This window comes from Canis lupus, chromosome 10 (assembly GCF_011100685.1).
Source record: "Canis lupus familiaris isolate Mischka breed German Shepherd chromosome 10, alternate assembly UU_Cfam_GSD_1.0, whole genome shotgun sequence".
In the NCBI taxonomy this organism is placed as follows: Eukaryota; Metazoa; Chordata; class Mammalia; order Carnivora; family Canidae; genus Canis; species Canis lupus.
Genome location: NC_049231.1, coordinates 58985879 through 59130057, shown reverse-complemented (window position 1 = coordinate 59130057; position 144179 = coordinate 58985879). Strand labels below are relative to the sequence as shown.

The 144179-nt window shown below is 34.6% G+C and overlaps 1 long non-coding RNA gene across 3 annotated transcripts; it reads right to left on the bottom strand.

Moving 5' to 3' along the window:
• Window positions 1-44092: 44092 nt before the first annotated feature.
• LOC111097760 lies at window positions 44093-123160 on the bottom strand. 3 transcript variants are annotated; one of them, XR_005366022.1, is made up of 5 exons: window positions 122927-123160; window positions 78393-78476; window positions 51325-51470; window positions 49887-50032; window positions 44093-44149 (listed from the first exon to the last, which is right to left on the bottom strand). It is a non-coding gene; the product is annotated as an uncharacterized LOC111097760 (long non-coding RNA). The 3 variants fall into 3 exon arrangements; XR_005366021.1 differs by lacking the exons at window positions 78393-78476; window positions 122927-123160 and adding an exon at window positions 70764-70903; XR_005366020.1 differs by lacking the exons at window positions 51325-51470; window positions 78393-78476; window positions 122927-123160 and adding an exon at window positions 70764-70903.
• Window positions 123161-144179: the final 21019 nt, after the last annotated feature.

The window sequence follows — 144179 nt, the reverse complement described above, 5'->3', positions numbered from 1 at the left end:
GATCGAGTCCCATGTTGGGCTCCCTGCACGGAGCCTGCTTCTCCCTCTGCCTGCGTCTCTGCCTCTCTCTGTGTGTCTCTCATGAATAAATGAATAAAATCTTTAAAAAATATATTAAAAGACATGAAGAAAACTTAAATGTTTATTACCAGGTGAAGAAAGGTGAAAGTGTGAGATAGTACCTAAAGGCAGTTTTATTTTGAATTTAGCAAAGGTGTAATATTGTTTTTATACTTACCTGCTATTTCAATATATTTTTTTTATGAAATGCCTGCCAAAGTCTTTTGTCCATTTTTTTTGGTTTTCTTTCTTTTTATTTTTGATTGAAAGGTGTTTTTTTTTATTCTGAATATGAACCTTTTGCTGAGTATATATTATATACATGTCTTTCACCGATTTAATGATGTAAAGCTTTGAAAATGACAGCAAATGTTCTGTTCATAGGTTTCTTTTTGTATTTACAGAACAAAATAACTATATATATATATGTATATATATATGTATACATATATATATGTATACATATATATATATATACTGCACTTCCTTGAAAATTATTATATAGCTTATTTTAAAGTGGTTACTACCACCCATGGAGGACATGAAATAGCCTAGTCATCTCTACAAAGAGGTATGAGTTGCAGGTCTCATTGTATTTTTATGTCCAAGTTCTTTGCCTCCTATTTTTGGACCTGCAGCCCAAGATTAGGTTTGAGATCCAAGGACATTATTTTGAAATTTATTTTAATAATTGAAACTTCATGTAACTTTTATTTTTGTAGTTCAATTTTCTCCTTCACTGAAGAGTTAAACATGTTAAACTTTTATGTAGATTCAATATTCATAAGATATTCTCTGCTAAAAACTTAATATAACTAAATAGATCAAGAATTATAAATTTTTAAAATATCATATTACCTATTAATTTTTAGTTGTAAAGGATAAAATACATTTCAGTATAATAAAAAATCATAACTCTCAGTGATTTGGGGAAGGGGATTCCTTTTTTGTTCATATGTACAATGGATCCTTTGGTTAGTCTTACTAGTAACAGAGGCCTGAAATGGGCCAGTAGCATTAAAGATCAAAAACAGCAGATTGAATTATTTTGAATAATATTTTAGAGTTTCATAAAAATTTCTGATAGGGAACATCAATTGGCCCTCAATATTTCCCAGCAATTCTATGATATTTCTGCAATTGACTCTCTCAAGGGATATGTAAAACTTTTAACTATTCTTAATCCATCAAATTCCTACCACTCCAAAAAACCCCCCACAGGGCCAATTTTAATACCTACCAGCTCAGGCAGAGTAAAATCAATGTAAAAAGTGCCCAGAGTGGCCCTTCCTGTTCTTTATTCTCTTCTCCTCTACTACCCCGACCCTAGAGAGAAGATGAGGGGGCCAGAACTTGGAAAGGGTGAAGATACATAACACAGAGACCCCCAACAGAAGTCAACTGTGAGTCATTACTCCTTGTAGTCATAAGATGGAGAGGAGATCTCACAGTAAATCAAGTTGAAACTTGATTACTACATTACTGCATAGAACTGGGCATTCTAGTAAACAAACTGAGACTCTTTGTGCCTTTATCTTGTGAATTGAGAGGACTGCAATTGTGTTAGTCAATCCAGGCTGCTATAACAAATTACAGTAGACTGGGTGGCTAATAACAGAAATTTATTTCTGATAGTTTCTGGAGGCTGTGAGGAGATCAGGATGCCAGCATGGTTAGGTTCTGGTGATAGCTCTTGTCAAGTTTGCAGACTGCCAAATTCTTGTTGTAACCTCATAGGGCATAAAGAAAGTGAGTTGGCTCTCTGGTCTCTCCTTATAAAGGCACTGATATTCATGAGGGTGCAGCACTCTCCAAATACTGCAACAATAGGGATTATACTTCAACATATGATTGAGAGGGGGACACAAACATTCAGTCTATGAAGATAATCCTAATACAGGAGTCAAGGAGAAAATTGATAGGATTTTACCCAAATGATGATGCAAATATTCCCCTACTGAATAAATTTTAATGAGTCAGCAGGAGATAAAAGTTGCATTTTGATTTTTTCATGAGATGAGCTTGTTCAACAGAGTAATTTTTTAAAGATTTTATTTATTCATGAGAGACACAAAGACAGGCTAGAGACACAGGCAGAGGGAGAAGCAGGCTCCCTCCAGGAAGCCTGATGTGTGACTCAATCCCAGGACTCCGGGATCACAACCTGAGCCAAAGGCAGATGTTCAACCACTGAGCCACCCAGGTGCCCCTCAACAAAGTAATTAAAAGTGATATACTATTCTTTTTCTTCTTTAAATCCTCAGTGTCTGAGGAAGAGAAGGTAGTGGCAATGAATGAATGGGAAAGCAAAGCCTGCAGAAGCCAAGTTTGCAGGTTTGCCCTTTGACCCAAAGCAGTTCTAAAACACACTTAGGTGGAAATCTCAGAATATGAAAACATGCAAAAGAATATGAACTTAAAATTCAGGTTTTAAATTAATTGAAATGGAAATATTTGGCCTTTTTTTGCAGAACCAGATATTTTATACATTTTAACATAAAAATTTTAATCTGCATGTGGCACACCCATTAATATACAGTACCAATTTAATGGTTTAATTGTATTAAACCAAAAGTGAACAAACAAGACTCACTGCCTATATGTTAGACATTGTACTCTTTTGGTCATTGTACCATTGTCTTAAAATGCACCCAGGATCCCTCCCATCATCCCATTCACTCTGAGCTAAACTAAGATTGTTACTTTTGATTCAAAAGCTCTAAAAATTTATTAAGAAATAATAAAAAGCTCTTCAACACTATAAAGAAATAATTAGCATTCTATACTTATTTGTGACAGGAGTAATTGGCTAAATAATGTAGGGCTCATCCTAACGTTGTATTTCATACACAATGGGAATTGTCAGGCATTGTTCTCCTGAAATAAAACAACAAAAGCCTAACCAACAAGAATATTCTAGAGGGATGAAAAGCAGAAAGTAACTCACTTTTCAGAAATAAATAATTCAGTTTTATCTATTTCTCCCCTTCCCACTCCTAAAAGCCCCTCAACTTCCTTACCATAAGATGCTGGTGAGAGGGAAGATGAACTGCTAATGGGTGAATTCTTGAGGTAAACTGTATAGCTTGAAATCATTACTAAAACTGCACCTTGCCTGGCTTCATATTTGCATTTTTATTAAATATATATTGTTCTTCCTTCTTCTAAAAAGCATTATTTAGGGTACATAATTTGTCTATATGCCCATTTTCTTCTAGATTACACATATTAAATCTTTTCCCCAGAAATAGATGCACTCAATCATGAGAGAATCTTAATCTTCAAAATTCCTGAAGCATATTTTTGAGATTTCATGTCTTTAAATACATTTAATTTATTTCCATATTTATGATGAGGAGACAGGGTAGATATATGCACAAGTCCATGATGGGAACAAATCATATAGTTTCTGAATTCTGCCTTTAATTTGGCAAAAGCCTATAAATATGGAAAAGGCTTTTTAGATGTAAGTGCTAAATAACCAAACAGAAGTTCTTTTATTTCCACAGTGCAAGAATTTAGGAAGAAATACCAGTTGAGTAAAATGGTACTTAAGACAGATGGTCTTTAACCAGTGTTTTAAGGTAGATTAAGCCAATGTTTTAAATAGAATTGATTTGTCCAATACATACAATACCTACCTTTTTGATAGTGACCCACTGTCACAGCCGTAATTCCTTCATTGGAGATAAGCTTTAGGGTTCCGAGATAATTTTCCATTTGGATTTGAAATAATTTACAAAGAGTTGGTTTAGGTAACTGAAATGACGTTTCTTTTTTTGTGACTAAGTCTCATGATGATTTTTAAGGCTTTTTCAAGAATAAGATTATAAGGATCTGGGGAATACACCTGGGGAACAATGAGTCATACACATTTCACATTTTTTCACTACTTAGTAGACCTTTTTGCCTGTGAATGGCTTGGTTGACTGAATATATTTTTAAACTATGAAGATTTTTTCACCAGTGAAAACAAATCATGAAATATTCTACATCCACATTCTTTTTGGAAATTTTTGTTACTTTAGCATATTATACAAAGGGAAAAGATTAGAAGTACTCTTAAAAAACACTTTATGAATACTCGTCATGCAGGAGGAAGGATTTAGATTTAATGCCCAGAAATAAACTCCTTAATGTATTTCTTAAACATGGACCAAAAGTAATACTCCTTTGACCGCTTTTCAGGTTGCTTTTTTGAGCTATTTTGGGCAGATTTTTATGAAACATTTTTGAGGACTAAAATCCCTTGCTTCATTAGAACAAATATCCTGTTGATACATGGATTCCAAATCTTTGATTTATAAGGTAATGTTATCACACTCTATCGGGTAAGGAGAGTTAGGGAGACAAATATCTTATGTGTGCACACACATAAACAATAGAAGTATATTTGTGTTGTAAAGCAAATGAAATTATAGATAAGCAAAATAAAAATACTAAAATCAAAACTTCACATTTCCTTTACTCAGAGATCACCACAGTTAACATCTTAGAACATAACCAGATGTATACTAGAACTGGTTCCTACTGTTTCCCAGATCTAATTGTGCACATCTTTTCCTAGTTGTGTATTCAAGGACATTGTATTGGTATTGTGTTGATTGCCATATGGCTGATTGCCATAGTGGGAGTATTTATGCCATGATAATCAGCAAGTGCTATATACTAAACCTCCCTCCTCCAACAGGTTTACCAGCATACTACTGTAAATACCCCTCTGAGCCTTTCTCTGTACATACATGCGAATATATATTTATTTTTACCAGAATTAGATCATAAGTATATCTTCTATCTTTTAACCTACTGGTTCTGGTTAATAATTTGCACCATTCCATTTAAATATCATATCATCAACCAAATTAAAATTTTGTATATATAGAGATGATTTATATATAAATATATAAAATATCTTTTTTACAGCTGATTTGACCTAAAAACCATACACAGTGTGATAATTTTTTATTACTCCTCCTGATTTTAAAGTGTCAAATACTATAACAACTTCTATCAGAGCACAACCAGATTTGGCTTTATTCTTCTCTTCCAGATATTTTGCACTCTGATATAGTATTAAATTATAATCTTTTTGAATCAGAGACAGTGTAAGGTAGTGGTTAACATCTGAGTCCCTGGAAACTGGACTGCAGCTCTGTCACTCCCAGCTCTGGGAATATTAAGCAAGTTATTTAGCCCTGCTGTTCCTCATATAGTTAGTTTATATTTAAAATAGGAATGAGAAATGCCATCACTAACTGTGAAAGGCACATTTTTTTTACTTTCCAGTGTCTTTGTTGTATCTTAAAATCAATGTAATAATTTATTGGTCAGCTTTGTTTTCTTTCATAGTGGCACATGGAAATAGTACATCTTACTTCTTGCAATCAATGGTGCAATGGTATGTTAGATCAAATAAGTTATTTTTTTTAAAGATTTTCTTTATTTATTCATGGGAGACACAGAGAGAGAAGCAGAGACATAGGCAGTGGGAGAAGCAGGCTCCCCATGGGGATCCTGATGCAACACTCGATCTCAGGACCCTGGAATCACGACCTGAGCCAAAGGCAGACACTTAACCACTGAGCCACCCAGATACCCCTAGATCAAATAAGTTATGATAAAGTTATGTTCTTTATAGAATGTTGTTATGTTTATGTATATAATATATAAATATATGAGCCTAGAACATAATAAATAATTGACTAGCTTTATTTTTTTATTATTGATAATACTGATGTGGAGGAAAATGAGAGTTCTTTTTCACAGAAACTTTCTCAATAAATTGATCATTAAAATCTTCTGGTCTGTTAAAACTCAATTAAAATTTTAACAGAGCTATTAAATCTAAATAAATGAATTTTGGAGAAAGATCCGCTATTCTTTTTTGATTCATTGAATGAACTATTTTTAAATAAATAAAGAATTCCTCTGCAGATTTTTTAAAAGTTAGAGAAAAGGGTCAGCAGAGACAAAGCCCTTACCAAGAGAACACTGTAGGCATTCTCACAATATTTCTAAAGAATTCAGGCTCTAATTAGTACCACTTATGAAGATTTAAAATTGTAAACTGGGCACTGTTAATGAAGGTTCTTACTAAATATAGCTATAGTCTGCTTAGAATAAGTATTTAAAATGAAATAGGATTTTTAAATTTCAATACTGACTCAATAATAAAATATCCTTTTGTCAGAAATTTAAGTGTGATTTATTAACCTTGGCAGCATGATTAATAACACAATTATTTAATGTTCTCATTTTTAAATTGTAAAGTGTATTGACAGTTGCAAGTTTGATGAAACTTTACCAAAATATTCAACTAATTTCAAGAGACTCATGACAGTGTATATAGGAAGTTAAGCCAGATAATTTTCAAGATCTTAAAATAAATGTGAATTTTCCTTAGAAGCCAGAAGATGTTGATTTTGGTAGGTTTTATTCACTTAGAACATTATATATTTATCTTTAAAATTCTGGGTAACCCTATCAAGCAATTGACTTAAAAAAAAAAGTACAATCAAATTAGCACCTTGGGATAATGATCATGTTAGGCAAAACATAAATAGGATTAGATCCACCTAGAGAGTAGTTGACCTGTTTTAAGTTTTTGGCATCCTCTGGACCTGCATCCCTTTGCTGGACTTATTATCCTTGTGAAATATAATTTTCCCAAATGATTTTAACAGTGAAAATAATGTCTTTTTAAAAAAGACTTTATTTTTAAATAATCTCTATACTGAATGTGGGGCTCGAATTCACAACTCCGAGAGCAAGAGTCGCATGCTCAAGGGACTGAGTCAGCCGGGTGTATCAATTACAATGGTAAATAATTGGATCTAAAGATCCAAGGTATATAAATGAATCTATTGACTAGCCATCTACACACAACAGTAAGTTTTATGGAGCAGATTCGAAGTAAGAAAAAAAAAGCTGTCAAATGAATAGCAATAAAATCTATGACCTTTCAGAAATTCCTGGATTCACTAAGACTCCAGAGCAGCTCCTGGATGTCACAGACAATGCACTTTAATGCACTCATCAGGAAAAGGTCACCGGAAATGGAAAAGCACATTCAATTGCACATGTCTTCATGTTGACTTATAAATCCCATGACTTTCTTTTTAGACAACTTAAGGAAAAAAGAAACATATCAAAGGTCAAATATATGAAAGAAAAATAAAAATACAGTTACATTCTTACATCCATATTTGAATGCATGTAACAAGAAAAAGCAATCATATAAAAAATCTGCTTCCCTTGATTGGACAGGAATGTTACTTGAACAGACTCATCACTATAGCTTGTGTTTATATTTCCATCACTCTCATTATTATTTCTGTTATTTCTCTCTCATTGGTCTTTTATTAATTTGGAACAGCATCTCAAGAACACTTTAAAAACATATGGTTGGATAGCATTTCTGGTACAATGTTTTTATTTTACACATGAAGTAATAAAGGCACAGGAGATGAAATAACTTTCACAGGATCACAATATTTCTCAACTGTAAAGGCAGAACAGGTACTTGACTTTTCTGAATTCAAGTTCACTGATATTTTTGCTATGTGATTTTGCCACCTACGGATACAAATTATACTTCTTAGCTTGAAAATATTTCCATTCAGTTAAAAAACTTCAAAAAATCTTAGAAGAGTGACACTGAGAAATTTTTTATAAACCAACTCCAGAAAGAACTGTTTCAACAAATTTGATGTTGGTTATTTTTATCATTTAATTTAACCACGTTGAGTGCCAGACTTCTTACCCAAGCTGAAAGTTATTTTGAAGGCCCATTGAAGTATAAAATTTTAGGATTCATATCATCTTCTCATGTCTACTGAAAGAGGTCAAGGATTCTTATGAACGTAACCTTATTGTTCATGTTCTATCTATATGCCCTTTGGCAAACCAACTGTAATCCTTCCTGACAGTACTCTTAGACAAAGAATAAAGGTTCCTTACAATAGTCTGTGAAGCAATACTATTATTATATAATTTGTTCGTTCAATAAATTGTAGTTTCAAAAGAAAAATCTTTTAGATTTAGATGACTAAATTAGTATATGTTACTTTAAGGAATCTATAGCTAGAAAGCTAAGCAAATAATCATCTTTGGTTCAATATTCGATAAAGAATATTGCCATGAAGTTCTAAAGATCCATAGTTTCATTGACTGAAAGTATATACTTAACTCTGCTTCTAGATACTTAATAATCCTGAAATTTAATTTGTTTTTTCTTTGTAAAATCAAGAGAATAATCATGTAGTTAACACATTTATGAGGCATCAGTCTTTCTCTGGGAATCATGGTTGGAACTGCAAGGTTTACAGAAATGGCAGCTTGTCTCTGGACCTGATACATGTAAATTCCAGCTCTGTGAGATAACCGTAGTCACTAGTTTATTAGAAGCACAAACAGCTGGGGTAGACTGTGTTGGGGAACTATAATTAAAAGCAAAATCTCTAGTCAAACCCGAAAACTGCTCCAAAAAGTAACATAGGAAGAAAACTATTATTATTGAATAAGCACTAAACCAGTATGTGATATTCATTGGAGGAAATCCACTAAAGAGATGGCAAAGATAAAAAGAAATCTTACTGTTTTACATAGTCAAACAGATACAACTCACTGCATACATTTTTCAAAATAAACAATCAATTAGTCCTCAAAGAAGAGTCTCAACAGCATTATTTGTCACACATAGTTTATCCTAAATTCACTTGGTAATTGGGGGAACCACCTGTGCTTGCTAATTGCTTTTATCCAAAGGAAAAAAAAATCCTTATATGTGTGAAAGGAGGTGGGTTTGGAGCCAGGAACCAGCTAACGTCAGACTCCTCCCCTCCCAAAGAAACTGGGAGATAGGGATACCATCTTTCTTGAGATTACATTTTAAAGACATTTTTTCCAAATTCTTGAGAAAAATATTCCTGGGTTGTAAAGCTGACAGAGGCTTATTTAGCTTTAAAAAGATATACGGATATCTCAAAGACGCAAGAGAAAGAATACATAATTACAAATTTTCTTTTAAAGCAAAGGCTCTAAGAAATAGGATGGAAGGAAGTCTCCCCCTTTTTTTTAGTTCGGGAAAACTAACATTTATTTTTTCTTATTTCTAATTTGTCTTTGCCCCTGCAAGAGGGAGATATTATTGTAGATTCATGTTTTTTATATAATACTTTGTATAATATTTTGTTGAGTGCATCTTTCTGAACTTAATCTGAAAGATACTTGACTTAAATTTGTATGTATTTGAAATAAATTCAGTTATCAATTTTAGGCTTCATTTGTTGTTAACATCTAGCTTTATAAATTATACTTTGTTTTTTTTAGTGCCCATGTGTCCCTGTTTATGAATGAAAGAAATATAATCTGTGTCTCTTTCTCCATGACACAGTAAAGGTTCAACTCCTGGCCTCCTGATACAATTGTTTGGACATGGTTGGTATAGAGAATCACCCTACCTTTAGAGTAAACTTGATCAGTGGACATTATTAAAAAAAAAGAAAAAAGAAATCAATCATTTATAACTACTAGTGAATAATATGAAACTCTAATACCCCAATAGTAATTCTATTAAAAACCAACATATTGCTATTAATTTAGAAGACTGATTTTCTCTTATGGGTCCCAAGCATGATCCAAAGAGAATGTCAAAGGGGCTTTAATTTTTTAAAAGCACTTTGGAGGTGCCTGGATGGCTCAGTCAGTTAAGTGTCCAACTCTGGATTTTTAGATGAGGTCGTGATCTCAGGGCAATGAGATCAAGCCCCAAGTCGGGCTTGATGCCCAGTACGGAGTCGCTTGTTCCTCTCCCTCTGCTCGTCCCCCATCCATCCTGCTCATGCACACACTCTCTCTCAAATAAATAAGTAAATAAATAAATAAACAAATAAGTAAATAAATTATTTTAAAATAAAGGCATTTTGAATAATAACATTAAAACTGGAATAAGAGAGAAACATTATGATTAAAGTCAAAGAAACATATCCATTTGTGTTAATTCTATTTCTTAAAATATTATGCAAGGAGATAAAATTACATAATCATTCTAAATCCATCATCATATTTCTGAGAAAAAGAGGAGTGATTAATCCTTTAAAAGCCACCAGACTCAAGGTCACATTTGAAAAAGTGCAAAAATAAAATAGTCTACTTGGGAGGGAATGTTTGGAGGGAAGAAATTGAAGGGGAAAGGAAAGAGAGAAGGAAGGATAACCATTTATCATCATCATCATCATCATCATCATCATTGTTTAATATTCATATAGTGAGGTGCACAGAGTTTAGGTATACAGTTTGATAAGCCTTGAGAAATCCAAATACTTTGTCACTCAGAATGCTATCAAGATATGGAATATTTCTATAACTCAAAAAAGTAACCTCCTACCCCTTGAATTTATATCCTACACTCTTGGAAGCAACCACTGTTCACATTTCTATTACCATAGATTAGTTATATCTGTTCTAGAACTTTATATAAATGTATCATACAGTATGTACTCTTTTGCATCTGGCTTTTTATTTTTTTATTTTTATGTTTTGTATTTTTTAAAATTTAAGTTCAATTAATTAACATAGAGTGTATTATTAGTCTCAGAGGTAGAGTTCAGTGATTTCATCGATCTTATATAATACCCTGTGCTCATTACATCACATACCCTCCTTAATGCCCATCTGCATCTGGCTTTTTAGATTCAGCATAATATCTGTCATATTATATGATATATTTTATTAATTATTAATATTCCATTAGTTTTTTATTCTTTATTCCATATTGTTAAGTAGTATGTCATCATTTGAATATATGACAATGTGTTTATACATTTTCCAGTTGATGGACTGTTTCCAGTTTAAATCTTTGAGGAATAGAACTGCTATGATGATTTTTGTAAAAGTCACTTTATGGAATATATTTTCACTTAATTTCTTAGCTTAATATTTGGTAATGAAATTGCTGCGGCATAGGTATAGGGTGGTAGGCATACATTTAAATTTATAAGACACTCTCCAGCTGTTTTACTAAATGATGACAATATTTATGCTCCCCCAAGAAACATCTGAGAGTTCACTTTGTTCCATATCACTGTTAGCATTTGGTCATGTCCTGCTTTACATTTTAGGCAGTTTGGTGCAAATGACTCCTTTTTCTTTCCTTTTCTTTTTTTTTTCTTTTCTTTTCTTTTCTTTTCTTTCTTTCTTTTCTTTTCTTTCTTTTCTTTTTTCTTTTTTCTTTTCTTTTCTTTTTTTCTTTTCTTTTCTTTCTTTTTTCTTTCTTTCTTTCTTTCTTTCTTTCTTTCTTTCTTTCTTTCTTTCTTTCTTCTTTCTTTCTTTCTTCTTTTTCTTTCTTTTTCTTCTTTCTTTCTTATATATATTGAAAACCTTTTTTACCCCCAGTCTATATCTTTTGTTTTTCTTTTTTTAAAAGATTTTATTTATTTATTCGTGAGACACATACACAGAGAGAGAGAGAGAGAGAGAGAGGCAGAGACACAGGCAGAGGGAGAAGCAGGCTCCAGGCAGGGAGCCCGACGTGGGACTGGATCCCAGACTCCAGGATCACACACTCGGCCTAAGGTGGCGCTAAACTGCTGAGCCACCCTGGCTGCCCCGACAAATATTTTTTTGACAAATATTTTTTTAAGTTATTTTTCCCTAGAAGTTTTACAGTCTTGGCCCTTACATTTAAGTCTATGAGCTGCAACAAATTAATTTTTCCCATAGTGTCAGATAGACAGGGATAGGCCTTTTAACCCATGGGTTATTTATAAATGTGTTACTCAATGCCCAGTTTTGGGTGATTTTTCAGGTATCTTATTTTTTATTGGTTTCAAACTCAATTCCATTTTTTTTCCTAAAGTGCATCCACTGTATATTTTCCTTCCTCCAAATTGTATTCAAAATTCATTTATAAACCAGAATATGACCTATCTTGGTGAACAGTGTATGTGCACTGCAGAATGTGCATTCTGTCGTTTAGGTCTACTGTTCTCTAAAGGTTGGTTACATTAAATTGGTTTATAGTGCTAATCTAAGCTTCTATATACATATATATGCTTCTGTATATGCCAGGTATATATAGTCATATATGTATACACATTTTATAAAAATGGGTGTCAATCGCTGAGAGGACACATTAAAATTTACCACTATTAGTGTGGTTTTGTTGAATTCTCCCTTTATTTTTTTTTTTTTTTAGTTTTTGCACTATATAATTTAATTCTTTGTTATTAAGTTCATTTAGGAGTTAGAGCCTCTTGATTAATTGATACTTTTATCATTTATGAAATGTCTTTATCTATAGCAATTCTTTTGCCTTAAAATATAAATGGTTTGATACTATTTTGGCCAATCATCTTTTATACTATCAGAACTTGCATAATATATCTTCTATTTTTTTTAAATCTAAACTCCTGATATTTATAGCCATTTTGTGTAACACCATACAGTCTTACTTTTTCATCCAATTTGGGGAATCTCTGTTTTGTTTTGTTTCTTCTTTCTTTCTTTCTTTCTTTCTTTCTTTCTTCTTTCTTTCTTTCTTTCTTTCTTTTCTTTCTTCTTTCTTTCTTTCTTTCTTTTCTTTCTTTCTTTCTCTTTCTTTCTTTCTTTCTTCTTTCTTCTTTTCTTAGAGGAGGAGTTTTCAGTTCATTTATATTTCATACAGTTATTAACATTACTGGTTTGTGTATCATATTCCTGTTTTATATGTTTCTTTGTTCTTTGGTTCTCTGTTAAATATTTCTTGCCTTCTTTTTTATAAATCAAGTATTTTTTACTATTCTATCTCCTTTACTCATTGTACCAAATCTTTGTTTTACACATTTATTTTTAGCACAAACATTATTAATATACATCATTAATTTATCACTAACTTCAAATTATAAAACTTCATGTAAAATTTAAGAACCTTACAACCATATACATTCATATATTCAACTCCCAACTTTCATTCTATTATAGTCACATATTTTATTTCAATATATGCTATAAACCGTATAATGCACTGTCATTATTTTGCTATAAATAGCCAACTGTCTTTTAAATAAAGAAGAAAGTTTATTAGATGCCAATTTATTTGCCATTTCTAGTGTTCTTTGCACTATGTAAGCTTATGTTTCCATTGAATATAATTTTCCATCAGCCTTAATAATGTCCTCTAATATTTCTTGGAGGGCACGGCTTCTGGCAATAACTTCTCTCAGCTATTTTTTCCATTATAAACCCTTTTTTCATTCTCACCTTTGAAAGATAGCTTTGCTGGATATGTTGAATCCTAATTGACATGATATTTTTCTTCTTTCAGCTTTTTAAAGGTGCCATTCCATTTTTTTATGGTTTGTGGCATTTCTGATGAGAAGTTGACAGTTATTCATATCCACTGTTCTCATGTATATCTAAGTCTATAACATGTTTCATTTTCTCTCCTTTTATAATTTTCTTTTTATGTTTGGTTTTCAACAATTTGACTCTGATGTGCCTGCTTGTATTTGTCTGTGTATGTGTGCCCATACACAAATTGCTTGGAATTTGTTGAGCATTTTAAAAAATGGGCTGATACTTCTGATCAAACTTGTAAATCCTTTTTTTTTATTGTCTTAACCCTTTTTTTTTCTTTTGGGAACACCAATAATGTATATTCTACTACTAAATTTTCCTTTAAGTCAACGAAGCTATGTTGATTTCTTTAAAATCTTTTCCTCTCCATGTTACAGTAAGGATAATCTCTATTGCTTTGTACTCAGGTTAACTGACATAGTATAACCTGATGTTAGGATAACTCTGGTGGATTTTTATTTTAGATATTATATGTTTTCATTTATAATTTCCTTTGTTATACCTTCCATTTTTCTTCTAAGATTCTTAATATGCTCAATGATTTATGCCCATTTTTTCTTGAGTTTCTTGTAGATATATTGTAATCATTGCTTAAATCCCTTGCCTGTTAATTCTGACATCTCTTTTATCTTTGGGTCTTCGTCAATTTCAAACCAACTTTATGTATTCAAAATCAACTCCACTCATTCTTGTCAGAATTCCAGAGACTCTTGGCTTTTTACAACCTCTGCAGTCATTGCTCAGCTCTAGTCTTTCTGGCGTGTTCTCTACCCTAGACTCCTGCTCTGTTAGATTAGTATTTGGCTGAAGAGTCCAGGAGAATTAAATGCGTGGCCATGCATGCACTCACACACATCTAGAACTCTGTGACTATACTTCCATTCTTAAACCTTAAGTTCCAAATTCCAGCCATCTCAGCAATCATGAACAATGATTTCTTTTTTTCCAACTAGTGAAAACACTGGTCTTTATTTGGGTTCCTCTTCTCTGGCCTGAGGTTTAGAAAATTCCCCAGGTGGAAAATTAGTGTAAATGTGTAACTGTCCTAATGTATTTCACTTCTTTGAATGATCAAAGTACTACATGATGTATTGTCCAATGCTTGAAAGGCATTGTTTTCATATATCTTCATATGTTGTTGCTTCATATATCTTGTCCAGTTTTATAAATTTTTATAGCATAAAGCTAAATTTGATACTCATTAATCCATTATCACCAAAATTGGAATTCCAAGTAATCACATTTCAAGTACTTATTACATGAAGGCGGTTTTTTCCCCCCAGTGGTTTAGAGACATAAATTCATTGCCTATCCTTCCAAAATATGAATTACAGATTGCTCTTCCCAATTTATAGTTGAAGGTCTTGAGTATTTACAGGCTTAAGCTGTCCAACATAATATAGTTAATATGTATTGAGCTGAGCTTTTTTATTTTCTTAATTTTTAATTTAAATTTCAATTAGGTAACATACAGTATAATATTAGTTTCAGGTGTACAATACAGTGATTCCAAACTTCCATACAATATCAGGTACTCATTGCAAGCACATTCCTTAATCCACATCACCTATTTAACCCTTCCCACCACTCACCTACTCCTGCGTAGCCATCATTTTTTCTCTAAAGCCAAGAGTGTGTTTCTTGGTTTGCCTCTCTCTCTTTTTTCCCTTTGCTCACTTGTTTTGTTTCTTGCATTCCACATATGAATGAGATCATATGGTATTTCTCTTTTTCTGACTAACCTTTTACACTTAGCATAATATTCTCTAGCTCCATCCATGTCATTGCAAGATTTCATTCTTTTAGATGGCTGAGTAATGTTCCATTATACCTATTTATCATCTATATCTATCATCTATCTATCTATCTATCTATCTATCTATCTAATCTTCCTTATCCATTCATCAGTTGATAGAATTGGGCTGTTTCATCATTTGGCTATTGTAGATAATGCTGCTGCAAACATCGGGGTGCATGTATCCCTTTGAATTAGTATTTGTATTCTTTGAGTAAATACATAGTAGTGTAATTGCTGGATCATAGGGTAGTTTTATTTTTAAGTTTTTGAGGAACCTCCATACTGTTTTCAACAGTGGCTGCACTAGTTTGCATTCCCACCAGAAGTGCATGAGGGTTCCCCTTTCCACACATCCTCATGAACACCTGTTATTTCTTGTGTTGTTGATTTTAGCCATTTTGACAAGTGTGAGATGATATCTCAAGCTGTGCTTGAGGTAAAGAAACAGGACTCAGAGTCACACATATTCCGGCTTTCTGTCAAGCCCACCAACCCACTCCTGGTTAATGAGTAAAGGGGTATGCATGAACCCTAGACACCCATTATTATAGTTTGAAATCATTGCACTGCATTGTGTAGTGTAGCTTATGACTAATCGTTAAAGTTAATGTAGATGTTTTGACTATAGAAGGAAGAACTAATTGAGGATATGATAGCTACTTATACAAGTTATTAAAAGCCAAGAAGAGGCTGGATGATTATTTTGGGAATCTTGAGGGTCTGCAGTTGTGAAGACAAATTCATGCCCAAGCTGCAGGGCATGAAACTGAGGACATACAAGAAGCAAGTCTAGCTGATTGATGCTAGATGATCAAAGCCATGCAGAGTCAAAATAAAACATCCTGAAAAGAGCTGGTAAAAATAAGCAGTTCATATGTGTGTCACAGAATGGGAATGAGTAAGACCAGATGAAGGCAAAAAAAAACTATATACAGGGAAGTAGGAGATAGATAATTCCAAACATCTGGAGCAGATACTCAACTTAAAAGCTGCTATGAAAGACAAAGGTAGGGATATAAAGCTTATATAGATGGAAAGCCATCTTGAAGAATTGTGTAGAAGGAAATTTTGTATTGAATGACAAATCAGATTAACTTCTTTAAGAGTCTCAGATATATATTTTGTAATATTTGAGATTTATATTGAGATTTTTCTTAAGATATTATTTATCTTACTAATATCCTGGAGAAATTGGAAAATATGAAGCTATGAAGTTATATGAAGTTAGTTAAAACACTTGGTTCTACTAAAGTGATATCAATCAAGCATATTTTAGGCAAAGACCAAGGAATGTGTAGTCTTAATTACCACCCATAGATGTTTCAATGCTAGGCCTGATTATCTTATAAAGCTTCTGAGTCCCCATAAAATTCAGAACATTTTTGCTTTCCTAATGTGGCTCTGTGATTACTTTGCAAAAATATTTACTCTCATGTAGGAATCTAAAAATAGTTTTGATCTTGGAAGAAAGCAGAAAGTTAAGGATTAGACATTTGGGTTATAGGCAAATGGGCAAAACAACTGAAGATTTCTAGTCATATACTATGATGAATAAGTAGATGAAGAGAAGAGCTTATCTGTCAGCTTTCTCTTTTCTGTAGAAGAGAAACTAAAACAAGCTGGAAGAGTAGGCTGTTGTTTATAATTTGTTAACACACACACACACACACACACAGCAGCTAATGTATAAGTTCTAGTAACTAGGGGAGTTCAGAAAATCATAATTTCAAGTGAGGTGTTCCTTAACTTAGATCTTGGTAAATCAAATACATTTGCAATTCTCAAAATACCATCAAACTAATTTCATTAAGATCTAGAAATATTTTTCAGCTCAAGTTGAAAAGAGATTAAACCTATGCTTCATTAATGAGCAAAATCTCACTTTGTTGTTGTTGTTGTTGTTGTTTTCTTTTTTATTTATTTATTTTTTTAAATTTATTTTTTATTGGTGTTCAATTTACTAACATACAGAATAACCCCCAGTGCCCGTCACCCATTCACTCCCACCCCCCGCCCTCCTCCCCTTCCACCACCCCTAGTTCATTTCCCAGAGTTAGCAGTCTTTACGTTCTGTCTCCCTTTCAGATATTTCCCACACATTTCTTCCCCCTTCCCTTATATTCCCTTTCACTATTATTTATATTCCCCAAATGAATGAGAACATATAATGTTTGTCCTTCTCCGACTGGCTTACTTCACTCAGCATAATACCCTCCAGTTCCATCCACGTTGAAGCAAATGGTGGGTATTTGTCATTTCTAATAGCTGAGTAATATTCCATTGTATACATAAACCACATCTTCTTTATCCATTCATCTTTCGTTGGACACCGAGGCTCCTTCCACAGTTTGGCTATCATGGCCATTGCTGCTATAAACATCGGTGTGCAGGTGTCCCGGCGTTTCATTGCATTTGTCTCTTTGGGGTAAATCCCCAACAGTGCAATTGCTGGGTTGTAGGGTAGGTATATTTTTAACTGTTTGAGGAACCTCCACACAGTTTTCCAGAGTGGCTGCACCAGTTCACATTCCCACCAACAGTGTATGAGGGTTCCCTTTTCTCCGCATCCTCTCCAACATTGGTCATTTCCTGCCTTGTTAATTTTCCCCATTCTCACTGGTGTGAGGTGGTATCTCATTGTGGTTTTGATTTGTATTTCCCTGATGGCAAGTGATGCAGAGCATTTTCTCATGTGCATGTTGGCCATGTCTATGTCTTCCTCTGTGAGATTTCTCTTCATGTCTTTTGCCCATTTCATGATTGGATTGTTTGTTTCTTTGGTGTTGAGTTTGATAAGTTCTTTATAGATCTTGGAAACTAGCCCTTTATCTGATATGTCATTTGCAAATATCTTCTCCCATTCTGTAGGTTGTCTTTGAGTTTTGTTGACTGTATCCTTTGCTGTGCAAAAGCTTCTTATCTTGATGAAGTCCCAATAGTTCATTTTTGCTTTCGTTTCTTTTGCCTTCGTGGATGTATCTTGCAAGAAGTTACTATGGCCGAGTTCAAAAAGGGTGTTGCCTGTGTTCTTCTCTAGGATTTTGATGGAATCTTGTCTCACATTGAGATCTTTCATCCATTTTGAGTTTATCTTTGTGTATGGTGAAAGAGAGTGGTCTAGTTTCATTCTTCTGCATGTGGATGTCCAATTTTCCCAGCACCATTTATTGAAGAGACTGTCTTTCTTCCAATGGATAGTCTTTCCTCCTTTATCGAATATTAGTTGACCATAAAGTTCAGGGTCCACTTCTGGATTCTCTATTCTGTTCCACTGATCTATGTGTCTGTTTTTGTGTCAGTACCACACTGTCTTGATGACCACAGCTTTGTAGTACAACCTGAAATCTGGCATTGTGATGCCCCCAGCTATGGTTTTCTTTTTTAAAATTCCCCTGGCTATTCGGGGTCTTTTCTGATTCCACACAAATCTTAAAATTATTTGTTCTAACTCTCTGAAGAAAGTCCATGGTATTTTGATAGGGATTGCATTAAACGTGTATATTGCCCTGGGTAACATTGACATTTTCACAATATTAATTCTGCCAATCCATGAGCATGGAATATTTTTCCATCTCTTTGTGTCTTCCTCAATTTCTTTCAGAAGTGTTCTATAGTTTTGAGGGAATAGATCCTTTACATCTTTGGTTAGGTTTATTCCTAGGTATCTTATGCTTTTGGGTGCAATTGTAAATGGGATTGACTCCTTAATTTCTCTTTCTTCAGTCTCATTGTTAGTGTATAGAAATGCCACTGACTTCTGGGCATTGATTTTGTATCCTGCCACGCTACCGAATTCCTGTATGAGTTCCAGCAATCTTGGGGTGGAGACTTTTGGGTTTTCTATGTAGAGTATCATGTCATTGGCGAAGAGGGAGAGTTTGACTTCTTCTTTGCCAATTTGAATGCCTTTAATGTCTTTTTGTTGTCTGATTGCTGAGGCTAGGACTTCCAGTACTATGTTGAACAGCAGTGGTGAGAGTGGACATCCCTGTCTTGTTCCTGATCTTAGGGGAAAGGCTCCCAGTGCTTCCCCATTGAGAATGATATTTGCTGTGGGCTTTTCATAGATGGCTTTTAAGATGTCGAGGAATGTTCCCTCTATCCCTACACTCTGAAGAGTTTTGATCAGGAATGGATGCTGTATTTTGTCAAATGCTTTCTCTGCATCCAATGAGAGGATCATATGGTTCTTGGTTTTTCTCTTGCTGATATGATGAATCACATTGATTGTTTTACGGGTGTTGAATCAGCCTGTGTCCCAGGGATAAATCCTACTTGGTCATGGTGAATAATTTTCTTAATGTACTGTTGGATCCTATTGGCCAGTATCTTGTTGAGAATTTTTGCATCCATGTTCATCAGGGATATTGGTCTGTAATTCTCCTTTTTGGTGGGGTCTTTGTCTGCTTTTGGAATTAAGGTGATGCTGGCCTCATAGAACGAATTTGGAAGTACTCCATCTCTTTCTATCTTTCCAAACAGCTTTAGGAGAATAGGTATGGTTTCTTCTTTAAACGTTTGATAAAATTCCCCTGGGAAGCCATCTGGCCCTGGACTCTTGTGTCTTGGGAGGTTTTTGATGACTGCTTCAATTTCCTCCCTGGTTATTGGCCTGTTCAGGTTTTCTATTTCTTCCTGTTCCAGTTTTGGTAGTTTGTGGCTTTCCAGGAATGCGTCCATTTCTTCTAGATTGCCTAATTTATTGGCGTATAGCTGTTCATAATATGTTTTTAAAATCGTTTGTATTTCCTTGGTGTTGGTAGTGATCTCTCCTTTCTCATTCATGATTTTATTAATTTGAGTCTCCTCTCTCTTCTTTTTAATAAGGCTGGCTAATGGTTTATCTATCTTATTAATTCTTTCAAAGAACCAACTCCTGGTTCTGTTGATCTGTTCCACAGTTCTTCTGGTCTCGATTTCGTTGAGTTCTGCTCGAATCTTTATTAACTCCCTTCTTCTCTTGGGTGTAGGATCTATTTGCTGTTTTTTCTCTAGCTCCTTTATGTGTAAGGTTAGCTTTTGTATTTGAGTTCTTTCCAGTTTTTAAATGGATGCTTGTATTGCGACGTATTTCCCCCTTAGGACTGCTTTTGCTGCATCCCAAAGATTTTGAACAGTTGTATTTTCATTCTCATTAGTTTCCATGAATCTTTTTAATTCTTCCTTAATTTCCTGGTTGACCCTTTTATCTTTTAGCAGGATGGTCCTTAACCTCCACGTGTTTGAGGTCCTTCCAAACTTCTTGTTGTGATTTAGTTCTAATTTCAAGGCATTATGGTCTGAGAATATGCAGGGGACAATCCCAACCTTTTGGTATCAGTTCAGACCCGATTTGTGACCCAATATGTGGTCTATTCTGGAGAAAGTTCCATGTGCACTTGAGAAGAATGTGTATTCAGTTGAGTTTGGATGTAAAGTTCTGTAGATATCTGTGAAATCCATCTGGTCCAGTGTATCATTTAAAGCTCTCGTTTCTTTGGAGACGTTGTGCTTAGAAGACCTATCGAGTATAGAAAGAGCTAGATTGAAGTCACCAAGTATAAGTGTATTATTATCTAAGTATTTCTTCACTTTGGTTAATAATTGATTGATATATTTGGCAGCTCCCACATTCGGGGCATATATATTGAGGATTGTTAAGTCCTCTTGTTGAATAGATCCTTTAAGTATGATATAGTGTCCCTCTTCATCTCTCACTGCAGTCTTTGGGGTAAATTTTAGTTTATCTGATATAAGGATGGCTACCCCTGCTTTCTTTTGAGGACCATTCGAATGGTAAATGGTTCTCCAACCTTTTATTTTCAGGCTGTAGGTGTCCTTCTGTCTAAAATGAGTCTCTTGTAGACAGCAAATAGATGGGTCCTGCTTTTTTATCCAGTCTGAAACCCTGCGCCTTTTGATGGGGTCATTAAGCCCGTTCACATTCAGAGTTACTATTGAGAGATATGAGTTTAGTGTCATCATGATATCTATTCAGTCCTTGTTTTTGTGGACTGTTCCACTGAACTTCTTCTTAAAGGGGAATTTTAAGAGTCCCCCTTAAAATTTCTTGCAGAGCTGGTTTGGAGGTCACATATTCTTTTAGTTGCTGCCTGTCTTGGAAGCTCTTTATCTCTCCTTCCATTTTGAATGAGAGCCTTGCTGGATAAAGTATTCTTGGTTGCATGTTCTTCTCATTTAGGACCCTGAATATATCCTGCCAGCCGTTTCTGGCCTGCCAGGTCTTTGTGGAGAGGTCTGCTGTTACCCTAATACTCCTCCCCATAAAAGTCAGGGATTTCTTGTCTCTTGCTGCTTTAAGGATCTTCTCTTTATCTTTGGAATTTGCAAGCTTCACTATTAAATGTCGAGGTGTTGAACGGTTTTTATTGATTTTAGGGGGGGATCTCTCTATTTCCTGGATCTGAATGCCTGTTTCCCTTCCCAGATTAGGAAAGTTTTCAGCTAGAATTTGTTCAAATACATATTCTGGCCCTCTGTCCCTTTCGGCGCCCTCGGGAACCCCAATTAAACATAGGTTTTTCTTTCTCAGGCTGTCGTTTATTTCCCTTAATCTATCTTCATGGTCTTTTAATTGTTTGTCTCTTTTTTCCTCAGTTTCCCTCTTTGCTATCAACTTGTCTTCTATGTCACTCACTCGTTCTTCCACCTCGTTAACCCTCGTCGTTAGGACTTCTAGTTTGGATTGCATCTCATTCAATTGATTTTTAATTTCTGCCTGATTAGCTCTAAATTCTGCAGTCATGAAGTCTCTTGAGTCCTTTATACTTTTTTCTAGAGCCACCAGTAGCTGTATAATAGTGCTTCTGAATTGGCTTTCTGACATTGAATTGTAATCCAGATTTTGTAACTCTGTGGGAGAGAGGACTGTTTCTGATTCTTTCTTTTGAGGTGAGGTTTTCCTTCTAGTCATTTTGCTCAGTGCAGAGTGGCCAAAAGCAAGTTGTATTGGGAAAAAGAGAAAAAGTGAGGAGAGAAAGAAGGAAAGAAAAGAGAAAGAGAAAAAAATGGGAAGAAAAAAAAGGAAAAAAAAAAAGAAGAAAAAGAGAAAGAAAAAGAAAGGAGAAAAAAAGGGGGTGGGGGAAGGAAACAAATCAAAAAGCAAAACAAAACAAAACAAAACAAAAAAAAAAAAAAAAAAGAACCACCGGGGAGTATCTTCTGATTCTGTGTACTTTAAGTCCCTTGGCTTCTCCTGGAAGTTGTCAGTCTAGCTGGTCTTCTGGGGGAGGGGCCTGTTGTGCTGATTTTCAGGTGTTAGCAGTTGGGGGAGCTGCTGTGCCCCTGCCTGGTGCAGAGCTCAGTGGGGGTTGTTTACCCCGTGAGGCCGCAGGAGGAACAGCCCCAGAGGCGGGGCAGCTCTGGAACCTGGATTCAGCTCCGGCAGGAACTCCGTCTGCAGGGCCTGGAGGCTCCGGGGCGGGGCCGCTGATCTGCTCAGCTGGGGCAGGAGCGTCCTTGCGGTCCTGGGCCCTCCCGGCCTCTGCCTGTCCCGAGGGAGGCGGGATCCTGGGCTGTGTCCTGGCGCCCTGTGCCCCGGAGCCTGCGCTGTTGGATTCGCGCTCCCGGGCCGCCGCCACGCAACCCCTCCGCGGAGCTGCAGCCCCAGCCCCTGCGAGCTGCTCCTGGAACCGCGCAGCCCCCTCCGCACGGAGCCTCTTCCTCTGCCCGAGCCCCTCCGAGCTGCTCCCGGGCCGTGCAGCCCCCTCCGCGGAGCCGCCGCCCGAGCCCCCCCGAGCTGCTCCGGGTCCCGCCGGGTCCCGCCGTGCGCGCTGCAGCCCTTGGGGAGCTCGGCGCACTCTCCTGGGCGCGCAGTTGCTCTGTTACTGTCTCAGGGAACCCGAGGGCACCCCCGCCCTCCTGGGTCCTGCTCCAACTCCCCACGAGCCCCTTTCCGCCCGGGAAGGTCGGTGCAGCTCCTGCGTCTCCGGGACGGGGCTCTCCTGTCCTGGGGACACTCGCCCCGGCCTCAGCCCGGCTCCTCGCGGGGCCCCTCCCCCTTGGAGGCCTTTGTGTCTTTACTTCTTTTTCCCCGTCTTCCTACCTTGATAGAAGCGCGAACTCTTCTCACTGTTGCATTCCAGGTGTTCTCTCTTTAATTCTCAGGCCGAATTCATAGATTTTCAGGATGATTGGAAGGTTTTCTAGGTAATTTGGTGGAGACAGGTGATTTGGAGACCCTACTCTTCCGCCAGCTTGCTCCTCCCGACTGTTTTTTTTTTTTAATGAGATACCATGGATCAGTTCTTTTTCCCAGTGTTGAGTTTGAAGTTTCATCCCTAGTATTTCAATCACTGCCAGCCCTGAAATGGACCTATAGCTGTACCTGATGTCTCTTCTTCAAAAACTCTGGTTGTTAGATATGTTGACTTCATTAGGCAATGAAAGGGTAGGCGTGTGCTTTCATTTCTATCCATCCATTATTATAGGGCATGTAAGAACCTAAGAAGTTCCATAGGTATGGGATCAGAGATGTATTCTGGAAGACCCTCAAGGTGATAAGATTTTGCCTGGGGTTCGGAATACATCAAATTCATAGAAACAATTTAAAAATTAACATTCTTGTGCACAAGGGTGTGTGAGACAGACAGGGAAACAGAGAGGCAGAGGTTGAGAGAGATAAACTGTTAGTTAAAACATGATTTCCTAGTTATGTAAATGCAAAGTTGTAAGTGTAAGAAGTGGTGTCTTGTTTACTGTTCCATTTTCAAAGATTTACAGAATAGCAGAGACCTAAGAGATAATAAATAACACTCAAATAGACCCATAGCAAACATATTACCCAAGACTTGTGGAATATAATTAAAATTACATTTATTCTTCTATTTCTACAAGGAAATTATTTTTAAAAATTAGTATTATTCTACTCCATCAGTAGAATAGAAATTTCTTTTAATTATGGGTAGGATATGAATAATCCAGATCTAGTTTGGGTTAGGCATTGCTAATTTTTCCAGTTAGAGCAGTATATTCGCACTATGACTCATTAATTATGTTTTGTTTCACCGCATTCTATGCCCAAATATCTTTGCTTTGTCAGAACTGGTAATGATAGAGTGATGACGGCATCAAGTTTCCTTCATCTCCAGTTCTTTTCAACCACCTGTCAGTTGTCCATTTTTATGTTTCTGAGTAGTATTCCATTATACAGATATCCCACAATTTGTCTAAAACCATTTACTTGTTAATTGACATTTGCCTCCATTTCAGTCTGTCTGTTGTGCATAAAGTTGCTATGATCTTACACAGATCAGTCTTTTGGGGGGTACAGATGTATTTGTTTCTCTTCTGCACATAGCCAGGAGTGAAATTACTCCCATATATGCTATATATATGTTTAATATTATGAGGATCAAAAAACTAGACTCCAATGATTGTAATATTTACTTTCGCTTGTCCAGCAGCAACTTATGACACTTCTAACTGCTGCACAGCCTTGCCAACATTCGGTATAATCTGCCTTGATATTGTCAGGTTTTTTAAAAATTGAAGTATAATTAACATACAGTGTTATATTAGTTTCAAGTGTACAGTATAGTGATTCTATAATCCTAACATTACTCAGTGCTCACCATGATAAGTGTAGTCACCATCTGTCACCAAAAATTATTACAATATTATTGACTACATCCCCAATGTTGTATTTTTCATCTACAGGACTTATTTTATAACTGGAAGCTTGTACCTCTTCATCCTTTTTATCTATTTCACCCATTACCACCCCACTCCCTGAATACCTCCCCTCTGGCAAACATGTTTGTTCTCTGTATTTAAGAATCTGTTTATTTGTTTTGTTTTATAGATTCCATATATAAGTGAAATCATATGGTATTTTTTCTTTTGTAACCTATTTCACTTAACATAATATACTCTAGGTCCATCCATGTTGTTGTAAATGGTAAGATTTTTCTTTCTTATGGCTGATACACATACACACACACACACACACACACACACACAGTCTATTCACCTATAGATAAGCATCTGGGTTGCTTCTGTATTTTGGCTATTTTAAATAACATTGCAGTGAACATGATGGTGCACATAACTTTCAAACTGATATTTTGTTTTCTTTAGGTAAATATTTTTTAAGACTTATTTATTTATTAGAGAGAGAGAGAGAGAGAACGAGGCAGAGAGCACACATGCATGTGTGAGAAGAGAGAGGGGCAGAGAGAGGGAGAAGGTCTTAAGCAGACTCGCTGAGCACAGAGCCTGATGTGGGGCTTGACGTCACAATCCTGAGATCATAACCTGAGCCAAAATAGTCAGACACTTGACTCAGCCACCCTGGTGCCCTACTGAATAGTGTATTCAATGGATCATATGGTAATTCTATTTTAAATTTTTTAGGGAACTTCTATACTGCTTTCCTCAGTGGTCGCACCAGTTTGTATTCCCACAAACAGTGCACAAGCATTCCTTTTATTCCACATTCTTGCCAACACTTGTTATTTCCTGTTTTTTTATTTTTTATTTTTAGCTATTCTGACAGGTGTAAGGTGATATCTCATTATGGTTTTGAATTGCATTTCCCTGATGACCAGTGATGTTGAGCATCTTTTCCTGTGTCTGTCATTTCTATATCTTATTTGGAAAAATATTTATTCAGGTCCTTTGCCCATTTTTAATCAGATTATTATAATTTTTTGGTGTTGAGTTGTATGAGTTCTTTATATATTTTGGATATTAACTCCTTATTGGAGATATTATTTGAAAGTAACTTTTCGCATTCAGTAGGTTACCTTTCTGTTTTGTTCATGGTTTTCTTCACTATGCAAAAGCTTTTGTATTTTTATGTAGTCCAATAGTTTATTTTTGCTTTTGCTTCCCTTGCCTGAGGAGGTATATCTAGAAAAATGTTAACTATGACTGATGTCAAAAAATTTCTAGGATTTTTATAGTTTCAGGTCTCACATTTATTTCCTTAACCTATTTTGAGTTTATTTTGTGCATGGTTTAAGAAAATGGTCCAGTTTTACTTTTTGCATGTAATTGTCCAGTTATCCTAGCACCATTTTTCAATGGTCTTTTCTCCATTGTATATTTTTGCTTCCTTTGTCATAGACTAATTAATCATATACACATGGTTTTACTTCTGGGTTCTCTCTTCTTTTCCATTGATCGATGTATCTGTCTATTCTGTGCTAGTATCATACTGTTTTGATTATTACAGTTTTGTAGTACGTCTTAAAATCTGGGAAAGTGATGCTTCCAGCTTTGTTCTTTCTCAAGATTGTATTGGCTATTTGGGGTCTTTTGTGGTTCCATATAAATTTTTTAATTATATGTTCTAGTTCTGTGAACATGATGTTGGATTTTGATAGGGATTGCGCTGAATCTGTAGATAGCTTTGGATAGTCATTCTTTTTATTTTTAGCTTTTCTAATAGGTTTTTAGTGTTGTATCTTTATATATAAATAATTTCAAAGCATTCTTTTCAAGAGCACCACAAACATTTAAAAATATGGATGAAGTAGACATACTTGAAATGCCTTTGTTTTTTCTGGTAATGCTACATCTAATGAGACCTATCTAATATCTACAACAGCTTTCTTAGGTTTACTGTTTGCGTGGTAAATATATTTCAAAACTTTTACTTTTGTGTGTGTCTGTTTTCTAAATTTTAAAGTTAAAATTAAATTTTGAATAGATTTACAGAAAAATTGCAAAAAATATGCAGAAAGTCCCCCTCTAGTCTACATCCAACTTTCTCTAATATTAACATGTTGCATAAAAATATTACAATTAGTATATCCAAAAAATTAACTTTCTTATACTACTATTATAAAACTGCATATTTTATTCAGATTTCACCAGCTTGCCACTAAAGCTTTTCTCTGTTCCAGGATCAAGAACTATATTGCATTTATTTGTCATGTTTCCTTAGTCTCCTCCAATCTATTAACACTTCCTAAATCTTTGTCTTACAAGACCTGGATATTTTAGAAGAGTAGTGGTCAATTATATTGTAGACTGTCTCCAGTTTGTGTTGTCTAATGTTTTCTCACCATGAGGTTGACCAGTGAAGAGATGTGACCTTCTCAGTGCTTCATATCAGGAGTTACATGAGGACATTATACCATTATTAATAATATTAATCTTGATCACTTAGTTAAGATAATAGCTTCTAGATTTCTTCAGTGTAAAGTTATTTTATCCTTTACTAATAATAAATATCTATTTACTAATATAAATAAAGAAGATGGAAAAAGCCTTTTTTCCTCTAATTTTGCCCAATAATTTCAGAATTCAGATTATAGATTGCAAAAGTTATTACATTAGTACTTGAGTGATAATTTTCTATTTCCCAACTTATTTGTTTATTTATTAATTGGAATTCTTCTAGATGGCATAGCTATTGATTTGCCTCTATTTGATTTTTTACTTATTTACTTATACTAGTATGTGCTCATTTATATTTTATGTTCTGGGTCACAAAACAATGCTAATACTATTTACATTTTGCTCAAAATTTTCTAGTTTTAGCTTATGTGAACTTTTTTCAGTTTGTTTTCTGTGCCATTTCAATATGCCTCCATACTCTTTTGAACATTTCCTTACTTTCAGGCACGGCGGAGTGCTCCAGACTCATCTTTGAATCTACCATTTCTCTAAGAATCCTTGATTCCTTCTATTAGATAATGAATGGCTTGTCTTTTCATTCACTTAACATGATGACAGCCACTTATGTATGCAACAAAAATTTCTAATTTTGGTGAAATCCCATTTATCAATATTTTTCTTTTATGGATTGTGCTAGTACAGTGGCATAAAATAAACCCTTTACCTAACCGAAGACAACAAGTTTTTTCCATATATATTCTTTTTGATGGGTTTAAATTTTTAAATTTTAGATTTCAGTTTGTTATTCACATTGGTTTAATAATTTGTATAAGTTTGAAGGTATGTATTGAAGTCCAGTTGGTCCACCACCATTTGTTGAATGAATTTTTCTCTGCTTAATTGCCTTTGCATTTTTACAAATAAACAGCTGATTATATTTTGTGTGTTTATTTTTCTGCTTTCCAATTGGTACTACTCATCCATATGTTTTTTTTTTTTTTTTTTTGGCCTATAACATAATATCTTGATTAGGACATGTTTTCAGTGAATCTTGAAATCAGGAAGTATGAATTTTTCAAGTTTGTTTTTCTTTTTCCCGCTTGTTTTGGTAATTTCAGTTACTTTTTCTTTCCATATAAATTCAGCACAAGTTTATCAATATTACAAAAATGTTCTTCAAAAAATTAGATTGGGTTTGCCTTCACTCTAGATCAATTTGTAGAGTATTGGTATCATTAAATGTTAATTATCCTAATCTACTCAATATACTTATTTATTAGGGCATTCTTAATTTTTTATTCAGTGTTGATAGTTATTAACATGCATATCCTATGTATTTTGTTAACTTTACACCTGAATATTTCATTTTTTAGTATTTTATTGTTTGATGCTATTGCAAATGTTACTTTAATAATTCAATTTGCAGTTGTTCACAGCCATATTCATCAATGCAATTGAATTTCTCATATTGACTTAGTATCATAGGGTGTCTATATCCATCAGATCTAAGGGCTTTTTATAGACTCTTTGGGAATATAATACATGCAAATATTAGGTCCTATGTACAAAGAGATTTATCATTTTCATTCTGTATGCATTTTTTTCTTATCTTATTTCACAAAGACTTTCAAAATTAGTGAGAAAGGTCATTCTTGCCTTTTTTCCTGTTATTAGAGGAAAAGGTTATTGATTCTTTATTGAGATGTATTAAATTTGCTGATAAGATTGTTCAATACATTATTGTCTTTAACTGTGTTTTTCATTTCTACCATTTCATTAGAATTTTACAAATAGTTTGCATCAGACTGTTAAAGATTATATATCTGATTTTGCCTGTTGTCCACTTTTGTCCATAATGGTTTTTAACATAATAATCATAGGTATATAAAAGTCCCAGGGAAATAATTCCAACTTCTCGTTCACATCTGAATCTGTTTCAATTATATGTTACTTTTTTGTGTGTGTTTTGTAATTTTTGTTGAAAAAGTGGACATCTTTTGTAAGATCATAGAAGCTGAAGTAAATTATTTTTATTACCAGAAATGTGGTAATTTCTGGTAATAAATGTGGTAATGAAATGCATCTTTCATTCTGAACCAGGGCCACCCTATATTCAGATAGAAATTTATATACATTATAATAATAGAGGAAAACAATATAGGAGAATTTCTGCACAATGTTAGTTGCCTCCTGGACTTCATGAGCAATGAATATAAACTTGCGCTCTTTTTATTATTTCAATTAGAGCCTAGAGGAAGCTCACAAATGAAAACAATAAAATGTAATGTTAAGCACAACAGTGTTTACTATTTTATCTCTGGAAACTAGTTTAGGACTATTGTAATTGGTGAATAAGCATTGCTAAATTAATGAATGAGTGAGTGCATAAATACATGAACACACAAAAGGAATAGATTGTTGCAAGTTTTGAAGGTATATGAATGATGGGTTAATGAATCAGGAATATTTGGCACCTTTAACATAAAATTATTAAACTACATAGAACAGCAAGAAGTTCTCATTTTATAAACTACTGTTAGGGGAGCATATTAATAACGTTTGTTTAAATATCGTAAGTCAGAGAGTATCAGTGAGAATCCATTCCCTTGCACATTTCTTGGAAAGAACTGAGAATAATTTCACAGTTTCATAATGTGGAATATTTAGGAGACTATTTTAATGCATTTAACTCGGTAGGTTCTTTACTTTAAGTAAAAGAAATGTTTTAATATTCAAGAGTTCCATGTATGAAGATGTTAGTACCAAGAATATAATTTTATTTCTTATGGAAAGACCTATTGGGGAATTTGGCAATTGGGGGGAAAAAACAAACAACTAAACTAAACTGAACAAACAAAATTAAAAGGCAGAGGTCAACCTAAGGGTAAAGATTATCAAAATAAGCATGAATTAAAAGCAAGATCTTGTGATGCCTGTAACGTTTTTTTTTTTTAAAGATTTTATTTATTCATGGGAGGCAGAGGGAGAAGCAAGCTCCATGCAGGGAGCCCTATGTGGGACTCGATCCAGGAACTCCAGGATCATGCCCTGAGCTGAAGGCGGACGCTCAACTGCTGAGCCATTCAGGGGTCCCATGCCTCTAACTTTATTAACAGGAAACAGATGTAATTTTATGTTCTTCATAGCCTGTAAAATAAGGATGCAAAAGATTGTCTATCAATGGAGGGAGACAATATGGGAAAAGACCGCAGAGATGTGAACTGAGAATTTCATATTTTTTGCCAAGTTAGAAATATTTGAAAGCTTCACAATTCCTGGACTTATTTCAGAAGCAGATTGTCAAGTTCTGAAAGACAAGGCATTTCTCCAAGTGCAAAAAAAAACGATGCGCTAAATTAAAAGAAAATGATAATATTTGTTTCCTGTGTGCTTCTACTTTTTATACTTTAAATAATTGCATAGTTTCTTTATTTACATTTACTCATTCAGCAAATTCTTGTTGGACCCCTTCAATGTGTCAGGTACTGATACAGGAATATTTGATAATTCTTTACATTCAGTAATGAATGTTACTACCAAATTTTTATAGTGAAAGATATTAAAGTAAGTGATTAAAAAATAAAGTGATTAATTTAAAAGGAGATTCTAATTAAATTAATTAACCAAATTTTGGAGACCTATCAGGTAGCCACCAGTTATTTAGCCTATTAACAATCTTGTATATATTTTTTCTGGAAAGCAAAAACTGTTACAAAAATGTCTCAAGGGCAATGATTTTGATTGATATATATGGAGAGATTTTGTCTCCAAATTTGTATTAAATGTATATGAATGAAGGAAAAATACTTGCATTGCTACAACACATTTTTATCCTTAATACTTGAATAAATGTATCTATTAAAAGCTATTAGAGTCTAATTTCCTTATGTGCAGGCACCTTCTCATTGCTACATTATAGTAAATAGTGTGAATTCAATTCATTTTTTAATGCAATTAGATACGAGGGAATTGAAAAAACAGTTGGCTCAAAATCATCATTTCTAACATACTAGATTTTCTTTGATGGTGCTTGTTACAAAATAACAATAAATCTTTTCTTTTTTGTTATTTTCTGTATGTGCTTGTGTTTCTTAGGAAAAGAGGGTAAGTCAATGATAATATAGGTGTCTCTGAACTTCCTAGAAAATTGCATTTTTGTTAATTGGTGGTTTCAAACTAGAAAAAGATTTCCCTTTGAATGTGTGTGTGTATTTTGAGTCATAAAATAACCTGTGTTTAACTTTATTATACATTGCTAAATAGATTTCCAAACCAGTCGTACCTGTATACAAATCTCCAAATAGTCCATGAGAGTATTAGTTTTACTATTTTTTAAATGCCATTTGATATTGCTGTTCTTTTGCATTTTGATATATTTTTTAAAGGATTTTATTTATTTATTTGAGAGAGAGCATGAAAAGAGGGGAAGAGGAGAGGGAGAGGGAGAAGCTGACTCCCCACTGACCAGGGAGCTCGATGTGGGACTCAGTGCCGAGATCCTGAGGAGCAGGACCTGAGCTGGAGGCAGACACTTAACCAACTAAACCACCCAGATGCCCGCATTTTTTATATTCTAGTGGTTGTGTGGTGTTATCTCACTGTAGTTATAATTCATATTTTAATGGTGAATTTAAAAGTTGATCATCTTTTCATAACTTTATTGGTCATTTAATTTTTTTGAAGTTCCCATTAAACATTTTTACCAATTCTTTAAATTGGGCTTATTGTTTTAGATTGATTTATAAGACTTTTTATGTATTCTTTGAGTTTTGAGGAGATAAATATATTTCCAAAACACGTCTCCCACCTCATAGCTGACCTCTTTGATTGATTAAAAAAAAAAAAAAAAAAAAACCTTTTGGAGAACAAAAGATTTAAATGTTAATGAAGTTCAATTTATTGTTCTTTTACTTTATGATTGTTTTTGTTTGCTGTTCAAGAAATATTTAACTATTCTGAGATGATGAATATAGTTTCCTTTATTTTCTTCTAGAAAATTTTCCCCCTTTTTGACATATAGTTTCACAGTCCACCTGTAATTAATTTTTCTGTGCAGTGTGAGGTATTATTTTTTTTCCATATGGGTATCCAATTGTCATAGCGCTATTTCCAGAAAAAAAAAAAAACCACTCATCATTTCCCTATTCCAATTCAGTGTAACTTTTGTCAAAATCTTTATATGTTGGTCTATTTCTAGAGTCTATGCTATTCTATGATTTATACATCTGTCCTTACACCAGTACAATATGATGTTAACAACTGTAGTCTCATGATGATCCTTGATTGCATAAATTCTTCAATTTTTTTTTGTTTCTTCAAGATTGTCTCAGCTAATACCGGCCTTTTGTATTTTCAAATAAGTTTTAGTTAGAATCAGCTTAGCAATTTATATACACACACTCATGCTTACCCACACTCAGTCACAGACATACAAGGTGCTGACATTTTTGTTAGCTTATTGAGTCTCTAATAAATTTGTTAATAATTGAAATATTTTAATGTTACTTGTCCAATCTTTTGAACATATTATATCTTTACATTTATTTAGGTCTTGTTTTTCTCTCATTAATATTTTATAGTTTTCTTTGTAGAGGCTATGCTCATTCTTTATCAGATTAATTATGGATAGTTGCTTTCTTTTATATCATAAAAGTTTTCTAGGCTCATTTTGTATTTTCTCTGTACCATCTAAGAATCAGACTTTTCTCTAAGGAACCCCAATTCCCTATAGTGAAAAACAATATATTTTTTTAAGATTTTTACTTATCTGAAGAGAGAGAGGGACAAGCAGACTCTGGCACAGAGCCTGATGTGGGGCTTGATCCCACGACTCCGAGATCATGACCTGAGCTGAAATCAGGTCAGAGCCTTAACCAACTGAGCCTTAACCAGGTATCCCAAAAACAGTATTTAGAAACCTAGAAGAAATACACTATGTAGTTTTCCCCCTTTCCAAATGTGTAACTCCCTTCTCCAATAGTAAAATCCTGTCCACCATTATACTCAACATATTTCCTTATTTAATCAAACTAAAATATAAAGGAAATGGTTTCAAATTTTCTAGTTCATTCCTTTTTTTAAAGGCTTATTTATTTGAAAGATAGAGAGTGAGAGAGCATGAGCAGGGGAGAGGCAAAGGAAGAGGGAGAGAGAGCATTTCAAGTAGACTAAGTGGGGAGCCTGATGCAGGGCTAGATCTCATGACCTCAGATTATGATCTGAGCTGAAATCAAGAGCCAAAGCTAACCAAGTGCCCCTAGTCTATTCCTTTTTTAAGGGAAATCTTACATTTACTACTATAAACCACAATCCTAACAAGATATAGAATATTTTCATCACCCCAGAAATTTACTCCCTGCCTCTTTCCAATTAATCATTCCTCTGAGGCAAACACTTGATTTTTTTTTTAAACTGTAGATTAATAGATATAAGTAGAATCATAAATTAGCCACTTTTTTGTGTCTGGCATCTTTAACATTATGTTGGTCATACTTATTCATGCCATCATGTATACCAATAGCTCCTTCTTTTTTATTGCTCAGCAATATTTAATTATTACTATTAGTATACCATCTTAATATACATTGTTTATCCATTCTTCTGATTATGGACATTTTGAGTCATTTCCAGCTTTGTGCTATTATGAATTAAGTTGCTATGAACAGTAGTCCAAGTTTTTGTGTGGTACATATATTTTAATTTTTGTTGGATAAATACTGAAAAGTTAGTTTATAAGGGAATAGGAAAGGGGTGCCTGAGTAGCTCATTCAGTTAAGCATCTAAATCTTGATTTTGACTCAGGTCATGAGCTCAGGGTGGTGAGATTGAGCCCCATATTAGGCTCTGCACTCACCAGAGATTATCTCCCTCCCTCCCCTTCTACTTCTCTACCAATCTTACCATGCACTCCCCCCCCGCCCTGAGCTCACTCCCTATCTAAGTAAAATAAAACTTTAAAAAAATAAGGGAATAAGAAAGATGACTATTTAGTTCACAAGACATCGCCAAAACTATTTCCAGATTAGTTCTAACACTTTGCTGTCTGATAATTGCAACATGTAAGAGTTCGGCTTGTTCCATATCCTCACTAACATTTGATGTTTAATTGTTTTAACATCTAATGAATACATAATATTATTTCGTTGTAGTTTTGCATTTAATAATTTTATAGAGTGTCTGGGTGGCTCAGTTGGGTAAGTGTCCAACTCTTGATCTCAGCTCAGGTCTTGATCTCAGGGTCATGAGTTTGGGCCCCACTCTGGGTGTGAAGTCTACTTAAAAATAGTAATAACAGTAATTTTTGAAGGTATTATAAGTGGTAGCATTTATATCTCATTGTCAAATTTATTCTTGCTAATGTATAGTGAATAGAGTTGATATATTTTGGTACATTGGCCCTGTATCCCCAACTTTGCTAAATTATCTTCTTAATTATAATATTGTATCTGTAGGTACTTTGGGGTTTTTAATATATAATATCATCTGAAAATAATGGTGGATTTATATTTCATTTCAAATTCATATACATTTTAGCAAATAAGATTTCTTCATTGAAAGATTGCAGTTGATACACCATCTAGAAAAAAATAGACTGCTTTACAATTTATTTTCTCCTTTCATTATTTCTGTAGCAGCACAATAGCATTTCTTAAAGCAAAACACATTTAAAATAGAAAGAAAAAGAGTAGCTGGTAATGAAGAAATCTATCTTATGGAAGCCTGAGGGAAGCATCCAATGCATAGTTCTTTGTGTCCTTAGTAAAAAGGAGACTGATGACACAAGAACCGGAGGTCTTCATCTTGAGCTCTGGGCTTCAGGGAAATCCAAGGGCTTCCCCTTAAAGATCTGGTGAGGACCAAGAGGATACAGGGTTAAAAGAGCAACAGTCTAAATACCTGAGAGCTGTACTTAGAGGCTGTCTGTGCTTCTTGAAAGAAACCCACTTCATTTATTCCCCTGAATCAGAGCCTGTCAGAGAAGCCATGCACAGTTATTGTAAGGAAAGACTGAACCACTGGGAATACTTGTGAGTAAGAGTTTTATCTCAGGGTTTTGTAAATCCAGAGGAAAATGCTGGCCAAAGCATACACATTTGATTGTATCTGTTTTTGTTGTTTGTACGGTCAAGAGGCTCCTCTATCTTTAAGAAATAAGTCTGAATATTCCATTAAATTACCATGAGTTTTATAGCAAGAGGTCTGCATGCAATACAGGAGAGCAGCTATCAATGCAAAGCAGATGATAGCCAAACAGATGCCATTTCCAGTTCACAGAGATGAGCTCTTTCTTCCTACAGCTATTGATTAGAAGGCACCTACAAGAAGCCATCCATTGCTTAGAGATACTACTTACCTTCACTATTCAGAAATAGAGGAGAAAATCTCCACACATAGAGTACAGATCTAAGGGGCCTTAAGCATTATCCTGATCTTAGTTATGCTAGATTACAATGAATGTGTACCCATTTTTTAAAGTATTGTTTACTGCATTCACTTTATTGAACATAAATGACATGTCAAATTACGCACATAGTTGAGTAGTTGCCACAGTAAATATTATGCATGTCTGCTGTAAAGCTACTGTCATCTGGTAGCTTGTCTGGGGCTGGATTGTCCAAAAGAGTCTCATTCACATGTCTGGTGGTTAGTTAGCTATGCCTGTTGTCTGAGGTGCCCCATCCTCCTCCATTTGGCCACTTCAGCAAAATAACCTGCTAAAGCAAATAGCAGCCATGACATCCTAGGAGAATAAATACCAATGTTCAAGCACTTATCAAGCCTCTACTTATCTCATGTTTGCTGATTTGCCATTGCTAAGCCAAATCAAGGACCCATATCTGAGTCAATGTATGAAGGTGTGAGTACTAGGAGATATGACTCATTGGAGGCTATTAATTTAATAATCTACACGGACGCCTGGGTGGCTCAGTGTTTGAGCATCTGCCTTTGGCTCAGGGCATGATTCCGGGGTAGGATAGAGTCCTGGACTGAACTCCTTGCTGGAAGACTGCTTCTCCCTCTGCCTATGTCTCTGCCTCTCTCTCACTGTTTCTCTTATGAATAAGTAAATAAAATATTGTTAAAAAAATTTAATGATATACAGTGATACTCCAGGGTAAATAAAATCATGGTTTATTTTTCTCATTTATTTTCTTGATTTAATACACCTTAATTTTTTTATAATTTTAGACTTACAAAAGAAGCAAAAAAAAAAAAATAGTACAGAAATTCCCATATACTTTTTACCCATTTCCCCTAATGTTGACATCTTAACATAACCATAGGATAACTGATGAAACTAAGAATTAATCATTAGTGTAGTATTATTAACTAACATACAGGTTTATTCAGGATTTATTAATTTTCCTACTAATATTATATTTCTCGTTTGGAATCCAATCCAGGATACCTTATTATTACATCTTCTTAGTTTTCTTCATTTTGTGACAGTTCTATAATCTTGCCTTGTCTATCATGACCTTGACACTTTGAAGAGTGCCAGGCAGTTCATTTTGTAAAATGTCTCCAGATCTGGATTTATCTGATGCTTTTTCATGATTGGATTAAGCATATGCCTTTTTGGCAAGTATACCACAGAAGTAATGTTGTGCCCTTCTCAACGAATCTATTAAGAAGTACATGATGTCAATAAGTAGTGATGTGCTGGTGCGGCTAAACTTGATCCCTTGGTTAAGATAGTATCTGCCAGGTTTCTCCACTGAAAATATGTATCTTTTCCTAAACACAGCTCTGGAATTGATTTTCCAGAAGAAAGGAAGAATGAGTTAAAAATATTTATTGTTAATATTTTTCTTTTGAATTTCTTAGTGTAGTCTCACAAAATACAGGGTAATATAGCTCATTTTCTCCAAATATCTTTATAGTTCTAGCCAGGAGTATTGTTTTACTATATTTTTGCTATTTTTGACTATTTCTACTAGCAATGGTTTATCCCTTATCTTAAATTTCAATGAACATTTCTCCCACCCATCTCTAAGATTTTCATAAATCTTAGTTTCCTTCTTTGTGCATTTTTAAACAATTGTTAAGATACTATCAGAGCTCATCCAATTAAATAGTACAGGGTATTTACTTATGAGAAACATGCTCTACAGTTCAGTGATGTGATAGACGCTTGTAGTGCTCTCAAACAGCGACTCATCAAAATGACGTTCGTATGTTTTTTGATGTTTTCTATTTCAGCATGTCTGTCTTACAAGCACAGGGGTTGGTTTTCTTTTTGGTACTGGACCACTTTTCAAGCATGTTTTCATAATAAATAATCTAGGCTGACAAAAATAGTGTCAGGCATGCCAACTGACCATTTATAGGAGATTTATATTGTAAGCTCAGGGTTCTTTTCCTGTAATATAACCCATTATAATTGCAGGTGTCATTTGGCTTTCTTTGCATTTCCCAGTAGGAAGATGGGCTAAGGGAAATGATATAAGAAAACACCAATACACTTGCTATTGCTATTGTTAGTAATAAGTCCTTTGTCTCTGACCAGGAATATCATGGCTTCAGGTAGGGAAAAATCTCAGACTCTGCATTAATACCTGCCTGTCACCTTCCTTCCTGTCTCTCTGTACTCTCTTAAGCTGAAGAACATACACAGAGGAAATTAGGGTCAAACTGTGGGGAAAACAGGTTAAAATCAATGGGTGGTATATTAAAAAATTAGAGATGAAGCATTTGCATTTTGGGGGGAAAAGATGTTTAAAAGTATGTATTTGCCCTGAAAAAGCAATAAAAATTCAGCTACCTCCCAATTAATCTGTTTTGTCTTGTACTCTATGAGGTTATACTGCAACTTTACCTGGATTATTTTTAATTCATCAAATAATATAAGAATAAATGCTAGTGAATAAAAGTAAACAATACAAAATTTGGTACTGGAAAGAGTTATTAAATTCATTCCCCCTCAACCCAACCTAACCCTTCAGCAGTAAACACTGCTAATGATACAATGATTCTCCATGCATAAAAATCAATAGCAGCACGTGTGACTTTTAGTTAACATTTGTAATACAACTGGGGTTATGCTTTATATGCTTGTTATTTTTTATTTCTAACTTAAATATTTGGAGAATCTTTTATTTTGTGTATTTGCATTACCTCATACTTATAATTGCTGCTGAATATTGTTCAATGTATTTAACTATCCTCCACTTAATAAGCATTTTCTTGTTCACTCTTACCAATGGTGATACTATGAGTATCATCACATTCATTATTTTTGAAAGGCTCATACCATATGTCAGTACTGCTCTGGATTTTGAATATGTCATCCAAGTCTACTGAGCATATGAGAAACTTATTGCCAACATGGCATGCTGTAGTTCAGAGATATGCATTTCAAAAGTTAAGAGATCACTAGATTGCAGTTTATTGCTTATACTACAGACTAGTTCCTCATATTCCAACTTCACAATTTTAGGAGCTTACATGGACAATATTATGAACTTTCATATTCTATGTAGAGGTCACAATCAACTCCTCTAAAGGAGGAGAAAATTGACAGAATCAATTTTGACATTCATATGGGTTAAAACAAAGCCCCAGGCAATGAGAATACATTAATTAGTACATAACTGCTTCTCGTATTAGTTCTGTCCATAGCACAAGAAGAAGAGAAATCTTGAAATAAACTCATTAGGACAAAGGAAGAAATATGTCGGAATATCTTCACAGGAGTGTAAATGTCATCAATCTTATTTAAGTGGATGTTTGCAGAATCTATTTCTCTGTTTTCAAATTCAAATATAAAGAATGTAGATTGTTGAAAATAAAGGGCCACCTTAAGAGAAAATGCCATGTGAAATTCAGCCCTGTTGTCTAGTCTATTCACTCCTTAGCAGTATTTAAATAAGCATTCAGTTTTATTTTTTATTAAACATTATTATGTCATATATTACATATATGTATTTTTATTTGAAAGATCCTATTTGATTCTTTATCAAAATTTTCTTATCATTTGTAATGGTTTATTTGTTAGTCATCATTTCTTTCCTCTGTGTTTTTCAAACATACTAAAGGTAATTTTTCTCCTTTATATAGAGGTTATTATATTTGAGGTACTCTAACAGTTGCTGATTAGTGCCTCAATTTCATGATTCCTTTTCAGTTCATAAATCGATAGAATTCACTTGTGGCGGCACTAAGGGGTCTGAGTTCGAGGATATCTTCCTGCAAATATATCTATATTTGTTTTTGCCAGGAGTTACAGGACATATTTGCCCATAGTTGGGATCCTTTTTTTATGTATTTTTTGTCAGTTATTATTAACTTCACCATAAGTACTTTCCCATAACTACTTCTGCATAAACATAATTTTCAAAGGTTGCTTAACATTCATATGTAAGTATAACAATTTAATTAAGCATTCTCTTCTTGGACATTTTGATTGTTTTCAGTATTATAAATAACTTCACAACAGATGCCTTTATTCATGAGGTTGTATTTAGAGTTACTGCCTCACTCTGGATGTAAAATTACTGGGGCAAAGATAATGAAGCATTCTCAGGTCCTTGATTGTCAAATTGCTATTCAGAAGGATTACAGCAATTTACACTCCTTTAAGCAGTGTATCAAAGTGCCCATCTCAGTTCACCTTTACTCTGATTGCTCATTTGCGGGTGAAAGAGGGCATCTCACTGTGTTTTAATTTTTTTTGCCAGTTTCTAGCGATGTTGAGCATTTTTCACATATGGTATCCATTATGTTTTTCTTTTGCTAAAGAATCTGTGTAAATTGTTATCTTATTTTAGCTTTATTATTTGTTTTTTTTATTTATTAACCTCGTCTTTTCTCAGATCCTGATGACAAGTTCTAGGAAAACCAGTTAAAGAATTTAGGCAACCCTGGGACTTTTCTTTATTCCATCTGTGCACACTATGCTACTTACAATTTTAGGATTGGGGCTTCTGGTTTGTAGTATATTTAGTTTTATATAGGTCAGAGACTATACACCTAAATCAACATATATCCAGTAGTTAAATGGTAGGCTAAATGTCTTCCAAAGAAAAATTATTGCAATCAAAGTAATCATCCCCATTTTATAATGACTAAATCCAACTTTGTTAAATTTGGTATCTTCTATGTCAATATTGATGATCTAAAATTAACATGGTACTTAATAAATGACTCTTTGTAAATTTGCATATTTTCAAATTTTAAACTCTATTCTCCCCAATTCAGAGCTCAAAAAGAATAACAAGATAATTGGTTTCCATCTCTATAATGGTAATTGTTGTCTAATATGTAATAAACTGTTTCAATAACTTGTGAAAGACATTGATATATTATACATAGACACTGTTATGCTGGTTTATTAACTGTGTGTGTTGTACAGGTATATGTGTTTGTGCACATGTATGTGGCATATAAAATGGATGCCCAGGTATATGTAGTATCATTAACATTTATATGTAATAGCATATACACTTATGTGCATATATCCATACCTTTAGCTGGAAGTTAACTCTTATTTTCCTGTTGTCTTAGAATTTCAGATTTCCTAAATGCTTGAATTTCAGGTGCTAAATTATTTACTTATTGCATTATTTACAATAACAAATTGTAAAAAAAAAGCTTTGCTGCATGTGGCTTATTTCATCCTTCTGGGTGCTTCTAAGGTCATGATCCTGGGTCAGCAGGGGTTAGAAAGGATTTATGTAAAAAGGGTTATCAGAAACCTGGGACATTTCTTCTCTTTTCAGCCAAGCCAAATGAAGGGGAGAATTCAGAGAACCATCTGAAAAATTAAACTAATGTCACCAGAGTTTGGGAGCCATAGGGAATAGATGTGACTCATATCTTAAAAAGTCTAAAGGCAAGGTGTGGCTAGTGCAGCCTCTGATGGCAGAACAGACAGGATGAATGTGAATTTTATTTTATGTCCATTAACAGGAGAGGTCAGGGGACTGACTCTCATAGTCTAATGTGGCTCGCATTCGAGGAGCCACTATTAGTTATCTCAGAAGACAGTTTACCCAAAAAGGCATTTACTAGGAGGAAACAGAATGTCTGGGAATGGTAGGCTGTGGAAAACTAGGGACTGAGAGATATCATAACTGTTTGCTGGAGGGGGCCTGAAGCACATAAAAGACCTCTAAGCTGAGGTCCCAATTTGAAAAATCTCAAGAGGAGAAGAGAAGTCTCCCTTGGATGTCTGCCACATGAGTGGGCATCACTGCCCATGAAAAACCCGTCAAGTAAGAGGATGCCTCTCATAGCTACAGGCTGCCTTAATGCAGACAGAGGCAAGGCCATCCCCGAGTCATGTAGTCTGAGCTGCTTGTTTTCAAGGAAGATTTGCCTGCAGGGATTTTAAAAATCATGGAAGCCAAAAGAGGGGAAAGATAAAATAAATTAACAATATCAGAAATAGAAAATAATAATGTATTTGATGAGTAGCATTTACCCTTCATTTTAAATATATTTCTCAACGGTGTTTGAGAAAAGTAGGCCTCGTTCTCTGAATTTCTCTCTCCCTTCATCCCCTCCTGCCTCCTCTCATTTACACAGTTTCAAGTGAAAAAATACATTCTGTTCAAGGTACATCATGACTTTCAATTCCTGAAAGGCTCATCTTTGTTAATTTTCAAACACTGAGGTCTGTTCGGATTTTAGTCGTTCTTATTGATTTCTAGCTTAATTTCTAGGAGGTCAGAAAACACATTCACTATGAATTCAGAACTTTGAAATGCGTTGGCACTGCTTTATGGCACAGCAGTATATGTATGATTAACCTTCATAAATTATCCATGTGAGTGTGAAATAAAGATGTTCTGTCTGAAATTTATAGATGCAGCATTCTAGACGTCTCCTTTATTAAAACTGTTCTTTTTTTTATTAAAACTGTTCTATCCTTATTTTTGTCTGACTTTTCTATCAATTACTGAAGAGTATGTTAATATTTCCCAGTATAATTAATAATATTTATATCTTTTCTAGTAATATTTACTTCTTTCATATTGGGATCATATAATTAGACATAGTAATTCAAAATAGTTTTCCTGATGAAATACACTTTTTATCATTATAGGATGACCTTTTACATATCTATAAATGCTTTCTGTCCAAAGATCATTTTACAGTTGTTAATGCGGATATATACGTGTCATATCTCTATTATGTCTTTTACTTTTAAGTGTATTAGATGAACTTATTATAAAAAGTTAGATTTTTAAAATCAAGTCTGATGATCTTTGTCTTTTGATCAGATCACTTAGAACTATTACAGACAATGAAATTATCAAAATATTTGGTTACAACTTTATAATACCATCTGTAATTTCCAGGTGCCTTTATCAGTTTTATACTTCTTTTTTTTCATTTCTTAACTTATTTTACAGTGTTTCAGTGATTACATTTTTAAGCCAGTTATTTGCATTACACATTACATTTTTATTATCTCATGGCTATATATAAAATTATAACCTGCATAGTTATCAAATCTGAGTTTCTTGAAAATATTGTTTTATATCTAACTAAATTTTCCTTCAAAAAGGAAGGCTATGAAAAATCAGTTTTGAACATCCAATACTAAGTAGTTTTGTACTAATGAGCTCTTCTTTAATGATCTTGTTAATATCAAACTTCATTTACCCTAGAGGTGAACAGGAAAGTTAGGTATAGAAATATAAGAACAATCCACACATAGTACATGCTCTGACAAAGTAGAAATAACACAGTTTAAAAGGGGATGGAGGGGGCACCTGGGTGGCTCATCAGTTAAGCATCAGACTCTTGATTTCAGCTCAGGTCATGATCTAAGGGACCTGGGATAGAGCCCTGAGTCAGGCTCTGTGCTCAGTGGGGAGTCTGCTTGAGATCCTTTCTCTCCCTCTCCCTTTGCCCCTCCCTCTGCTTGAGCACACACATGCATGCTCTCGCTCTCTCTAAAATAAATAAATACATATTTTTAAAGAAAGGGGGAGAGAGAGGAAAGTGAAGGGAAATATAAAATTACATTGTTGATTATCATACAAATGAGGAACAGGAGCAATGTATAAGATTTAAGTGGACACACCATCAGTAAGATTCTAGGTCGGGCAGGCTGGGATTGAGGAAATTATATAACAATAATAGCCTAAGTGTACTCACTGGAACAACAATAAAATCCTAAATGCCAAAAGAAATAGAAAACAACGGAAAATTGCAATTCAAAGAAAGCAGATCAAATGATAAAGACAAATAAAATAATCTGACAAGACAGAAACCAAAGACATCCATTTTATCAGAACTTTCAACTGTACTTATTTCACTTTTTAAAAGAGAAAAGATGTAGGGGTGCCTGGGTGGCTCAGTTCGGGTTAACGTCCAAATCTTGGTTTCCACTCCGGTCATGATCTCATGGGTGAGCTCTAGCCCCACATCAGACTCTGTGCTTGAAGATTCTCTCCCTCTGTCCCTCCCCCACTCAAATAAATAAATAAATCTATAAAAGAGAAAAGATGTTCTGATGGCACAGAAAGCAAAATCCAGCCCTTTGCTATGTAAAAGGGATACACCTCAAACAAAGGCATTAACAAAGGCTAAAATTACAAGATGAGAAAGAAATATCAGGCAAATGCAACACCTGCAACAAAAAAGCAGGGTGACAGACATAATTATCTGACAATTATCTGAATTTAAGCACAGCAAAGCATCATTAAAGAAAACAAAGAAGTAATTTATAAATGAAAGACTAAAATTTACAATGAAGACGTGAGTCAAGATAAGGAAGGATTTTAGAATACCTTTATTTGGGCAGCCTGGGTGGCTCAGCCACTTAGCTCCGCCTTCAGCTCAGGGTGTGATCTGGGATCCAGTCCCACGTTGGGCTCCCTGCATGGAGCCTGCTTCTCCCTCTGCCTGTGTCTCTGCCTCTCCCTCTTTCTCGCTCTGTGTCTCTCATGAATAAATAAATAAAATCTTAAATAAATAGAATACCTTTATTTATGCTAAATAAATAAATAGCCTAAGGAATCCTAAATGATTTTAATTTAAAGGAAGACATTAAAGAGACATAACAGATATCCTACTTTGTGCACTAATGGTATAAAATAAAGCTTCCTTTTAAAAGCCCGTGGAACATTCACGAAAATAGACTATTTATGCAAAAAAGAAACCTTAATACACTTCCAAAAGCAGTTGGAACTTCTAAGTGTGTGAAGAGTTAACTCTCTAGAAGTAAATATTTGATCAACAGGAGCTACAGAAGAGCCAGTACATAAATCCTCACTTTAGAAGACAGTTTTGTCCGATATTTCTAGTGTTCTGTCAAAAAAAGAAATACATATGTATGTATGAGCTGTGAAAATCAAATTGCATAATTTTAGTCATTCCACATAGGAGTTAAGTAAACTGGTCTTACATTTGGGTTTAAAATGGTGATTGCACAATATAGAGATGAATGGAAAAATTCATCCCCAAATTTAAATTTTTTAAGTCTTCTTTATTTTGGATGACATTAAATAGCAAATAAACACCATCACAAGTAGAGAGCTAGACTCTAGACAAAAGGAAAAAGCAATGTATTTTAATATCTTTAGTGATAGTCTTTCCCTGCTGTTTGAATAAGATGCCCCAAGTTTTCATTTGACATGGGGCATTGCAAATTTCGCAGCTGGCCCTAACTACAGTATATCTGTTCTTCATCTTTTATTTTTCTAAGATTTATTTATTATTTGAGAGAGATAATAAGAGAGAGAGAGAGAGAGAGAGAGAGAGAGAACATGAGTGTGGGGAGGGGGGCAGAGAGAGTCTCACTCTTCCCTGTGGGTGTGGAGTCTGATGCGGGGCTCCTTCTTACCACCCTGAGATCATGACCTGAGCGAAATCAAGTCAGTCCTTTAAGCCACTGAGCTACCCAGGTGCCCCCTTATCTGTTCTTTATACACAAACATTTTACTGAGGTGTAAGGATTTTTTGGAACCTCTTTCCCTACCACCAAGAACCAATTTTTGGCCCCTTGGGAGTGTTATCACACCCACTGAAAATGCCTGTTTTAACACTTCCATCGATATCTGCAGGCATTTGACAAAATCTGAAAACATTTTGAGGACTGTGGGATACGGGGTCTGCGCTGACACTGACATCTGAGACAGGAAATGCCACTTTTGTCCTTTAAGCAGTGAGCAGGAGCTTATGGAGGGGAAGTTATATGCCAGCATGGCCAGCCTGGTAATGCATCATCACATTGCATTTGCTTCCTACACTTCGCTGCCTCCATTCACCTAACCCTCGCTCACACTACACAGGGATTACAAATTATAGTAGTTTTAGAACATAAGTTTTGCTTCAAACTCTGTTTTCTAGGGGACTCTGATATAGGTTATTTAGTTTCTTGTTTGTCTTCTGTAGAGCTTGAAATTTCACTGGTGACACATTAGTTTCCAACTTCACTGCATACTGTCTCATGCTTTTCAGCTTTTGTGACCAGTAGTGTCACCTCTGGGAAGGAAGGTGCTGTGACCTAGCTCCTCTTTTTGGTGTTTAGGAAATGAGGTGACTGAAAAGCTCCAGTACAGATGGGCTGTTTGTTTCAAACCATGGAGGACTGTAGAAGAGTATATTCTCGGGTGTGGGCCAGCTCACCTACACGTCTCATGGTGATGCAGAATCCAGGGAGGGCCTGATGTTTCCCTGCCAAACTGGCTGTGTGGTCTGGCTTGTTGTTTTCTTAATCGGTAATTAGGCAATGATATGGGCAAGGCGGAACAGAACATTGGAGAGGAAAGGAAAGTGTTTTTATCCCCTTTTCCACCACTTATTTTTTTGATATTCTGCTTCCTTAGGGGATTCCCCTCCCCACCCCTGACCCATCTTTTTTTTTTTTTTTTTTTTTTTAAATAACAGTTAAATGGGGAAACAAGAGATTTCCTCTTCTGTAGCATCATCAGGATTGCGCTATAGAGGAGAGCCCACAATAGTTTTTCAAAATGAGAAGCTATTGAATTTTGAAATTGTAAATATTAAAAGCAAAGGGGCAAGGCAAGATAATTTGTAAGGCTATGCTGTTTTCCACTTCACGTTTTGCTTTAAAAAAAAGGATTCATATCAAAATGAGCTTACTTTTTACTTAGTTTCCAAATTAGATGCTACATGGTTAATCATTAACATATTCGTTCTGTTATTATGACATTATAATATAACAGAATGGCAACTAAAGGAAGGAGGATTGCTTGATGAGTGCTTAGAAAGTGAATACTTGCTATTTCAATATAATATTTATTGTCTCAGGAAAGTGAAATGCCAGAGGTTAAGTGCAATTCTATTTCAATGTAAAATAACTAATTAAGAAGTAAAATTAATTGTATAATAGTGATGATTGAGAGCAGAAAACCAAAATGCATGTATCTATTTTTAAAATGCCCCCAAACCCTAGTATTAATATCTATTATAAACTCATTGTATAGAGAGAAGCTATAATAAATCAAAGCAATCTTTATGTATAACGACAATAGTTAAACTTTTAAAAATGATATTGTAAAAAAAGCTGATATGATAAATAGGGAAGCATGAAATATTAACTATGGAATGTTTGAGACGCTCTGCTTAAAAAGGTCCTTACTATGAATTATTTTCTTCCCGAGGATAAAGTATATGTGGAAACGATGACATTCTGTCTAAGATTAACGTCCTTACAGAATCTCAGTGCCATTCCTATCAGTCAAAATCTTGTATTAGAGATTATTTTAAATCTATATACATAGACTTACCATGATGATAAAATTATTATGGTTATTATTATGATAAAGTTTCTGTTCTAAATTAACTTTTCCTTTCTATGTAGTCAGGCATTCCTTAAATACTTCCAGTAAGCACCCAACTATTATGTTATGTTGATTAGAAATTAAAGTTTTCCTCTTAGTACTGCCTTACAGAAGCAAATGGGAAAGGTAAGTCAGAATTGAAAAGTCACTTCCTGTATTTCAGTGATGAGTACAAAGGGATTTTGTACTTGTGTTTTTGTGATTTTATGTTGCCTATTCATTATCCTCCACAATTAACATGTGTCGTTGAGTTATGAAGTGCTGAGTCACCACATTATGTAACTAAAACAGCATCAATTCCATTTATCCAATGATTTATTAAATTGTTTTTAACAATTAGTACTGCCCTTAAAACAATGAGTTTCTTAAGTGGCTTACACCATTAAGGTCATCTTTGAAAATTATTCAGTCTGTTAGAAGAGACTACAGATACAAAAACAAGATAAGTTAAAAAATTATTAGTTACTATGGTTTGATCTATAGTTTTTGCCTTTTTCATGTTATTATGATTCAAGTGCCTCAAAAGAATGAACAAACAGAAATGTAATGCTACTTGCATAAAGTATACATTCGTGAAAGATTAATGTGCAGTTAATAGTTTCAGGGAACTTGGTACTCCTGACTTACCCGCACCAACCTTAAAGTTATCAATCTTTTCCTTATACATTGTCTCTGCTGCTGCTTCATTAATTGCACATCAACTAATTATACTATTCAATTGATACAATCCTAAATGATGTCTAATTGTTCACATCAACTTAAAAATTTCAGATAAGGGAGTATTCAGGGTAATGGAATAAATGGTTCAAACATTAAAAGCATGAAACAAGGATATTCTTTTTTTATTTCTAATGAATACAAATTGTTTAATGTAAGTTAAATACGAGGAAAACCAGTAATGTACAACTTTATGTCTCGAAAGTTCTTAGTGTTCTGGAGCATGTTTATTATTTTTGGAAATTATGTATCTACATGACCTCACTGAGTGCCCTCTATATGAGGTCTTCCCTGACTCTCTGGCTCCTTTTAAATATCTACATTATTTGTTATCTGTCAGGAGTGTTTCTGAGATATTGATGTGTATACAGATCATCCGATGATCTTATGAAAATATAGGTTTTATTTCTGTAGGTCTGTGAGAAGACCTGATATTTCTAACTACCTCCTAGTTGATGCTGAAGTGCTGGTCCATGGACCATAGTTTAAATACCAAGGTCATTCAGCATTTATAAACTGAATGACAAATTTTTCCTTTTATGTTTTTCACCTATTTTTTCATATTTATTAAAAATATCTTCCAGTTGAGATAGCAAATTTTCTCAAACTTACAAAAATTGCTTTAAAAATTTCCTGTATCAGGGATGCCTGGGTGGCGGTTGAGCATCTGCTTTCAGCTCAGGGTGTGATCCCCAGGTCCTGGGATCGAGTCCCACATTGGGCTCCCTCCATGGAGCCTGCTTCTCCCTCTGCCTATGTCTCTGCCTCTCTCTCTGTGTCTCTAATGAATGAAAAAAATTTTTTTAAACATTTCCTGTATTAGCTATGTTAAATCCTGAGCATATAATATTTGCTTAATAAAATGTTTGAACATATTCAAAGATGCCTACAAAGTTTATTCATTTCTTCACTTAACCAATCATATGTCAAGCATTGGGGTACTAGAAAGAGTGGTAGGGATCCCTGGGTGGCGCAGCGGTTTGGCGCCTGACTTTGGCCCAGGGCGCGATCCTGGAGACCCGGGATCGAATCCCACATCGGGCTCCCGGTGCATGGAGCCTGCTTCTCCCTCTGCCTGTGTCTCTGCCTCTCTCTCTCTGTGTGACTATCATAAATAAATAAAAATTAAAAAAAAATAGAAAGAGTGGTAAAGACTGATAGGGTCTTTGTCCTCAAGATTACAGGCTGCAACTTAGACTCAAGGAAGTAAGCAGGTTATTAAATGCTTTTTTTGATTGTACTAGTAACTAAAAAACTATCCCAGTGCTGAGAATGCAATAAAACAGACTTGTGCTTCTAACTTCTTTTTTTTTTTTTTTTTTTTTTTAAAGCAAGCTCCACACCCAACATGGAGCCCAGTTTGAGGCTTGAACTCTGGACCTTGAGATCAACATCTGAGTTGGGATCAAGAGTCGGACATTTAACTGACTGAGTCACCCAGGCCCCCTTTTCACGTTTAGTTTTTGTATTAACACCCGACCAGCAGAAGAAGCAGAGTGATTTTTAGATTACAGGAAAATAATTTAATCTTTGTCAAAGTAAAAAGCATAAGAATAGAAGAGTAAAATACTTGGAACAGATTATAAAATGATGAAAAATTTATATAAGATCATTTACAGAGTTACATACAACATAAAAAGATAACCAGCAAGAACAAGTAAAAATAAATTTTCTAGAGGCTAAAAAGAGAAACAACTGAAGGGAAAAAATTATTTTTGAAAAGTAAATTTCTGGTTTGAAATGAATTGTAAGCTATGCTACTGTTAAAAAACTGTGATATCCAAGAGAACAGCAAATAAACAAAATCACCTTAAAAGGCTGTTATTATTATATGGAATTATATTTTACACATTACTTTCAAGTTTGCTTTTTCCATTAGCAAGAACCTCTTTCCATTTATTCCATTTACTCTATTTGTAGCAGCAACTTAATGTATCTATATAATATCCAAATAAAGCATTTCTGGAGTATTTTCTACTTTTAAAATATTACACTTGGTACTCAATTGGCAGTCATTAATGCATTCTCCCATTCTTGTATCTCTATACAATAAAATTCCTTTAAGGAGAACATTAGTTAGTTTCCTAGGGCTTCCAGAACAAGGAACCACAGACTGGATAGCTCAGACAAGTGTATTTTGCACAAACCTGGAGGCCAGAAGTTGAAGATCAAGATATTGTCAGGGTTGGATTCTTCTAAGGCCTCTCTGCTGGGCTTATAGATAGATAGCCATCTTTTCCCTGTCTTCATATGGTCTTCCTTCTGTGTATGTCTATATCCTAATCTCCTCCTTCTGTAAGGATACGAGTCATACTGGATTAGCGTCCACCCTGAAGATCTCAGTTTTAACTTAACATCTCTTTAAAGACCCTACATAGAAATATAGTCTGAGGAAGTTAGGACTTCAATATGTGAATTTGGCGGGGGGGATACAATTCAGTCTATAGCAATTCTGATTGAAGGCTTTGCACATTTGATTACTGGCTAAATTTTGCCTAAATTATGCTTCAAAAATCTGGCACAAATTTTTATTCCAACCAGAAGTTGTTTCTGTTCCTCATCTCTGGTTTCTTGGTAGCCATTTATTTTTTTTCTTTTACATTAATTGAACATTTAAATTTTTATCTGCAACCAAGTGAAGTTAATTAGACTTTATGCTGGATCCACAGAACATTGTTGACCACTTCAAGTCACTGCATTAGGAAGACTAGTGTGGCAGTGTATTCAGGGTGTATTGCCTAGAGAAACTAGAAACATAGAATCTAGTTGCATACCAATTACCACCATTCATTTTTTATGTGATGATGACCTAAAAGAGATAGTACCAGTAGGAATGTTAAGGGGCTAACGTGGAAGGTTTAGGAAAGAAGAGTAGTGCTGGGATAGACTATATGGAAATGAGAATTTTGTCTTTTAAAACAATTTTGGAACACATGATAGACATGAGTTTTAAGAGAGCCAAGGGCTTCCAATCACTAATTATAAATCACCTAACTTGATGTTCTCACATGTCCTTACAAACATTCTAGGTAGGAGTCCTAAGAAAAAGGCATCATTGGTATTCGGGGATGGGTGGGGGGGAATAAATTGGGGAAGCATGTGAAATGTGAAAGAAGCATATCAAGCAAAAGCAATCTATTGGGGATGGGAAAAGACTGGGAAGCTGTTTTATAGTATTCATCTCAGAGTGATGTTATATTTTTCAAAAAGTCGGGAATATTATCAGGAATAGTAACGGAACTATAAAACAAAAGGTGGAGAAACCAGAAGACTCAGCTCTTCATGATAGTATATATAAAGAGGGATTTGAGTCCAGGTTCTGCAGTTTATTAACTGTTGAATTTAGGTAGCCTAGTTTCATTTTTTGAGCTCTAGTGTTCTCAGTTATAAAATGGATATTACAACATATACTTAAATGTCTTTTTGAATTATATTAAATATTCTTTGTGAAATATTTAAAATGTACTGCATAAATTATAACTTTTATCAAATTATTGTTATAAACACTATCTTTTTTTTTCACTAATCATGATATATATAGCTTATTTCTTTAGCTTTCATAAAAACTCAGAGCAGATTACTCACCTTAAATCAATGTGCACTCTAGCTCCAATCACAGAGCTTTGTGCATGCTTGCATTGGAAATGATTATCTTGGAAGTACCACATGTAGGCTCAATGTAGACACATGGTATGTTTAGAATGCAGGAAATAGAGGAGAAAACCCTGTAACTAAGAACCCAGTACAACTGGAGAAATTACTTTTGAAAAGTAACTTTCCATTTTTGAAATGAATTGTAAGTTATGGTAGCGTTAACAACTATAATGACTGCTCACACACTCCAGCAATCTCTACTTGCTGCTACTGAAACATTATTCCTCAAGATCCATCATTTTGAATGTGGGATCTCATCTGAATTATATCACTCTCTAAATGACTGACGGTCATTATAGTTCTACCAGGTGTAACTGAAGATAGCAAATATTTTAATACCTGGATATTAATATTACTATAAATTTCCAGGGGTGCTTGTACATCAAAGAAAGTAATCCCAAAAGCTCATATATTTAATTCTAGGGCACTCTGAAAATGGCATGGTAAATTTTTTTCAATTCTTTAGCTTTGGAACATTTCCATAAATGTGACGAGATGTGATGTGTGGGTGCACGTGTGCACATTAAAGATACAGGTATATAGCAACTAAGATAGGGTCATTTATTTCAAGAAATGATAAGAACTTAATTAAATACAATAATAAGAAGAATTTATTAATTGTAAGTAATTTTCCATATTAATTCTTGATTAATTCTGGTATTAATTTAGACTAAAGAACAACTAACTTATTAGGAGGCAAGCTCCTCTTTATGTAAACAAGTACAAGTCATCTGGTACCTACATAGAAATGTGATTTTAAATGAGAGGTCACTGAAGAAAGATTAACAATCTTTCCTATTAAGAATAATTAGAAACAATTTAATATAATGAAACAGATGAAAACAAGATAACAAAAAAATAAGAAAAGAAAAGAAAAAAATTTCTTATGTAAAAAAGAGAAAATGAATCCACTAAACATATCACATAAAATAGATTAGGAAACAGAGTTTCAAAAATTGACACATCTGGATTCCTAGGGGTATAGAGCTGTTAAACATCTCTTTCCAGATTATTTTAAAGCAAAAATCATCTAATTTCAATTCTCCTTTGAACACCAGAATACATCAGTTAATCATTTCAGATCCTCCCCAGCATTTTATCCCTAAGAATACTAATATAATTCCCACTAAAATATAAAATCAGCAAGAAAAAGAATGCAATCATCTCCAGAAGAAGCACATGACAACAACCTCTTTCTTCATGCTCTTTTGAAAAGAAATGCAAATGGTGCTAGAAATTTTATTTTAGAGTGGTTATACTAAAAAAAAAAAATCATTTTCTTCTCTTGATTACCTAGAACCAAATTTCTCAATAAATATTAATTACATTAAAACAACATATTTTGAAAAATTAAGTGTCAGGCAAGAAAGGAACTAAAAAAGTGTGCTTTTTATTGTATGGATATATATATATATATATAATAGGATAAAACAATAGGAAAAAATAGGATAATAAACCAGACATATTTCTTTCCCTATCATTTCATACCAAACATGATGGATTCTCAAAATTTGAATAATAACATCACTTACAACACAATGCTCTTCACAAGTGCCCTCCTTAATGCTCATCCCATTTACCCCATCTCCCCTACCTGCCCCCTCAACCTCCTCCCTCCAGCAATCTTCAGTTTGTTCTCTATAGTTAAGAGTCTGTTTTCTGGTTTGCCTCTCTTTTTTCCCCCTGTATGTTCATCTGTTGCATTTCTATTCCACATATGAGTGAAATCATATGTTATTTATCTTTCTATGACTGACTCATTTTGCTTAGCATAACATATTCTAGTTTCATTCAAATCACTGCAAATGGCCAGAATTTCATTCTTTTTATGGCTGAGTAATATTCCATTGTACATATATACCACATCTTCATTATCCTTTCATCAATCAATGGACATTTGGGCTTTTTCCTATCATTTGGCTATTGTTGATAATGCTGCTATATACATTGGGGTGCATGTGTCCCTTCAAATTAGTATTTTTGTCTGGGTAAATGCCTAGTAGTGCAATTGCTGGATCATAGGGTAGTTCTATTTTTAACTTTTTGAGGAAACTCCATACTGTTTTGTATAATATTATTAATACCTAAGTAGGCCTTCTCAGTATTTGAGAACTTATGAGTGTAAGCTTATTTAAAATAGGAGAACTCACACTTTCCAATTTCAAAATTTACTATAAAGCAATTTTAACCAAGATAGTGATACTTGCCATTGTGGCACTGGTAATAGACTTAAATACTGATGAAGTATTTGATTAATGCTTAAAGGAGGGATCAGATAATAAATGTATATATATATGGGTTGAAAAGAATAATCTTTTCAAAAAATCATAATGGTGCAACTGGATAACCACAGGCAAAAAAAAAAAAAAAAAGAAATGGAATTGGATCCTTACCAAACATCACATACAAAAATTACTCAATGTAGATCAAAGGCCCAAATGCGAGAGTTAAAACTATACAACTCTTAAAAGAAAGTATCAAGGTAAATCTTTCTGAGCTTAGATATATAAATTACTTATTAAATAACAACAAAAAAGGATAAATTGGACTTCATCAAAATTAAAAACATTCCGGCTTCTATGGAAACTATTATGAAAATTTAAAAATCACCCACAGAATGGGAAAGTATTTGAAATCATGTAACTGACAGAGGGCTTATACTTAGAATATAAAAGAATCCTCTTATAAGTCAAATCTTAAAAGACTGTTTAATATTAAAATGAACACAGAATCTAAATAAATATCCTTCAAAGAATACATTGAGTAGATAAAGAAATGCTTGATATCATTACTCATCAAAGAAGTGAAAATCAAATCCACAATAAGGTATCACTTCACACCCAAGAGGATAGCTGAAATAAAAGATAATAGGTAGGTGAGAATGTGGAAAAATGAGAACATTTAAGCACTGATGATTGGAATATAAAATAGTGCATCCACTTTGGAAAACAGTATGGCAGTTCCTCAAATGGTTAAACATAAAACTATCACACAACCCAATAATTCCACTCATATATATCCAAGAGAAAAACTTATGTCCACTCAAAACTATGCACATAAATTTTTATAGCAGCATTATTTTTAATAGCCAACAGCTATAAACAACCCAAATACCCACTAACTGATAGGTATTAAAAAAATACAGATCCATGCAATAGAATATTATTTGGCCATAAATAAGCCATGGATTACTGTTACATGGTATAACATGGATGAACTTAGAAAACATTATACTCAATGAAAGAAGCCAGTCATGAAAGTCCACATATCACATGATTCCATTTATATGAAATACCAGAAGAGGCAAATCTGTAGAGAAAGAATGTAGATGAACGGTTGTTTAGGGTTAGGTAGTGTGATAGAATAATGGGGGAGGGTCATAGCTATATGGTATGAATTTTATTTTATTTTTTAGGTGACTAAGATATTCTAAAATTAACTGTGGTGATGCTTGTGCACATATTTGAATAAACTAACAATCACTAAATTATGTAATTTAAATGGGTAAATTATATGGCATGTGAAGTATATCTCAATAAAGCTATTACAATAGATTAAAATGTAGTCAACTGGAAATCCAGTTCAATATATGATATAATCTGCTTTACTGGAATGTTAATGAAAATATTCCTGGCCACACACATACATAGAAAATGTTATTTTAACATTTAACAGGCATAAATTGAGAATATACTATTAGTATATATCTAATCATTTATACATTTCACTTATAGAAAAAATCAGTTACACTCATTTTGAGAAGTAACATCTATTTTTGGCAATGCTTCATTGGATCACATCCACCTGACTTAATATAAAGCATTTTGCCTTCAGCATATTCTCAATGAATTTCAGCTCTGAAGTCACACACAATAAAGACAGAAAGAGAGGAATAATAATTCTGTCTCTCATATTTGAAGCTAGATTCACAAACACATTTAACCTTTTAGTCAACTTCCATATTATTTTTTTAATGGAAATCTATTTAGAGTTTTGGTATTCTTAAGAGCTAAGTTTTTTAGCTTAAGGCTTTATTTTATTTTTTAAGAAAGTTTTTTTAAACATTTATTTATTTAAGAGAGAAAGAGTGAGCACACCAAGGGAGAGGGAGAAGCAGACTCCCTGCTGAGCAGGAAGCATGATGTGTGACTCGATCGCAGGTCCCTGGGATCATGACCTGAGCCAAAAGCAGATGCTTAACCAACTGAGCCACCCAGGAGCCTCTAGCATAAGGCTTTAAAAATAGTAACAGGTAATCATTATTGAGTGACTAGTGGTTTAGTATTAAAAAATAAACTTAAAAAAAAGGATAAATTTCAGCACATTAAAATTCTGAGCAAATACCGATTCCAACCTGACAAGGCCAAACTCGAGGTGGTAAGGAGCATACACTGCTAGAAGCTAGCCAGAGTTTTTATAGAGAAGAATCAGAAGCAAAGCAAAGCAATTATTTGATTGGCTATAGCTTAAGTGTTTGTTTTATTTGAGGGAATCTAACTGGCTGTGGATTGCTGTTGTTAAGTTTCATTTTCTGATTCTATTACAGTACCTCTAGCTTAGGTTGAGTTTGGGTTTGGTTACATAGGCTACCAAGGCATGAGAGCCACCTTGGTCTAATGCCCTCTTTGTTTAGTTATTACAACATTACCAAGCACTATGAAATCCCTTTTGCATGGATCTTCTGTTTTCTACTCTGACAGTTACAGATTTTATGGTTTAATTTCAGGGAGCTTCCAGTTATATGCTTTGTCATATAGGAAATATCCACTTTAATTTATTAAGACTTAATGCAATAAAGAAGTTAATTTAGCAAAGACTTAATGAATAAGATGTGTAGATTCAAATTACACCACTGGGTCGTATTACTGTTGATACAAATTCATACCTTCAGCTGCCTCTTATTACCCACTGTGTATTTCACTCCTACCTTTAAATACGGATGCCACAATTTGCAGTACATAATCTCCTCTAGCTCCTCATGTTACCATCTGTACATAAGACTGTGAACTGAGTTGTAAGTTGTCTATGGTAATTTAGACAACCCATTCACAGACAACTTGTAATAATACTCCTGGAATTGATTGTTCCAACTCCCTTCTCTGCACTCCTAACTGGTTGTCTGCAATCTAGATGAGAATAAAGAAGCAAAGCTTGTCCTTAAGGAAATAAAGATGAAGAATAGAGTCATTGCCCACAATTTACATATGCTGAAAAGAAGCATTTTGAACCACACCATCTGATTTAATGTTCCTTCTTGGAATGGGGCAAATAAGAAATTATGGAAGCTGGAATATGTCTTTGGCTTATATTTTTTTGTTTATATAGGATTTTTCACGTAATACTGACTAATATTTATTGAGCAATATGTGCCCTTCACTATTATAAGCAACTTATATATATATTATCACGTATTAATCCTTACAAATAAATAGGTACTCATATATTAATTTTATATTGAGAAGTAAAGCAACTTGCCTAAGGCCACCCAGCTGGTGAATATCAAAACTAGCTGGCTGACTGAATAGAGTCTAAATGGTAGTCATAAGGCTGTACCATTTCCGGACATGAATATAGCATCATTTGGTATTCTAGAAAGCAAGAGAACATCCAGGGCAACATTATATTTCCTGTTTGAAGCTCAGAAATTATACCTGAAGGAAAGCATCCATCATAGGAAGAAAATAAGCTATTTGTAGTAGATTGAAAATGTTGCACAAGTCAAATGTTAGGTTGTTTTCATGAAAGACAACTCCAGAACTAAAAAGGACCACACTCATGTACTCTAAGCATTCTGTGTCTAACATACATATGGAAATTAACAAATATTAATGCTTTCAAATTTATTGCCAGTGATCTAGCATAAAACTTAAGCTATCCTTAAATGATAGCTATGTACCTTTTCGTTAGAAATAAACGGTTGAAAAATAATTTAGGAGGCACAGTTCTTTCATAAAACTGTGCAGAACTTATAAAGTCACAGAAGGTAAGAAAATTAAAAAGCAAAAATTAAAAGTGCTTGAAGAATTTAATTATATCCTATATTTCTATTAACAGAATAAGAAAGGTTTTCCTAAGTTTGATATGGCAGCAGTTAATAGTCATACTTGGTATATACATAATGTTATGATTTTTTCTTTTTAAATATAAAATCTGATTCCTTTTAAAGAGAAATTTTGTTCTTACTTATGAGGCTATTAATCAAGATATGAAGTAAACTAAAATTAAAAAATGATTATTTTAGGAGGGAGTATTAGTCTCCCTCTCATCTAGTCTCTCATCTAGAAGACTAATCTTAAGCAAGGGAAATGAGATTTGGGAGCTGTGTTCTGTTATAACATGCTTGAGAAAATATTTATTATTTGTTGTTAATATTCTGAACATGTCTCAGACTGGTTTGTCAGAACTAATATATGCTTTTTGTAGAAAATGAATGTTTTTCAGTGTAAAGCCTCTCATCCAAAATTGTGTTAGGAAAGAAAAAAATGTAAATAATATCTATGATAAATGTTTTGTAAAATCAAGTAGATGTCATTTGGAAGACTACTTAATATAACTGACTTTCTTATTTAAATGCAATTCTTTATTCTTATTTCTAAGACATACATAATATTAGATTGCTTTGAAATTATTGCTATTATTCATTGGAAATATATGATGACATCCATTTCAGAATATTTGTATTTTAAGAGCCTGAATAGAAGATATAAATGGAATAAACTACCCATAAAATCATAAACACAGACTTTAAAATACCATTTCCTTAATAAGAGATTACTAGGATAGACAATAATTTGTGATCACTTAAACTGAGGATGGCTCTTTCTATTAATCAAAGGTGGAAATTTAGGAGGAGGTGTGGCAGTAAAAAGTTTTGGATATGTTAATTTTGAAATGTCTATGAAACATAAAAATAAGAATGTTCAGTAGGTAAATGAAAACATAGGTCTAGAACTCATGGGTATGGTTTGAACAATGGCGAGATTTTAGACCTATCAAAGTGTAGATATTAAAATGTAGACTGGTTGTCTATTTCAGGTTTGGTAATTTACAAAACGAGTCCTACACAAAACCCAAGAGAGCAAGAGCAGAGCACAGTGGATTGAATGATTACCAATGGAAACTGGATGGACAGGTCAATATGTGAAGTCAGCAGGAAGAAAATGCACTGAGAAAAAGGGATAGGCATTAGATTGAGGAAAAGGGATAGATTAGGAGACCACGGAGCTCAATGACATGGAAGAGTAGCTACACAAATATACAGAAAGGAGAGTTCAGAGTGGTTCCCAAGGTTCAGACTGCGCCATGTTGTTCCAAATATACTGATGACATTCAGTCAAGGACCTTAGAGTCTAAGATATTGGAAATACCATCTGTTTGGGACTTATCTGACAATAAAGAGGCAGATATTAGGGTTAAAAGGAACACTTTGTGGCTTTCTTGTTTGGTTGTTTTTTAAAAGTTTTACTTATTTAAGTAATGTCTACACCCCATGTGGAGCTCGAACTCATGATCCGGAGATCAAGAGTCACATGCTCTTTCGAACTGAGCCAGCCAGGTGCTCTGGAACACTTTAATTAGGAATCACAGTTCGGGTGAATTGGAGTCAGGGTATGAAAATGAGAAAATTTCTTATTTGCAAATTCTATAATTATAGTTCCAATCTTTACTAGCCACTCAATTAGTTAATAAACTAGCAAGTATTATTTTTCTGCTCAGTCATATAAATGCAAAGATTTGGAATATAAGTTCAACTAGAGTGAAAACACTTTTGAATGGCTTTCTCTAAAATTCCTTTATAATCTAAACCTGTAATAGCAAGAGTAGGATGTGCTACGCAAAACTGCTAAATTTAAATAGAGAAATGGGGCACCTGAGTTGGTTAATTGTCTGACTTTACCTAGGTAATGATATCAAGGTCCTGGAATCGAGCCCCAGATCGGGCTCTACTCAGGGGGAGTCGGCCTCTCTCTCTCCATCTCCCTCTGCCCTTCCCCTGCTTGTGCTCTCTCTCTCTCTCTCTCTCAAAAGAAAAAATTTATACAATAATAAATAATTAAATAATGAAATGATACCTGAAATAAACTTCCCAGCTACCTTCAGTATTGCCTCCTAATTCTACTGATTAAACACATCTTGATTGAAGTAAATTTCAATACATTTGCTATGCTTCTTAAGTTTACAGGTAAACTATCCCATGCCTTATAAAAAATATTCTGAAAAATTATAGAAACTTTGAGAATCTCTTACTGACTCAAAGTGAAAGGGCCTGAGTCTTCATTTCAAAAGCATGTTGAGCAGAAAGAAGAGCCAACTAAGGAAAAATATTATTTAAATAAACCTTATTTGAGCCATTATATATTTCTTACCATCAGTTAAACATAAAAAATGTAACCAGAATAGAACTCATCAGAAGTAAGTGTCAGTTTAACAAAGAGGTATACTACCCTATATTCTTCAGCGAATTGCTCACAACCCACCTGTTCAGTTCACCGTATGGATGTTGACTTCATAAATACACTGGGAATTGCTGTACTTTTCAAACATTAGATGTGTAAGTTTGATAGATGAGAAAAGGAGGAAAAAGAGATGTTCCATATGTTTTTGCAACTGCTAATAAGGAAGAAGGAAGACCTGAACCACCCAAAAGATGAAATGGGTTGCCATTTATCTTTAATTTATTCTATCTACCAATGTTAACTTCAATTGCCCAAGATATAGAGGCTGTCTCCTCAGTCATAGTCTAGTAGACTACCACCAATGTTGGTAAATCATTTTGTTACTTCGTATCAATGAGAAAAATTCTTCATCTTAAGTATCTTAGTCTAATTTCTGCTGTAGGAAATACTTGTAATGTACTATTTGGGGGATAATATATATTTCATATATATATTTCCCTATAGAATTGAATTTTTAATGGAACAAAATTATTCAGTGCCATCTCAAATCTGGTCTCATAAAATTTGTTGTGAAATAAAGCCCGAAGAAGATTATATAAAACTATCACTGGATAGTGGTATCAGTTCTAGAGTTTCTAATAAGCTAAATTCCTGAACTAACTAGGTTGAAAAGATTGGGAACAAAATTTAAATTCTTAGGTGTAAAATAGGATCCAGAGTCCTGTTTATAGATTTGTGGAGATAACATTGAGCTTATTTCCTGTTTTATTGGATGCTGAGTACAAATAGGAGAAATATAAGTTGTTTGGAAAGCTTTCTCCTAAGGGGAGAGCGGTGGACAAAACAAGAGAACAGCTGTATTTAAGAGGACCTGTAAAGTCCTTTCGGGTGTAATTCACTTTCAAGTAACCCCAAGACATAGAATATGTATATTAATATTACCCTGTGAGTGTCAGCATGGCAAGGGCAAAGAAGGTTGATAAACATGTATGATTTATATGAAAAGAGACAGCTATCCAGGTCAATTATACTGTTTGAGGCAACCTGCTCTCTAAACAGTTTTAGCCAGATGTCCCAGACATGAACATTCTACTTGTCACACTGCATTCAGTAATACTTAAAGCCATAATTCCAATGACTTATTATATTATATATATTATCTCTGCCTCATGATTTTCAAATTGCTATGTCAGTAAACATAAGATAGAGAAAAACAAACATTTCCATCATTTTAGCAAATAACTAATTTTCAAAATGTACTGTTTAATATTTTAGAACATATATGATCTCATGGCTATATAGAGAAGCTCTGCTATTCTCTTGTCAAAATATTTTCTCTTGGTATGATTTCTTAGCTAGGTTTAGGGGTTCTTTTGTTGATTTTTTCCCCTCACATACTCAATGTCAAAAGTGACCCATGTTTCCAGTGAATCACTATTTTCAAGGCCGACTGAGCATTTATTTATTCTAGTGAAGAGGAAACAAAATTTTGATGGTTTTTCTTCAGGCTTGATACTTTGAGTTTCCTTTCTCCCTCAAGTGAGCTAAATTGGTAGTTGGGAAAAGATCTATTTGAAGCATTTTATAAAATAAAAGCATTTCTGGGAGATTTATTTACTTAGAAATATTTAGTGCTAAAGGGAATCATCCTTTAGTCTTGTGTACTAAGCACTTAGCTCATATGTTACTGCATAAGCACTGAAAAAGGTAGTTCCTGAAGAAACCTTCAAGAATCTACCATCTAACAGAAGAGGTAATTAATCTTGATAAAGTACTTATTGTATGGCAGGCACTCTATATATATCCATCAAAAAAATATATATATAGTACTTAATCATCTATATATAGTGTTATATCCATCTATAACACTAGAGTAGTTTAATCATACAATGAAAATTAAACATAATTATATTAAGATATAATAGTAATATAAAGACATTTTGAAATAATTAATACTGAAATTAGTTCTTCAGCATAAATATTGGGAGACATAGAGCTACAGAAATGGTAAATATGCATGTGTAAACAAATATAAGGGAAGGGAAAAGAAATGTGTGGGAAATATCAGAAAGGGAGACAGAACGTAAAGACTGCTAACTCTGGGAAACGAACTAGGGGTGGTGGAAGGGGAGGAGGGCAGGGGGTGGGAGTGAATGGGTGACGGGCACTGGTGGTTATTCTGTATGTTGGTAAATTGAACACCAATAAAAAATAAATTAAAAAAATAAAAAAATGAAGATTATAGTACATTTTGTGATTTAAAATGTAAGAATTAAGGGCAGCTTGGGTGGCTCAGCGGTCTAGCACTGCATTCAGCCCAGGGTGTGATCCTGGAGATCCGGGATCGAGTCCCACATCAGGCTCCCTGCATGGAGTCTGCTTCTCCTTCTGCCTGTGTCTCTGCCTCTCTCTTTCCCTCTCTCTCTCTGTGCGTCTCTCATGAATACATAATAAAATCTTTAAAAAAAAGTAAGAAAATAAATGATAAAGATAAAACATTATTCAAGATAAGAGCAAATAAAATGAAATGTTTCTAAGATTCCAGCATTATTGATTAAGTGGAAAAACTAATAACTAGCACTCAACTTTCTTCCCCAGAGTTATTGAGACAATTAGCATATAATATTGTTTAAGTTTATGGTATACAATATGATGATTTGACATACATATATACACATATAGTGAAATGATTACTACAATAAGGTTAGTTAACACATCCGTCTCACGTAACATCTCATATGTTATGTAACATAACACATCTCATGTAGTTACTTCTTTTGTGTGTGTGTGTGTGTGTGTGTGTGTGGTAAATTTAAGAATTCCTATTCTCCTAGCTAATTTTAACGATATCATACAATATTGTTAACTTAGTTACTGCACCATTCATTAGATCTTCAGAAATTGATCATCTTATAACTGCTGTTTGAAATCTTTGGCCAATATCTAATCATTTCCCCCCAAACTTCAGCCCCTGGCAACCACTAATCTGCATTTGTTTTTCTGTGTCTGAATTATTCCCCTTAATGTAATGCCCTCAAGGTTCATCTGTGTTGTCCCATAGGGCAGAATCAAGATCAGTTGACTGTATCCATATACATTCACTGCTGGGCTCCCTGTTCTGTTCCATTGGGTTAGATGTCTGTTCTTAGGCCAGACCATCAAAGATGAACATCTTTGTTCATCTTTCTCAAAATAACTGTGGCTTTAGGGTTTTCCGTGCTTTTATATGAATTTTAGGATTGTTTTTTCTATTTCTGTTAAAAATGTCCTTTTTTCTTTTTTAGGGATTGCACTGAATCTATGCATAGATTTGGGTAGTATGGAAATTTTTAATAATATTAGTTTAATAATATTTAATTTAATAATATTTAATTTAATAATATTAGTTTAATATTATAATAATAATATTAGTTTAATATATTAGTTTAATAATATTAATTTCTTTGACCCATGAACACAGATGTCTTTTAACTTATTTTTATCATCTTCGATTTCTTTTATCAATGTCTTATAGTTTTCAGTGTACAGATCTTTCATTTCCTTAATTATATTTATTCTTAAGCATTTTATTTGTTTTGATGCTGTTGTAGATGGAATGATTTTATTTTTTAGTTTGTTATTAGTATATATAAATTCAACTGATTTTTGTATGTTGATTTGGTATCATGCCACTTTACTGATCTTTTTTTTCAGTTCTAACAGGTGTTTTTGGTGGGTGTCATACGTATCTTCTGTAAATAGAGATAATTTATATCTTCCTTTCTGATGTAGAGTCTTTTATTTGTTTTTCTTGTCTAATTGTACCAGCTAGGAATTCCAGTACTAGGCTGAACAGAAGTGGTGAGAGTGGGCATCCTTGACTTGTTCCTGGCCTAACAGGAAATGATTTCAACTTTTCACTACTGATTTTGATGTTAGTTGTGAGGTTGTGGTATGTGGCCTTTGTCATGTTGAGGTATGTTCCTTCTTTACCCAATTTTTTGAAAGTTTTTATCATGAAAAGATGTTGAATTTTGTCAAATGCATTTTCTAAATCTACTGAGATGATCATATAATTTTATCCTTCATTCTACTAATGTGGCATATCACATTTATTGATTTATGGAATTCAAAACATACCTGTATCCCAGGGATGAGTTCCCCTGAATCAGGGTTTGTGATTCTTTAAAGTGCTACTGAATTCACTCTGCTAATACTTTGTTGAGAATTTTTGCATCTATGTTCATCAAGGATATTGACCTGTAGATTTTTTTTATAAATTTATTTTTTGTTGGTGTTCAATTTGCCAACATATAGAATAACTCCCAGTGCTCATCCCATCAAGTGCCCCCCTCAGTGCCCGTCACCCAGTCACCGCCACTCCCCACCCACCTCCCCTTCCAACACCCCTAGTTCATTTCCAGAGTTAGGAGTCTCTCCTGTTCTCTCTCCCTTTCTGATATTTCCCACTCATTTTTTCTCTTTTCCCCTTTATTCCCTTTCGCTATTTTTTATATTCCCCAAATGAATGAGACCATATAATGTTTGTCCTTCTCCGATTGACTTATTTCACTCAGCATAATACCCTCCAGGTCCATCCATGTCGAAGCAAATGGTGGGTATTTGTTGTTTCTAATGGCTGAGTAATATTCCATTGTATACATAAACCACATCTTCTTTATCCATTCATCTTTTGATGGACACCGAGGCTCCTTCCACAGTTTGGCTATTGTGGACATTGCTGCTATATCCTGCACCCCGATGTTTATAGCAGACCTGTAGATTTCTTTTATGTAGTCCTTACATGATTTTGGTATCAGGATAATGCTGGTGATGCTGAATACATAAAACAAATTTGGAGTGTTCTCTCCAATTCTTTGGAAGAGGCTGAAAAGGATCGGAGTTCACTCTTTGAAGTTTGATAAAATTCATCAGTGAAATCATCTGGTCCTAGGTATTTCTGGGGGATATTTTTAATTACTGATTCAATACTTTTACTTGTCATTGGTCTGTTTTGTTTCTCTATATCTTCATAACTCAGTATTGGCAGGCTGTATGTTTGTAGAATTTATCTGTCTTCTTTGATGTCCACTTAGTTGGTATATAATTGTTCATAGTAATCTTATATGATTTTTTTTGTATTTCCATGGCATCATTTGTAAAGTCTCCTCTTTCATTTATAATTTTATTTTTTTGGTCCTCTCTCTTTTTTTCTCATGCATATGCCTAGGAGTAGACTTACTGGATCATATGGTAAATCTGCATTGAGCTCTTTGAAGAATTGTCAAACTGTTTTCAAGAGCAGAATGCACAGCAGAGCAATGCGTGAGAGTTCCAAAGTCTTCACATCTTCATCAACAGTTGTTATTGTTTGGTTGTGTGTGTGTGTATTTTCACAGCTGTCAGTGGGTGTGAAGTTGTATCTCATTGTGGCATTGATTTTCAGTTCCCTAATGACTAATGATGCAAAGCATCATGTTGTGTATTATTTGTTTATGTATATATTCTTTGGGAGAAATGTCCATCCAAATATTACCCCAATTTTTGAGTTATTTGTTCTTTTATCATTGAGTTACAAGGGTAGGGCCTTATCAGATATGATTTGCAAGTGTTTTCTCCTGTTTTGTGGGTCATCTATCAAAGAAGCTGTTGCCTAACCTAAGCTCCTAAAAATTAACACATAAGTTATATCTTAATAGTTGTATAGGTTTAGCTTTCACATTTAGTTAATTTTGAGTAAATATTTTTTACATGGTGTGACTAGGGATTAAAATTCTTTTTTTTTTGTGGTTGGTGATCCAATTGTCCCAGTGTCATTTGTTGAGAAGATTTTTTTCCCCATAGAATGGTCTTGGCTCTACTGACAAAAATCAATTGACCATAAATGTAAGGGTTTATTTCTGAACTCTAAATTATATTTTTATTTATCTATATTTCTATCCTTATACCATTACCACACTATCATGATTCTAATGACTTTTTAATAAATTTTAAAATTGGGAAGTGTGAGTTCTCCAAATTATTATATCATTTCTTTTTTTTTATAAGATTTTATTTATTTATTCATGAAAGACACAGAGAGAGAGGCAGAGACACAGGCAGAGAGAGACTCAGAGCGTCCCTTGTGGGACTCCAGGATCATACCCTGGGCTGAAGGGAGGTACTCAACCGCTGAGCCACCCAGGCATCCCTATTATATCATTTTTTTACAAGATTCTTTTGGCTATTGTGGGTTCCTAGCATTTCCACATGATTAGCATCAGCTTCTTAATTTCCACAGAACAGGATGTCTTAATTTTGATGGGGATGATATTAGATCTATAGATCAGTTTGGGAATATTGACATTTTAAAATATTAAATCTCCTGAAGTGCTCGGGTGGCACAGTCAGTTAAGCATCTGACTCTTGGTTTTGGCCCTGGTCATGACCTCATAGGTCAGGGTTTAAGACCCCTGTCTGGCTCTGCACTCAGCAGGTAGTCTGTTCTTTTTCTGCCTTTCTACCCTCCCCCCATGCTCTCTCTCTCTCTCTCTCTCAATAGATAAATCTTAAAAAAATAAAACAATATTAAGTATTCCAATATGTAAATATTAAACATGTTTATTTAGGTATTTATTTATTTGTACAGTGTTCTGCGGGTTTCAGTGTAAGACTTTTGAACTTACTTGTTAAATTTAGTTGTTTTATTCTTTTTAGTGCCACTGTATATGGATTCTTAAAAAATTTCAATTTCAAATTGTTAGTTGCTTGTGTACAGGAATGCAACTGATTTTTGTGTGCTGATTTAGTATCTAGCAACTGGCAAATATATTTATTAGCCGTAACATGTTTGGTGTGGATGCACTGAGATTTTCAATATATAAGATCATGCTATCTGCAAATAGTGATAGTTTTACTTCTTCCATCTCAATTTAGTCTTCTTTCATTTCTTATACTTGTCTACAATTTCTAACTCTATGCTAAATATAACTGGCAGGAGTCTTTTCAAATGTATTGAAACTAGTTTTGTGGCCTAAGATTTGATCTATCCTGAAGAATGTTCCATGTGAACCTGAGAATGTATATTATTTTATGATTATGTTGACTGGATTGGTCTATAGATCTCCGTTATGTTTAGTTGGTTACAGTGTTCTTCAAGTCTTCTATTTATTTGCTGATTTTATGTCTAGCTGGTTATCCATTATGGAAAGCATGGTATTAAAGTTTCCAAAATTGTTGAATTGTGCATTCATCCTTTCAATTCTGTTAGTTTTTGCTTCATGTGTTTTTGAGTTTCTGTTAGGTGCATAGATGTTCATGATAGTTACACTTTCATGATGGATTGCCCTTTTTAATATTATCTTTCATCCTATTTGTCTCCAGTAACAATAATTAAAAATTGCTGAATGCTTACTATGTTGCAGGCAGATCTAAGCAAGTGTTATTTGCAATTCATGAGTTATTTCATTGCATTGAGAATATCCAATGGGTTCTATTATTTCTTTGATTTTTTACTGAAAAATAATTTTTGGTAATATTTTATTCACTGAGGTATTGGGAATGATATTAAATGTTTGTTGTGCTGAACTATTTTCATATATCTCATTCTAGTTATTGTTTATTGTTTACTGATTGTTAAAAATCTGACGTCTATCCCAGGCCATGTTTGTCATCAAGTAAAAATTGAAGCCTTGCTCACTGTTAACTTGTATATTGGCAATGTTCTCAATCACTTTAAAATATATACAAAATAGGGGCTCCTGGGTGGCTCAGGCAGTTAAGGGTCTGCCTTTGGCTCATGTCATGACCTCAGGGTCCTGGGTTCAAGCTCCATGTTGGGCTCTCTGATCAGTAGGGAGTCTGCTTTTCCCTCTCCCCCATGTCCTTCCCAAGGCTCGTGAACTTGCTCTGTCTCTCTCTCTCTCAAAGAAATAAATAAATAAGTATAATCTTTAAAAAAAGGAAAAAAACTTTATTAAAAATATATAAAATTACTGATGTGATACATTACAAAACCAGTGTGTACTATTAAACAGACTTCAATTACATGCTAGTTTCAGTGAAGTTCTTTTCTGATAGATTTGATCACTGAAAAACTACAGACTGCACAAAGCAACTATGTTTTCCATCATGTACTACTCTCAGTTATATTTCTATGTCTTTCTTAAACTATAAAACTTAAAAAAAAAACAGCATTTCTTGTTTCCTACTCCACAAAATACAGTAACAGAAGTGTACACTTAATTTCTAATTTGTGTGTGTGTGAGTGTGTGTGTGTGTGTGTGTTGCAATCTACAGGTGTATACAGCTAGATATTGATGTGGAGGCAGAGAGAAATTATTATTCTTACTGAATGAAAATGAAAGATAGGGTTGGTTGTTTAGTTACCCTGTCATTATTAATTCTAAGACTATAAGTTGGGAGACCGAAGGTGGAGAGAGCTCTGAGTCTCCCAGTAAGATTTTTCAATTTTGTTAATTTTAAGTCCTCTGGGGAAAACAAGTATTTCTTACTGGTAGTGATTTTAAATTCAGTTCTATACATCTCTTACCCAGTAAATTATTTACTAATGGTTTACTTTCAGGTTAATTTCCCCCCACTCTTTTGTAATTTTTACTTTTTCTGTCCTCTGTAGGTATTCCAATGCAGGATTTGTGAAGCATTTGGAATTTGTTCCCATTTTTGAGATTTCCTAATTTACCAATTTAGCATGCTGAATTTTACATCTAATTTTATTTTATTTTATTTTTATTTTTTTAATAATAAATTTATTTTTTATTGGTGTTCAATTTGCTAACATACAGAATAACACCCAGTGCTCATCCCGTCAAGTGCCCCCCTCAGTGCCCGTCACCCATTCACCCCACCCCCCGCCCTCCTCCCCTTCCACCACCCCTAGTTCGTTTCCCAGAGTTAGGAGTACATCTAATTTTAATTACATGCTTTCTGTGATAATATATAAATTATATATGATTTATATAGAGTTAATATAAATTAATCTTCCACATTTAGAATAGTAAAAAACATTGCACAAATACAGGTTAAACTCAAACTTCAGCTCTTTTGGCAATCAAATAAAATAAATAATTTTAAATGCACCAGATCAAGTTCATTATTGAATTATTATGTCTCACCCAGACTAAGAAGCCTTAAATTTCTTTTTATTTCCTAATATTCTTTACTTAAAAAAAAATGATTCTTTTAATAGTATTGCAATATGCATTTCTTCCATGTATTATTTTTTATGTATGTTCTGGAACAATAAAGCAGCATTTGTCAGCAAACATTCATATGCTTGCTGCTACCTCTGCCTTCTTTTCAGGACTAAAATCATCCAGAGATAATGGACTCCAGGGAGAAAGTAAACAAATTATCCAGGAACAACACTATTCTTCAGAGCAGGTTGGCAGCATGGATTCTACGTTCCAGGTTTGTTACACTCTGGTGAGAAATCTTAGAGGGGCCATTATTCCTTGTCAGGGGCAGCATGAGCAGCATGTAAAGGGTTCATATTCAGCCCTAACAAATTGAACTTACAATTTTGTTTAAAAATAGCATCCATCAGGGTGGGAGTGGATTTTTGGAAGGATAATATACAGCTTTGTCACTTTGTTTTACTGAATGTGAATGCGTAACATCTACCCTATGTAAGATGCAATAATGAAAAAACCCCAAGAATCTGAATTTCATTTCATAAACTCTGGATTTGAGTTTAATCCATAAACTCTGGATCTGACCTTATCTTACAAAGTAGGTGGGCAACTTAATCATTTTTGATATTCAATAATATGTTTAATAAAGAAAATTTGTTTAATAAAGAAAATACTGATACCACATCATTTTGAAGACCAAAAATGAAGCGATATACATAAAAATACTTGGAAACTATAAAGTCATGTAAGATGTGAAATTAGTATTATTATTAACAGTTCATTAGACTAGTCCCTGGTTGCATTCAAGGTATCTTATATTAGGGTAAAACTGCACATAAATGTAGATAACAAAGATGGCAAATCTGATGCATGGCTGATGAAAAGCTGACTCCCTCCATGTTAATTACTCTGCCTGACTTTCACTATTTGTCTCATTCCATCAATGGTGACATTTACATTGTGCTTTCTTGACTTAATTTTTACTTGTTTTTATCTCCCCTACGCTAATCTTCTTTTGGTGCTTTGCTTTTCCAATTTTCTGTCCATTTATAAGGCACATGCTAAATAAATAGCTATTATCTGATAGCTCACTCATTCATTAACCCATTCATTATTTATTTATTTAAATCCTTTCTTTAAAAATCCTGTCTACTTACATGTCTAATGGAACAGCTGTTTGGAGTGTACAAATGTGAAATGAAATGGCTCCTTCCTGAGGTATTTTGCAGTTAAATAAGGAAGTTAGGTATGCAAATAACATTAATGAGAGGTAGAAAGGAGATGAATACTATAAGTAAAGGACAGGTTAATCATGGAACATTAGACAAGTGGAAAAAACTCCCAGATGAGGAGAGATGTGAAGACCCAAGTAACATTTAAGCTCCTTCATAGGTATGGGGATATTAGCAGGGAAAACATGCAAAAGAAATATAAGAGTATGGGCAAATTATACAGTATGATTGGAAGAAAGCAAACATATAACATTGTTTGGTTTAAGTTACAGGTAATGGAACTGTATCAAATTAACTTAAGAAATAAATTAGCAAATAAGAAAAGGACACTGGGTCTAGATCATGTTTTTGAATGCTAAAGAATTTTGATTTCATTCAATAGGAGTCAGAAATGGGAAGCTATTCTGTGGAAAGGAGAAGCCAAAGACTGATATGCTAAATAGGAGATTAAAATGACAAAAAGAAAAGAAAAAGAGAGAGACAAATTAAAAGATTATGTGTGAATTAATGAAAGCTCCTGTTATCTTAGTGCAAGACGGAATGGAGATTTCAGAAAAATACTGAGGAGTTTGGAATTCAGGATAATGATTATCACTTATTAGTTGATTTTTCTATCCCAAGAATCCACATACATTATTAACCTTATCTTCAACAGGCCTAAGAGAAGAGCAGTTGGCTCCATTTTAGAGTGATAACTGAGGCCCAAGACCATACATACAGCTGGGAAACAGGGGAGCTGAGATTTGAACATAGGCCATCTCAATCCAGAACTGTACCCTTAGCAACTGTGCTATTCTAGAACCCCACTACTGACAAGGAGGCATGAGAAAGGCAGGATTCTGACATGATAGCAGCTTCCAGCCTCCATGACAGAGAAGATGCAGATGATAATCACAGAAAAATGACACAAAAATGGGGAGACAAAGTCAATCTGTTTTTGACATGTTGAGTGTCAGTCCTTATGAATTATAAAAGTGGAAATGTCTAGCAAGGAGATGGAAATGCAGGATGAATGAACTCAGGAAAAGCATCTGGAGAAACACAGTTCAAAGTTTTCTAAAAGGAGGTAATAGAGAATGCCAGGTAAGGGCATGACAAGAGAGTGACCAGAGGGAAAGCAGGCCGGGGGCAGGTCCTTGGGAAAGTCAGAAAGGCAACTGTGATTTCTGCATGAAGCACAAACATAATTTCATATCACAGAATTTTAAGATCTTCCAGAGTAGCAATTCTCTCCTACTTGGAGAAGCCACTGCACTGCAGGGCACCATAAGCCTGTAAATCAATTAAACTCAAATTATAAAGTCAAACGGCATCTGTTCCCATCGTGACATAAAACCTGCTAAGATGAAAAATTTCTGGCTGGGATAAGTTAAATTTTTCATAAGTTGCTATCCCACTGAGCTGTTTTTCTTCATACAATTTCAATAACATAGAGGCAGATTTGGGGCTTGGAAGGATCCTTAGAGATCACCTGGTCTAATATCCTCATTTTATAAATGAGGAATCTGAGGCTCAGAGAGGTGACCCTAGGTGACAAAGCTAGCTTTTCCATAAATGGGTTCATTTATATTTACACTCTCTAAATGACTGGGGACCAAGCAGTCTATATTTTATAATGATACTTACCTGAGAGTATTATTGAGAAGAAGTGATTTATAATATGTGGCCACAAAGTTTATTGAGACTTTAATTTGTGTACATTCTTCTCTTCCTTTACCAAGAATGCAGGCTTCATTTCATTTTGTTTTGTTTTTCCCCAAGGAAACTGTGGTTGGAGGCATGAAAGCAGAGATTGCCTACAAACAAATAATGTTTATGGCTTTTAAGAATATTTGAGTTCCTTGAGAGGATAGGAGAAAGTGAGCGGTATCTCCAGTTGAGAGAAGAGAGTAGTGAAGTAGGATAGAGGGGAAAAAAGAAGAGGAGGTGATGTGGAGAGAAACAGGCTGGTATGCCTAAGGGTTGAAAGCACCTGTTCTCCACTCTTCTGAAGACCACATTTCATCTAGGCACAGTAAGAACTGATTAATATTTTAAAATTTTTGTTTTACACAAGTTCCTCTCAGCTATTCTATGTGGTCTCTCTAGACACTCTGGCCTTTATACCTGTTATCCCATAATCTAATATTAGAAGTTATCATTCCAAATCTCACTTCCTCTTCAAAAGGATTTTATATATTGACCCAATAGCATTAATCAGGATCACAAAGTCTGAAAAATAATGCATTCATATCACTATTCCTTTTGTTTTTGATGCAATGTTAATGTTATTTTAAATACTTTTAATTTTAAGAATACTTTGAGAAATGTATTATTGCCATTAATATTCCTCCAAGTATTCAGGTAAGCTTATGTTTTAGAAAGTGAGCTATGTACTGTGGCAACAAAGACCCACACCCAGGATTATAAGTACTAAGCTGAAATGATACATATAAATAATAAGTAGGGATTCAGAAAGGGAAGATAATACTTTTGAAAGATTTTACAAAGAAAGTTTTGTAGAGAGAATACCAGCCAAACTAGGCTTGAAAGTTAATATTTATAACCAAGGACATAGAGGAATGCTGAGTTTATTTTGGCACATTGAATAAGGAAGAACTTTTGTGAGAATGGTTAGAATATATAAGTAATTGAGGGAAAACTGAATTATATTTGAATATTCCTTCTTCTTAGAAATGAGAGCCGGGCCAGAGATTTTGAGAAAAATTCCATGGCATGTACTGGAAGTGGTTCTTAATTGAGAGTGCAATTGGAAATATTTCAAAAATATTGATGTCTGGGCCTCAGTTTGAAAGCACTTAAACAAGAACCTCTGGATTGGAACCAGAATGGGTATTTTTAAAACTCTCCAGATCTTCCTCAGGTGCATCAAGGTCAAAGACCACTTATCTTGAGATACGGAATGGGGGATGGGGGTGACATGGCGGGCAAAATAATCACCTCCAGAGATGTTCACACTAACCTCTAAAATCTATGATGGTTTACCTTACATGGCAAAAAAAGGACTTGGCAGGTGTAATTAAGGGTTTTAAGATGGGAAGATTATCCTGGATGACCTTAGGTGGGCCCAACATACTCACAAGTATCCTTTTAAAAGGGAGGAGAGTCAGAATCAGATAAGTGACCTTGGAAGAAGCTGGAGTGATGCAGGGCTATGAGCCAATGAATATGGGTGGTTTCTAGCATATGTAAAAGGCATATGTAAAAGGCAAGGAAATGAATTCTCCCCGACAGACTCCAGAAGGAATGCAATTTTGCTGACTCATTTTAGACTTCTGAACTCCAAAAATGTAAGATCATAAATTTGTGTTGTTTCAAAAAATAGTTTTGTAGCATTTGTAATAAGCAGTGAAAGGAAAATTATATAAGTGGCTGCTAAAAGAGTTAGTGCCTAAATGATCATGCTCCAGGGTAAAAGAAGGATCAAGATGCATAGACTCCCTTTGTATCACCTGTGGCCTACCACCCTGTGTACCAAATACAGATGGGGGAGATGCTACCTCTGCCTCTTTTATATCTTTAAAGTAGTACCAATCTCTGTCATTTCACTTGAAATATTGTCACTATCTTGCATGTGTTGGTGTGTGTATGTGTGTGTGTGGTGAGGGGCAGGAAATTTATCAGAGGCTCCCATTTTCTCGCCTTTTCCACCATGATAGATTGTACCTTATAGGTGAAGGATTTAACTTATAGGTAGGAGTTATGCTAACTGCCAAGAATGTTCATGAAAATTATACATTTGGCAATTAGAGAAGGGACCACTTAGCCCTTCTGTGTAACAGCCCTCAGAATGTTTGGGTATTCCCTTTTCCCTAGTGTATGGTCATTCAAGTAAGTGGTTGTAGGTCTCTGGGAAAAGATGAGGTAGTCACTACAACTGGAATGCTGCAGGATACTTTTTGGGGATCTAGTCTGGCCTTTATTCAGTGAGTTCAAAGCTGGAAAACATGCCCACATCTGGATGCTAGACAAAAGATTGAGATATTTTATTAAGACAGCTGCCTTAAGTCTCCTTCCTTGATTAGCCTTCCTGGATTTGTTGTTGCTGGTAGAGAGATGGAGCAATAACCTCATTAAGTGTTCATCTACCCTGATCCCAAGGAAACTGTTATTTTAGCCACATCTATGCCTCTCTGCTTGCCACACTTCTCTGACTGTCATTCCAATCTTGCTGCCCATGGGAATCACTGAGCTTACCTTTTTTTAAACTGTTAAGAACCACTATTAGACTCCATTACTTGGGGGAACTTACCATCCCCATTCTTATCGATTAGACCAATTCTCAATATCTTCCCCCATAAATCCTAGCTAATTAGACTGTAGACTCTAACTCTGGTGGCTCTTGCACCATTATATTCCTTATTACTTTGTTAAATGAAATATCTTCTTAAGCCTGCTAAAGAACAAAGTCATCTGGTGGTTTGTCCAGTTTTACATCATATATCCACACTAGCATCAGGCAGAGAAGGGAAGCAAACACTTCCCCTCAAACTAACTGACACATTCCTAGCCCCTGCTTCAAGACATTAGATAGATAGATAATAGATGATAGATATCAGCCATTCCCTTTCCTTAATTTTTAAAAAATGCTTTTCTTTCCTATATATTTTAAATTATTCTAGAGACATTAGATTCCACAGTGACCCATTTACAAATAATCTTTGTATTCCCTACCTGACTTTAGATAATACTTCTAAGTTATTCAAAACCAGAGCAACTATTATATGTTACTTAATTTAAGTAGGATATACAATCTACAGTCTTAAAAGGAAACTTGTTCCAGTGGGATTTTTGTTTCTTTGTTTGCCCTTCTAAATCCTCAAAGCAAAGTTCTAAATATAAAGAATATATTGCTTTACTTATTTGGGTCTATATATATTTGCAAATACAGGTACTTCCTAGTATTTCCCTTGCCAAGAATATTAATAAAACCTAACTCTCCAAGAGAGAAGCTACATTTCACAAAAAAGTTGGTGAACTATTAGACGAAGTACGTATTTTTTCTGGTAGCTTCTCAAGAACATGGGGTAAGTCACTAAAACATAAACAAAGATAATAACTCAGCTTGTTGCCATTGAAAATACTTCAGTATGAAATTTGTTGAAATGTTTTAACATCTAAGCATTATAAGAAAAGAAAATAATGATATTTACTTAATGACCATCACTTCAAATAAAACATAACAATCGTTTTTCATATCTTGAGCCCCAGATATTTATATCATGGATAGAGCCACCCAAGCTGAAAGTTATAGTCTATTTTTCTTAGAAGGATGTTTATAAGACTATATTCTTCCCTGTATAAAGTTTTAAAGGCAATAAAATCTCAATGAACTAAGAGGAGTAAGAAACAATGGCATTTGTGATCTCCTCAAAAAAGAAATGTGCTCTGATATTTCATCAGGATGCATTTTTTTCTTATTATAAACTAGCATCTCACTTAACTGGAGATTTTATGATTAGTCTTATAAAATGACATTTACCATTTTCAAACTCAGACATTATGGATTATAATTACATATGAATTTTCCAGTAAGGAAAACTGTAGTTGAATTGCATTTTCTATACATCAAGTACTAAGTCTGTTAATGTAACAGATGCAAGTAGATTTCAAGCCTAACTCTAATTAGAATCACTTGGAGAGTTGTTTTTTTAATACTAATCCATAGGCCACCTGCCCCAAATTATTATTTGAATTATTTACATATATAATATATAGAAATATATATATTTACATATATTTGAATTATTTATTCTCTTGCCCCAAATGATTCTGATTCAGTGGGGCTGCTGTGTGTGTGGACACTGCTTTTTACCCAGGGTTGAAAATCACTGCTCCTGATCATCATGTAAGTGTTTGGATTGCCCTAATAATGTAAACATTCAACGTCAAGTCTCAAATATTTCTTGAGCCCCCAAAGTCTGATTATCTAATGTTATTTAAAATCCCAATAGACAGAATAACATAATAGCAGATTAATTACTACAACTATTCAAAATCATGCTATTTTTTGGTGTCATCCACTTTGACTTTCTTTGTTTTTCTCAACTTGTTCTTTTACCTTGTACTCCAGAGTAAACTTTGAGATGGAACTAAATCCATAGAAGATACATCAAGGCAAGAAAGATGGATTATCATCTAAAAAATGTTCAACTCATCTGTACAGTAATAGGGAACATAATTTGGTCCTAGGAATTGAGATAGTATGGTAATGGGAAATCCATGATTTGCTCTATTTAAAGACCCTTGTCCTCAGGGGAGAAATATCACTTAAGTATTACTCCAGACATATTGATACTAAGATTTCATGAGGAAAATTTCATTCACATTCAATTGTGAGATTTTAGTTTTATTAGAAACTTTCAAAATAAATATTTGATTTACTGTTTCTAAAGGTATTAGAGATGATGAGTGCAACTTCACCCAATTCTACTCTTAAATCTTGTTCTGAAAACCAAATTCATTATTCTCTCTTCTCTCCTAAATGTTAAGATTATATAAGGCAGTGAAACAAGTAAAACAAGGAATACTTAATTCATAATTTTAAACAAATATGTTTGGGCTGCGTTATCCCATCCCTCCTTGTTCTCTTAAATCTACTTAGCCTGACAACTTGCCACAACAACTGTCTCTATTGATAAAGCACATATCACCCAGGACAAATTTGTGGGTTTAAAAAATGTTCTTGTCATAGGAAAATTTATCCCTGGTCTTCAAACTGTATGTTCAGTCATATTTTATGATTTTGTTTTCAAAAGCTGTGGTTGCTAGAATTGATGAGCTGCACTGGTACCCACGGCATGAGCATCCTATTTCTTCAACCAAAAATCCATCATTGTATGAGGAGAATCAAGGTCAGGGTGTGTGTGTGTGTGTGTGAAAACAGTCTCTCACTCAGATGTGGGGAAAAGAGAGGAGATATGGAAGCTGGTAGGGGTGAAGCTCCTTCCTGACTTGTTCTCAAATTTCCCAGTTTTAACAGTTGTTCTAGTTAGTCAGAAATCAAAGGAATGGAAAACAGCAGAATCCTGAGACCTTAAATCAGCCGTCACTTTTTTCCAGAGCATAAGAACTCCTTCAAACTTCAACCTGCATGTGGATTCTCAGGCATCTTGTCAAAATGTGGGACTGTGTTGAGAGGGCTAAAGTGGGGACTGATTTTACGTTTCTGTCAGGTGACGCTGAGATTGCTGACCCAGTTACTTAGAGCACAACTGCCCAAGATAGTCTCTGTGTAAGTTCACCTCCTCAACCCTCCTTAAACTAATGCACTTTTCCAAGACTAGTGGTCAAATAAAACAGAGGGGAACATTGGGCATTTATGAATTATTTATTCTCTTGCCCTATGAATGGATGTAGGATGTGCCAATCATAATTAAGCACCTCATTAGCTCTAATTACAGAACAAAAAGCATTCTCTTTGAATTTCACTACCCTGCTCTACCTAGCATATGAGGACTTTTTGCCATTAAAATATATTTCAGCCTGAAATTTCAAAGAGTGATTTTTCTAATGAGCTGGTGATAAAACTACTCTCAGCCATCGGAACAGCTATATTTAGAGCTGAATTAAGATTTTGTCCATGAGTAAAGAAATGGAGTAAGTGGCAATAAGTTAATAGGTCCTGTCACGAGTAGAGCAAACTAACTGCTTTTTAAAAATTAACCCTGAACCTTATCCTCATTCAGTAGTTAATGAAATTGAGAGATGGAATACTACATATATTATTTATAACATTAATAGAAAAATCAAATAATTATTTCTTGGCTTTGTTCCTTGCATATTTTAACTTTCTGCCTTCAGCATTTGGAGATTGCATTGAATTTGAGGAAGGAACTGCTCTAGAGTCTAATTAGTACCAACATTTATGGAAAGCTTAATGTAACCCGGCAGACACTGTTTTAGGCATTAGCTTTAATGAATCTTCATGAGGTTTGTACAATTGCTTTTATTTCCATTTTAAAGGTAAGGAAACTGAGCAATTTAGAAACTTGCCCTACATTACATAGCCAGAAGTGTCAAAGGCAGGGCTTGAAACCAAGCATTTTGATTGCAGTGTCCATGCAAGTAATCACTCTGTGACTCTGGCTTGTTGGTTATATAGGTATAAGGTGTGATTTCAGAGAAGCTAGGGAAGCTCCTCCAACACAGCCCCTGACCCAAAGTCCTTCAATAGAAACCAAAGCTGCAGATACTTTGAATTTAAATTTTTCATTCATGTTCCTTGTTAAATTTAGCACAAATTATCTACAAATGCTTACCTGCTTGTATCCAGAAAAGCTATAACCACCTTGTATAAACCCAACTGTTCATCTCTCCAGTCCCTATACCCATGTTGTTAAGTCCTGGAGGAAAAAGATCATGGTTATTCTGACGTTATCACACACATTCCTTATCTCCAGCCTTAGTTGTATGTTCAGATTTTCTTAGAATCCTTCCCCTTCAAGCAGTACTTTATATCATATCAGTGCCACGTCTTGCAGCCCTGCCACCCCACTTTCTTCTCATTCTTAGCAAGTGTCTTTGGCTTCTATTACCTAATGACCTAATGAGTCCATTAGGTGTGAAGGCTCTTAAGCCTGCCCCCCTCACAAATATCCTAGAACATTTCCACCCAATCAGCCTTCCTCTGCTTCATTGTGGTTTCCATGGAAAAGAGTGCCCCACTTCCCATGCAAACCTCACCTTGCACCTCTGCTATGGATGGCAACGCCACCACCGTCCTTCATCTGTCTTCATCAGTCTTAAATTTACAACTTTTATGCCTTCTATGCTCAAGTTTCTCCAAACATTAAAAAAGCAAAATCAAACCAAAAAAAGCAAACAAACAAATAGAAAGAAATCACACTCAGTTTTATCCTTCTAATTTTTAGCTAGGGGTCTATCTCACCCCTCACTGTCGTCGAGATTGTTTTGAAGAATTATACTCTTGTTCTCTACCTTTACATTGTTATTTCTTATTTCTCATTAGTCTTTGTCTTCACTGGTTTTACATTTTTCACAATCACCAATGACATAATACTAAATTTTAATGGGCATCTGTCGGGTTCCATCTCCTTCAATTTCTTCAGCTTACAGTGTTACTATTACTTCCTTTCATTTTAAATTATCTTTTTTTTTTTTTCCTAGAATAGCACTCCATTTGTTTTCCTCTGGAAAGACTGCATGATGGTGAAATTGGGAAGTTAAAGAAAAAATGTGAAGATGTGACAATGTCATATATTGCTCTGATATAGCACTATAGAATACGAACACATGTAGGCCCTGTGGAATAGACCATTCATTTATGTTCTGGTTGTAGACTATTGCTCTGACATCTTCCTCTAAATAACAGAGAAGGATGTGAAACACCCTATTCTAAATCCTCTCATTCCTACAGCCATCATAAAAACTCCTCCCCTGAGAGATGGGCCAGGTGAAAAATAACCAGAAAGAAAAAATGTTCATTTTAGGCAAAGTAATGCCTTCTGAATACCATATAATCTTTTTTGTGTGTGTCTAGCATTCACTGTCATAAGCAAAGTCAGAGAATTCTGACTGAATAGTGGTTACATTTAGCTGGCTGAAGGCAAAAGCCTTAGTGTGGAAATCAGGAGTGCCTTTTCAGGAGATAGTCTCCCAAATTCTGGGAAAATTTGATAAGGATACTTTCCAGAATTTTATATGTTCCCGAAGTTACAGGTAACTTGAAGAAGCCAGTTTGCTAGGTTATAGATCTGTTTCTGAAAAATTTAAATTGTTCACCTATTTTCAAAAATCTCCCTATTTTTGCTGGGCTTATTAATTCTCTGCCTCAGCATTCTTATCTGTGAAATGAGGATATCCACAGTAGATACCTCAAAGGGTTGTTGTGAATATTAAATATGTAAATCTGTTTTATGTGTTAATTACTATTATTATTTTGTGCTTTCATTTTTTGTACTTTCTAATTTCTATCAACTTCAATTTGGGCCTCATATCCATAAGAAATCACTGAGGAACATCTACTTTCTCCTACTGACTAAATCGGTTCATTGAATGCACAACCACAAACAGGAAAATAAACAAACACATTTAACCTTTTATAAATAATGAGAGACTAGGAATCTCATCACCCAGGGGTTTCTCATAACTTGAAACAGATAAGGCTGCCTAATAGAATCGTAGTGCAGATTAAATGATAAATTACGTGATGTGCTCGACATAGAGAATTGCTTCCTTGTTTCAATTATGGTAATTCTGATTTGCAGAATCATCACTTAGTGCTATGAGTCTGTGTTTATTCTGTTTGCATTAACTGCAGTTAGCAGGGGTAGTGATGGGGGAATAATAACTGTATAGGAGATTTCTGTATTGCTCTATTCTATCAGATTGAAAAAAATTCAATCCAGTCTAGTCAATGCCCTTCTCATGTGCTTGTATGTTTTTTCTTATTGATCAGCCCTGCTGCTCTTTTTCAGAAGCGATCTTAGCTTCTTCATCTTCACTGCTAGACTATTATGGGCACAGAGTTTTTACAAAATTTTAAGAAACACTCAACCAACTCCATTCATTGGTCTTATTTACATGTATAGTCAAAAGAGTTTTCTGTGTAAATAAATCTTTTAGCCTTTTGATTTTTTTAATTCTCAAAAAAATATTACCTTGTAAAGATTCTAGACTTTCTCTTGTTATCTTGGTACATGTGTATTTCCTTTCTTTCATGGTGGGGAGGGTGAGGGGTGTGTGTGTGTGTGGTGTTTGGAATAGAGAAATAGATTCTGAGGGTTAAATACTCAACATTACAGAGAAGGAATAGATTAACACTAATTAGTAATACAAATGAATTTAAGGACTTGGTGGAAGAAATCTTTCCTTCTACTTTTTCACAATGCTTATATAGTACTCTGAGTTCTTGCAGTATAGATATTTGTGTTACTTCTTTGAAATTAGATTGGACTATTCTTTACTACTTTAATTCAAGTTTAGTAATATTTATAAAATGACAACTAGAAGCAAGAGAAAGCCACCATAAATAATGTCCCTTGGGAAAAATCAGATGGTTTGCTGCTATAAACGTAAAATAAAAAAGCTAAAAGAAAAAAGTATTAGATCAAGAAATTCATTTTCTTTACAGCAACATAGCTCTCCCCCAAGGTGAGGTGTTTACCTGCCCTAGAGTAAAAATCCAGGCCAGTATGCAAAATACTTGCCAGGAGGAAAGTGATTGTGTTCTTCACATCAACAGGAATTAGTAAAATTTAGGCATTCCTAATCCCTTCCAGTAAATTTATGTAGAATTACATGGGTAGAATAGATGATATCCTGTCTGATTTCATCCCCTCAATTTCCTTTCCAGAGTTATTTAAAGATGAATATTCATTACATGGAACATTCATGAAAACAACATAGAAATCCTGCAAGTGTCTTAAAAACTATAAATTTCTTACAGTAAATAGCATGTTTTTTTCTAGGTAGTTCTAGGTTATTTTAAGCTATTCTTTTAGGAACACCTGAGTGGCTTGGTGGTTGAGCACCTGCCTTTGGCTCAGGTTTTGATCCTGGGGTCCTGGGATAGAGTCCCACATCAGGCTTCCTGTGAGGAGCCTGCTTCTCCCTCTGCCTATGTCTCTGCCTCTCTCTCTCTCTCTCATGAGTAAATAAATAAAATATTTAAAAAATAAAATAAAGCTATTTTTTTAACTTAAAGATAATTAGTATTCTTATTCTTAATATTTCATAATCACTCCTTATACTTACCTGATGTATAATTTTACAGAACACTTTTACTCTGTTGTCTCCTTATCCTCTTAACATTTCCACATGTAGTGTTCAGAATTTATATCAAGGTTATATTGTTCTTTTTAAATTATGTTTCAAGTTTTTATTTAAATTCTAGTTAGTTACCAGGTAGTGTAATACTGGTTTCAGGAGTAGGATTTAGTGATTCATCACTTACATACAACACCCAGTGCTCATCACCACCAGTGCCCTCCTTAATACCCATCACCCATTTACCCAATCCCCCTACCCCTCTCCTTCCAACAGCCTTGTTTGTTCTCTATAGGTAATGGTAATATTGTTCTGATTTGGCCTTCCAACTCAGTTTTAGAAATTTTGAAGGGCATAGAGACAGATCTTGTAATTTTGTTAGTTTTTTTTTTCTTTTCACCGAGTATATTCAGTAGGAAGAATTCTTTCTCTTTACTCTTCTATTTTCCCTATTTTTTAATAAATATTTTATTTATTTATTCATGAGAGACACACAGAGAGAGGCAGAGACACAGGCAGAGGGAGGAGAAGCAGGCTCCATGCAAGGAGCCCAATGTGGGACTTGATTCTGGGAATCCGAAATCAGGCCCTTACCCAAAGGCAGACACTCAACCACTGAGCCACTCAGGTGTCCCTTCTGTTTTCCCTATTAATAAAAAGTTGGCAACCAAGGTAATTACCACATTACGTTACAGCTTATGCTGAAGCATTAGTACATGTTTCAAAGGATGTAGGTGCGATACGTGGAACATAAGTCTTGAGAGATACTTCTTCCTATTCGATCCTGGTTCTGTGTTGTTTTCTTCCTGGTTTTCCCTCTTCTTTTGCTCATGTTTCATATCTTCCTCTCAGCACGTTAAAATTAGAACATAACACGCTGACTGGCATTTCTTTGTCACAGTATTTCCAAAATTTATGTGTCTACAGAAACACAGTGGTTAATGCAAAAACACTGGGCTAAATCCCAAGTGAATGCCCCAAATAAACTTATAGAATATGGATAAATGAGCAATTACAACAACACCAGTAAAATGATATATTTTAAAATGTCTAATGAAAAACAAATAAATGGTCTTAACCAAGAGGTACATCCCATTTTTTTGCATGGAACCACATTGGTGAGCATTGAGAATTGAAGAATCAGAAAATTTGAGGTCCTCTCCACCATATACAGCTTCCACAGAGACACCTGAGGTCCCCATGTCATTGATTGTCTAGACCACTTGAGAACTATGAACCATACATCTCCTTTAGGAAAACAATAAACCACTGGACCCACTGCAACAATCCTCAGATTCTTTCAATACCTCTTTTTAAATCCTGGAGTATATAAAGATAATTTGATTCAAACAAGTTATATTACATAGTCATATTTTCTTTCTTCTTTTAAGATTATATTTATTTATTCATGAGAGAGAGAGAGAGATAAAGAGAGGAGAAACACAGGCAGAGAGAGAAGCAGGCTCCATGTAGGGAGTCCGATGTGGGACTTGATCGTGATGTGCTCGACATAGAGAATTGCTTCCTTGTGGGACTCTAAGATCACACCCTGGACTGAAGGCAGGCACTCAACCCCTGAGCCACCCAGGCGTCCGACATAGTCACATTTTCCAAGCATGATTCTTCTGTTAAAAACAAAATTATTTATATACAATAAAACCAATCATTGGAAATGGGGGAGGGGAAGTAATGAATGTTCAGCACCCACTTATACCAAAGGATTACTTGATAAGCATGTAGAGTTAGTTAAAACCAAAGATTTGAAAATAAGTGATGCACTTAAGAAATAAAAATCTTAAATACTTTAATACCTATAATGCAATATCTATAATACAGGAGCATGACTATCATTCAATTATTATTATATATCATTCATATATTATATTTCAAATGTTTATATATAACATAAAATTATATTATTTCAAGAGACTATATCATATACATATCATATTAAAAAGATGAAAGACTTATTTTCAACTGTAGCCAGTTTTTCAATTAAGCTACCTTAACTTTCCATGATATTATACAATATTTTCTTTCCTAATTTTAATTTGAATCATTAGATTCCATACTGTATGGCACTGAACACATAGTAGACTGGCGATAGGAAATTAATAACTTGAAGCACTGCAGCTTTACATATGTTTAACTGGGAACTATATGATATGGGTGAACAGTTAATTAATATGCTTTTATATAATAACATCAAATTTATATGTTTATAATATATTTTATAGAATATTCTTTATTATGTAAAATAAACTAATATTATGCCATTTTCCAAATAATTTGATGGGAGGTCAATTCTACTGGGGAATCCAAGGGCACAAACCTCAGAATTTTCCCAATTGTGGTATTAAGAGGATCTCAGTCACTGGTCAGAAGACTGTTCTCAAAGAGCCTTAGTTCCCTGGTTTACTAATCTGTCATCTGTGTATGCAGAGCTAGTTGCTGGGTGAGAGGAAGTCTCTGGCAACAAAACCCAAGTGCTAGATGATAGATGTGTTGGAATGCAAGGAATAGGGCAGGGCTCAGAGGACATGGTAAGGCATAGATAGCATATGTTACATCATCTAGAGGAAACATTCTTTTAAAAATAAGAAATAAATGAAAGGCACATTTATGTAATGGATAATCACAAAGTCACTGGAGACTAATTGACCACAACTCAAATCCAGACTCTGAATATCCTGGCAGGGTAATCTTGGGAAAATTATTTTATTTTTCTAAGTCTGGGCCTTTCTGTAAAATGGAGAATATGGCACCTACCTTAAGATTTGTGAAGCTTAAATGAGTTAATATCTAAGAAATGTTTACCACGGAACCTAATACTCAGTAAACAATAAATATTAATGTGTTCAGAAGGTAGTTTGGTATTTAATAATACCCTTACTATGTCATTTGCCTACCTTATCATTATGTAAGAAATCTGCTCTAAGGCATCTTTTTCTGGCAACTGTTCAATCTGACCTTGAACCGTTCTAGTTATAGGACATACAGTGGAGTGTATACCACGAGTTTGTCCATTCCAGTTTGGGGCATCATTAATGGCTAACATGTTTTTTATGTTGGAATTGAAATTATTTTTCTAATAAATAGCTTCATAGATTAAGGAGGCCTCAGACCCACTTTTAATATTTGTAGGATCTGTGGCATGAAAACACACAGAGGATGACTAGACCCCTTGTCTAAAAGTTACAATCAAACTAACACAACTGACACATAAAATATTTTTTTATTTTCCTCTTCTAAAAATATAGCTCCATAATGGAAAAATGGAAATTCATGTTAAAATACCATTTTTAGTGGACTTTAAAGGTGGGAAATGTAAACTGTAAATAAACAATCTTACTGTGTTTGTCTGAGTATTCAGTTATGGATAGGTCAGTGGTATATCAATGGTTAATAAATTAGAATTGACATAATTCATAAATTATTTTATTTATTCTATGTAATCTTACCTCTCACCTTATCAACATCTTTAATTGTTGTTATAACCATGATTTTTAACATATTTTTGTTTTCTTGACAGTAATACTAAATTAGAAAACTTTTAAAAACAATCGATTTTGGATCATTTATTGACTTAATGGTGAATTATTATGTATAAGAGCTCAAAGAACAGATGTTGTGATTTTTTTAAAGTCAATTTTATTGAGCGATACTTTGCAAATAGTGATATTCAATCTTTTAAAGTGTATGGTTGAGGAGTTTGACAAATGTTTAAAGTCATGTAACTACCAAAATAATGAAGTTATTTGATATCTCCATCACTCTAAGAAGTTTCCGAAGTCCTGGTTTATATAATTCCCTCTAACCACCTGCATCCCCATCAGCTCTTCTTGAGTTATTGTAGTTCTTAGTTATTCTATAATTTCAATCTGGAAAATTATAGTCTACTAAGACAGTAGCCACTGGAATCGTCAATAAAATTCTTAAATTTGAAGTTAGATTAAAAAAGGAATTCTAGCTTTAAAACAATATGCTCAAACACATTAACTAGTTAGCAAATAGTAAAGTATCATTGTTATAAAATATTGCAAAATATTTAAATTTCATTTTATAAATTGCTATCTTAAATTGCCATTCTCACCATCTCTTGAGGCAACATAGAGTTCCATAGATTATTTTTTGCATTCTTCTTTCAAATTTTTCAATGCTAGCATATTATACAGAAATAAAAGTAGCAGTGTGGTGCCTAATTTGTTCCAACATCTCTTCATATACTTTGATCTATAATTGCCAGAAAAAATTACTCTCTTTAGAAATCAGTGTTGAGATTATTTGTATATGAATCTTATTCTTCATAGTCATGGTTATGGTGTTCATTTCCTTGTTCTAATTATCTTTTTTATTGGAATGTTACTTATCTTGCATTTTTTCCCACTCTGGTATGTTAATTTTTTTTGGCTAAGCTTTTAGTGATACTATTAAAAATAAGTGATAATTTATAATATATAGAGAGAGTAAATTCAAACCTGGGCTTAGTTTCTGCCAAAAGACCATTAATTCACTCTGTTTGAAGATCATTCTTGTTTCATTTGTTTCTTCTGTTGTATCACATATCTTATCTAAAATGAATCTAATTGTATTATTTTGGTGGTTATCTCTGGAACTACAGATTGGAAAAGAAGAAGCAAGGCAAAAATTTGCTTGGCACCACTAGCCAAATATACTCAATTCTCCAACACTGTATTGCATTCTTCCTATTGGAGAGGAAGGATACAGAAATTAAAGTTTTCAAGTGAAGTGTTTCCATAGCTGAGATTTACTTTTTAGTTCAAAACAGTGACCTAAAAAGGGGTTAGTAGAACAACCCAAATCTTTAAAACTTTTGGCCATGATTGCCTTTTGTTTCAAAAATGTAGGGCAAAATCTTTAATCCACTTTGTGTTTATTTTCATGTATGGTGTTAGAAAGTGGTCCGTTTTCATTCATTTACATGTAGCCATCCAGTTTTCCCAGCACCATTTATTGAAGAGACTGTCTTTTCCCCCCTGTATATTCTTGTCTCCTTTCTCATAGATTATTTGACCATATAATCATGGGTTTATTTCTGGGATGTCTATTCTGCTCCATTGATCCGATATGTCTATTTTTGTGCCAGTACCATATTGTTTTGATTACTAGAGGTTTATAGTATATCTGAAATCTGGTTTTTGATACCTCCAGCTTTGTTCTTCTTTCTCAAGATTGCTTTGGCTATCTGGGATCTTCTGTGGTTCCATACAAATTTTAGTATTATTTGTTCTAGTTTTGTGAAAGATGTTGTTGGTATTTTGATAGGTATTGTACTGAATTTGTAGATTGCTTTGGGTAGTACAGACACATAAATGTGAGAACTGAAACCTAGGATGTTTCCTAGAAGGGAGCACAGGCAGTAATTTCTCTGACACAGCATTTATCTAGATACCTCCTCAGGGAAGGAAAACAAAAGCAAAAATAAACTATTGGGACTACATAAAATTAAAATGCTTTTGAATAGCAAAGGAATCATGAACAAAAGACAACCTACTAAATGGAAGAAGATTTTTGCAAATTATATATCTGGTAAGGGGTTGATAGCCAAAATGTAGAAACTTACACAACTCAATATTAAAAAAAAAAACAATCAAATTAAAAAGTGGGCAGGGGACCTGAATAGGCATTTTTCCAAAGAACACGTACAGATGGCCAACAGACATATGAAAAGATATTCAACATCACTTATCATTAGGGAAATGCAAATCAAAACCACAAAGAGATTATCTCCTCACACCTGTCAGAATGGCTAAAATGGAAAAACACAAGAAACAAATGGTGAGGATGCGGAGAAAAAGGAACTCCCATGCAGTTTTGTTGGGAATGCAAACTTGAGTAGCCACTGTGGAAAACATTATGGAGGCTCCTCAAAAAATTAAAAATAGAATTGCCATGTGATCTAGCGATTTCACTTTGAGTATTTACTAAAAGAAAACAAAAACACAACTTCAAAAAAATATATACACTCCTATATTTACCATAGAGTTATGTCCAGTAGCCGAGATATGAAAACAACCTATGCCCAACAATATATGCATAAATAAAGATGGATATGTATACACACACAGAGAAAGAGGAATATTATGCAACTGTAAAAAAGGAGGAGATTGTGCCATTTGAAGCAACATGAATGGACCAAGAGGGTATTATGCTAAATGGAATAAATCAGAGAATGACAAATACCATATGATTCCATTCATAAGTGGAATACAGGAACAACAACAACAAATGAATAAACAGTCAAATAGTGGAATGAGACCTATAAATACAAACTGATGGCTTCCAGAGGTGAAAGGGTGGGGATTGGGCAAAATGGGTGAATAGGGATGGGAGATGCTGGCTTCCAATTATGAAATGAGTAAGTCACAGGAATAAAAGGCATAGCCTAAGGAATACAGTCAATGATATTTTAATAGCTATGAAATGGGACAGATGGTAGCTACACTTTTGGCGAATATAACATAATATATAAATTTGTCAAATTACTAAGTTGTGTACCTGAAGCTAATGTAACATTGCATTTTTAACTATACTGAAATAGAAAATAATGTAAACCAAGAAATGTGGTGGAAGAATTTCCTAGAGGCCTGAAATACTTCATCACAAGAACAAGTGTTTGGGTTATAGATCCAGTTTTACCAGCACTGTATGCCAGATTGTGAGTGACGGGGTGCCTGAGTATTCTCTAATACATTAATGTGTGCATCTCTATGTATGTGTGTGTGTGAGAGAGAGAGAGAGAGAGAGAAAGAGAGAGAGAGAGAAAGAGATATATATATTAAAGGGGGGAGGATTCAGAGCTTCCTAAATCAAATAGTGCAGAGAGAGGTGAGTATCTTGAATGGGTCTAAATATGGTACTGGATGGTCTAATCTTACCTCTTTATGACGGTCCTTAAGTTTTGGTGATGGCTATTAATGTTTTCTATTTTCATAGCTAAACATTTCTAATTTCTTCAACTCTTCTGTTGAAAATGCTTGGTTTACACCATGACTTGGAATTTGAAGTAAGTGATGGGCAACCAAACACCACAAGCTTCCGGTCATTAGCACAAATTTTAGGAGGTCTTTCCTTCTGTTTACTTTTTCTCCTCATATTCAACTTCTTTCTGGTGTCTCCCTCAAATCCATCTAGTTTTGTCCAAAGACTGTTGCCCCTTAGTCAGTGTGGCTTTTTAACAATGCATTGTTGTCTGCAGTCATCTAGAGGTTTTATCTCTTGCAAGAGAAGGCACTGAATCTGTATTGTATGTTCTCCTCCTATTGCGTACGGTTAATCCATTATACTGGAACCCTTTGATGGGCACTTTTTCTACCAATTATTTTCTGCCTTTGATACAGTTTCTACTTTTTCCCTAACTACTCATAGTTCTCTTTCCTACTAATACACAGAGAAATACATATCTAAACTTTATAGATAGAAATATAAATAGAAAAGGCATAAATCTTGATTACAACACCTTTCATATTTGACATTCTTTCTGTGTCATTTTGACCATTCTGGCTCTCCTCCTCTGTACAGTCTTGAGGTTTTGACATCTGTCTTTAAAATGTGGTTGTCAGAGATTAAGTAACTTCAGACATTGAAATTCAAAGAGAATTGAGAACTAAAATCCCCCTATTTCTCTACAATGTCTATTTTTACAATCTCCAAACCAATTAGTTTTATAGAGGTAGCAATTCCATACTGCTGCTACTATTAAATTTGTAATAAAAAACTGATAGAATTTTTTCCCTTTGCATAACAATTGTTAAGATGGATTTATTCATTGAAGTTTGTGTATAATTCAAACAAGAATGTGAAACACATGGTGTAAATGAACTAATATCAAACCCAGAAATTCAGATGTGTGACGATACAATTCCATATTAGTTCTGAGAAGTGAATGGGATTCCTTCCATTAGAGTCCCAATGGGAAACGTCCTGATAGAACAGAGTCAAGAGTCTGTTAATGTGCAGTGATGGCCATTTAAGGAAGAGATGGAAGATATGGGGGGAGTTTGGGCATGGTGAAGGAAAGAATCCATAGGTTGAATGTAGTTTAGAGTGTGGTAGCAGAGATGGGAGTTTGGGAAAAGGTAGCTATCAATTGTGAGGCTGGCCAGAATGGGTGACTAGATGCAGGAGACTATGAGGAAGCTTAAAGATAATACACATATTACCATAGAGAAAAATTTGTGAGACAGCCACTTGTAATGATTTCTGCAGTGCCTATGGTGGGATGCAAAAATATTGCACATTTAATTTGTATCAGTACATGAGAGTAAACCGGGATTAAAACAGATTTCCTGGTGATATTCTACACTGTACCATTTCACCTTTTATGAAAAGACTTCATTCAAACCAGACACATCCAGAAATCCTTTTATAATACTGAGATTTATCATGATGTCACTTTAAACAGTGGAGAAATTCATGTCAGTTTTGTATACTGTATTAACTTCTATGCCATACTTTGTTATCTCAACAAAATGTATTACATGTTAATGGGAAAATCCAGGATATTAAAGGACACACACCAATCCAAAAGTTATTTTTATATTGGCATATGATAAATAACACTGCAAAAGCCCTAGAAGTACAACAGACTGGACTGAGTACATTGGCCTAAGTGCTTCTGGACAACAGTCTCACCCTAGTTTTCCTACTGGTGCACCAAGGATGAGGATATCCTCTTGCTAACATTTCCTGCTGCACATGGAGTAATACCACGGAGACAGTCGAATAATTTATATGCATATTAAAGAAAAGAACAACTTGGTTGTTCTTTGACACTGGGACCTCTTCTTGTCAAAACTAGGGAATTTTCAGTGCTGGTTCTAAAGTATCTTCTAGTCCCATCTCATATGACTGTGGTTATTCTTACTCAACTCACGTCTTCAGATGTCTGGTCTCCAGAGTCTTAAATGATGCTGCATAACTGCTTTCTTGTCAGATTGCACAAAAACTCATTCTTCAACAAAAGGAAAATAAACTGCTTCTGCTCTGCTCAGACTGAATACCAGAACATTCATCTAAACCCGCTTCATAGAACATCTGCTCGTAATAATGTATATAGTGGTGAAGACCTGGAAGCTATTAACATATAACCCAGTGTTGGCCTCTTTTGTACTTTTAGAGACAATAGGGGTCCATGAGGTGGGCTGTTAAAGAAAAGTTGTTCAAATCTGTATCATGCACATCCAAATGCCTTGTTGTAGTCTTATTCATCTCATCCCGGACCTCTTTTAAAGCTGCACCCTTCCTTTTGGGACTTAATCATATCAAGACGATTTGTTTAAAAAAAAAAGTGTAAAATCTATTTCATAAGTCAAACAAAGATTTAAAGTCAGAATACTGCATAAATTGCTATCCTTTTTTTCTATATCTTGCCCAGTGATTGTCAACCATGGGTGACTTTACCCACAAGGGGATATTTGCAAATGTCTGGAGACAGTTTTGATTATCATAACCTGGGGATGTGGGGTAATATGCATATAGTGGTAGATGCCAGAGATACTGCTTAGCATCCCATAATATATAGGACACCCACACACATTCATTCATCATGAAAAAGTATCTAGTCTGAATGTGAATAGTGCCATATTAAGAGAACCCTAGGATAACCCTTTACATTTCTGCTCAGGGAGACCCACAAAGCTTGTTTCTTAAGTGATCTCTCTCTCTCTCTACCCAATAATCAGCCAATTCAGCTTTATTTATCCAGTTATGGTGGTCTCTGTATTTTGATTTGATATAAAGCCTAAACCAAAAGATGTTTCTGCATCAGGATCACTTAAACTACTTGAAAGTAGTGAGAAGCTGTTTAATGGGTATACTCTTGTATTTGCTCAGAATGGTGAAGCCAGTAACCCCATTTACTTATCACATATGGCAGGACATAGTAGGAAGTGAGTTTTGGGCTTTTCTTGCTACTAAATGGGGAGTCTCTGATGACATCAAGGAAGTTTAGATTGTTCTAAGCACATCCAGGAAAAAGAAGTCCTGGGCCTAGTATAATCTTTGTGATGTCTGAGAATCAAAGCTCCACCATCGCCATCCAGGCCTTCACAGGATTTATTTTTGAGACAAAAACTCTTATCTTTGCATTTCATAAATTCTATAAACCCATTTGTTCCAGACTACTTCCATCATTTTTATTTGACTTCCCCTTGCCCATTTATTCCAGTTCATAATGATTCTCAAAGGTTTCTTACTGTTTTGCTGTTGTTTTGATTTTCATTTTCTCTTTACCTGCAGCTGGAAGGCCCTACCCTTTATGTTTCCATCTGCCCAGTTGCTAGTCATAAGAACTTCAGCTCAAGAATAACAAAATTCTCTAGTTCAATACGCACCATCTCAACATATATGATGAGGTTTCCCTCTTATCGAACTGTTTTTACAATTGCTCTCTAATTTTGAATAAGGGACAGGATTGGAGTCATTTGGAAGGGAGGATGGCTTACCTCCATTTCTTACCCTGCTCTCCAACCCTGAGTATTGTGATATTACTTTAGACCCTCAGTGAAAACCACTCCTCTTTAGAAATGATGACCTGTAGCACTCTTTTGAGAACATGCTGTTTTATATTCTTTGTATGTATTATTGTCTCCCAAGTCATACAGTAAATGTCAGAAACTTTATCCTATACCCCTTACTAATCTACATCTTGCCTAGTAAAACTGTGTTAAGCCATAAAAATATATCAACAATAAATACTTTGTTGAAAATCATATAGTTATAGATGATGAGTCTAATTCAAAAAAAAAAATCTCTTGAACGCTTTAGGGTGATATTTTCCAAACTTACATATGTGCTGTTAAACAGTTTGGCTCATTTTAATAAAAGAGCTTTACAGCCTGATCCAGGATAAGAAGATAAATGTTAAAGAAAACAGTTTAGGTTTGATTGCATTAATATTTTATTGGAAGCAACTAGGAAAATTGTAGATTGATTATAAATAGCACACAGTCAGTGGCTATGGAGAATTTCGGCATTCAGCAAGCCTTTAACTTCCCCAAAAAGCAGTAGCAAATTTGCTGAAAAATAATTCAAACTTTTAATTTCCTAATTTAAACAGAATCACTCACTTAAGCAATTTAACTGATTATAATTATGAAAACATGTGATGTATCTAGCAGCAACTTTCAGGCTCTTCTGTAGTCCAGATTAATGATAGATTCAATAATGTTTTTTTATATTAATGTCAAGATTTTTTAATACATGAAACCATTGACATTGAGATAAAGCATTTAATCTCAGAAAAAGAATGCTTCCTCACTTTCTATCAATATGACAGGAAGCAAAAATGATTATTCACGGCTATTACTTAACTCTGCTTTCAAAGATATTTGCTATTTTAATTAGGCCATCTTGAATTAATAGATGGAAATGCAGTTTGTAACCAAACTGCTTTCTTTGTGGAATGATAGTGCATTGCTTGAGCATCTAAAATACCATAGTCTGTGCTTTTTATAGGGAAACATCATTATGCCTAATTTTACTCTGCTTGGAAGGACCAGGAGACCAAGGTGGAGATTGGATTCTTTCAGTTCAGTTAATGTCAGTTTTTACTAGAAGCCTTCTATATGCCAGGACTATGAAAGAATAGGAAAATGAAAGATGAATGAGATGCCACTGCTCTCGAGGACTTCACAGTTTGGGAGTGGAGATATAGTATCATCTGGAATAGACATTGGGATAAGAATTGATAGCAGGCAAAGAGGGGCTAGAGTTGGTTAAAAGAGAGGAATCATTTTTGAATTGCGGGGAAGTTTAATTTTTTTAACCCCAAGTCAACTATTTCTGAAAGGTACCAAACTTTTCCCTCTCAGCCTCTTTTCCTCTCTTGGTCTCTCCCTCCCTCATCATGAAATTCTTACTATTACAGGCATTAATGCATAATGCATATTGGGGACAACTTTTGGATAGTGAACATTTTACATACATCCTTTTTTTCCTCCTTTATCATATAAAACAGGAAGTTATTCTCCCTTTTCTGTATAACACATGTCCCAGCTCTTATTCTGAACTTTGATTGCTCAGCAACATAGTTCTTAACTGTCTCCTTGCCATGTGTCCCACTGCCACCTGCTACCTGCCCTGCTCCTTGTTGTCAGGTAACATCCAGTAGTACTCTGTGAAGTCTACCTCATAAACTGGACCTTTCTTCTATCCAAACTCCCAGTGAAACTATCTCCATACTATGTCCTAATCCTTTACATTCCAGTGTTGGGAGTGACAGCTAGATAATCTGAGGTAATGATTGGTACTGACATATTAATCAATGTTTCAACATGACATATATTTGCTCTTTGGGCTTCTCTGAAAAAAAAAAAAAAGCATTTTCTATAGTAGAAATTCTCAAATTTTAGGAAAGTTTTTTATAAGACAGGATAGGTATCCAGGCCCAAGAAGGGCTCAACCTAAAATATTGTCATTCATCAAACTCAACATATAGTCAGTCATATGGCCTACATGTATTTACGTGTGTTACTTAAGGATATCATGTGTGTGCAATACACAGCAACAGAATCGAATACATTTTAGCACATGAATGAAAACCAATGTAAAAAGTATTCAATATAAACTTGCCCACAGATATACTCAGCTCTTGATCATGTCCAAAAACATATCAGCAAAAAGTATTACTATTATGTATTATTAACAAATATATATACATTATACCACATCCATAGTTTGAAAGAAAGCTATTTCCAATGTTGAGTATCATATGAAATAACTTTCCCTTGTACAGTATTTCTCTCTCTAGGTATTTCAAAAGTCTCCATAGGCCAAAACAGAACATACTTGTTTGTCTTTTATATAGCAGTTATAATCAGTCACTGGTATTACAATGAAATCAGAAGGTGAACAGTTTCTATGATATGAAATATTTTCAATCTACTTTAATTCACAGGGAAAACAGTAGGCATCTTTTAATAATTTCCTGTGCTTGCAAACTGAGACTTTTAATGCAAATATTAAAAAATATATATATAATGTTTCTTTAAGGAGCAGTAACACAATGTCTCTTTTCCTTAGACCTTCTAGAATCTTCTAGATTAGTGGTTCTCAATTTTTATATGTACATTAGAACATCCTGGTTAGCTTTACAGATTAACATGTCTCAGCCACAAACTAAACCAATGAAATCAGAATCTGGGAGTGGGGTGTCATTTTGGAAGCTCCACTGAGGTCAAGAACTACTTTTCTAAAGTGAAAACAAGATTAATCATCTTGATGAACATTCTCACATTGGGCAATTAAGAAACACTACTACTGAGGAATGTGCAAAAAACAACAAAAATCCCAGCATAGATAAAAACTAGAGAGTGGCTGTCCCACCTGGTTTCCTAGCCCTAAGTATCTTACAATATTGTGGAGATAAGAGAACTATGAGAGCCAAGTGCCAAATAAACAAGGGTCTAGCATGGTAAGTAGCTAATTAGCTAATGAGCAGAAAAAAATGAATGAGGTTGAGGACAGTGATAGCTAGAAGGATAACCACTGTTGCTTGTAGTTAAAAGCCACATCCTTAACTACCTACAAAATAACTCAGCCCGAGTACTGATTTTTAGGATAATTGCACAGAGTAACAGTAGGTTGGGATCAAACACAAAGGTTTTTGACTATTTCTCAAAAGACTTGAAAATCCACCTATGGAGTAAATAGAAGAGGGGCTCTTACTTCCTTGACAAATGTTCTTGACGGTGAAGTCCTAAGAAAAAATATGCATCTCATCCAAGATTACACAAACAGCAATCCTTTGTTTCAAGTGCAATAAGCAGGCACTTGAAACAGATTTACTTAATCCTATGTCTGCTGTGCTATTACAACAGTAAAGGAATTGACATAATTAATTTTACTATGTTGAAAGAGAAAATTGAATGTATCTCCCTTTAAATGTCTGTAATAAATGCCTAGATGAATATATTTGTTGGGTAAAATCTGAATTGTCCATCTATACTTGCTATTAGTATTTCTGTGCAAGTAGTACTAAAAAGTCATAAAGCAGGAAAGTAAATGATAAAACAACTATGCCTGGTATTGCAGGTAAATAAATGTATCTCTAATATAGAGGTGAAGTGGGGACTCTGATTTTATAAAATAGTAAATTTACATCTAAATTTTACATTAAAGAAATCTAAAACCACCCATTTGTTTTTCTGAATTATGCATGGGAGATTGGGATTTCTAGAACACTCACACTGATTATTGCTAAGGGAATGCTATAGACTTAACTGCACTATTAGGTGAGATAAATTGTGCTCAGAAGGGCAATTACATATACCCCATCCTGCAAACTCAATTCTCTTTTTAAATAGGTTTGGTCAAAGTGTATAAAGATCATCCATTTCACTTGGAGTTATCTACAAGTTTCTTATGCCCTGCTAGCACTTTTAACAATAAATCTAAGCAATATATTGCCAGCATAAAGCATGATCTTTTATTACTGACTTTTATCTTATAAATTTCTTTAATAGATGACCTTTCTTGATAAAGAAACAGATGTGTTACAGCCAAAATGGCACAGGCAGCACTAGTTAGATGTCTTTGCTCTACCCTTCAAGGGATAGAAGTATGTTTAGGAAGTAACTCCAAACATCATCTTCTATGATGTTTATTCTCTTTTGTTTTCTAATTAGAATTTCCATGTAATGTATACATTTGCATCTCAATATAAAATACAGATATTCTTCTTTTATTTGTAATTAGAAACAGATTTTATTTTTCTTCTTAAAAGTGAACAGATGGGGGTGCTGGGTGGCTCAGTTGGTTAAGTGTCAGACTCTTGGTTTTGGCTCAGGTCATGGTCTTGGGGTTGTGAGATCAAGCCCCTCATCAGGGCTCTGCACTTGGCAGGGAGTCTGGGGAATTCCCTCTGCCCCTCCTCACACACACACACACTCTCTCTTCCTCCCTCCCTAATAAATATAAAAAAATAAAAGTGAACAAAGAAAACAATTTCCATTTCCTGGTCCAGCATGTTAGAAACTTGGTAGTCAACTACTCTAACCTAAAAGCAAGTAAGAAGATGGACAAATAAAAAATTAACAGCTCTTTTTAGATATGTAAGGGAGGTCACAGGGCCAACCATCATCCCCAAAATTGGAGAGGCAAGCAGGCAAATATAGAGAATCACAACTTACCAGAGCAGAAACCCACAAGCAAAAACTTCCATGGGAACCCATGCTGGGATAGGGAACCTAATCTATAATGAACTGTGGGAGGCTTAGGGAATACATGTCTGATATGAAAACTCTAGAAGGTCTCAGTCATGGTAGGCACACTGGAGGTGTGCAAACTTTTGTGAGTCCTACTTACTGGAGCTCTAGCAGATTCTCACAGTGAATATCAGAGAAAAATCCCCTTATGCTTCCAGAAGAATGGGGGTAAAATAACTATTTTGAAATATACCAGAGTATGTGTTCTTCTTAACAAGGTCCACCATCAGGAGAAACTATTTAACCAGAGCTTAACCTACTGAGATTTTATCAGAGCCTAACTGACTTCAGGGAAGGGTAATAATCTAATTCCAACTGGCCTTAGCCTTCCACATAGAGGAAAGTAAATACCCAATTTAAGCCTACTCTAGCCACTCTTACCCATCTAAGTAGGAAATGGGAAAACTGAGAAGCCCCTGTGAAGTTTATGGTGACATAGGCTCACTAAGAGACTGATTTATTAACAGGATTACAGAATGCTTCCCCTCTCTGCTAATTTATCACATCACTATAGACCTATTTACAGTTGTGCCTTTTACCCAGCTAGCAGGAAAAAAATCACAAGGTGTACTAAAAGTCAAAACAAAACAAATCAAACAAACAAAAAACATAGATTGAAGATGCAGAGCAATCATCAGAATCAGAATCAGATATGCTAGAGATGTTGGAATTTTCCAACCAGGATTTTAAGAGAACTCTGATTAACATGCTAAAAGCTCTAGTGGATAAGGTAGACAGCATACAAGAATGGGCAATGTAAGTAGATACATGGAAATTCCCAGAAACGAAAAAGAAATACTAGAAATCAAAAACCTGGTACAGACATGGAGAATGCCTTGATGAATTTATTAGATGACATGGCTGAGGAAAGATCTCTGAGCATGAGAATATCTCAATAGAAACCTCCAAAGATGAAAAGCAAAGAGATCAAAAATGGAGAAAATTCAGAACAGATATCCAAGAATTGTGGGACAACCGCAAAAGGTAACGGCATGTAACATTTAACGGTTACATGCCGTTAAATGTAAAAGGCATGTAATGGGGATACCATAAGGAGGAGAAAGAAAAATAAAAAACAGTAGAAATGTTTGAAAGAATAATGACTGAGGATGTCCCCAAATTAATGTCAGAAACCAAACCACAGCTTCAGGAAGCACAAAAAATAACAAGCAGAATAAAAACTTTAAAAAAGTACACATAAGCATATCATATTCATACTACAGAAAATCAAGGATAAAGAAAAGAAGCCAAAGGGAAAAAACACTTTACCCCTAGAAGAGCAAAGATAATAGTTAAATCTGACTTCTTAGAAAACTATACAAGCAAGAAGAGAGTGGAATGAAGTATTTAAAGCACTGAGAGGAAAAAAACAGCCTGGAATACTGAACTCTGCAAAATCATTCATTAAAAGTAAAAAAGTCTTCTTTAGACAAAAATTGAATTTGTTAAAAAGAATAAATGGAATGTATTGCCAGTTGACCTGCCTTTAAATAATCTTAAAAGACGTATTTTAGAGAGAGTGAAATAGCCCAAGTAAGAAATTTGGATCTACATAAAGAAAATAATATCAATGGAGAAGGAATAAGTAAAGGTAAAATCCTTTATTTCTCTTATTCTTAATTTATCTAGCAGATAATAGTTTGCTCAAAATAAAAATAGCAACAATAGATTCAATTATGATTGCTTATATATGTTTTAGAGGGAAAAAAACCAAAACTGTTTCCCTCCTGTGTGTCTCATTTACTATTCACAACACTCTGGACACCCAATGTGTGGGGTTTGTTCCCCAACCAAATAATTCTCTGTTACACTAGTTGAGTGTCCTACTATTTAGCTCAATTCTGACACATTCTACCTAAAGATGGTGTCAAATCCCACAGATTAAGGGTTCAGTCCCACAAGACAGCCCCACCTCACTTCAGATGCCAATCACTAGTCTAGGTTGTCACCTGTGCTTCTGATTGCCTATATATCAGAGGTTCCCACAACCACCTCCTCCAGTTTGATTAATTTGCTAGAGGAGTTCACAGAACTTAGGAAAATACTCAGTTTTACCAGTTTATTAAAGGATATGATAAAGAAGGTAGATGAACAGCCAGATAAAGAGATACACAAGGCAAGGTCTAGGAGGATTTCTTTTTCCTTTTCTTCTTTTCCTTCCTTCCTTCCTTCCTTCCTTCCTTCCTTCCTTCCTTCCTTCCTTCCTTCCTTCCTTCCTTCCTTCCTTTTGTTCTTCTTTCTTTCTCTCTTCTTTCTCTCTGCTCTCTCTCTCTCTCTTTCTTTTTTTTTTTCTTTTCAAGAGTGGAAGGTCTGGGAGGGTTTTGAATGCAGTAGCTTCTGCCTCTTCCTGATGGGTGGATGGGTTCATCAACCTGGAAGCTCTCTGAATGCCATACTTTTGGGGTTCTTATGAAGGCTTTATCACATAGGCAAGGTCAATCATTAACTCCATTTCCAGAGGGGAACTTCATTCCCTTCTCCCCTATCTGGAGGCTGAAAATTCCAAGTTCTTAACAATGTCTTGGTCTTTCTGGTGACATACTCCTATCCAGAAGCCCACCCAGAGCTGCCTCATTAGAACAAAAGACATTCCTATCACCCAGGAAATTTGAAGGGATTTATGAGGCCTGTGTCAGGATCACAGACCAAATGTTAGAACATAAGATGATCTTAGTGCTCTTATCATTTAGGAATTTGTAAGAGTTTCAGGAACACTTTGCCAGGAACTAGGGGGAAAGACTAACACATATATTTTCTATTATCTCACAATATATTATATCTATCTATTTATGTATGCTTATGTACAAAAGCAATAATATAAATAATGAGGGAAGAAATTAAGATTACTTTAATTAAGATTGTTTTGTTATTCTCAGGCACTGGCACTCCTCATGAAGTAGTTAAGTGATAGTTGAAAGTGGACTTGGATTAGTTATAAATGTATACTACAAACTCTGGGGCAACTACCCCCTCAAAGAAAAGATAAAGAAAAAAAAGAAGTGAAACTGATATGCTAAGAATGGAGAGAAAATGGAATCATATAATATGCTTAATTACAACCACAAAAGACAGAATAAGAGTGGAAGACAATAATAGGAACAACAAAACGGGCAAAAATAGGAAACAATAACAAACATGTAGATATTAATCCAAATACATCAATAATCACTTTGCATCAACTGAAAGACAGAGATTGTAAGAGTGGATCAGAAAACAAGATTATATGTTATCTAAAAGAAACTCACTTTAAATATGAAATATACACATAAAGTAAATAGGTAGAGAAAGATATACTATGCTAATGTTAATCAGAAGGAAGCAAGAGTAGCTATATTAATTTCATATAGACCAGCCTTGAGAGGAAGAAAAGTTATCAGGGATAAAGGGGCATTAAATAATGATAAAGGAATTAATTTTCCAAGAATAAATATCAATCCTTAATAAGTATGTGCATAGAAGCAGTGTTATGTGAGGCAGAACCTGATAGGACTTCCAGGAGAAAAAAAAATGAATCCACTACTACATTAGAGACTTTAATATGATTGTACCAAAATTGGCATATTCAACAGGCAGAAAATTAGTAAGGATATAGTTGAATTCACCAGCACCATAAATCATTATATATAACTGAAACTTATGCACTATACATTCTTCTTAAGCTCAAATAGAACATTCATAGAGATACACTATATTCTGGACCATAAAACATGCCTTACCAAGTTTAAAAAAATAAAAATCATACAATGTCTGTTCTTAGACATTAGAAAAAAAAATTACCTATAAATGAATGACAAAAATGTAGCTGGAAGATTGCATATACTTGGAGATTAAATGACACACTTCTAAATAACAGATAAAAGAAGAAATCTCAAGAAAAATGAAAGAATATTTTGAACTAAAAAATTAAAAGCAACTTACCAGTTTTGAGGATGTAGTTAAAGTACTACTTAGAGGGAAATTTATAGTAGCTAATGTATATAGTAGAAACAATCTAAAAAACAATAATATCTCCCCTTTAGGAAACTAGAAAATGAATAGCAAATTAAATTTAAAGTAAAAAATAAAAAAGGAAAAGAATAGAAAGTATAGCAGAAGCCAAGAAAATTGAAAATATGAGATCAATAGGGAAAATCAATGAAACTAAAAGCTAGTTCCTTGAAAAGATCAATAAAATCAAAAAGCTGTAGCCAACCTAATTAAGAAAAATGGGAAAGGACACAAATTACAATATTAAAAATGAAAACAAAGACATTACTATAAATACCACTCCCATTAAGAGGATAATAAAGGGATAGTATGAATACCTCTATACCCACAAATTTGATAACCTAAGTGAAAATGAATCAATTCCTTGAAAGACACAACCTGCCAACAGTCATAGAAGAGGCAACAGACAATATGAATAAGCCCATATATATTAAAGAAATTGAATCACTAAGTACTCATCTTCCAAAACAAAAAGTATCACACTTAGGTGACTTCACCAGTTAATTGTTCCAAATATTTTAGGAAAAGAAATTCTACACTCTGAGAATATAGGCAGAGAAAAAAACCTTCCTAATTCATTCTGTGACACCAGCATCACCCTAATATCAAAACCAGAAAAGCCATTACAAAAAAAAATGATATGCCTATATCTCTCATGAAAATAGATGCAAACATCCTCAGCAAAATATTAACAAACAGAATCCAGTTACATATAAAAATAATTATATATCATGATTGAGTGGCATTTCTCCCAAGCACGTAAAGCTGGTTCAACATTTGACATTCAGTTACCATTATCCACCACATTAACAGGCCAATGAAGGACTCACATGATCATATCAATAGAAAAAGAAAAGGCATTTGACAAAATCCAATACCATTTATGATAAAAACTCCCAGTAAACTAGGAATATGGAAGGTTTTTTACCTTAAATGTCTGGTACAATTCACTGGTGAATTTCCTCAACTTGATAAAAATATCTACAAAAATCCCACAGCTAACATCATAGTGAATGATGGGAAATGCAAAGCTTCCTCATTGAGATGAGGAACAAGGCAAAGATGTCCTGTCTCACACTTGCTTCTTAATATACTAGAACTCCTAGATAAATGTAGTAAGACAAAAAGGAAATCAAAAGTATATAACTGGGAAATAAAAAATTAAACAGTCTTTGTTTGCAGAAGACATATTCATCCATGTAGAAAATCTCAAAGGGTCAACAAATAATTCCTGTGATTAATAAGTGATTATAGCAAGGCTACAGGATACAAGGTTAATATACAAGTAATATGCAAGAGTATTGCTTACTTATACACCAGCAATGAATAAGTGACATTTGAAGTTAAAAATACAATAGCATTTACTTTAGCACCCTCAAAAATAAAATATATATGTATAAAACTAGCAAATATGTACAGGATGGACAACTATACAACTGTGATGAAAGACATCAAAGAAAAAGTTAAAAAGTGGACAAATAATCCATGTTTCTAGATAAGAAGACCAATTGGCAAGAATTTGGTTCTTCCTAACTTGATCTATAGATTCAATATAATCACAATGAAAATCCCAGCAAGTTATTTTGCGATACTGACAAACTCATTATAAAGTTTATATGGAACTGCAAAAGACCCAGTATAGCCAACACAATATCAAAGGAGAAGAACAACAAAGTTAGAGGACAGACACTATCCGACTTAAAGACTTACTATGGAGGTACGGTATTCAAGCCAGTATAGTACTGGCTAAATAATGGACAATTAGATCAGTGGAATTAAGCAGAGAGTCCAGAAATAGCACCACATCATTGACCTTTGACAAGACAGCAAAGGTAGTACAATGGAGCAAAGTAGTTCTTTTCAATAAATGGTGCTAGAACAACTGGGCCATCCACATGCAAAATAAATAAATAAATCTAAATCCAGATCTTATTTCTTAACAAAAATTAAGTTAAAATGGATCACAGACCTAATGTAAAATGAAAAACTATACAATTCCTAGAAGATAATGTAGGAGAATACCTATATGGATGACCTTGGGCATGGTGATGAATTTTTTTTAAAGATTGTATTTATTCCTGAGAGACATGCAGAGAGTGGCAGAGACATAAGCAGAGGGAGAAGCAGGCTCCCTGCAGGATGCCCTATGCAGTACTCAATCTCAGGACCCCGGGATCATGCCTTGAGCCAAAGGCAGATGTTCAACCATTGAGCCACCCAGGTGTCCCGACTTTATTTTTTTTTCTGAGATTTTGTTTTATTTATTTGAGAGAGAGAGAGCAAGACAGCATGAACAGGGCGAGAGGGAGAAGCAGACTCCCCATTGAGCAGGGAGACTGACCTGGGACTTCATCCCAGGGCCTGGGATCACATCTTAAGCCAAAGGCAGACATTTAACCAACTAAGCCATCCAGGTGCCTTGGTGATGACTTCAGATACAATACCAAAGGCATGATCTATGAAGTAAATAATTGATAAACTTGACTTCATTAAAATTAGAAATTTCTTCTATGCAAAAGAAGCTGTCAAGAGAATGAACAGACAAGCACAGGCTGAAAGAAAATACTTGTAAAAGGCATTTCTGGTAAAGGATTGTTACTGTATACAAAGAACTCTTAAAACTTAACAAAAGTAAAACAACTTGATTTAAAATTGGGCCAAAGACCCTTAACAAATTATTTCACCAGAAAGATATACAGATGGCAAATAAGCATATGAAATCATGCTCCACATCACATGTCTTCAGAAAAATGCACGCTAAAACAATGAGCTATCACCACATACTTATTAGAATGGCTCAAATCCAGAATACTGACAACATCAAATACTGGCAAGAATGTGGAGCATTTGGAACTCTCATTCATTGTTAGTTGGAAAGCAAAATGATTACAGCAACTTTGGAAAACAGTTTGGCAGTTTCTTGCAAAACTGAACATATTCTTACCATAGTATCCAGCACTGGCACTCCTTGGTGTTTACCCAAAGGAGTTGAAAACTTAATGTCCACACAAAAACCTACTCATGGATATTTATAGCAGTTTAGTTCATAATTGCCAAAACTTGGAAGCAACCAAGCTGCCTTCAGTACATGAATAGATAAATAAACTGGTACATCTAGACAATGTAGTATTATTCAGTGCTAAAAACAAATCAGATGTCAAGCCATGAAAAGACATGGAGGAACCTTATATCCATTACACTAAGTGAAAGAAGCCAATCTAAAAAGACTACATACTATATGGTTCAAACTATATGACATTCTGGAAAGTAAAGCTATGAAAATAATAAAAAGATCAATGTTTGTCAGGGTTTGGGAGGAAGAGGCACAGTACAAAAAGATTTTTTAGGTCAGTGAAACTACTCTTTATGAAACTATTATGGAGGGTTCTTATCCTTAAAAATTTGTCCAAACCCACAGAACATACAAAACCAAGAGTCTACCCTAATGTAAACTATGCATTTTGAATGATAATAAGATATCAATGTCGATTCAATGATTGTAATTTATGTACCACGGCGAGGGGGAAGGTTGATAACACGGGAGGCTTTGCATGTGTGAAGGCAGGGGTATGGAAAATGCACTTTCTACCTAATTTTACTGTGAACCTAAAAGTGATCTAAAAAATAAAATCTATTTAAAAATTGAATAAACACTCATGAACTTCTCTATAAAACTTAGTCAACATTTGAGGCCAAAATTATACTGGCTGAAAGAAAATACTGTGAAGACTTTCCTATGAGTTCCTGGGTATGAAGAGTTTTAAGGAACTTAAGTTTAAAAATTTCAATTTCCCCAAGTCTCTTTTCTCAAACTGCTCTGCCTGAAAATGTGCCTATTGTTAAATCACAGTATGGATTCTCATTTTTGACAGCCTCTGTTTCAACTGCCAAAAAAAAAAAAAAAAAAAAAAAAAAGGAAAAAGAAATATTGTTAGTGTTGAAAAGTGAATAACTTTAATGATTAACATAGCATTTTGCAAGGCAGGTTGTTTCAGTGTTTTGTTTTCAACAAAACTGATGCAGAATTTAACTGAATTCTCAGCACACAGATCATTAAAAATAATTTTTGATGATTGATCACTATGTAATATTTGGCATAGAACTTCATTCCATTCTTCATTAATTTATGCTGATAAGATTTTGAAAATTTATAAAAGTAAAAGAAATATAAAGACTATATTTAGCCATGTAGTATTCAATGAAAAATTAACATCTGTTCCCTGATAAACATCAATTCTTTATAACTCTTCATTAACGTCATAAAGAGATGCATTTCCAGTAAAATTTTAATTTCATGTTACTTATTTTTAAAATTTTTATATTTTATATATATTTCTGTTATTTGATGACATGTGTTCTAAAAATTAGTGATAGAATAATTCATAAGAAAATCATAACATTTAACACTTTTGAGTCATGCAAATTAATACAATAAATTTCAAGCTATATGTATGTTTTTGATGCAAAGTAATAGGACAAGAGGATGAAGAATGATTTTCAAGCTTAAAATATATTAGATTGGAAAAAAATCTGTGGATTAAGTGCAAAAGAAATATGTGTTGGAGAGGAAAAATGTAAAATATCTGACAATTGAAACATTTTGTTCATATATATTTAAATCAATAATAGTAGGCTTCAAAAACTATGGTAGTTTTATAACCAAGATACTTAAAAAATATTGATACAATATTCTTTTTCAAATTATATATCCCTTCAATCTATATACATTTTTAATAAAACATTTTGAGTCATTTAAAATATATGTGGGTACATACATTTTCAAAATTATTTTAAAAGATATTCAAACAAAAAGGTTTCAGATGTTTAAAACCCTGAGTAACATGACTTCCCCAAAAAATCTGTTCACAGACCAACCAAGTCATTTGTCCGAGGAAGCCACACAATTTGAAGATGATTGGTGAGTTGACTTGCGCTGAGTGAAAACAAATCTCAATCCCATTTCCTTTTGCTAGACAGCACTTAAGTTCCAGAGGTCCAAATACATGCAGATTCCTCTAAACCCTCTGGAATGATTTGAGACTAATAACAGAGGAGATTTCTGCAGGTTTCTCTATTGTTCGTGAGTTTGATGGCTTCTAAAAGTCAGGTGTCAAAGGAATCAAATAGGGACCTCCAATTGAATGGATTTATCTTGACAGTCAGTAGATTTTTTTTTTTTTCTTACTGAGGTATGTTTAGTAGGGATAGAGTCATTTGGGACCCCAGTTCATTTTTTCCAGACCTCACTGAAACTACATAGAACTTAGTGTAAGAATGAAAAAAGGCTTGCATTCTCTCATTTGGAGGAAATGCTGTGGCTTAATCACCATTTTATTAGATTATGGCCTATAGTACTCTTAATCCAAAGTGATAATAAGTAGAGTTTTACATAATTGCCATATAAATCAGATTTATTGGGTCATACTCAAGAATAAAGTTGAAAAAATCTATAGAAATTTATCAATTTTTATTAAGGAATGTGAATATGTAAAATTAATCTCTATTATCATTGCCATGACTTATTTTTATATCCATAATCCTTCAATAAAAATAATTCTTAGCATGAAGATTAAGAAATCAAATAAGAAAGCTTGAGCTATAGTAAAACATGTGTATGTTAAATAAAGAAAAGTGTATTTCAGACTTTAAATGGATTAAACACAATTTTTCTGTATTGGTATTTGGTTTAAGTATCCTGGGAAGCTTATTAAAACTAGAAAAAAATCGGGCATTTAGGTGGCTCAATCAGTTAAGCATCCAACTCTTGATTTTGGCCCAGGTCATAATTTCAAAGTCATGAGATGGAGCCCTGAGGCCTGCATCAGTCTCCCGAGCTCAGTATGGAGTCTGCTTGTCTTTTTCCTTGTGTTCTCCCCATACTTGCTCTTTCATTCTCTCTCAAATAAATAAATAAACAAAATCTTAAAAACACACACACACACACCAACAGAAAAAAATCTTTTAAAGGGAGAGCTTAACCTTAAAAAAAAAGAAAGAAAAGAAAGAAAAGAAAAGAAAAAAGAAAAAAAAAAAGAAAAGAAAAGAAAAGAAAAGAAAGAAAAGAAAAGAAAAGAAAAGAAAAGAAAGAAAAGAAAAAGAAAAGAAAAGAAAAGAAAAGAAAAGAAAAGAAAAGGAAAAGAAAAGAAAAGAAAAGAAAGAAGAGCTTTAACACAATTTAGGTTAAATGCAAGTCTCCAATGCAGCTTAGATTACTCCAGGCCAATAGTGACATGAAGCTAATAGAGGCAAATCTTCATAAGGAGGACGGAAATATACGTGATATAGATTAGATAGATTCATAAATACATAGAGATAAGTATGTATACATACAATTAATATGTAAAGTATACAGTGCTGAGCAATGAATGGGATGTCAGGGGACCCAAATAAGTCAGAACCGAGATTTCATTACAAAATATGACATCTGCCCGTATTATTTCCAACTTTCCCACCCCTCCACACACCATGTGAACTACTGATACTCCCTTGAAAAGAATCTTAGTCATGTCTGAAGATACAGGGATTTGGAGTGAAACATTTATTTTTGATAAGAGGCAGAAAGGATTCCCTGAGAGAGGATTTGTCCCAATATTACAAGGAAATTGCAATAAAGTGAAACATTGACAACATATTTAATGGTAACTCTTTCTTGATGTGTTCCAACTTTGATATCCTGGTGATAAACATGCATTTGGGAGTGAAAGAATTATAATAAAATTAGGGAATTTTGGACCTTAGGAGCTAAGCACAGGTGATGGGCTAAATGAGCCTAATGTAGAGAGTGAGAACTGCATCTATAGTCAGTTCTTCCAAAAAGTGGGGAGCACCAGAACTCCGGCCTGGGAAGGATGGGAGGGGTCATGAGAGAATGAGATATGGGTTGGATATATGAATGACAGTGCCACAAAAATATGACGGGGGGGGGGCACCTGGATGGCTCAGTTGGTTAAGTGTCTAACTCTTGATTTCAGCTCAGGTCATGATCTCAGGGTTCCACAATGGGCATGGAGCCTGCTTGGGATTCTCTCTTTCTCTATCTCCCTCTTCCCCTCCCCTCCCACGTCTGCTATCTGTCTCTCAAATAAATTAATTAATTTGTAAAAAGACGAAAATGTTTTTTAATAGTGGAAGACAGTGAATGACATTGGGACCAGAAAAAATTCCAGAGATGAATTAAAGAAGCTGAAGATATTCCCAGGCATATTAAGGGAAGAACCTTCCAAAGAGAGTATATGACGTACTTTCATCTTTGAGGTCGTCATTAATAGAACTAACAAAACAAAACAAAAACATATAAATGTTTATGTGACCTTTTTTGCTAACTGATTAGCCTTGTAATTTTTACACTTTACCATCACAGTAATGAGGAAAGGTCGGATAAAATCATTATTATGAATAAATGCAGTGAATTACAAAATTTCATATGTATTATTCACATTGTTCAGAGTAACCTAGATGTTTCACAAATTTAGAACCAACACTGGATAGGGAGAATGAAAGTTACCTCATTTTGGTGGCTATAGAGGAAAATAAAGACAACTTTCTGTATATTTCTAATAATATTAAAAGATACTCAAAAATATTTAAAAATGGTGAAAGAAAAAGGTAATTGATAATAACATATACTGAGCAGCCATGTGGATGACTACCAAGGTTCTGAAAGACTGTCCTTCAGACACCATAATTCAGTAATGCCACATAGCTATGTTGTATCTGTGATGTGTCTGGCAAGATGCTGCACTGGCCATACAGTGCCAAATAAAACTCACAATCTCTGCCCTTGTGGGGTTTCTATCTTAGTATGCTTGAGAATACCTTGGAGGAATGATACCAATGCATCTTCAATGAAATAAATTACAACACTATGAAATCCAATAAAATAAATTAAACATGTATCCAAACTAAAGGTGGGGATTATGTTTTGAAAAGATGTCTTATCCACAACTGTTTATATTTTATCAGTTGTGAAAAATTGATAATCCTTTTGGGTTTTAGTGGTTACCACAGGAACAATAGAATCAAAGTAAGGCTTTGTTTTTTTATTGTTTTATTTATAAAACATAATTTATGATGTTATAATATTATAAAACATTATTATTTATAAAACATAATAATGTTTTATTATTTTGTTTTTTTTATCCCACAATTCCCAAGTTAGGGCTCTTTTTAAAAACTAGGTACATGGTCTATGCTTTAGGCTTAAGCAGACTACTCTCTCCTCCCAACTCAAATTCGAATTGTAGGAATCCTATTTTCAAGGATTGGAGGGGCCTGGGAGAGAATGTATCCCAGTGGTAAAAAGGGATAGGTATGAAAACTCAGAACCATTAGTATATTTAGTGGTGACTCTTTTTTACTATTGGGCATTCTGATATATAGAGAAAAAAGTAGAGAAAAAATGTAGATCCGGTCCAAATTAGCCAATCAATTAAGCTCAAAATAAATAGGAAAATGCAAAACCTGACTGTGTTCCAAGCAGTATGTAGACGATGCCATGGTGGAGTGTCTCCTGTAAGGAATAGTAATCTCATTAAACATGAAAATATGACTCAATGAATGTCCTGAACCTTGTTTAATAAAACAAGCTGCTAATCTCTCCTTTGGGACTAGAGTTGTTCTAAAGTAGTGGGATGAGAATCCAGAAGCCTGAAGTGGGGGAAAGAGAATCCCCAGCCCCATAAACCATTACATGACAAGTACAATAGTTGTTCCCATCTTGAGACCCAAATAATCTGGAGGGTTTTTAAAGAAATGCAGATGCCCAAAGCACACCCAAGCAGTACAGAATCAAAAAATCAAGAAATGAGAACTATCCATATATTGTCATATAGCTCATGGGTGGGGTATGGGTTCTGCTGCTACATTCAGGTTTGCAAATCACTACTCTAGAGAGTTTGTGAAAAATTAGTCCTGCTTTCAAATATCCTTAGTAACTTGACCCATAGGAGGAAAACTGAGTAAGGTTACCCACTCTCCTGTAAACCCTTGAGAGGCAAAGGAGGGACAGGTCAGCAGATGCCTAAAGCTTAGGTAACCTGAATAGTCCAGGCCCTGGATTATTCAACAGCAGTTGCTGTTTCCACCACTCCTCTGTTTTACACATTCATCCATGTTTTGAGGGAGTTAAGAACCAAGCTACACAAAGCAGAGGCCAAAAAAGAAATCTTTCGTTTTACTAGCAGTACTCTACCCAATTGTAAGATTTAGTATCCTTAGAAATAACCAGGCTTCTAAGACTAATTGTCTCCATCTGCTGACTTCACTCCCTCAGCTCTTATTCATGTTTATTGTTAAAATATTTTAATTAATGCACATATCCTTATGTATTAATTTTATTTCATTTTTCTTTTAAAGATTCTATTCATTTATTCATGAGAGACACAGAGGGAGAGGGAGACACATAGGCAGAAGCAGGCTCCCTGCAGGGAGCCCGCTATGGGACTCCATCCCAGGACCCTGGGATCACACCCTGAGCCAAAGGCAGACGCTCAACTGCTGAGCCACCCAGGCATCCCATATGTATTGATTTTAAGTCAAATCTATTCTTCATAGTGTGGTTTTATTAATTTAAAACCATACCATGTAATCATGCTCTAAGTCCTTTATTTTATAAATCAGTTAACAAAACCAACCTTATTAAATGATACTATCTAACATGTACCTTGTTTTAACAGAAGAAAAACCAAACTTGAACTTAGGGAATCGAGGACTTGCCCCCAATTTATTTTCCCCTCCCAAGACATAAACACAAGAGGGCCATCTTATGCCTCCTGTTCAAAGCTTTCTCATGTGCAAAATGGACATCATATATACACCAATTTGCTTCTTGGGATTGTGTTAAATTATAAATTAATTTGAATATAATATAAATCACAATATAATTATTAACTACTTGGTCATTATCATTTAAAGTAAGGAGGCTCAAGTGTGACATGAGCTTGAAAAAAATTTGGGACTCATAACTCGGTGAAGGAATGAGTGAAAATATGTCAAGACGAAGGTACAGAGGCTTTGTACACTTCAGAGTGTGGTAGTAATTTTGACAACACCCTCTTCCATGACTTGTGTGTTCTTTATGTTCCTACTGTACCTTCACAGGTATCTATTTTACAATTAGAGCAAATCTATCTACCAAGGTTATAAGTTCCTCTCATGCTGGGCCTGGGAGTGAGAGCAGTAGAGCAGGAGTATTTCTTGTTCAGAGGTTGCCAAGTCTCTCCCTTTCACTCTCAAGATCTTTCTTTGTCTTCCTCTTGAAAGCTAAGAAAGCAAACATCACTCTTTTCTTTCATCCTGCAGGCACAGCTTTTCCTTTCAGTTGTGATAGGAATGCCTTCCTAAAAACAAAATCCCAACTTGTACACTGTTTTTTATTCCCATTCCATTAAAAGCCAGTGGTCAGAAATTAGTAGATTTTACATATATTAGAACACAATATCTTAATTTAATGTTTTTCAATTAATTGATTGCATTTTAAGGGAACTGTTTAATAATTAAAATTGGTACTTATTGCTCTTGACGTAGCAGATTATGCTTTCAAATCTTCTGACCTTGTCTCATTTTCTCATTTTCCTGTATACCATTTTCCTGTTCATGCAAAATTGTCTTCCCATTTAGACTTGAAAGCTTCTAAGTCACTTGAATCTTAGCTGTCTCTTTTCATTTTCCTCTTTTTTTAACTCTATCTTTTGGTTTGGATATTATAGATTTTATTTTTAGTAATTAAAATTTCAGCATACGCATTTAACTGTATATATTTCTGGCATAATCCAAAGATTTCACCAAGAACCTTATGCTTAACTACCCTTAAAATACTTCCTCTGCCATCTTGCAAATCATTTTCGTCTGGAAATTTAGTTCCAGCACTTTAAAAGGCATCAACAAAGTGAGCCACACATTACAGTCAATAATAAGCAAATATTTTGCTGATTAACTTGCTCTCCATTGCTTCTTATATTTCTTTTCCATGGATTTAATTTTAATGCTGGACGTATCCTTGAACAGTCCTTTCAAGCTCACGGAACTACCTCACATTCAAATTTTAATGGATTCCCATCTGGTTTCCATACCTACCACTGGTGATGCCAACGTCTCCCTTGATCCTCCACAGCAAGTCCTGATGATTCTATGTGTAAGTCTTATCTTCAATCTGCTCACTTATTTCCTTTTCCACTGTCACCTTCCTCACCTATCAACTATGGCTCTAGGGAGTATTTCTTAAGGGAGTGTCCCACTTCCTCTTGCCTTCAGAAAGTCCATTGTTACTCAGCAGCCAGTATGAGTTTTTCAAAAAATATAAATTGGATCTTGTTGTACCTTTGTTAAAGTGGGTTAATTATTATCACTTTTGAGTGAATTGTAAGATCCTTAACGCCGCCAATAAGGGCTTGTTTACTCCTTTACTGGGGTTTTTAACATGCTTTCTTCTCTATCGAAAATGCTTTCCATCCTTCTTGGCCTTACTAACTGCTACACTTGAGTGATCAGGTTACACGACTAAATGACTTTTTCTCATTTGGTTATTTATTCATCATTTGACAAGTATTTCCTACCTTTCTACTATTTATAAGGCCTTGTCCTAGGCACTGAGATAAGGAGCAGTGGCCAAACAAAAAGAGAAAGAAAAGAATGAATGTATGTATATCTTTATCAATATACATTAAGTACTGTGAAGTAATTTTTTAATAATAAATTTATTTTTTATTGGTGTTCAATTTGTCAACATACAGAATAACACCCAGTGCTCATCCTGTCAAGTGCCCCCGTCAGTGCCTGTCACCCATTCACCCCCACCCCCCGCCCTCCTCCCCTTCCACCACCCCTTGTTCGTTTCCCAGAGTTAGGAGTCTTCATGTTCTGTCTCCCTTTCTGATATCTCCTACCCATTTCTTCTCCCTTCCCTTCTATTCCCTTTCACTATTATTTATATTCCCCAAGTGAATGAGACCATATAATGTTTGTCCTTCTCCGATTGACTTATTTCACTCAGCATAATACCCTCCAGTTCCATCCACATGGAAGCAAATGGTGGGAATTTGTCATTTCTAATGGCTGAATAATATTCCACAATAGCCAAACTGTGGAAGGAGCCTGTGAAGTAATTTTTAAGAGAAGCCTTGTCTCATACAATCAAAATTGGATTTTCCCCAATATCTTGCTAACAACCTGATTTATATTTATTTTTGAAGACTTTGTAAGGATATATAATAGTGCATTTATTGTGCAATTTTTTGCTTAGTGGATGTTTTGACTATACTATAAATCCCATGTGAATATGCTCCTGTTAGTTCTGCTCTATCTTTGGCGCATAAGAGATGTTTGCTGAAAACTGGCTAATATTGGCTTTTAACATTTATCTTTATTAATTGTATTCTGAATGCTCACAGGAGATATTCTGGATTAGAGAGAGATTTCCTATTGCCTTACAGTAAATAGTAAATGCACTGACTCCCTTCCATAACTTTAGGCAATAAGATGAAAGTGGATAGGATTTTTTCCTACTTAACTAGTCCAAAACTCCTTAGATGAGAGACAAACTAAAAAGGCTTTTTCTCTGCTTATAAGAGATGGGGACAGTTCTCCCTCCCCTGTCCCCCCCCTTAAAGGGTCTTCTTTGAAAAAGCCTCTAATCCTTCAGTATGTAAATAAAAATCTGTCTTGAGAGCCAGACAGTCCCGTGTGTCAGGGGCTTTCTTACTTCTAAAATGTCAGGACCTGGGGAGATAATGCTCCAGTCTTCTTTGCACTCTATAGCCTTACTTAGGAATCTACTCCAGGCTGTAAACATTGGCCTTCTTAAGGGAAATATGAGAAGTTTGTTATCCTTTTGAGATCAGAATCATTTACTAGACAAATAGCCCCAGATCTAATTCCCCTGGCATGCGAAGAGGAAAATATTTCCATGTCTCAAGATGATGATTTTTTACATAAACACTGAGAATCCAGGGATGTTTTATTGCCCTCAAACTGAATAAATGAACCAAAGTAGGAGAGTCTTACATGGAGTTACTTTGTAGATGGAGACTTACTTCAACAATTTCACCTATGTTTTTGTGAAGAAACAGTCCTCCATGATCTTTCATACTCCGATAAGCCTTAATAGGTATACCAAGAATGCATGACATTTTGACAGCATTTTACCTGGGCCATTTTTCAGGGTTGTGTTTATAGCAAGCAACCTTGAGGTATGAGGTAATGTCATCCTTTAGGACAAATAACAGGCTTGCTTACTGTTTGCTTTAAGTTGGTAAATTCTTTGTGCTCAGTATTTTTCTCCTGTAATGCAACTCACTGCAGGTATAGCATCTATCAGGGCTCTCTGCATTGGCTCCACTGGACTGATGTAAAAGGAAAACCAATGCAAACATGGTGTTCATGCTGCTATGAGTAATAAAGTCCTTTACCCCTACCCAGGAGTCTCATGTCTTCTACTAGCATCCATGAAACAGTAGCGATAGGCTATTAGGTCATAAGGATGGTGAACTCCAAACAGAGCCTGACCATTTCCTTTATAGTCCAGTTCAGATGTAACAGGAGGTCGGAAATGATTGTTTAACAATATCTCGGATGTTCATTATTCTGTTGTTGGTCTTACCCAGAGATCATTCAAATTAGTCCCAGAGAGGGCAGCAGGTGCAGCTGATACTCTATATTGTGATATCCACCTCTAGGAAATATTTGCCTTCATAGTTAGTTCCTGCAGTAGCTGTCAAACCAATTCTACTGATCATTTAGAAGGGTCATTGAAGTCACCAAATTGTATTTCTAGCAGAGATCTATCAGAATGCTTTTCCTGAAATTCTCAGAATTTCCCAAATATAGCATGCCTTTTATTTTCCCTGAGATTTTGTACATTTGTTTCTCTTGGCTTTGTTCTCATCATTTTTAGCCAATTTGAGTATTATACTCATTGTTTACAATGCCCTTACAAAGGCCAAATTGGTTCTTCCTTCTTAGTCTGCCTATGCAGTTAGTATATAGTGAGTGCTACTACATACTGGTTAAGCTTAAAATATGTATTTCATGACTGAGAAAGATAACAGTTTATTGAATTACACCAAAATAAACACTTAGAAAACTCTGAAAAATCTATTTATACTCATTGGAATATTATCTACTATATACACAGTTTTTTAAAAAAATTTTTATTGGAGTTCAATTTGCCAACATATAGCATAACATCCAGTGCTCATCCCATCAAGTGCCCACCTCAGTGCCCATCACCCAGTCACCCCCACCCCCCCACTCACCTCCCTTTCCACCACCCCTTGTTCGTTTCCCAGAGTTAGCAGTCTCTCATGTTCTGTCTCCCTCTCTGATATTTCCCACTCATTTTCTCTCCTTTCCCCTTTATTCCTTTCACTATTTTTTATATTCCCCAAATAAATGAGACCATATAATGTTTGTCCTTCTCTGATTGACTTATTTCACTCAGCATAATACCCTCCAGGTCTATCCACGTCGAAGCAAATGGTGGGTATTTGCCGTTTCTAATGGCTGAGTAATATTCATTGTATACAGAGACCACATCTTCTTTATCCATTCATCTTTCGATGGACACCGAGGCTCCTTCCACAGTTTGGCTATTGTGGACATTGCTGCTAGAAACACAATTTACACATTGAAAGTGCAGTTACTGCTGAGTGTCGGAAAATAAGCAATTGATTTCTATTTCCTTCATCTTCTTTTACAAGTTAACTTTCTATCAGTTGAATCATTTTCTGTTAGGCCATAGAGTTGGCTGACACAGACTCATTGTGAGAAGGATAGGGAAAGGTTAAATGAATCTGGTATACTACCCACTTTACAACTATTTTTTTTATTATTCTTAAAGCATGTTCTTATGTGAGTTTATATTAAATCATATATTATAAAATTGGTTCTGATATTTAACTGCTGCTGAGGCCACAAAAAATTTTTAAAAAGTGAGGACAAAAGAATTGAGAGTTGAGAAAGATGATAATAATTTACAAAGAACAAATTATTTAAAGTTGTATTTTCCTTTCAATGCTTTATTCTCTGATCAGTTTCTAGCTTCTTTACCAATAAAAGGAAATGGGAATAAAGGATATTTCATTACTATAGAAAAAAACATGAACATTTGATGGCTTAGTTGAAAAGACAAAACACTAAGTGAAATTTATATCTATCACCAGGTTTATTAACCTAAATATTTGAAGCTAGTTAGGTGATTTCTTTTCAATTCATTAGCTAATGAAATATTTCATTCAATCATTTTTCATATCCTACATTTGAAGGCTTAATTCTAGTAAAAAAATTATATAATGTGTTAAGTATAAGTAATCAATGTGATTATGTATGAACCTCTGTGAATATAAAATTTAATTCTCTAATGTTGTCATGGTATTATCATTTGATTTAAAAGAATGGCAGTAGTTTTAAAGAAGGTATGTTGCCATTAAGTAGGTAAATAGTTCAGGTTTATTGTTTTTTTGGGTTTTTTTAGAGAGGGTGAGAGACTGAGAGAGCTCGCAGGCATGTGCACACGCACACACACATAAACACACACACAGATATTGGGGGGAAGCAGAAGAACAGGGAGAGAGAGAATCCTAAGTAGGCTCCATGCCCACCCAGCAAGGAGCCTGATGCTGGCTCGATCTCACAACCCTGAGATCATGACCTGAGCTGAAATCAAGAGTTGGACATTTAACCAACTGAGCCTCCCAGGTGTCACAATGAGTAATTCAGTTTTTAAGAGAGTGTTATCTGCCTAAAAAGGTAAAGAAAAATTTCTTCTAAATAATGACAATTATTCTGGTAGCAGTCAACAACTTCATTCAGCTATCCATTTAAATGATAAGGTTAAGCTATTCAGCGGCAGAACTAGTAAAGAGCTAAATTTTTTTTCTTTAAGCTTTTATTTATTTATTCATGAGAGCCACAGAGAGAGAGGCAGAGACATAGGCAGAGGGAGAAGCAGGCTTCCTGCAGGGAGTCTGATGCCTGACTCGATCCCAGGACCCCAGAATCACACCCTGAGCCACAGGCAGATGCTTAATCACTAAGCCACCCAGGAGTCCCGAAAAGAGCTAAATTTTGGTTAGTTATGTTTGGAGGTGCTTATTACAGTATTTTAAGTAATTAACTAGATAAAAATGTATCATATATAGACAAAGGTAAGAGTGTGTCATAAATAATTATAATTCAAATGAGGTCTAAGGAAGAATCAGAAGGGACAGTAACATATCATTTATACATTGTCATGGAGGAAAATATTCTTAAAATTATGTATTTTAGATAGCTTACTCATTGAAATACCTAAGTTAGTATTTAAACATTTGACAATATTTCCTCAAAAATGTATTATACACTTCTAAATAGAAGATAGCGACTAAAATGGAATGTTCTCTTGACAAAGGATTTATATTATGACGATCAAATATTATGTCATCTACAAAGTAGCCATTGTTTTTTTTAAAGTAGCCATTGTTATTAGCCTATTAGTCTTCATTAACTTTCCTAATTCTAATTTCCTGTATCTAATATGGTGTAGACTGAGAAACCAGAAAGTCCAAAATTCAAACTTTACTGAAAACAATTTGACAATACTACTATATGTAATTTGATATCTATATCTATAAATATGTGGATGTAAACTATAGTTATATTCTCAAAACTCACAAATAAGTATTCATAAAAACAAGTTTGAAGGCCACTATCCTACAAGATGAAAAAATCATTTCTAAGTATGTCACAAACACCAGTGATCTGTCGTCAATACATTGCTTCAAGTCCTTCCTACTGTTCAACTACCCCTGCGTTCTATGCCCAAGCCTTGTCAAAGGGCTACTCTATATTCCCTATTTATTCCCAGTGCTCCAAAAGAGTTGTGGGTGGTAAATCATTTCCTCCTCTTTGTTTCCTCTACTACAGACTAAGATGATTTCTAAATTCCCTTGTCTCTTTGAGATACGGAATCTGAATCTTTTGTTAAAGACTCCTTGACCCTGTCTTCCATACAGACTAATACAATGTAAAATGCAATAATACACAATGTCAGACTAGATAATTGAGATAATAATAGGGATGGATGTTAGTCTGGTCACATAATTTTATCTTAATTAACAAGTTATGCTCACTTTGTGTGTATAATTATGTCCTTATGGCTGGTTGAAATTTAGAATTAGTGTTTCATAATTAGTGAAAGAAGTGTAGGAGTTGAAAAAAATCATGGTAAAAAACACCTGAAGTAAATAATTTAATAGTCTAAATAAGGTTATTGACTGGTTTCCACGTGTCTACTTCTAAAGGAACATTATTTTTCCCTGTTCCTGGTCTCTCCCAGGAAGGATTGCTCCTACAGCTCTTCATGGTCCCCTGTCCCTTAATCCAATTTGTCCTTAGGGAGTTGCAATGAATATCCTGATTTGTAAATTTGAAAGAACAAACTGGGAATGATATGGACATATCCAGATCCACCTTTCACTAGTTGTATTACTTCAGCAGAGGTGGCTCTTCCCATTGGGTACGGCCCTCAGTCAGTGCCCAGCTAGCAGGCCACATGATTACATATTCTATGTTAGCTTCTACCAAAAATGGAGATGATACTTTGGTCTCCAATCTGGCTTATTCTTTGTTTTCTTTGTTTATTTCTGTTTCTAGTCATTGAAAAATTCTTCAGAGGCTTCAACCATCACTAATCAGTTTTTTTTTCAAGTTTTTATTTACATTCTAGTTAATTAACGTACAATGGAAAATTGTTTTAAGAAGTAGAATTTAGTGATTCATCACTTACATACAACATCCAGTGCTTTTCACAAGCAGTGCTCTCCTTAATACTCCTCACCCATTTAGTTCATTCCCCACCAGCAACCCTTAGCTTGTAAAAGTCTGTTTTTTTATTTGCTTCTCTTTTCCACCCCCACGTTCATTTATTTTGTTTTTTAAATTCCACATATGAATGAAATCATATGGTATTTGCCTTCCTCTGACTTATTTTGCTTAGCATAATACTCTCTACCTCCATCCACATAGTTGCAAATGGCAAATTTCACTCTTTTTTAGGGCTGAGTAATATTCCATTTTATACACACACACACACACACACACACACACACACACACACCACTTTCCTTATCCATTCATCAGTCAATGGACATTTGGACTCTCTCCATAGTTTGGTTATTGTTGATAAAGTTGCTGTAAATTTCATAGTGCATGTATCCCTTTGAATCAGTATTTTTGTATCTTTTGGGTAAACACCTAGTGGTACAATTGCTGGATCATAGGGTAGCTCTATTTTTAACTTTTTAAACAACCTCCATACTTTTTTCCAGAGTGACTGTACCAGTTTGCATTCCCACCAACAGTATAAGAGGGTTCCCCTTTCTCCACATCCTTGTCAACACCTGTTTTTGTGCGAGGTGATACCACACTGTAATTTTTATTTGTATTTCTCTGAGGATGAATGATATTAAGCATCTTCTCATGTGTTTGTTAACCATCTATATGTCTTCTTTGGAAAAATGTCTACCCATATATCCTGCCCATTTTTAACTGGATTATTTATTTTTTGAGTGTTGAGTTTTATAAGTTCTTTATATGTTTTAGATATTAATCTTTTATTAGATATGTCATCTGCAAATATCTTCTTTCATTCCATACATGCCTTTTAGTTTTCCTGATTATTTCCTTAGATGTTGAGAAGCCTTTTATTTTGATGAAGTCCCAATAGTTGATTTTTATTTCACTTACCTCAGGAGACATACCTAGTAAGAAGTTGCTATGGCCGATGTCAAAGAGGTTATGGCTTGTGTTCTCCTCTGGGATTTTAATGGTTTCCTGTCTCATGTTTAGGTCTTTCATGCATTTTGAATTTATTTTTGCGTATGATGTAGGAAATAGTCCAGTTTCATTCTTTTGCATGTATTTGTCTAGTTTCCCAACACTATTTGTTGAAGAGACTGTCTTTTTCCCATTGAATATTATTTCCTGCTTTGCTGAAGCTTAGTTGACCATATAGTTGTGTGCTCCTTTCTGGGTTTCTCTTCTGTTCCATTGATTTATGTGTCTGTTTTTATGCCAGTACCATACTGTCTTGATCTCTACAGCTTTGTAATTTAACTTGAAGTCCAGAATTATGATGGCCTCCTGCTTTGCTTCTCTTTTTCAAGATTGCTTTGGATATTCAGGGTCTTTTGTGGTTCCATATATATTTTAGGATTCTTTGTCCTAGCTCTGTGAAAAATGTTGGTGGTATTTTGATAGAGATTGCATTAAACGTGTATATTGCTTTGGGTAGTATAGACATTTTAACAATATTTGTTCTTCCAATCCATGAAAACAAAATAAGTTTTTTAAAGATTTCCATTCAGAGATCATGACATTTTTTAAATGATCTTTTGTTTTAAATCAAAATTCAATAAAACATAACATTTTAGAAAATTATTTCTACTCTTATTTATAATATTTCATGTTCTGGATTTCTGGGATTTAGCCAAACGATGCACGCATTTTTCTGATGAAAACTTCCATTATTCTTCCTTCCAATCATTTTCCTAAGTGTTGCTTAAACTTTTCTAATTACAAATATTATTTAGTGTACAAATTCTGGAAATCCACATAAATTTTCAGAATCAGAATACTTGGACAAAAGGCCTTGGAATTATTACATTAATAACTACTCCCAGTGACTCTTACCTTTTGCCTAGTGTGGACATCCCTGATTCAACAACGGCACTGGTAACTGAAAGCACAATAAACCTAAGACTGGCAAAAGTCATCATTGCTTGAAATACACTTTGAATATACTAGCTTAACAAAATTAGGTAGATTAGTAAGATTCACAGATCTTTCCAGTACCAGCCATTTAGAGTAGATGTTATTGACCAACCAGAAATAATCTTTCTGTTAACTATGTAGCAGTATACAAAAACCTGAGCAGGAGAACATAGATAATTAATATAGATGTTTATAACTAATCAGAAGCTGCATGCCTTTGTATCCCTAGAGTCTGGATTTTCTGGTGTTCACTACTCCAGTGTATAGATAGCTGACTTCTTTGCCTTTGCTAACCACAAATAACCAACATGGAGACATTCTTTCAGTGTCTGAAAATATATCATGGTGCTTTACACAAATCACAAAATGAGTTTATGTGCATATCTGTCAGACAAGATAGTGAAAAGGAATATAGGGGATCCACTCACAAATAGTTTTGAGTTCCTCCTCAAACTTTCCAGATTTCTGAAGTAAAATATCTCTAACATTTTCATAACTACTACAGCATTTGTGAAACACACACACATGCATGCATACATCTCAGACATCTTGTTTAATAACATTTAATTTCAAATAAACTAACTGCCCACCATTTATAATAATCCAAATATCTATTGTATGGCTAAATTATAAAATACTATAACATCCATACATATAGAAGCTAATATATTCATATCAAAATGTTCTCTTCCTTCCCACACTTTTTCTCGCTCCCCTATCCCTCCACCCCACCTCCCCTTTCTTTCTCTCTTATTTCTTAAAAAAATTTCTTTTTCTTTTTTTTTTAGATTTTATTTATTTATTCATGAGAGACAGAAAGAGAGAGGCAGAGACACAGGCAGAGGGAGAAACAGGTTCCATGCAGGGAGCCTGATGTGGGACTTGATCCCGGGGCTCCAGGATCTCGCTTTGGGCCAAAGGCGGTGCTAAACCACTGAACCACCCGGGCTGCCCTTAAAAATATTTCTAATGTCTCTTCTGTCTTTTCACTTGCAATTCATTTTCTTTCTCTCAGTCCCATATCATTATTTCATTTTGATTAATGCTTACCTTTTCAAATTTTATTTATTATATGAGAGAGAGAGAGCATGCATGAGCATTGGGAGGAGCAGAGGGAGAGGGACAAGCAGATTCCTTGCTGAGCAGATGCAGGGCTGGATTCCAAGACCCTGAGAGCATGCTCTGAGTCAAAATCAAGAGTCTGTTTAACTTAATAAGCCACCCAGGCACACCACCCAGGTTTACCTTCTTTTAACTCTTCCCATTTTTATTTCCAGAAGTCCTTGCAATTTAAATAATGTGCTAAGTTTGAAATAAGTCAGTTAGAGGAAGACAAATACCATCTGATTTTACTCATATGTGGAATTTAAGAAACAAAACAGATGAACATAGGGGAAGGGGAAAAAAAGAGAGAGGGAAGCAAAGCATAAGAGACCTTTAACTACAGAGAACAAACTGCGGATTGATGGAGAGAAGGTAGGGAGGGGACCAGGTAAATGGGGAATAGGCACTAAGGAGGGCACTTGTTGTAATGGGCACTGGCTGTTTATATAAGTGATGAATCACTAAATTCTACATCTAAAACCAATTTTAGGGATCCCTGGGTGGCGCAGTGGTTTGGTGCCTGCCTTTGGCCTAGGGCGCGATCCTAGAGACCCAGGATCGATTCCCACGTCAGGCTCCCGGTGCATGGAGCCTGCTTCTCCCTCTGCCTGTGTCTCTGCCTCTCTTTCTCTCTCTGTGACTATCATAAATAAATAAAAAAAAATTTAAAAAAAATAAAAAAAATAAAAATAAAAATAAAAATAAAACCAATTTTACCTTATATGTAAACCAACTAGAATTGAAATAAAAACTTGAAAAAATGTGCTAAGTGTAACTGGACAGTAACTAATATGATTCCCCCTTTAAGATTTAGCTCATTTGCTTTCTTCACAAAGCTTTCTTAAATCATATGTCATAAGAATTCCTCTTATATTTAACAAATAGCACATATTGTATTACCTATTTACTGCTGCATAACAAATTACTCCCAATGTCAATGAGTTAAACAACACATATTTCTTGTTTCATAGTTTTTGTGGGTCAGGAATCCAAGTCTGGCTTACCTGGGTCCTCTGCTTTCAGGGTCTCTCGCAAGCCTGTAATCAACTTCTCAGCCAGGTCCATACTCATCTTAGGTTCTACTGGGGCAAATTCTTCCAAGCTACCTCAGGATTGGTTATTGTCAGGGTTCCATTCTTTGTGGTTGGAATGACTAAGAGAATTCAGTTCTTTGCTAGTTGTTGGCTGTAAACTCCCATATATTCTTTGCTACATGGACTGCTTCAGAATGCTAGCTTTCTTCATCAAAGTGAGCAAGCTGAGAAGGCACGAAAGAAAGGGGAGGGAGGGAGAGAGAGAGATGTTGCATAAGAGTGTGACTACCATGTGGCAGGGATCAATTAAAATTTCTTACTCAAGGGGCACCTGGGTGGCTCAGTCTGTTGGGCATCACACTCTTGGTTTCAGCTCCGATCATGATCTTCGGGTCATGGGGTTGAGCCTTGCATCTAGCCCCCTTCCCCACCCCAACAGAGTCTGCTGGGCATTCTCTCCCTCCCCTGTCCCTCTTCCCTGATTGTGCAGGTGTTCTCTCTCTCTCTTTCTCTCTCAATAAGTGCATAAAAATCATAAAATAAAAACAAAAAGACAACTTTATAACATTCATCCAGAAGGCATTCATTTATAACCTTAGGCTTTGTTGATATCTTTAACTTGTTGTATACATCATCATGTAGCCCTCACTTAAATTTTTTTTCCTATTTTTATTCTTACTTTCCCAGTAGATGGCAAGTTCCTTAATCCTTACTGTCCTCGTTCCTTTAAGATACATTGAAATTGCTGTTTTATTTTATGTAAGTTAGTTAATTCAACTTCCCTGTGTCTCCTTGGAGATAAGGAAGGGACTTAGATAAGACTCTTAATGGCACCACTTTGTGTTCACTTAAATTTCACAGAACATAAAACACTTTTTGCCCATCATCTTTAGACAATGTGCATAAAAGCTTGCTAGAGCACTCTACTGCATATTTCAAAATATATAGAATGCTAGTTTTTGTTATTGTTTTTGTTGATTATTTATATTGGAAAAATATAGGTTTCCATCATAGCTAAAGCTAAACCCACTGCCCTTTCAATCATATACCATTAAAACTAAACACAATTTCCAGAGTTACAGTTCTGGATTAAATGATATTGTCAATCCTCAACAAAGTTTTGTGTACTGAATTTCTAGACTATTGTTCTATAAACTGTCAAGATCCTTTTTGAATATCATAACTTGCAGAAATGGTTTGCTAAGACTTTATTTTTTATTTAGATTCCTTGGATTGATCCTCTTATTTTAGCCATCTTCTTCACTAAAGATTATGAGGATGTCTTGGTCTGATTGAAGCCACAAAAATCAAGTAAGTGACAGGATACTTCGATTTAGAAATTTTTTTCTAAAATTTAGAAATTTTCTTCTACTGTATCATCATAAAGCATAAAAGTATTTTTTCATGTCTTTTCCAGAAAATAACAATTTTTGCTCAGGAAAGATGTATATGATACATTTTTTCACATCCCTGCTAACACTAAGCATTATGTGATTGACACACAACTGTGAAAAATCACAATTAGTGATTTTTCAAATGCAATTGTAGATTTAATTTGCATTTCCATGACTCATAGAGTAGTTGAGCACCTCCTCATATGTATATTTACTTGTCTGATGACTGTATTTTCATATATTTTGCCCTTTTTTTCATTGTATTTCTTATCAAATTTTAAGATTTCACACATGTGGCAAATATTTTGTCAGTTTTCTGTTTATTGCAGCATCTGTTCTGCACACTTTTTTTTTACTTTAAATTGTTATTATTTGGAGTTCAATTTGCCAACATATAGCATAACACCCGGTGCTCATCCCATCAAGTGCCCCCCTCAGTGCCTGTCACCCAGTCACCCCCACTCTCCGCCCACCTCCCTTTCCACCACCCCTTGTTCGTTTCCCAGAGTTAGGAGTCTTTATGTTCTGTCTCCCTTTCTGATATTTCCCACTCATTTAACTTACTTTCCCCTTCATTCCCTTTCACTAAGTTTTATATTCCCCAAATGAATGAGACCATATAATGTTTGTCCTTCTCCGATTGACTTACTTCACTCAGCATAATACCTTCCAGTTCCATCCACGTCGAAGCAAATGGTGGGTATTTGTTATTTCTAATGGCTGAGTAATATTCCATTGTTTACATAAACCACATCTTCTTTATCCATTCATCTTTCGATGGACACCGAGGCTACTTCCACAGTTTGGCTATTGTGGACATTCCTGCTATAAACATTGGGATGCAGGTGTCCCGGCGTTTCACTGCATCTGTATCTTTGGGGTAAATCCCCAACAGTGCAATTGCTGGGTCATAGGGCAGGTCTATTTTTAACTCTTTGAGGAACCTCCACACAGTTTTCCAGAGTGGCTGCACCAGTTCACATTCCCACCAACAGTGCAAGAGGGTTCCCCTTTCTCCACATCCTCTCCAACATTTGTTGTTTCCTGCTTTGTTAATTTTCCCCATTCTCACTGGTGTGAGGTGGTATCTCATGGTGGTTTTGATTTGTATTTCCCTGATGGCCAGTGATGCGGAGCATTTTCTCATGTGCTTGTTGGCCATGTCTATGTTTTCCTCTGTGAGGTTTCTCTTCATGTCTTTTGCCCATTTCATGATTGGATTGTTTGTTTCTTTGGTGTTGAGTTTAACAAGTTCTTTATAGATCTTGGAAACTAGCCCTTTATCTGATACGTCATTTGCAAATATCTTCTCCCATTCTGTAGGTTGTCTTTTAGTTTTATTGACTGTTTCTTTTGCTGCGCAGAAGCTTATCTTGATGAAGTCCCAATAGTTCATTTTTGCTTTTGTTTCTCTTGCCTTCATGGATGTATGTTGCAAGAAGTTGCTGTGGCCAAGTTCAAAAAGGGTGTTGCCTGTGTTCTCCTCTAGGATTTTGATGGAATCTTGTCTCACATTTAGATCTTTCATCCATTTTGAGTTTATCTTTGTGTCTGGTGTAAGAGAATGGTCCAGTTTCATTCTTCTGCATGTGGATGTCCAATTTTCCCAGCACTATTTATTGAAGAGACTGCCTTTTTTCCAGTGGATAGTTTTTCCTGCTTTGTCGAATATTAGTTGAGCATAAAGTTGAGGGTCCACTTCTGGGTTCTCTATTCTGTTCCACTGATCTATGTGTCTGTTTTTGTGCCAGCACCACACTGTCTTGATGACCACAGCTTTGTAGTACAACCTAAAATCCAGCATTGCGATGCCCCCAGCTATGGTTTTCTTTTTTAAAATTCCCCTGGCTATTCGGGGTCTTTTCTGATTCCACACAAATCTTAAGATGATTTGTTACAACTCTCTGAAGAAAGTCCATGGTATTTTGATACAGATTGCATTAAATGTGTAAATTGCCCTGGGTAACATTGACATTTTCAAAATATTCATTCTTCCAATCCATGAGCATGGAATATTTTTCCATCTCTTTGTGTCTTCCTCAATTTCTTTCAGAAGTGTTCTGTAGTGTTTAGGGTATAGATCCTTTACCTCTTTGGTTAGGTTTATTCCTAGGTATCTTATGCTTTTGGGTGCAATTGTAAATGGGGTTGACTCCTTAATTTCTCTTTCTTCAGTCTCATTGTTAGTGTATAGAAATTCCACTGATTTCTGGGCATTGATTTTGTATCCTGCCACATGCTGAATTGCTGTATGAGTTCTAGCAATCCTGGGGTGGAGTCTTTTGGGTTTTCTACGTACAGTATCATGTCATCTGCGAAGAGGGAGAGTTTGACTTCTTCTTTGCCAATTTGAATGCCTTTTATTTCTTTTTGTTGCCTGATTGCTGAGGCTAGGACTTCTAGTACCATGTTGAATAGCAGTGCTAAGAGTGGACATCCCTGTCTTGTTCCTGATCTTAGGGGAAAGGCTCCCAGTGTTTCCCCATTGAGAATATTTGCTGTGGGCTTTTTGTAGATGGCTTTTAAGATACTGAGGAATATTCCCTTTATCCCTAGACTCTGAAGAGTATTGATCAGGAATGGATGTTGTATTTTGTCAAATGCTTTCTCTGCATTTATTGAGAGGATCATATGGTTCTTGTTCTTTCTCTTGCTGATATGATCAATCACATCGATTGCTTTACGAGTGTTGAACCAGCCTGGCAACTCTGGGATAAATCCCACTTGGTCATGGTGAATAATCTTTTTAATGTACTGTTGATTCCTATTGGCTAGTATCTTGTTGATAATTTTTGCATCCATGTTCATCAGGGATATTGGTCTATAATTCTCCTTTTTGGTGGGGTCTTTGTCTAGTTTTGGAATTAAGGTGATGCTGGCCTCATAGAAAGAGTTTGGAAGTATTCCATCTCTTTTTATCTTTCCAAACAGCTTTAGTAGAATAGGTATGGTTTCTTCTTTAAAAGTTTGATAGAATTCCCCTGGGAAGCCATCTGGCCCTGGACTTTTGTGTCTTGGGAGGTTTTTGATGACTGCTTCAATTTCCTCCCTGATTATTGGCCTGTTCAGGTTTTCTATTTCTTCCCATTCCAGTTTTGGTAATTTGTGGTTTTCCAGAAATGCATCCATTTCTTCTAGATTGCCTAATTTATTGGCATATCACTGCTCATAATATGTTATTAAAATCGTTTGTATTTCCTTGGTGTTGGCAGTTATCTCTCCTTTCTCAAATTCATGATTTTATTGAGTCTTTTCTCTCTTCTTTTTAATAAGGCTGGCTAATGGTTTATCTATCTTATTAATTCTTTCAAAGCACCAACTCCTGGTTTTGTTAATCTGTTCCACAGTTCTTCTGGTCTCGATTTCATTGAGTTCTGCTCAAATTTTTATTAACTCTCTTCTTCTGCTGGGTGTAGGATCTATTTGCTGTTTTTTTCTCCAGCTCCTTTAGGTGCAAGGTTAGCTTTTGTATTTGAGTTCTTTCCAGTTTTTGGATGGATGCTTGTATTGCGTTGTATTTCCCCCTCGGGACTGCTTTTGGTGTATCCCAAAGATTTTGAATGGTTGTATCTTCATTCTCATTAGTTTCCTTGAATCTTTTTAATTCTTCTCTAATTTCCTGGTTGACCCTTTCATCTTTTAGCAGGATGGTCCTTAACCTCCACGTGTTTGAAATCTTTCCAAAATCTTGTGATTTAGTTCTAATTTCAAAGCATTATGGTGTGAAAATATGCAGGGGACGATCCCAATCTTTTGGTATCGATCGGTTAAGACCTGATTTGTGACCCAGTATGTAGTCTATTCTGGAGAAAGTTCTATGTGCACTGAGAAGAATGTGTATTCTGTTGTGTTTGGATGCAAAGTACTGTAGATATCTGTGAAATCCATCTGGTCCAGTGTATCATTTAAAGCTCTTGTTTTTTGGAGATGTTGTGCTTAGAAGACCTGTCGATTATAGAAAGTGCTACATTCAAGTCACCAAGTATAAGTGTATTATTATCTAAGTATGTCTTAACTTTGGTTATTAAGTGATTGATATGCTTGGCAGCTCCCACATTAGGGGCATAAATATTGATGATTGTTAGGTCCTTTTGTTGGATAGATCCTTTAAGTATGATATAGTGTCCCTCTTCATCTCTACTACAGTCTTTGGGATAAACTTTAGTTTATCTGATATAAGGATGGCTACCCCTGCTTTCTTTTGAGGGCCATTCGAATAGTAAATGGTTCTCCAACCTTTTATTTTCAGGCTGTAGGTGTCCTTATGTCTAAAATGAATCTCTTGTAGACAGCAAATAGATGGGTCTTGCTTTTTTATCCAGTCTGAAACCCTGCGCCTTTTGATGGGGTCATTAAGCCCATTCACGTTCAGAGTTACTATTGAAAGATACGAGTTTAGCGTTATCATGATACCTCTCCAGTCCCTGTTTTTGTGGGTTGTTCCCTTGGACCTCCTCTTTCTATTACAGAATCCCCCTTAATATTTCTTGCAGAGCTGGTTTGGTGGTCACATAGTCTTTCAGTTTCTGCCTATCTTGGAAGCTCTTTATCTCTCCTTCTATTCTGAATGAGAGCCTTGCTGGATAAAGTATTCTTGGCTGCATGTTCTTCTCATTTAGGACCCTGAATATATCCTGCCAGCCCTTTCTGGCCTGCCAGGTCTCTGTGGAGAGGTCTACTGTTAATCTAATATTTCTCCCCATAAAAGTAAGAGATTTCTTGTCGCTTGCTGCTTTAAGGATCTTCTCTTTATCTTTGGAATTTGCAAGTTTCACTATTAAATGTTGAGGTGTTGAGCGGTTTTTATTGATTTTAGGGGGGATCTTTCTATTTCCTGGATCTGAATGCCTGTTTCCCTTCCCAGGTTAGGAAAGTTCTCAGCTATGATTTGTTCAAATACATATTCTGGACGTCTGTCCCTTTTGGTGCCCTCGGGAACCCCAGTTAAATGTAGATTTTTCCTTCTGAGGCTGTCATTTATTTCCCTTAACCTATCCTCATGATCTTTTAATTGTTTGTCTCTTTTTTCCTCAGTTTCCCTCCTTGCCATCAACTTGTCTTCTATGTCACTCACTTGTTCTTCTACCTCGTTAACCCTCATCGTTAGGACCTCTAGTTTGGATTGCATCTCATTTAATTGATTTTTAATTTCTGCCTGATTAGATCTAAATTCTGCAGTCATGAAGTCTCTTGAATCCTTTATGATTTTTCTAGAGCCACCAGTAGCTTTATAATTGTGCTTCTGAATTGGCTTTCTGACATTGAATTGTAATCCAAATTTTGTAATTCTGTGGGAGAGAGGACTGTTTCTGATTCTTTCTTTTGAGGTGAGGTTTTCCTTCTAGGTTTTTTGCTCAGTGCAGAGTGGCTAAAAACAAGTTGTACTTGATAGAAGCGTGGACTCTTCTCACTGTAGCATTCCAGCTGTTCTCTCTTTAAATCTCAGGTCGAATTCATAGGTTTTAGGATGATTTGAAAGTTATCTAGGTAATTTGGTGGGGACAGGTGACTTGGGGACCCTACTCTTCTGCCATCTTGCCCCCTCCCTTGTTCTGCACACTTTTGAGAGGGGATTGATAATGCAATATGTCTATCACCGACTTCATAGTCTCTAGGGTTTCTAGTTTAAAAAAAGAAGTTATCCTCTAATTGTTTTTCTTTTAATTTTAAATTTTTAGTGGTCGAACCTTTTATTTTATCAATTGGATAGCTGATTGTTCCAATTTATTAAGTGAATATTTTACAAGTTTAAATACTACTTATGTTCATTAGATTCTCATAAATGAATTATAGCTTGCCTACTTTTTCCCCAGGCAAGGAACAAATACTAGAGCAGTTACTGAGTCACACTTTTGATTACACTGGTCTTAATTTAAGCTTTAATATCTTCTAAGACCAGTCCTCATTATTCTTCATTTTTATCATTTTCTTTATTCTTTTATGCTACTTTTGATATATGCACTTTAAACCATTTCATATTATCAAATACATACACTTGTTCAGATTTAATTTTTTTTTATTTTTTAAAGGCTTATTTTTTTTTTTATTTGAGAGGGAGATAGAGCACACCTGAGGCAGAAGGAGAGGGAGAGAAGCAGACTCCCCACTGAGCATGGACCCTGAGGAAGGGCTGGATCCCAAGACCCTGAAACCACCCCCAGAGCCAAAATCAAGAGCTGGAGGCCCAGGTGCCCCACTTGTTTGGATTTTAACTGTAATTGCATTAATTACATGTGTTAATTTAGAAATTAATGGTATTTTGATTAAACTAAGTCTTCCCTTATAGGAATATAGTGTACTCTTCTACTTGTTTAAGTTCTCATTTCCTTTAATAAAATTGTATAGGTTTTAGTATTTAGTACTTTGAGATCCATCTTGTTTATTTTACACTTAAGTATTCATCTTTTATTGTATTGTGAATAAACTAGTTTGTCCATATCCAGTTGGCTATTTTAAGTTGAGGCAAATAAAGAGAATAAAGCTATTGATTTTTGTGTACTTATCTTATTTTCACCCCACAAAATTTCTGTACATTTTACCAACTTTTGCTAACTTCTAAAGGATTGTATAATTACATAGCCAATTTCTACTAAGGGGGTAATTAGTTTTTAATGGAATAATTTATTTATGTTAATACTATTATATTGATGACTTTATTTTACTTACATACTGCTTTAGTTAGAATCTCAAAATGTTGCTTAGTCATTAGGCTAATAAGTATTCCTGTCATGCGTCTTATTTAAATGGTTTGGCTTTAGCATTTCATGTTTATTATGTAATTTGCTCATGGTTTGGGTTGTATACCTTTGCATGGGAGAACTGATGGAATACTTTTTTTTTTTTTTTTTAAGATTTTACTTATTTACTTGACAGAGAGGGAGAGAGAAAGAGTGTGTGTGCGCAGGAGTAGGGGGAGGAGCAGAGGGAAAAGGAAAAATAGACTTCCCGCTGAATACAGAGCCTACTTGGGGCTAGATCCCAGGGCCCTGAGATCATGACCTGAGCCAAAGTCAGACACTTAACCAACTGAGCAACCCAGGCATCCCAGGAATTCCTCTTCTTTTACATCAGTAGAAAAATCTATGGCCAGCTGGAATGAATATACTTTCCATGTTTTTCTACTCACTGTTTGAAAACTTGAACAATCTGAAGAGTTTGACTTAAGCTGATAAATATGTACAAAACTACAAATATACTTAGGGCAATGCAAGAACCAAGAAGAGGAAAAACAGGATTACTATGTGAAGTTCATGTTTCCACTGATATTGAGTTGTTGTAAAAGTAACAATTTTACTTAGTTAAAATACTGAATATTCAGAGAGATCCGATGCCATAACAAAATAATTTTATTGGGGGAAATCAGTGGAGACATCTGTTTTTAACTCCACTATGTAAAGACCTTAGAAGTCATATTCCTATCTTTAAAACAAGAAAACACTTACTACACTAAAAATCAGTGAGTCTTCTGAAACCCATCAGAGAAAGGAGGTTGCAGGGAAAACTGCCTGCCACCATGATATCTAGAGAGACAGATAAACTGAGAGTCACAGCTGAAATCTGCTTGTCTGAAGCCAGAGTAACTGGAGCTGTAAACTAATAAGAAATTTAAATGGTAATATTAATGAATTTCTGGAGACTAAGAGTAGACTAGGTCAATAGAAAGATCTGAGGATCCCTGGGTGGCTCAGCGATTTAGTGCTGCCTTTGGCCCAGGGCATGATCCTAGAGTCCCGGGATCAAGTCCCACATCCAGCTCCCTGCATGGAGGAGCCTGCTTCTCCCTCTGCCTATGTCTCTGCCTCTCTCTCTCTCTGTCTCTCATGAATTTAAAAAAAAAAAAAAAAAAAAAAAAACTTTAGAAACTTTCAGATCTCAAATACACAGAGAATGGGGGAGAAAAGAACAAAACAATCAAGAATTTTGAGAAAATTTTAAAACATACATATAATTGGAAAATAGAAGGAAAATAAAGAGAATAGAGCAGAAGAAAGATTTCAAGAAATAACAGCCAAGAGCTTACAAAAACATTCTAGACAGTAACCCTTATATCCAGAAAGTTCAGAAAATACCAAGTAAGATTTAAAAAAAAAAAACACACACACAAAGAACAAAAAATGATACCTGGTCATATCATATTCAAATAGCAAAACTAAAGACAAAAAAGAACATTTTGAATAAATCCAAAGAGGGAAAATTTTACCTATTGTGATTTGAATTGTGTCCCCCATGATTCTTAACTCCTAGTATCTATTAATGTGGCCTTATTTGGAATTAGAGTTTTTGCAGATGTAATCAAGTTAAAATGAGGTCATACTAGCAAAGAATGAGACCTAATCCAATGACTGATATTTTTATAAGAACAGAGAAATTTGGGCACAAACACATAGAAGCAAGAACCCCCTGGGTAGAGGCAGAGATTAGAATGATACATCTATAAGCCAAGGAATTTCAAAGATTGCTGGCAATCACCAGAGGCTAGAAGAGAGGCATGGGATTGTTTCTACCTTCGAGTTTTCAGAAAGAACTAAGCCTACTGATGCCTTGATTTCAGACATTCGGACTCTACAGTATGAGGAAAAAAATTTCCATTGTTTTAAGCAACTCAGAGTATGGTAATTTGCTATGTTATGGTAGCCGTATGAAACTTAGATACATCAGGGAACAAAGAAAAGCTACCATGGCTTCTCACCAGAAACCATATAAGTGAGAAGAGTGACATAAAATATGTGAAGTGTTGAAAAAAGAAAGACATCAATGTAGAATCTATACCCAGTGAAATTATCTATCAAAGGTGATAGAGAGGGACGCCTAGTGGCTCAGTGGTTGAGTGTCTGCCTTTGACTCAGGGTGTGATCCCAGAGTTCTGGGATCGAGTCCCACATTGGGCTTCCTGCATGAAGCCTGCTTCTCCCTCTGCCTGTCTCTCTGCCTGTCTCTCCGTGTGTGTTTCTCATGAATAAATGAATAAAATCTTAAAAACAAACAAAAAACCCCAAAGGTGATATAGAAAGACTTTTTTAGAAAATCAAACATTGGGAGAATATATTACCAGCACACCTACTTTGCAAAAAACGTTAAAAGAAGTTCTTCATAGAGAAGAAAAATAGTATCAATCAAAAACAGATGTGTACAAAAGAAAAGTGTTCTAGAAAGAAAAACAATAAAGGTAAAATGAAACATTTCATTTTCTTATTCTTAACTGATCTAAAAGTAGTTGTTTGCTTAAAGTAATAATGGTAAAAATGTTATTGTTAACATGAAATGAATTACACCAATGTCAGGAGGGATGGGAGGAAAGAATCTGCAAATAACACAAGGTACCTGCAGTACACTTGAAACAGTATATTGCAATAGACTTAAATAGTATAAGTGTATATTAGAAACTCTAGGGTTACCACATTTCTTATAAAAATTTAATTTAAATGCTAATTGAGATATAATGAAAACATATAAAAAGTTCGATTTAAACCAGAGAATGAAGAAAAAGTGGGAGGGGGATATAACCAAAGAATAAATGCAAAACAAGGTAGATATTAATCCAAATATATCAGTAATCATCTGTGAATCATCTAAATACAGTAATTAAAAGACAAATACTGTCAGAATGGGTTATAAAAAATTGGATTGAACTATACTGTCTATAAGAAACCCACTTATGTATACGTAGATAGGGTAAAAGTAAAAAGGTAGGGAAATATATACAATGCTAGCACTAATAAAATTTTTTAAAAGCTAGAATAGCTAATTTCAGATTAAAACAGATTTCAGAACAAGGACAATTTTCAAGTGTAAATGGAGTCATTACATAAAGATACAAGATCAGTTATCTTAGAAGACACAACAATCCTAAACATGTATGTACCCAACAAGAGATCATTCAACATACATGAAGCAAAAACTAGTAGAACTGCAAAGAAAAATAGACAAATCCAGCATTATAACAAGGGACTTCAACACAAACTCTGATAGTAATTGACATATTAAGCAACCAGAAAACCAGTAAATAAAGAGGCAAACAGAGCTATCAATGCACTAGCTCTAATTTATGTTTATTGAATATTCTATCCAACAGGATATACAATCTTTTCAAGCTCACTTAGAACATTTACTAAGATATACTACATTCTGGGCCATAAAACTTTCTTTTTAAAAGATTTTATTTATTTATTCATGAGAGACACACAGAGAGAGGCAGAGACACAGGCAGAGGGAGAAGCAGGCTCCATGCAGGGAGCCCGACGTGGGACTCGATCTCCGGTCTCCAGTATCATGTCCTGGGCGGAAGGCAGGCACTAAACTGCTGAGCCGCCCAGGCTGCCCCTGGGCCATAAAACTTACCTGAACAAATTTAAAATGATAGGAATCACAGAAGGCATTTTGCAGGCCATATCATAATTAAACTAGAAATCAGTAACAAAATGATAGCTGGCTAATCCCTAAATATTTAAAATTTGAAAAATGCTTTTAAATAACACATGGATCAATAAAGCCTCAGGAGAAATTTTCAAAGTGTTTTTAACTAAATTAAAATAAAAACACAACATAGCAAACTTTGAGAATTCAGTGAAAGCAGTACTTAGAGGGAAATTTATATTAGTGATTGTATGTATTAGAAAAGAAGAAAGGAGTAAAATCAATAACCTGAGCTTCTACTCAAGGAAATTAAGGAGACAAGTAATTTAAGCCTAAAGCCAGCAGAAAAACAAACAAACAAACAAACAAACAAACCATAACAATTAAAGGAGAAATTAAAGAAATCAAAAACAGGAAAATAGGGAAAATCAGCAAAACTAATAGCAAATTTTTAAAAAAGATCAATTAAGACTGACAAGCCTCTACCAACAATAAACAAGAAAGAAAAAAAGAAAGTGTGCAGAAATTAAAAATATCAGAGATGAAGGAGACATCATCATAACTACTGCTCTTATATACGTTAAAAAGATAATATGCTATGAACAGCTCTATGCCCACAAATTTGATAACTTAGATGGAAAAGTGCCAATCCCTTGAAAGACATAGACTATCAAAACTCACACAAAGGGAAATGGACAATCTGTACAAGCTTTTATCTATTAATAAACAAAATTAAAAAATTAATAGCCTTCCAGAAATAATCAGGGTCAGATGATTTCATTGGTGAATTCTATCAAAGCTTTAACCAAGAAATTATATCAATTTTCTGCAAGACTTCCCAGAAAATAAAAGCAGGAAGAATAATGTTTAATTAATTTAATGAAACAATAATTATCCTAATACCAAAACCAGATAGAAATTATAAGAAAGGAATATTACAGACCAAGATGTCTCATAAACACAGAAGCAAATATTCTCAACAAAATATTAGCAAATCAGATTCAGCAAATTAAATTAATTAATTAAAAACACCCCTTTAATTAAGTGATATTTATTTTAGTTATGCAAGTCTAGTCCAATACTTAAAAACCACTCAGTATAATTGACTACATTCGACTAATGTAGGACAATCATATGATCACATCTAGGTGCAGAAAAATTATTTGACACACTCCAACACCTATTCATGATGAAACCTCCCAGCAAACTAGAAATAGAGGGGAATTTCCTTAAATTGATAAATATCATCTCCAAAACTTTAAAACCTATTAGAGAAAATATAGATGACATTAGGTTCGGTGATGATTTTCTTAATATAACAGCAGAGGCATGATCCATGAAATAATTGCCATGTTGAACTTTTAAATATTACAGTTAAAAACAATGTCAAAAGAACAAAAATAGAAGCCACAAACTGGGAGTAAATGATTGCAAAAAATACACCTGATAAAGGATTGTTATCCAAAACTGTAAAGAACTCTTAAAACTTAACAATAAGAAAACAAACAACTCAGTTAAAAAATTGAGCCATGTCCTAAACAGACACTTCTTCAAACAAGGTATAAAGATGGCACAGAAGGATATGAAAAGACATTTAATATCATTTGTCAACAGGGAATTACAAAATAAAACAATAAGATACCACTACACACCTATTAGAATGGCCAAAATCCAGAACACTGACAATAAATAATGCTAATCAGGGTGTGGACCAACAGGAACTCTAGTTCATTATTGGTTGGGTTTGTAAAATGGTATGGTCATTTTGGAAGACAGTTTGACAGTTTCTTGCAAAACTAAACATACTCTTTACCATAAGACCTGGCACTCACACTCTTGGGCATTTACCCAAATGAAGTTGAAAACTTATGCCCACACAAAAACTGCACTTGGATGTTCTTAACAGCTTTATTCATAATTGCCAAAACTTGGAAGCAACCACAAGTCCCTCAGTAGATGAATGTACAAACTGGTACATACAGACAATGGAATATTACTCACTCTAAAAATATATGAACTATCAAGCCATTAAAAGAAATGGAGGAAACTTACATGAATATTACTAAGTAAAAGAAGTCAATCTGAAAAGGTTACAGTCTGCATGATTCCAAGTATATGACATTCTGGAAAAGGTAAAATGATGGAGACAGCAAAGATATTAGTGATTTCCAGAAGTTAGTGGAAAGGAATGGATGAATAAGTACAGCATAGAGAAATTTTAGGGAAGTAAAACTATTCTGCATGATAATACAATAGTGGATACATGTCATTATACATTTGTTAAAACCCATAGAATGTACAACACCAAGCATGAACCCGAATCTAAACTATGGACTTTAGGTGATGATATGTCTATGCAGTCCATTGTTAATAAATGTTAATACCATCATGTGTGGGGGCTGTTAATAATGGAGGTTATGCATATGTGGGGGCAAGGTATATACGGGAAATCTCTATACCTTCTGTTCAATTTTGCTGTGTACCTAAAACTGCTCTAAAAAAGAAAAGAAAAGAAAAAAACATGGCTAACATATTAATGGTGAGAAACTGGGCACTTTCCCTCTAAGATCATGAATATATCAGCACTGCCTGAGGAAAAATCGAAAATTATTACCTCTCAAGTGTGTAAGATTGTGAGTCATCTTAAACATACTGGCCTCTAGTTGATAATCAATAATAGAGACTCTTTCTCTGGATATTTGGCCAAGTGATCATAGCTTAAATGCAAAACTGCCTAGGAGGTGGGAAAGTTAAGAAAATTTAAAAAATAAGACATTAACAATTACTTTACTAATATCTAATATAATTCAGTATTGATGTAAAATTGCTTTAAATGAGCAAAAATGAGGGCAGCCCCAGTGGCGCAGTGGTTTAGTGCCGCCTGCAGCCCAGGGCGTGATCCTGGAGACCCTGGATCGAGTCCCACGTCAGGCTCTCTGTATGATGCCTGCTTCTCCGTCTGCCTGTGTCTCTGCCTCTCTCTCTCTCTCTGTCTCTATGAATAAATAAATAAATAAATAAATAAATAAATAAATAAATAAAATCTTAAAAAAAAAAAGTAAATGAGCAAAAATGAAAAAAAATGAAAAAAAATAAATGAGCAAAAATGTATAATGCTTATTGGCAAAACATTTCTACATTTTGTCTAGTTTGAATGAACACGTAACAAATACTATGTAAAAAATGAAATAAATAAGAAATAGAGATATTTGAGTTAGAGATTCCTTTGCAGACTTACATTTTCTGAATCTGTTGGAAGCATATTTCCCTTTATGATCCACATATATTTATAGACTTAGCTGTTAATTTACCTGGACTTTTCCATCAGCAACTTAGGTACAGTAATAATAATGAAAAAGTAATGCTTTATAACTGCTACCAATTTAGTATCATCTAGTTAGAAGACATTGAGGCTAACAATATATATTTTTATCTAACAAGTATTAGATAACCAACAATCCCAGGCATTATAGATCATCCAGAAAAATGGACTGGCATCATTAAATTTGGTTATAAATGACAGTGTTATAGATCATAAGAAAAACTAGTGAAGCCAATTATAAACTGTAGAAAGATTTTAATAGTGCAGAATTAACAATTTGAAAAACAGGTTGTTCTAAAAGTTTTTTAGTTTCCAAAGTGAATTAATATCTTTTTAAAAATGGAGTTCAAATAAGTGAAGGCAAGAGAGATCCAGTTTATAAAATTCTATACTTTTCCGAAAACAAAGGGCCTGGTTAAAAAGCTCATGATTAATTTAATACTGACTATAATCCATAAAACCTAGTCTAATAAATTGAATTTTATTAGGCTCTAATTTTTATTCTTTATTAACATTCTACTGGAATAGCTTATATTACAAAATGCAACTTCTCTATCTGCAAATAAAGATGTATTTAATTATTTTACTTTCCAAAACTATAAACCAAATATGTAATAACCAGAATTCAGAATTGTCATAGGAGGAGTAAAAGAGGAACTGCCATGCACAAAATTTAGAAAAAGAATGTTTATTGCAACATGATTTATAATAAGAGAAACCTGAAGGAAAGAAAAGCAAATGCCAAACATTATGACATAAATAAATAAATAAATAAATACTAGTACAGCTATGTATTGGAATTGTTCTAAAAATCACACAAAACTGTCTAGAATCCTTATTGATCTCATAAAATGCTTACATATAGCATTATACAATTATATATATATAAATTATACATATATGTTTATTTTAAAAATATTTTTTTATTTATTTGACAGAGAGACGGAGAGAGAGAGCTCAAGCAGGGGAAGAGGCAAGCAGAGGGAGAGGGAGAAGCAGGATCACTTCTGAGTAGAAAGCCTGACATGGAATAGGGCTCAATCCCAGGACTCTGGGATCATGACCTAAGTTGAAGGCAGACACTTAACCCATGGAGCCACCCAGGTGCCCCACAAATATGTTTTTATACGTTTTAAGCAAGCTCTAAAAAATATTTTTAATTAATTTCTTAAAACATTAACATGATTTATAGAATATTCTATACTAATATACATAAATATTACATATATAATTAAAAAAGGATAAATAATTTTAAATACCTCTGTGTGTGTATGTTCCACAATAGGATTATTTTCTCCTCTCTTCCCCCTGAGCTCTCTGATGTCTAGATTACAAGCTGGAGGATTCTTCAGGGAAGCAGAATCTCAGGTAGAGTTAAGTAAACAGGATGATTATTAGGGCCAGGGAGAAAGTGTGTTACAGCCCAGGTCCCATGGTTTCAGTCAACCCCACAGGGACCTGTGGACCTAAATGGTCCATTAGAAATGTCCTGCATGGGCCAAAATTCCCAAACCTTTATGCTTCTGACTCAAACAGTTCTCAATTGTGGCCTGCTCTTAGAAGAGTATGAACTTGGACAAGATAGTTCCTGTAGCTTGAGGCAGCTCCAGCAGGAGCTGCTAGCACCCATACCTACTGAGGCAATAAGTCTTCCCTTAAAGGAACATCGGGTTATCCCATCCCTTTCTCCACTACACTCTGGAATTTGAACCTAGAAGAGTGTATAGTTATTAAACATTACTATTATATTATTACACAGATTAAACAGCATGGATAAAATTAAACCCACATATTATATCCAAAAGTACAATCCCTTACCCACACAGGATTTGAAAAATGCATTTTTCTACAAGAAAAACCACAATCAACAATGTGTTACTTGCAAGAAACTCTCTACCATAATAGATATGTTCCATTATTTATCTAAGGAATATATCTTGTGAACTACAAGATATGGAAAGCTGTTATGAGTAAAATATGTTACTAGGAAGACATTTCTCCAGAACAAAGTAAAATTGCTCTTCCACTATATCCTTGTTTGCTACAGAACAACGCTTCTTGTCTACAAAAAGTGTCATCAAGAGAAAGAGAGAAAGGACCCAAATAAATAAAATCAGAAATGAGAGAGAAGTAACAACTGATACCACAGAAATACAAAGGATTATAAGAGGACTCTTGTGGGGGAAAAAATTACCAAAAATAAAAGTGCACAGATGGATTCATTAGTGAATTCTACCAGACTTTTAAAGAACAGTTAATGCCTATTCTCCTCAAAGTATTCCAAAAAACAGAAGAAGAAAGAAAGCTTCCAAATAGTGAAGCCAATTATATGCTCAGCGTTATGCTACAAGGCCAGCATTACCCTGATATCAAAACCAAAGACACAACAAAAAAAGAAAACCACAAGCCAATATCCCTGATGAACACAGATGCAAAAATCCTCAACAAAATATTAGCAAACTGCGTCCAACAATACACTGAAAAAATCATTTACCATAATCAGTTGGGATTTATTTCTGGGATGTAAGGATGGTTAATATTTCAGAAATCAGTCAACCATACACCACATCAACAAAATAAGGATAAAAGTTATATGATCATCTCAATAGATGCAGAAAGAGCATTTGACAAGATTCAACATCCATTCATAGTAAAAAACTTTCAACAAAAAGTAAGAACTGTCAACTTCAACATAAAAAAGGCCACATATGAAAACCCCACAGTTAATATTATTCAATGGGGAAAAACTGAGGGTTTTCCCTCTTAAGGTCAGCAACAAGACAAAGATGTTCACTCACCACATTTACTCAACGTAGTACTAGAAGTCCTAGCCACAGCAATCAGACAAGAAAAAGAAGTAAGCGGCATCCATTTTGGTAAAGAAGAAATTAAAGGGTCTTGATATTTTATTGACAGGTTTAAAACTGTTGTTTTGTTATTTTTAAAGTTGCTACTAATGTATATGTATGCTTTAAAATCTTATATTAAAAAGCCCAATGATATCACCATATGACAAATTATTGATCCACTGCTTACACAAATATCAGTTTGGTTATCTAGGTCACTAGGAAGTAAAGAGTAAGCAACTAAAGAATCATGTAGGTAGCACTGTCCATTTTGGTACTTTAGTTTGAAGTAAGAAATAAGAGTAGTACTTGTTTTTATTAGTAAATGACTGTTTTCCACATGAGTTACACACACTCACACACACATAGTAAGGGCATAATATTGATAAGTTCCATAAAACTATATGAGTAGAAAAATTCTGGAGATTTATTAACTCACAGAAAATCAGGAAACCTCTAATAAGTAACACATATTTCAGAGCTATAAATGCAGAGTATTAGTTTAATAGTGCATTTAACAAAATAAAAATGTTTCATCTCTTAGTCTCAGGGCTACTATCATGCCATTAAAAGGAAAATTGCTGACTAAAAAGTAGAGAGAATCTTAGAAAAATAATAAGATAGTCTCCCATAGGCTATACCAGCAATTCTTTTATATCCCTTTTGCTTAATGATTTCATCTTTTTAGTTAGTTAAACTGTAAAATAGCAAACATTAAAGCACAAATCTTGTGGACTCATCAGCACTCCATCACGCAGATTTCCTCTCTTCTACTTAAAAAAAGAAGTTCTAATTACATATGAAAACTTTTAAAAATTATGAGTACCCAGCTTCCTAAATGAGTAGGCAAATAATAGAATATTCAATTTTACATAATTAACTAATAAACTTAGGAGATTTTTGTATATTTTCATGTGTTATCATTGAATAACATCAAAGAAATAAATACAAATTCCCAGAATTTTGGAGTCCTTAAAGATCTGAGGAAAGAATAACAGATTTTATAGATGTGTTAGATATTCTTCAGCAGGTAAAATACTCAAGGTGGCAATATTTTCTTAAATTTCAGTCTTAGAAAAGAAGCAATATTTTAAAACATGAGACAATGGAAACTTTATTACAAAATGGAAAGCTTTTACAGTGGTGCTAAGGAAATACAGAATAAATCTGCCTCTAATAAAATGCTCCATCCATCATCCAAAGCACACAATATTTTACTTTCTTTATGCTAGTACATTTCCTGGGCAATATTGTAACACAGTGATAAAAGCATGGGTATTGAGGTAAGAAAGTTTTAGCATATACTAGCTGAGTTATGCTGAGTAATGTATTTGGGTTCTAAACCCTAAATCCCTAATCAGTCAAATAGAAATAATAAGAAATAAATATAACCCATACAGACTTGTTCCCTACATGTACCATCTCATATAGTCTTTTCCACTTAGTGTTATTTGCATTTATTTCATATAGAAATACCAGTCATTTTTAAGGAATATCACATTAATGTAAAAAAACAGGCACTTAGCAGTCATCAATCATGCTATATCATTTCCCTAACTCATGAGGATATATTATACCCAACCATATCACAGCACTTCATTATTTTGTGTTCTCTGTCTTACCACTGGACTAAGACACTGGGAAAGAACTACAGATGTTTTGGATTTTTTTTCCTACTATGACTTATTTCAAAGGAAAGTTCTCTCTATGCAAGACAGTACAAATATTTAAAGAATACAGATTTTGTATACAGTTTCTGATGGTTTATACTGGGATTCAAGAAAGCTCTAACAATTTCAGCATACTTCAAGTTGTGCAACTACATATCTCAAAGGAAATAGATCATATACAGGTGAGAAAAGTGAGCTCAGAGAAGTAAAGGGATTTGGCCAAGGTCAAAGAGATTTAAAGGGAACTAATCAGACACTTAAAAAGTCTGTTTCCTATAATCTACCTGCAGAAAATATATTCACAAAATGATACATCCAAAAATATTATAAATAAGATAAAATTCCCAGCGGATTTACAATAATGCAACAGTTTAAATTTGTCAGAATGCTAAACAATGTGTTTGAGTATGTGATTTACTGTTTGGGAGCCTCCTTATACAGGCAAAAAGTCATTACTTAAAGTGCCATCAGACCTCAACACTCCACTTGTAATTTCCCACTATCAGGGCCTGGGAATTTCCCATGCTATTTTTGTGTGCCCGAAAACAAATTAATATATCAAATTTTTTCTTCTTTTTCTACACTGGCTTTCTCTTAATATTTTTTCTAACAACCATTTTTGGGAAACAAAAGATAAGGCGAATATCAACACAGACCTAAATTGATCTAAATTCCAAATTATTTGCTATGACCTGAAGCAATGAAAGTTTACTTTAATGGATATTGTGATAACTTGTTTCACTATTATCATCAAATACACCTTTGGAGCCAGCTGACAGCAGAAAACTATCCTTATAAGATAAGAGAATCAAATTTGATTATGTTAGAAAAATCCTTCTATATATAAAGTCATACTTTTCAATATAATGGTCTGTTAAGAAGTCAATATTTATATTCTTTTAAAAATTTTTAGTTTCTTTTTAAAAACTATTTAAATTCTAGTTAGTTAACATACAATGTAATATTACTTTCAAGTGTACGATATAGTGACTCGCTACTTCCATACACTACCCGGTGTTCATCACCAAGTGCACTCCTTAATCCCCATCACCTATCTAACCCATTCTTCCATCAACCTCCCTTCTTATAAACATAGAATATTCTTTAAAATGGCTTTTCTATCAAACTAATTTAAAGGAAAAGGAACAAAGTGCTTGGTGCTAAATTTGTGTAGAATTCAATTTTCTTAGTGAGTAAACAGAATGTAAACAATATATTTGATATCAGCTGAAAATGACTTTCTAATTTCACAAGTAAAAAAATAAATACCCTCTAGTTTTCTTTTTTTTTTTTTTAATTTTTTTTTTTTATTTATGATAGTCACATAGAGAGAGAGAGAGAGGGAGGCAGAGACACAGGCAGAGGGAGAAGCAGGCTCCATGCACCGGGAGCCTGACGTGGGATTCGATCCCGGGTCTCCAGGATCGCGCCCTGGGCCAAAGGCAGGCGCCAAACCGCTGCGCCACCCAGGGATCCCCCTCTAGTTTTCTGAAATCCATATATCTAAAGAATTTCAGTGTCTTGAGTCTCAACCATTAACACTAAGACTCCTACTTTGCACTATTTTTTTTCTAAATTTCAATCCAATTTGTTATAGTCTGAAGGATAGAGCAATCTTCTTTATTTGTATAAAGACTA